This window comes from Calliphora vicina, chromosome 3 (assembly GCF_958450345.1).
Source record: "Calliphora vicina chromosome 3, idCalVici1.1, whole genome shotgun sequence".
NCBI classification, from domain to species: Eukaryota; Metazoa; Arthropoda; class Insecta; order Diptera; family Calliphoridae; genus Calliphora; species Calliphora vicina.
Window position 1 is genome coordinate 78,196,252 of NC_088782.1, and position 144,179 is coordinate 78,340,430.

Below are 144,179 nucleotides of genomic sequence, written 5' to 3' on the forward strand. Positions count from 1 at the left end.
AGATACAATTTTTTGTACAGTACATCTGAAATAAAATATCTTCTGCGTAAACATTCTTACTAACAATTGTTATATTATTTCAGTTGTTATACCATCATATTTAGGTGGAGGGTATTTAAGATTTGGCACAGCCGAATATAGTAATCTTACTTGTTATTATTTTTTTCCACATATTTAAACCATTTAAATAACCGAAACGTGTATATTTTCTACAAACGAAAAAAATATTTTTTTAATTTTTTTGACATTCATTTTTTGGGGGTTGAAATAAAAACTAAAAAAAAAACACATTTGTAAAATTTAGATTTGGAAATTAATAAAAAAATTCAAATACACTTAATTTTTGCAGAAATTATGGAATAAAAAGCGGAAAAATCTATTTATAAAACTGTTCCAGATCAAATATAATTCAAATAATTTGAGAATTGCTTGAATTTTTAAATTTAATTGTAATAAAATTTTGTTATAATTTTTGAGGTCGCTTTTTTACAACCCTGTGTGTTTGAGGAGTGTGGTGAAAGTGCCCTGTCGGACTTTTATGAGCTGACTCAAAATCAAGTTGACTTATTGCTAACTCATTTACAACTAACTTCTGAAGTAACTCAATATTGATGCAGAGATGAGCTATTTGTTTTTTAAAACATCTGACTTCTCGATAAGTATTCAACTAACTTTTGACTCCCTCAAAGCTGATGCAGAAATCAACAAACATTAAAGAGAGTAGCGAGATTAAATAGCAACATAACTGCAAAATTGTGCATAGATGAGCTATTTTATTATAACAACTGACTTCATCTCGATAAGTATTAAGCTAACTTTTGACTCACTCAAAGCTGATGCAGAAATAAACAAGCATTAAAGAGAGTAAAAAGCAAATAAGAAAAAATAAGTTCTATATTTTTTTTCTTCATGATCATGACAGTTAAAACTGTATATATTTGTTTTGTTTATATTTTTAATCAGTTTGTCTAGAAATTTGAGGAGGACCACATACATTTTTATTAATTTCAGCACATTTCTAATTACTTTGTCTGGTTTCTTCTACATTATCTCGAACTGCATCTATTAAATTATACGATAAGTAGAAAATTAACGTAGTCACTCGAAAGTAATATATAAAAAGAAGTGTACACTTTGATGTTAACACTAACTGCGGAAACGGGTTGACCGATTTCAACCAAAATTTCTGGGTACTTAGATTTTTCTATATATTCAGCAAAAAAATGAAAACCAACCAAATTAATATTAAAATATAAAATAAAACAATGATAAAAAAAAATTCAGCTAACCACAAGCTAGCTCATTGTGAGTTAGCTTGTGGTTAGCTGAAACTTATGTAGAATGACTTATTTAAATTAACTATAAGTTAACTTGTAAAACCTAATCATTAATTAGTCAGTTCATAGCTAACTTATAGTGCCCTCATACTTTATGTGCCACAAGCTAACTCATAATGAGTTAGCTTGTGGTTAGCTGAAACTTATGCATAGTGAGTGAGTACTGACTCGCTGTGATGACACTACATGGAAAAACTGAATAGGGATTTACAAGGGAAATGAGCTAGTTTTTTAGTCACCTGTGACTTATTTCTGATTGACCATTAGTTAGTTTTAAGTTAACTCAAAGTCCGACTGGGTGGTTTGAAAACCAATACATATATGTAAATAAAATGATACCAATACATTCTTATAGTCAAAGTATATTTATACAAGTACATGCAACTCTACAACAAATCAACAATAAAAAAAAACAACATTAATTTTGTTTGTGTAAAAACTGGTGATATTGTCAAAAACTGTTGACAAACATAGAAAGAAAAATAACAAAGTAAAAAAATTTGACAATCTCACAAGTATTTACAAAGGAAAATGAAATAAACAGCTGATCACTTGCATGTACTTGTATAAATATACTTTGCTTATAGTTAAGTTTTTTTTTTGACAACCGACTTAGGTTTTTTTGACCGCGTTTCACTTCTTGTTATTATTCTTTGTGCCAAAATATAACAATTGTGTTTTATTGATTGTCATCATTTAAATATAAAACAAAAAGTAAAGTGTGGCGCTTATAGTAACTGCTGAATTTAAAAAAATAATTTAGAAACAAATTTTTGTGTACTTACATGTGTATATATAATTATTTTATTCAAACTCTGTGCTACTTAAATTTTCGGCTGATTTGGGTTCCAATTTATACATACGAAGTTAAAAATATCTATATTTTTTAAAATTTAGTTTTTCTCACACCAATTTAAAATGTGACTTGTTTTGACCGTTCTTGTGAGAAACTTTTCGCAAAATATTGCTACAGAAACACTTTTTCTCACATCCTTCCAATAATTGCTGGAAAATTATTTAAATGACAGATAATTCTCGCAAACTCAAGATACAGAAACACTTGTGCGAGAAAAAACATATTTTGTTTCATTTTACACTGTTTTTGTTGCAATTCAATCGTTTCATGCGGAAAGTTTTTCGATTCGAGAAATACAGAAACGGGCTACTGCTTCCGCTGGTGTACAACAGGGAAGTATTCTAGGGCCGTTCCTATATATTTTATATACGGCAGATATGCCTACGAGCGCTCTGACTCACACATCTACATTTGCGGACGATACCGCTTTAACTTCTGAACAACTCGAGTCTCACATCGGCGATTTGGAAAAATGTCTGGACAAATGGAAAATTAAGGTCAATGCAACAAAATGTGTTCACGTTACATTTACTCTAAGACGAGAAAGTTGCCCTTCCATACAGATAAATAATATTAAAATTCCAGAACAGAGCCATGTGAGATATCTCGGTATCCATCTTGATCGCCGTTTAACATGGTCCCACCATATTGAAGCCAAGGTTACACAAATAAAATTAAAGTCAGTTCAATTGTACTGGCTTATTGGCCCACGGTCTGCTCTAGACATGGAATACAAAGTGCTTTTGTACAAAACAATTATAAAACCTATATGGCTATACGGCATTCAGCTATGGGGAACAGCCTCCTCATCTAACGTTGAAAAATTGCAAAGAAAGCAGTCTGTTAAGTTTGCTGGTATGCTTAGGGTCATTGTCTTGCTGGAAGACCGAAACCAGCGGCATTTCCTCAGAAACATATGGAAGCATTACTTCCTGGAGGATATTGACGTAAACTGTCTTATCCATGATTGTTTTAATCCAATATATGGGTCCCACTCCATAGTAGGAAAAGCACCCCCATACCATAATGCTAGAACCACCATGTTTAATGATTTTTGTTGTGAATTTTGGATTGAATTCAGCGTTAGGGGGTCTTTTCCTCCAAATAAAACAACTTTGGATACATCTGTCCAAAGAACTTTTCTCCACTTTTCAGCTGGCCATTTCAAATGAATTCTAGCAAACTCCAAACGCCTTGCAACATGCTTACGTGAGAGCAGAGGCACTTTTCGGGGACTACATGTGTTCAAGTTGTTGTCTCGCAATCTCCGACGAATAGTTTCAACACTTGCGGACACATTTAGCTCCTTTTTTAACTCTGTAGCTGGCATAAATGGGTTCTTCTTGGATTGTCTGACCAAACGCTTAACCATTAATGGTGACAAAATTCGCTTGCGACCACATGTTTCAGATTTTTGAGTAAATTTTATTGCATTTACAATCATTTTATTAGAGCTCCCAACCAATTTTATAATATCAGAATATGATTTATGCTCAGAAACCATTTTTTTATAAAAGCACGTTTTTCAGGTGTACAATGCTTTCCACGTCCCATTTCTATGAAAATAAATAATAATAATTATTATTATTTTTAATAAAAAACATCTTACCTTCAGTTTTTGATTCTTTTATATCAACTATTAATTTTTTTAAAGAATTTTTGTCATTCGGTGCTATTTTAATGACTGCACTGATGCAGAGTTTTTTTATAACTAGCATAACCCGGTGCACTTCGCTACCCCTACCGTAGTAAAATTAAAAAAATATGAATGGAAATACGAAAATAAAACATACAAAATTTGAGAATCTCTCAATTACACTCTCAATTCACTTGACATTCATTCATTGAACACATTGAAGACAGCAGGCTACACGACTACACGAACACAAATTGTGCTACTACTGCTACTGAATTATTTTAAAGACGACAGCTACAAAGTAACCAGCTGATTTATAATTCAGTGGTGCCACTTTAATAAAAAAATAACCGTACAAAATTCCAAAGTAATTAAGATTTAAACAATTATTTTGAGTAAACATATACATATATATGGTTATAATTAATTATATACCTGTTATTAATTTATATCAATAACTTTTGTGTTCCAGTTTTTCTTCTTTCATGTAGTAAATAACTACTGTGAATATAGTTGCTTGGTCGTTATTGAAGTGGAATGCTTGTATGGAATCCTGAAGAACATATTTATAGTTCTCTGCGAAATCAAATGAAATAATGAATTCACCAGACTTCAAATGTGTTTTCAAGTCCTTGAAGAATGACCACTGCTCTTTGACTAAAAAGTCATGGGTTCTCAAATTTAGCAATCCTCTACACAGTTCTTCCACAAAATCATCCACATTTAAAATTATGGTTTTCAGTGTGCATCTTTCAGTCTGAAGCCAAGATTCAAATTTTAACTCCTCAATACATTCTCGATCAAAAGAGTTGATTAAATTTTCTTTGATGGATGTGGTTTCCGGGCAATTCGAACATTCACCTAAGTGGCAAGAAGTTGTAGCATTAGGGCACATAGTCAATTTAAGGCAATCGCGGTAATGGTGTAAATCTTCTGATGAATCATCTTTTAAGTAATTTAAGTTGATTTCCATCAACATCAATTTAACATTTTCATGGTAAATACAAACACATACGGTGTGAGTTCCGCTGCTTCCTGCCAAAACGCAATGTTTTGGCCTCAGTTGTGTAAATTTTGTGAATCCAATTTTGACATCCTCGTATTCAGATTGAAATGTTGCGAATAATTCATTCAGGTTACAGAGAACCATTCTCTTCTGCATTTGAACTTTTTTGCCATCGATTCGTACAGACATCCAGTCTTTCATCCCTGGCATCAGGCGACTCATATCATCTCGCTGATAAAACTGAGTTATTAGAGATTTAGTATCGCACTCCAAAGTTTTTCCCTTCTTTTTGTTTGGGAGTGTGAGAATCCTATGCTCAGCAACCAATTGTTTAGCAATTCTTGCTTTTCGTTGAGACGTTCCAAACTCAGTCATTGTTTTTGCAGAACTCCATGTTCTTGGAGCAAGCGTGAGAAGTTGAATTCTTTCAGCTTCACTCTGTGACGTTTTGTATTTCTCTTTTATTTGTTCAAGAACTTCTACTGCATCCTTATGGTATTGGTTTCGACACTCATTCGTTGAATTTGAAAAGTTAGAATAACCATCATCATCAACAGTTCTGTCTTCATTCTCGGAATTACTTTTGTCTTCATCTGGAATAACTTCAACGCAAGGCTCATTACTATTCAAATTCGGTAATTCGTTCAACTTTCCGAGCTCTTTCCTGCATGATCCACAAATTTTCAATCGTTTTGACAGCGTAGGGAATTTTTTTAATAAGCCGTCGGAAATATTTCGCATATCTGATGATCTGTGCTTCATTTTGTTAAAGGGATTAAAACAAAAAGACGAATAAATTTCATTTTCAACCTTAGCCTTTTTAGAAGTCGTAGACATTTTGAATTTTGTAAGTATTTATGTAAATAACACACGTCTTAACTTTAACGCTGTTTCTAAAAAACTGATTTCCGTATGTCTTCAGAATGACAATAAATAGTTTTTTAAGATCATATAGGTAGTACGTTTTAATGAATGAGTCTAAAATCTTTTATTAGGGTCAAGAAGGGCTTACATACTAAAGTACCTAGTTTAACCAAATGTTACAAATAATAATAAAAATAAACCACCATATAAATAACCTACCTGTCAACTTCTACCTCTCCACCCACTTCTTAAAGTCAAATGTCATAAAATAATAAATAAACTGGTACTTCGGAGAAGGGCCATAAAATATTTCCACTTGATTCCAAAAATTTGTTTCTGGGGCACCTGATATTTTAACAATGAAAATCACGTGCGCTGAAAACTACCTCTAGGATTGACTAAAAAAGCCGCAAGATACAAAACTCAGACAAATTTTGGGGGTGGAAAATTAATAGCGGTCGGCCTCATATTGCACCCCTCCAGTGGCTATTATCGGTCAGTTGTTGTGGTTTTTATTTTTAAGGTTTTAGAAACACTTACACACAAATATGAAAAAAATCAATTTAAAAACATTTGTCTTGAGTTACAAAACATTTATTTTGATAGATATCCCACTCGCATCCCACTAAGCGACCAAAAAGGTTTTAAAGGAAAAGACCTAAGCTTTCTTTTGAGAAAAAAATTAATAAAAAAAGAGTCCATTTTGGAAAAAAAAAGTCAAAAAGGTTTTTGATTTTTCAAAAAAAAGTAAAAAATTGTATGTCTTGAGTTACAAAACATTTTTTTTATAGATATCCCACTAGCATCCCACTAAGCGACAAAAAGGGAGTTAAAGGAAAACACATAAGCTTTCTTCTGAGCAAAAAAAAAATTAAAAATTGGGTCCATTTTTTTAAAAAAAAGTCAACTAAGTTTTTGATTTTGCAAAAAAATTCAAAAATTTTAAATCTTGAGTTACAAAATATTTTTTTGATAGATATCCCACTCGCATCCCACTAAGCGACCATATAGGTCGCTTAGGAAAAGACCATATTAAAAAAAATAAAAAAAAGGGCCAATTTTGAAAAAAAAGTCAAAAATATTTTTGATTTAAAAAAAAAAAAAATCAAAAATATTTTATTAAATTTTTTTTTTTGAAAGATTGCATAAATAGCTATCTAAACTATTTGGGACACATTTTGCTAAGAACAATAGGTAATAAGTTATATGGATAAAAAAAAACACCTGTTTGGACAAAATGTCAAATTTTGACCTCCTATAACTCAGAGAGTTCTTGACCGATCTTGTTGAAAAATGGTGTCCGAATTACTATCCAATAGAATTGGTGCAAATTTCATCGCGATCGGAAGACATCGATTTCAAAAGTTGGTTCACTTGACGTATATATGGTTATAATTATGTACCTGTTATTAATTTACATCAATATGGTTATCAAAAACTTCTCTTAATAAAAAAAATATATATTTTTTAAGCACTCATTTGATTTACATTTTTTATTATATTAGCAACACTATTTCTGCTTTGTAGTTGACAGAAATAGAAAATAGTTTAATTCGGCTACAGCGGCAAAAGTAATCGTGTAGCTGTGCTGTCGTCAAAAGAATCGTCTTCATATAAACGTGTGTATTCTAATTTTGACAGATTGCAGTTGGTAGCCTGCTGTCTTCAATGTATGGAACACAAAATAACTAACTAATTTTGTATGGGAGATACCACTCCACTGCTCTGATCACACACATTTTTTAACCTTTTATGTAAATATCCAGCTTTACTTTAACCACAAAGTATACAGAGGCGTCACGAGACAGAAAATAATATAGTTCTATATTTGTTTCATTTTTAGTAACTGCCCTTTTCATTTTGTTTTAGTCTTAATTTTCTGCCGCAATAATTCAATTTCTTTCCGATTTAGTTTGATGCAATCATTTATTTTTGTAATATTTCACTTTTAATTGCCATTGTACATGTGGAGTTTTATTTTGCAAATGTAAAAAACAACCAAGAATTTTGTTTCATTTAAATTTACACGTAAACAATACACACATTTTTATAATTTTCCATTTTAAAAAATTTTGTGCCACAGACTACGAAAAAATTGTCTTACAAATTTATTTGTTTGTTTTGTTCACATTTCTTTGTCTACCAAATTCGTGTTGTATATAGCGTTTTGCTTTAACACATCACTGATATTGTAGTACAAAATATATTGCTATCTCTTTTTATGAGAACTGCCCTAACAGCTGATTTGGCGTTTTTTAAACGTCAAATTTGACACTTCTGTATATTCTGTGCTTTAACTTTCCTTTATAAGGGAGGGGTCATTCCTACCAGGGTTTAAAATTAGTTAAACGTTTTTTACATTTAACTACCGACTGCGCAATAAATATGAATCGTTTTCATATTAATGTGCACAAATACTGAAAATATACAAACTATAAACCAATGCCATATATGCACAAGCTTCTGATCCTGTTATTTATGGTATTTTGTTTTTGTCACATTTTGTCAAAATTATTTTTTTTTCTTACTAATTTTTCTGGACTCCTATTACCACCAGCATAAATACATTTGAATTCGTATTAAAAAAGCCAATCAATCAAAAAATTCAATAATAATATCCTCCGCTAGCTATCCTTTGTCCAGAATCTTATTTAATTTAATTTTCACTGCATTGCTATCTTTCACAATACATACAATTACATACCTCAAAAAATAAAACTTCTATTTTATTGCACTAAAATTCTTTATTAACACACATTTCAATACAATTTTTTTATTTTGTACACCCAAATCAACTTCATAGTTTTTTTCACATTTTTCTACTCAATGACTATATGCGGCAAAACAAAACCATATGCGGCGGAAATATTTTAAAAATAAACATTTTCGCTTTAAACATTTTTAACTTTGCACAATTTCGTATTTTACATTTTTCAACTTCGTATGGTTTGGCAGTCTACTTTTAGCATCTTCCATATTTTCATTGTTTGAATTTTTCACTGCGCATATCGTTTGCAGTTTATGGTTTTCACGCTGCAATTTGTTTGCATGTATGATGTTTTTGTAGTAATTTTTTGTATATTATACACAAGCAATTTCATTTGTTTTTGCTAACCAAAAATATACATATATTTAGGCAGCAAAAGATTTAAAAATGCAAAATTTTCATTTTGTCTTCTAGCTGCAACGTAAAATATTTTGTAAGGCAAAATATTTTTGGAAAAACTGCGACAAATATTTCTACCATGAAGCTTGTGCATATATGGAATTGGAAAATAGTATTTATATTTTTAGTATGTATACAATGAAATATTATCTTGTTAAATATTTGTTGCAGTTTTCATGTAAAATTATGAATTTTTTTGCAATTTTTTGACTAATATAGTAGTAATTTTAAACTCTGATTCCTACTAAGTCTAATGCAATCCCGACCATTTTCAGCCAATCTGTGTAAAATAATAAGAGAGCTATGCGGACAAAGTTAGAAGAACCTTGCAATTATTACTTTGTATGGGAGATGACTCACTTCCTTTTCCGATCCCTCCCATTTTGGGTGATATGTCCTCTAATCTAATTCCGTCTATATTCAGCTAAACTCCGTACAGTAATAAGAAATTTATTCGCTATAAGTTTAAACACTTTTACAATTATAGTTCTACAGATATTCGAAATTAATTATATACTTTAATAAGGTGTGCCACGCCCACTATTCCAATCCCAAACAATTTCAGCGAAACTATGCAAGATTATAAAAGAGACATTTAGACTAAGTTTGAAGAATCTTGCAATTATAGTTCACAAAATATTTAGAAATAACTATTGTATGGGAGGCGACTCACCATTTTTTCTGACCCGTCCCTTTTTTGATTAAACTTCATGCAGTGATAAGTAATTGATTCATATGAAGTTTGAAAACCGTCACAATTATAGTTCTGCACATATTATAAAATAACTATTTACTTACATATGTACAATTACATATTTACCCCCATATGCAAAAACAGTTTTTAAATTTGTCAAAGGTTTATAAAACAAATTTTGAATGGAAATTTTGGCTTATAAAACAAAATTTGATAATTTTAAAAACTGTTTATGCACATTGAAGTTTGAAAATAAAAAAACACCTTCAAAATATATTTTTGTGTCTTTAAATTACTAAAGTCTTCTTCTTTGTATTCTATAACAACTCTCACTTAAAACAGAGCGAAATCAATACTGTTTAATTGTTTCTCTGATTTATTTACAACAACAAATTGGACAAACACGCATTGCTTAGCTTACTTTTTAGCTTAAGGTTCACATGTACACATTTTTGCATATGTGTTAGTAACACCTTTAAACGCTTATAACTCCTAAAAACCTGAACCGATTTCAATAAAATATATATTCTGCTCTTCTGTGAATAAATCCCTTTAAAATGGTATATTTTTTGCCCAAATTGAATGTATAATGTGAGCGTAAAAGGGGTCTAAAGAAATCGACTTGCCTATTAATATTATGATTTCGATCATTGGAGAAGAACCGTTAATTTTTTTTTTAAAAAATAAGTACGCTCAGAGAGAATATAGTATAGTTAACAGTATTGCATGCTTACTTTAAAATAATACGCACAAAATATTTTTTTCACTAGTATGAACAAAGACTCGTTCATTGGTGCTATTTTTTTTTACCGGCACTGTACGTATTATTGCTTTTTTGTCAGAAGTTACAAACGAAACAAAACACCAAAAAACAAAATACGCAAAGCAATAACACCAACACACATCCAAACATAAGTTTTATTGTATAAAAAACAACAACAACGCCAAACAAAACACCAAAAACAAGTAAGAGTGCTATATTCGGCTATGCCGAATCTTATATACCCTTCACCTTCGTTGTGGATGCATTATTATTTTTTATAATTAGTATATACAGTGCCGGACACAGCATACAGATTTATCTTTAATCTTCCATATTTTTTAAACGAAGGCCACAACTTTCGTACGGGTTTCGAACAAATATTTATTTACGTATAACTTATTGAAATATATGGAAAAACTAAACATAAGTGGTCACATTTCAGAAAAAAAATTTAAATAATGTTTCGAGGTCCGATTTTAAGGGGACAAAAATATTCACACAGTTTCTAATTTTTAATAGGAAAATAGTTTTTTTTAATAGTTTAATATTTTTATTTTAATAGATTAATATTTTGTGGATCTTTTTAATGACTTATTTTAATCGTCTTGGCATTGAATCGAAAAATTTTTGGTGACGTCAGCTCCAATATTTTGCCATTCTTGTAACAGGACTTCTTTAACTTGACTCTTACTAATAATATGTTGCTTTCCTACACGTTCGCCCAATTTATCCCACAGATGTTCTATGGGATTCATGTCAGGTGATTGCGGAGGAGTCGGGAGAATATGTGGAACATGATCACTATTCATATTCGGACGTCATGGGCAGTGTGTTTGGGGTCATTGTACTGTTGATAATAGAAACGTTCCCAAGCTTTAACTTTAGAGCACATTGTAGTAGGTTTTCTTTTAAAATATTAATTTTAAATAGAAACAGATATCGCCGATAAATATTGGTATTATTTATATACAGACAAGATCCTGTTTTATATCTAATTTTATTTTGGCAACGCTAGAATTTTATTAACTAGGGGATTTTTAAAAATCTTTAAGCAGTGGTTTTGATTTTAACATACTGGTGTGTGTCTTATGATAAATAAGTTGTTATAAAAATGCCAAACGGGTAAGTATCACAATATTTTTTTTTAATAAATACTGCTAGATATTCCGGCTAACAATGTGAGCAAGTATTTTTAGAAAATTATTTTTTTTCTGCCCAGTGTCACCTATAGGTGTCCCAGCTATAAATTCGAAACTAGCTATATATTTTTTTATTTTAAACTTATTTATAGTGTAAACCATAGTAGAAAAATAGAAGGTAGTTTCATTCTCTCTTTATTTTTTAAAATTCTACGTCTGACATGCTTAAGGATTATGACGTTTTCGTTAAAATAGTAATACCATTTTAATTAAAAATTTTCCCATATATTCTTTGAAGTTTGTGAAAAAATTAATACACAATTTTCATTAATTTGAAAAATATTAAAAAAAATATAAAAAATATTTACTATCAAATTGGGATCAAAGGTAAGATTTTCATTTTCAAATATTTCAAAGCTAATTTGTGAACATTATTTTAAGATTTAACAAACATGAGTTGCATTTTCCCCAACTGCGAAAATACCAAATATTTATGCAAAAATTCAAATGTAAATTTTTTTAAAGTCCCTACATTACCTAACAAACGACAACAGTGGCTGGATGTATGTAAAACTTGCGAAGAAGATTTGCCAAAAGAGCCAATGGTGTGCTCCGACCATTTCCTTAAAAGCAATATTTCAGTTAATACATTAACTTCCAACACAACATACTTAATACATTTTTATTTAAATACTAAATTATAAATTACACATTTTTTGTAAAAAATTTCTCTAAAATAAAAATCATTTTTAGGAATGTGGCAACGCTTTTTATAATGCTCACAAAATAAGGAAACTTCAAAAAACCTTATTTGAAAAAAAAAAATTTTGATTGAAACTACCTTCTATATTTTTATCATGGTGTAAACTAGACGTATTTTTACTATTTTTAATAAAAACAAATTATTTCTCCCTTTGGCGAGGGTATGGGAATTGCCGGGTTAAATATTAAAGCAAGGTGCATTTAATAACGTGCCATCGGCAGCACAGCTGATTATAGAAATAGTACGCACAAATGTCAAACTACATATATAAAAAATATTCGCCCGTACGCCCGTATGTCAAACTCTATATCAGGGAAAGGCAACCTATACTATTGCATTTTACGATTGTATTAGTTATACACTCTCTCCGCTCTCACCACGAATCGGTGTTGCCAGTAAACTTTCGACTCTTTTCCCCAATTAAAAATGTAAAATCTCATATTGTTCATCATACATCTTTAAAAGTTGGGACATTTTTATTTTTCACTGGCAACGCTGATTCTTAAATTGTGCGATACAAAAACGACACACAACCTGCTTGTTTGAGTTCTCAAGCTAGACTGATTAAAAGTTGTTTATTTCTCTACAATGCGTGTGCACACGTACGTAAGAGAAGAGTAAATGAAAAACGCGGCGCCCATGTTTTGCCTTTCCCTGCTCTATATATAAAAAATAAGTGAATTCGCCTGTATTTATTTCAATTCGCCACTGCTGTCACCTTGTTAAATACGCCTTGCTTTAAAGCAGGGAAAGGCAACCTATACTATTGCATTTTACGATTGTATTAGTTATACACTCTCTCCGCTCTCACCATGAATCGGTGTTGCCAGTAAACTTTCGACACTTTTCCCCAATTAAAAATGTAAAATCTCATATTGTTCATCATACATCTTTAAAAGTTGGGACATTTTTATTTTTCACTGGCAACGCTGATTCTTAAATTGTGCGATACAAAAACGACACACAACCTGCTTGTTTGAGTTCTCAAGCTAGACTGATTAAAAGTTGTTTATTTCTCTACAATGCGTGTGCACACGTACGTAAGAGAAGAGTAAATGAAAAACGCGGCGCCCATGTTTTGCCTTTCCCTGCTTTAAAGTTTAAAGCACCAAACGAAAAAACAAAATACGCAAGGCAATGAAACCAACACACATCCAAACATACGTTTTGTTGCTTTTTTTCAAAACAAAACCAAAATACGAAAAACAATAAAACCAACACACAACCAAACATACGTTTAGTTGTATAAAAACAACAACAACGCCAAAAGAAACAAAAAACAAAATACGCAAAACAATGAAACCAATACACATCCAAACATACGTTTTGTTGCTTTTTTGTCAAAGCATGCAATAAATTGTGTTTTTTTGATGAAATTTTCAGAGGTTGTCTCGGATTTTTGCTCATATCTCCGTTATTTATGGACGGATTTTGCTGATTTTAAATAGCAAAATTCTCGAAAGCATGTCTGACAGAATTGTTGAAGATTTGGATCCCGGAGATATCTGGGGCCTTCAGAAAATTGATTTCAACAGACAGACAGACGGACATGGCTTAATCGACTCCGCTATCTATAAGGATCCAGAATATATATACTTTATAGGGTCGGAAAATTATATTGTGGAAATTACAAACGGAATGACAAACTTATATATAGCCATCTCACGAAGGTGAAGGCTATAAAAAAAACAAAATACACAAAGCAATGAAACCAACACACATCCAAACATACATACATATCCCTGCCAACAATTACTATCCAAAAAGTGTCCCAAACGTATCATCTTGAAGTTAAAACTCATCGAATATGATATCGCTTTCTTATCGTAATAGTGTCACAGTGCGGGAGAAAACGTGCCACGCATATGATACCTACCAATTCTATCCATTTAGTGTATTATTATTATATCTAAATTTATGTCTAAAAAGTGTCCAGAGAGAAGATAATGTTTCCAATTCTGTTTCTTGCATTAAAATGGAAGTATTTTATTGCATTCCAGTTATGAAAACACTATGCATATACTTATTTACATTAAAAATAAATAAAATAATATAACTTAACTTAATATGACTTTAATTAAAAAAAATTAGAGTATTAACAAGTAAGAGTGCTATATTCGGCTATGCCGAATCTTATATACCCTTCACCTTTGTTGTGGATGCATTATTATTTTTTATAATTAGTATATATGTATGTATGTACATTGCCCACTTTCAGCGTACAGCATCCTAAATTTATCAAGAACACAAAAAACAACAACAACGCCAAACGAAACAAAACACCAAAAGAAAAAACAAAAACAAAATACGCAAGGCAATGAAACCAACACACATCCAAGCATACGTTTAATTGTATAAAAAACAACAACAACGCCAAAAGAAACAAAATACGCAAAGCATGCACATTCAAACATACGATTTGTTGTTTTTTTGTCAAAAAAACCAACACACAACCAAACTAAACTTTAGTTGTATAAAAAACAACAACAACGCCAAAAGAAACAAAACACAAAAAAAACAAAATACACAAAGCTTGCACATCCAAGCATACGTTTTGTTGTTTTTTTGTCAAAGCATGCAATACATTGTGTTTTTTGATGAAATTTTCAGAGGTTGTCTCGGATTTTTGCTCATATCTCCGTTATTTATGGACGGATTTTGCTGATTTTAAATAGCAAAATTCTCGAAAGTATGTCTGACAGAATTGTTGAAGATTTGGATCCCGGAGATATCTGGGGCCTTCAGAAAATTGATTTCAACAGACAGACAGACAGACGGACAGACAGACAGACAGACGGACATGGCTTAATCGACTCCGCTATCTATAAGGATCCAGAATATATATACTTTATAGGGTCGGAAATGAAAAATGTAGAAATTACAAACGGAATGACAAACTTATATATACCCTTCTCACGAAGCTGAAGGGTATAAAAATTATATAAAATATGTTTCACTAATTAATTGGAATACGTATTTACATTTAAAAAAAAAAAATTCACTAGTTATTGCACTAACTCTATACCTTTAAAAAAAACTTTATTTATTGATGCACTTTTAAGAAAATATAACTTCCAATTGCTGGCAGGGTATGTTTTGTTGCTTTTTTTGTCAAAGCATGCAATAAATTGTCTTTTTTTGATGAAATTTTCAGAGGCTGTCTCGGATTTTTGTTCATATCTCCGTTATTTATGGACGGATTTTGCTGATTTTAAATAGCAAACTTCTCGAAAGCATGTCTGATAGAATTATTGAAGATTGGGATCCCGAAGATATCTGGGGTCTTCAGAAAATTGATTTCAACAGACAGACAGACGGATATGGCTTAATCAACTCCGCTATCTATAAGGATCCAGAATATATATCTGTGGACATTTGACAAAACGACTTATCTCGAGATAAGACAATTTTATAGGATTTTTGTAGTAAATATAAAATTTGAATGCGCTTCTTTTGGTCTTATTTCTATTACTTTTAGAACATAAGATACGCAATCGAAAAAACCACCTCTTTCAGGTTTTTCCCCAATATCAATTTGACAAAACAACTTCTCTCATAGAATTCAAAACATTTAAAAAAAACTAGTAATGGCCTTTTGACAGAACAGCCTATCTCTATTTAGTTCTAGCACATTTTTATCAATTATTTTTTGATAAAACAGCTTCTTTCGAAAGAAGTCGTTTTGTCGAAAGCAAAGATTGAAAAACCTACCACTTGTCTGAGACAAGTAGATTTGTAAACCAGTTGATCGCGAGTTTTCGTTTTGACAAAACGTCTTGTATCGACAGAGGTTCTTTTACAAAAACGAAAATTTAAAAAAAGTTAAGTCTTATCTTAACATATGTGCTTTTAAAAATGGAAAAAAGAAGAAAAGAATCTGTTTTGCTACTTAATACTAGAATAAATAAAAATAAATTAAAATTCGTGTAAATGAATGAAGTAAAGAACTTGAGGCTATGGCCAATAAAGTGAAAAATGAACACGTAAATATGTCTGTGTTTTCGATCAAAGACCATAAAATAGAAAAATCGTTGGCTAAAATGTATGGTTCAAATGATGGAAATACTTTGATTGCCAAAAATTTCGATCATGTGAATGGATTGACCATACATTTCTAGTTGAGGGTCATACGCATCTTGAGTTTGACACAGTGCATGAGCAAATTAAAAAAAATTAAGAAAAATTCATCCTTTTCAATATACCATACACAAGACTGGGTAAATTTAATAACGGCTACAAATCGTTCACGAATTAAACCAAAACTATTTTTTAGATTTTATTGGTCTTGTTGGAACGTGCGAAGTATTTCGAATATTGGCAACACTATTTATTTATTTTCTTTTTATGACATTTATTGTTTCATTCCCTTTTCACACTTTTGAATTGCATTTACTTTGTAACTGATTTTATCTTAGTCTTAAGTTTACGCTGACAAATAAGGCACGCATTTGAATTAAACGATAAGGAAGAGCATTTTATTCTAACAGGTTATGGGCCCAGAGAGCCTTACGCGAATAAATTTGAAATAGACGGTCGTTTAATAAAGTTTTATTTTAATTGTGTAAAATAATTTCGAAAGGAAATAAGAAATGTCGGGTGCGGTTTGTCGTATACAACCACTGAACGCGGATAATTATGATTCTTGGAAGCTTCTGATGAAAGCTATCCTGATAAAGAATGACCTGTGGGCTTATGCGAGTGGTGGGAAAACCATCCCTCCTTTAACTGAAGAAGTTAATCGCCTAAAATGGCTGGAATGTGATCAGAAAGCAGGTGCCGACATAATGCTGTCAGTTTCGCCATCGGAGCTAGGACTCATATCAGACTGTGTAACTTCCCTTGAAATGTGGCAAAAGTTGGAGAGTACATTCCAATCAAAAGGACCAGCCCGAAAAGCCACCCTCCTGAAAAGAGTAGCGTTGGCCCGTATGAAAGACGGTGAAAATGTTAGAGAACATTTAAATGATTTTTTTGATGCCGTATCAAAGCTGAAGGAAATTAATGTTGTTGTTGGTGATGATTTATTGTCAATTTTGTTGCTGTACAGCTTGCCGGAGTCATATGAAACTTTCAGATGTGCTTTGGAAACAAGGGACGAGTTACCAAATCCTAATGTTCTACGTGTGAAAATATTGGAGGAGGATCAAGCAAGAAAATCAAAGATTGACATACCAGAACAAAATGCATTATACGTGAAGCACAAGAAACAAAATAAAAGCAACAACAATGCAACAAACACAAACGAGAAGAAAAAGTTTACTTGTTTTAATTGCGGCAAGGTTGGGCATTTCGCGAGAAATTGCAAAACAAAACAATCGAGACAAGCAGATTCATGCCATGTAGGAGAAAGAGCAATGCATAACACAACAGAGACAACAATGATTTCTTTATGTAAAAACGGTTACTGGTGTCTTGATAGTGGTAGTACGTCGCACATGAGTGCAAGCAGAGGCGAATTTTCTAATTTCAAAGAATTAGAAAAGACGCTGAATTTGGCAAACGAGAATACAGCGAAGATAACTGGCGTTGGCAACATGAAATTCTGTTTAAATGAGAGAGGCCGTGAAGAGCGTATTAACGTACATGACGTTTTTTATGTTGAGGATTTAAGAGAGAATTTGCTATCGATTTCAAAATTAACGGATAAAGGCTATGATGTTTGTTTTTATAGAGAAGAGGCGCATATAATAGGGAACGGGGAAATTATATTAACGGCCAAACGTATTGGAAATCTATATTATCTTGTGAATTCTGAGTATTTTGCTGGTGCAGTAAATAGTGTGAGCAATATTGATATGTGGCATTTTAGAATGGGCCACTTAAACGAACGTGACTTGAAAAATATGGCGAAGGAGAATTTGGTGCATGGTATGCAAATTAACCGGAACGAAAGACTTTCAACTTGTGAAATTTGTATAACCGAAAAACAGGTTCGTGAATCTTTTCCGAAGAGTAGTGATCAACGTACTAAGGACGTATTGGAGATTGTCCACAGTGATGTGTGCGGACCAATGAGAATTCCCTCCCATTCTGAAGCAAGATATTTCGTGACTTTTATTGATGATTACTCAAGATATTCTGAAATTTTTGTATTCAAACAAAAATCTGAAGTACTAAATGCTTTTAGAAAATTTAAGAATACTGCTGAAACATTCACTGGTAAGAGAGTTAAGATGCTGCAATCGGATAATGGCCGTGAGTATTGCAACCGTGAATTTGATAAATACTTAGAGAACAATGGAATTATTAGGCGTCTGAGTGCTCCCCATACACCACAACAAAACGGCGTATCTGAACGCAAAAACAGGACGCTCCTCGAGATGTCTAGGTGCATGTTGAAGCATGCTGGTGCTCCACCAGAGTTTTGGGCTGAGGCAATTAACACTGCCTGTTACATTAGAAACCGATGCCCTACGAAATCGTTAAATGGTGAAATACCTTATAAGTTATGGTCTGGTAAAACTCCTTCACTCAAACACATGAATGTATTTGGTGCTAAGGCATACGTTTTGATTAAGGGTATCTCGAAGGGGAAATTCGATTCCAAATCAGAGGAATGTGTTTTAATGGGTTACTCAAATGAAGCCAAAGCCTACCGTTTATGGTCCCCCAGAAAACGCAATATTATAATAAGCCGTGATGTAAAGATATTGGACGAATTGTATTTCGAGAGTGAATACGAAGATATCTGTAACGATGGTTCGCAAGGTGTGATTGAACTTAAGGCCGATCATTTAGAACCACCACGTGAAAACACACCAACGACTTCAACGGAAAATCACCAAAGTGATAGTGATTCTGAATTCGAAGGTTTTGAAGATTGCAACTTAGCTTTTTCCGAGGATCCAGCTACAGTTGCCGAGGTAATGCAAAATGGTGACGAATCGTGGATTAAAGCAGTCGAGGATGAATACGTCGCTCAATTACTAAATAATACGTGGGAGATAGTTGAACGTCCGAATAATAGAAAAGTAATTGGTAATCGTTTTGTATTTCGAACGAAAGATGTCAACAAGAGAAAAGCGCGACTGGTAGCCAAGGGCTGCTCACAGCGTCCAGGAGAGGATTTTTTGAGACCTACTCTCCAGTAGTACGATCAACGTCGGTGAGATTAATGTCTGCTTTATCAGCCAAACTAAATCTTGAGATCCATCAAATGGATGTCGTTACTGCCTACCTCAATGGTGAACTGGACGAAGAGGTGTACATGGAGATACCTGAAAATTTGGTAAACGTGGTGGAGAAAGTAAATGCCGGTGAGACGATTGGTTCTTGTACAGAAAAATCCAGACAAATCAAAAATGATGCGAAAAAGTGGCTGGACGCATATAAAAACTGTGAGTATCCTGTATGTAAAATAAGAAGAGCACTATATGGTCTTAGACAATCCGGTTTAAAATGGTACCAGAAGTTGACAACAAGATTAAAGGAACTTAAGCTCAAGCCATCCAAGCATGACCCATGCCTATTCGTTTTAAAAGAAGATCGGAAAATTGTACTTCTTACCGTATACGTTGACGATTTATTAATAGCCTCTAATGATGAATATTTGGTGGATGAAATTAAGAAATCGCTAGCCGAATCTTTTGAGATGAAAGATCTCGGGCCCGTGGAATTATGTCTGGGAATTGAATTCGAACAGAATATTGATGAACGCACCGTATATTTAAGCCAACGAAATTATACTGAATCTATATTGAAAAAATATAATATGAGTGAATGTAAACCCATCCGGGCTCCCATGATGACGAATTGTAAACTTGAAAAACCAAAGGACGTCGATGAAGATGTCATGTCGAAGTATCCCTATCAAAATCTTATTGGTGCGCTGATGTATTTAGCAGTTAACACTCGCCCGGATATTGCATACTCTGTAAATTTCTTGAGCCAATTCAATACGAATTTTAATGAGGAACATTGGCAGGCCGCTAAACGTGTTTTAAGATATTTGAGGGGCACATTGAATTGTGGTCTAATGTATCAACAAGATGATACCCAACTCTATGGTGTAGTCGATGCTGATTGGGGTGCTAACCTGACAGACAGCCGATCATATTCCGGTTACGCTTTTATCTTGTCAGGGGCAGCTGTAAGTTGGGAGGCGCGTAAACAACGAACAGTTTCCCTATCCAGTACAGAATCTGAATATTTGGCCATATCAGAAGCAACAAAGGAGGCTCTATATCTGAAAGAGCTTTTACACGAGATCGGTTTGGAATGCGAAACTGTAATATTATTTAATGATAGTCAGAGTGCTAAAAAGCTAGCAACCAGTTTCGGATTTCACTCCCGTACGAAACATATTGATGTTCGACACCACTTTATAAAGCAGAAACAGCAAAGCGGCGACATCAGCCTTCAATATATGCCAACTGAAGATATGCCAGCAGACGTGTTGACGAAGGCTCTATGTGCCGAGAAACATTCCAAATGTATTGCTGCCTTGGGAATGACTTAGGCCAAATGTCATTGATGTTACCATTCTCTATACTTCGAGGGGAGGTGTTGGAACGTGCGAAGTATTTCGAATATTGGCAACACTATTTATTTATTTTCTTTTTATGACATTTATTGTTTCATTCCCTTTTCACACTTTTGAATTGCATTTACTTTGTAACTGATTTTATCTTAGTCTTAAGTTTACGCTGACAAATAAGGCACGCATTTGAATTAAACGATAAGGAAGAGCATTTTATTCTAACAGGTCTGATGAAAGATAAATACACATGGAGGAAATGCAACATTTCAGGTATTTATAAAGATAATTTTATTTATAGGCTACATTATTTATTAATTTTGTACTAAATACATACATACATCTTTTTCAGGTGAAAAATTTGAGTGAAAATAGGTTCGATGGATGCGGTACGAGTAAAGTAAACCTGGAGTTTTGCGGTACATTTGATTAATTATTTGGCTATTGTACCGAAAAAGTTAAATTTTTTTTTAATAATACCGAAATATATTTTGTCAAATCAACTTCTTTCGACTTTTTTTATATTTCAATTTCACAAAACAACTTGTTTTTACATAAGCCGATTCTAATTTAATTAAAACAATTTTGACAAAACGACTTATATGATACAAGCTAATTTGTTTGCTAAAAATACATTTAAAATTTTTTGTTGCTGTTTTAAAGAAAACAAAAGAAAAAGCGCTAATTGTTTATTGGATATTTGTCTATAATGTTTATATATAACATTTCTTTAATTTTCTATACAAAAACTTTTGTTAGTAGTTTTTACAGTTTTTTTTCGCTCTCCTGAAAAGTTGACGTTTTAGAAAGAAGCCGTTTTGTCAAATGTAAACAGATATGTACATATTCTTTATAGGGTCGGAAAATTATATTGTAGAAATTACAAACGGAATGACAAACTTATATATACCTTTCTCACGAAGGTGAAGGGTATAATAAGACCATCAATCTCAAATAAAAGCTTTAAAAAATTGCGAACATCGATATTTTAAACCCCTGTAGACAAAAAATATTTCAAGACTCTAAAAAAAATTGCATGGTGGCGATGTAGTTTTTGCTGATATTATTATATTAATACAATGTACTATTTTACAAAGGTTTTATACATTATTTGGTTAAATGTTATTGTTGCAATTTTTTCCACATAATCTTATAAAATTTAAAAGGAAATGATGAATGGCATTTACTAAATTTGTTTCAATATATTAACTGTGAAATAAATATAAAAATTGTACCAAATGAGACATTGGTGTACCATTGTACTTTTCAAGATCGAATTGTAGCAAAACAAGTAAGAGAGCTATATTCGGCTGTGCCGAATTTTATATACCCTTCACCAAAATATACTTTAAAATAAAAATTTGAAATATATTTAGGTAAACAAAATTTAATTTTTTTTCCAGTTGTTTTTTCGAAATTGTTTTTTAAATTTTAATTTTTTTTTTTTTTTTTAATTTTAAAAATTTTTTTTTAGTTTTTAAATTTTTTTTTTAATATTTAGTGAAAAAAAGTTTTGGTGAAAAAAAAAATTCGGGTTAAAAAATATTTTTCCGATTTTGACGCATTGTAGGTCCAACTTACTATGGTCTTATATACGTCGTTGCACAGGTATTTGAAATATCTATCATTAGATATCCATATTGTCTATATTAATGATTTAGTAATCCAGATATGGGTCAAAAATAGGTCAAAAATCGAGGTTGTCCTGGTTTTTTCAACCGAGGCGGAAGAATTTCGGAGATATTGATGTATCATTCGTGTATGTAACTTTTATATATACCCTTGCCACTCATGGTGAAGGGTATAAAAACAGCTAAATTTGAAAATCGTTCCTGAAACATTGCACTACGTAACCATTGTTTTATTCTACGCATAGCTGAGAAACTTCTTTCGCAACTAGCAGAACTAATAATAAGGCTTATTGCTACTTGTAAAAGTATGTAAATGCTTGGAGAGATATTCTTGTCAATTTTGGATTTTATCTTTCAAAGTTTAATTGTTTTTCTCTGAATATGTGTTTAAACATATTCTTAAGTACTAGTGCTTCAGCTTTCATAGAATCAGAATCAATTTGCAAAACATTTTTGTAATTAATAATGAATTCATCGGCGCCATCCAAATCTAATTTAAAGAAATTGTTAACAGCTTTAGGTAATGGAACGTTTTGGAATCGGTATTCGATATTAAAACTTATGCTATATATTACTGGATTATATATATTTAACTTCCAATAATCAACTGAAGGAATAGTATCCGGCAAATCCAGATTTTAGCTTTTACCTAATGTTGATTCTATATAAAAATCTTCCACTTTTAATTACTGACTTACAATTTTCATATCTACAACTCCATATAGTTGTACAAAGGCTGTTTATTTTATACAGTTTAATTTGAAGAGCTTCGCTTAGGCTTTTTAAATCATTATTATTTTCTGGTTTCGAAAAGTGAATACATAAAGCCTCTATGCTAAGAATGTTTGCGCTGATGATATGTGTGAACACGAATCCACAATAACTAAGTTTAGCCTGTCGGATAAACAATAAACCAAAATTGTTTACGGATTTGACTCCTTTATTTTAGCTTGTAAACAGATGCGAGTCTGGGGTGGATTTAACCACCCCAGCACCCCCCCCTATCTACGCCAATGTCCGCTATCTATAAGGATCCAGAATATATATACTTTATAGGGTCGGAAATGAAAAAAGTAGAAATTACAAACGGAATGACAAACTTATATATACCCTTCTCACGAAGGTGAAGGGTATAAAACAACAAAGTATAATGAAATAAACAGCTGATCACATGCATGTACTTGTATAAATATACTTTGCTATTTCTATAACAAATTCGAAAAAAAAAATGTTGAAACAATCACCCTTATCGTGGTTGGCGTAAACGTCTTACGCCTACGACTGTTTCGTACTAGATTAAAGATAAAATGCAAACTGTTTCTTTAATCTGGTACGAAACTGTCGTAGGCGTATGACGTTTACGCCAACCACGATAAGGGTGAATGTATTGATAACAAAACAAATTTTTAAATTAAAAATTGGAATAATATGCATATAAATATACATTTTGAAGTAAAATGTAACAAAATATGCATTATTAATAAAATATGCAAACATAGCACTAACAAATCGATGGCATTTTACAGCAAAATGTTTGATTCAAATGGATAATTAATTAGTCTACATTGTACGAGTTCAAGGGCCTTTTCGGAAATGCATCACTGCGCTGCATTTGATGCGCATTAGTTTGCTGATGTGATTAGTTTGCGATGCTGATGCGCAGACAATGCATCAGCCATTTTGGTGATGCTTGTTTAATGGGTTTTTGCGCATCATCTGTTTCACTGTTGCTTTTTAGAACTCAAGACATTTGCAGTGTTGGCAACTTTTGCATTTTAGAACGTACTGCGCATCAGATGCAGCGCAGTGATGCATTTCCTAAAAGGCCCCAAATCTTCCATTTCAGTCTATAATGTCATTGCTCTGTAGCGCCCTCCGTTGACCGAAATGGCTTAATGGATTACTTTGGCACACTTTCGGTCACAGCATCCACATTCTCGTCGGTAAGCACCGTACGACGACGTGGACCTCATGGTGTTATCCACTACCAAGCCAATCAATCACACGAACTTTTGCTGCTTCATTTCGGTCAACCTTAATTTCTTTTCAACAAACGCACAGTTTGCTTCACACCACATCACTCAATTTGGGAATAAGTTTGCAATATTTCCCAAAGTAATTTTAGCGTAAAGCGACTGATTTTTGTCCGAAGAGGTATCAAACTGACTGATAGTCAATATTTCGTATAGAAAAATCGATCAGTGTAAATATAACTATTTATTTAAAAAGATCCTAGTAATTGAACCAAACAATTTTCAAAACCGACAAACGAAAATTGTGTGCCACACTTTTTCATACCCCAAATGTTATACTTTGCCCTAAATGATAAAATTTTGTGGGATTTTACCATATATTTGCAGTAAATGAAGAAAAACATATAATTTTCACTTTTTTCATTTAAATTGCTTTTTAATGCTTCTGTGTCAATTAAAATATATACAAAACATGTTTAGGATTATTATTTAATAAAATAATACAGATAAATAGATGTACACATAACTTAATATATATATATAGTATATATATATATATATGCATATACATACATACATATGTAGATATGTATATAGTCAACGAAACATACATACTTACATATGGATGTATTTTTACAATATTAGTTAATAGTTTAGTTCATAGAAATGATTTTGTTTTTTTTTATTATTTATTTATGTATGTATATGTATATATGCATGTATGTAGATAATACTTAAATGCTAATTTACAAAAAAAAAAAAATGAATAATTTTGTCATTTTGAAGACAAGTTTTTATATTAAATATGTGTGTATATAGTATGTATGTAGGTATAATATTATTTATCGAAACCAATAATACAAAACTGTAAAAGTAGAGGATGAATAAAATAGGTCGTATTATATTTGTGCAATTCAGAACCGCTGTTGTGTATCGATGTAGTATTATTGTATGATTTTACTTTAAAACATACTTTTTGCCTTGCAACGATACAAAAATACAACGTGAATTGGACAATTTTTATGTATTTAAGAAAATAAAAACAAAAACGTATATAGTATGTATAAATGTTTAGTGAGTTAGAGAATTAGGGATTTGGGGAGGGAAGATTTTTGGTCTTCATGAGTTAGAGGAGACAATGAGATAAAAATATTTGATGTATAGATTTCATAATGAATATCTTAAACTTCAGTCGATCTATTTTCCTCTGAACGGGAAAGTTTTCTCTCACGCCCAGGTGGTATACGACCAGTTGCTGGTGTCTGAGATTGTTGATGTTGTTGCTGTGTTTGCTGAATCTGATGTTGCTGCTGTTGTTGAACAATATGCGGATGTGGTTGTTGCTGTTGCTGGACATAAGCAATTTGATTATAACCCTGAACACCCGGTGCGATATATAAGCCTCCAGCAGGTGCAGCAGCAGTAGGTCCCAATCTCATTTTGGCGGCAGCAGCATTTGCTGCAGCAGCTATAACAGCAGCGTTCTCACGTGATGCATTACTGGTTGTAGTCGATTGAAAAGATATTGACATGCCACTATCTAGGGAGCCAACACTGCCACGTCTCTGCGGTTTATCGCCACCGACTGTAATGAAATGAGCAAATTATTGAAATATGTATAAAGTGAAGCCATTTCGGCTGTAAAATGGTTAAACATGTTCTTGCGTATGTTATTGATGAACGAATCAATACTTACACTGTTCATGTATGTCCAACAAGCTGTTGCTGAGGGCACTTCGTTTTAATTGTTGCGTGTTCTCTGCTGAATTCTGTGCAGGCTCATTTGTTTGTGGTGTTTGGTATGGGCATGGACATACCTCAACATCTGCCACACCACTATCTCGGTTTTCCGAATTACCTGTGGCACGAGTTCGTGCTGACTTTTGGCGTTCAAGTTCGGCTTCTATTCGCAAAGATTCCATCTCGTCCATTTCACAAATGGATTCTTTAAGATCTTCAGCAAACTTGCAGCGATCATGCTCGTTGCGAGCATTGAAAGTAACAAGAATCTTGCCATCAACCTTTTGCGACAGTTGAATGCAAAAGGGATAGTTGGGCACATCCAAGAGCGTAACAACCATTCCGCATAGCGGAAAACTGTTGCGAAATGTATACGTTACCGATGATTTTTTCTTGCTGAATATTTTTGTAATGACTAGCAGATCGTTAAAAAGAAAAACCTCACGTTGGTGTACGCCAGGCCGTTCTTTTTTGTTAATATCGGGAATTTCATATAGGCGACAATAACACACTAGACGACGATGCGGCAGTGCTAGGTTAGGTTTCTTTCCTACAATTGTTGCTTGAACCTTCATCACTTGAGTTACATGGTCACTGCCAGGTTTAAACTCGTTTGCCTTGACTCGCTCATATATTCCACCCAACATGTCCTTATCGATATCGTGACAATCGTCGATACCACGCAGATTTTTTATAAAGTCCTCCACACGCATACGTCTTTCTGGTTTTAAGTTGGGTGTATGCAAGTCGGTGTTAAGCATAATAATAGCAAATGCTAGAACAAAGATCTAAAAGAAGAAAAAAAAAAACAGTTTTTATTTGGGTTAGGGAATATATTAATGTTAATGTATCACTAACCGTATCTGATGACCTAAGTCGGCCCACAATATCTTGATTGCATTGACAGAATCGTTGTGAGAAAATCTCCATAAGCCTTTCAATTTTCTGAGCTTCGCCAGGCATGCGGAAATAGGCTTGAAATTTTCGCAGAGCAACATCAACTTGCATGCCAGACAAGTCTAGTTCCATTGCAAAGCAATTAAGTACGGCCATGTTAAATTGATTTTGTAAATTTCCCAAATATTCGCCAATCATTTGACGGGATAATCCTTTGCGTGTGATGAGAAAACGGGCGACGCCCTGTGGCGTGTTTTCTAGAAAACCTCGACGTATTAAGTAGGTTATACCCTTTTCAGGTTTCTTATTAAACAGATTCAAACCAACACGATACTGGCGCTTGCGAATGGTTTCCGAAACCTTGTAGTTGGGCGGAGTTTGGGTAGTGGCTGCTATTATTTGCTGATGTTCGTGTTGCTCGTGATGTTCATACTGGGCAGCACTAGTGTGTGATGAAATAGCATGATCTTCTGAAGGTACCACGCCACTTACCAACGCTGCTATTGCTGCGGAATTTTGTGCGTGTGCAAATGCCGGATCAGATGTGTGAACAAACTGTTGAGAACTATTCAGATTAGTGCCACGCTTCCAAGTATTTGGAGAGTTCGAGCGATCCGAACCCAAATCGCTGATGGCATTACGTTCCACGGAGGTAGCGCTCGAGTCACTGCCTGAACTCTGCACCGAAGTAAGACTGCCATTTTCGGCCGACTTACAAAGACCATTTGAACGAATTAGCGAGGGAGGCGGGGGAGTTTGTCGCATCACCATCATTTGCTGATGCATTTGGTGTTGCTGCTGCTGTGCGGCTAAATGTTGTGCATGTTGTTGAGCCGTTATTGAAGATGTTCTCTTTGGCACCTCTGGTGGAACTTTCTTGCGATCTTGCGACGAAGTAGACGAGCCACGTGGCCTCATATAAATTTGAGCTGCCGAATAATATGGTGTGTGAGGTGATGTCCCACTCGCATTTACCCAAGAAACATTAAGTGATGAATCCAAGTGCGAACTATTCGCTGAACTTGCAAAACTTCCGTCATGCTGAACGGATTGATAACTACCACAGTATGCTGCCATTTGCGCACCACTTAAACTATGAGCTGCGTAGTAATGAGGATCAGCAGTATGTAACAGGTTGACATGAGGATGGCTCGATCCAGTCACACCAGCAGACACCGAATTTGAGGCCGAAGTGTTGGAAGCTCCTAAAATAATGAAATTTAGCTTTAAAATTCTACGTTCTAACATACATATATAAAAGAAAATGCGTTATTACCTGATTGACTGCGTGGTATTGTGCCGCCGTCAACATGTCGTCGCTCACGCATCGACAACGATCGTGTTGGAGGTGTTCTTGAGCCTGATGCGAGCGATTGGTGGCCAACACCACCAGGAGGACCTGGCATTATAGTTACGCGTGGTTGCATTTGCTGTTGCTGGCCTCCTTGCACTGATTGATTTGGCTCTAATTGAGATTCTGCATTACTGCCATATGCGGAAGACATTGATGCATTAGCTGCCGCTGTTTCATCCACTCCTGTGCCACCAACAACCATGGTGCGCCGACTTAGTCGTTTCTCTGCTTTGGCCATTGCTGTTATTGAGGCAAATTTCTTTACCATCATGTAGTGACGAAATGCTCTTTGAATTGTTATTGCAGCGTTTCGAGCACGCACGCCGCCGTATTTACGTTCCAACAATTCAATTTGCTTCTCAAGCAAATCCTGTGAAAGTTCGTACCTAAGGATAACAATGACAATTCCTCATTAATTTCTTTATTATGATCGCGATTGTAAAATTTAATTATTATTGGGATGTATTTACGTATATTTTCAACATTTTTGTAATTAATTGAAAATGATCTCTCAAAATAGTTTTGCAAGTAACAATTGTTTGCGACTGGATCGCTTATCATTGTAAATTTTCTTTCTTTGGGCAAAGATAAGATAATAATTATCGTACGTCAGTCAGTTGTACAATTTGCCAAAATACATACAAAAGAAATACAAACATTCCAAGCTAGAGAACTTTGTTGATTTTATAACAAAAACTTGTATGTATGTATCTGCACATACATACGTATATCTACTGTATCTGTACGTATAAATTTTTTAAACGTATGAGTAGCGCTCACAGTACTTGAACAAAATATAACCACCAACAGCAATTTTGTTTATCATATACACGAGTATCTACATGATTTTTACTCTCTTAATTTTTCAATTATTTTATTTTCTTTTAACAATAAAAAATTCGAAATTAAAAAATATTCTTTTCGTCGCAATTTGAATACTAATCTCAACATATATAGCATATCATTGTTCATAGTTTGAAAACAGTTACATTTCATTTGATGGTAATTTTTTAATATGATATTCAAAATATCGGTTCTAAGTATTTTCTTAAATGGAAAGAAACAGCTTTAAAATCGTTTTCTACAACGAAAATATTTTAAAATTTGTACGTTTGACATATAAACATTGATTTATAATAATAAAATTTTTACAGTCATTCGTTTTGTTTTATAAAATTTTTTTAAAATTCATTTAGAAAAAGTGAAATTGCTCGTTTATAAATTTCAATACATTTTATTCGATATCGAATAAAGGAACCCCTAATATAAAAAGAACGCAGACGTTCGATTAAGTATTTGCTCGTATTACAAAGCGAGATTAAACAAAATTACTCTCTATTCATACTAAAGGTGATACAATAACAAAAATACTTGGCAATATATTCTCATGAATTAGGTTTTTGACAACAGACTTAGGTTTTTGTCTCACAGTTACCTATTTAGTTGTCATCTTTGGTTCTAGGGGTTATTTTGAAATTCGTTTTGAAAATACAATCGTTTTATTCGGAATCGTAAATACTTTCTTTGGAATCGAATTCTACAATAAACGTACGACTTCTGGGGAAGTCGTAATTTGTATTTCTAATGGCAGAGTGATACACAATATTTAGGAATTGCATTCGAGGGTAGATTTACGGCCGGTTGTTTTCACCGAGATGTTCTTATAATCTAGTTTGTTAGTTATTCTCGACTCTATGCATAATGAAAATATTTGTACTAACTAACGGGCTGTTAATTTTTTTCTGTGTAAATTTACATAAGGGAGAGTTAGCAAGTTGCTGATTGCCATAATCTCACTGGAAATTGACAGCTCCCAATATATAAAACAATATTGTATACGGCTAAGCACATTCAAATGTGTTGCTTTGTGTATGTTTCAATTACATTCATACGTACTTATATTTATGTGTATATATGAAGTTAATACAAATTAATCGAAACACTTGTATCTGCACAATTGTGTTAATAAAATGTACTAAATATGATCAGCACTATGTACAATGAACATTTTCTAACAACGAGCTGCTAAATTATTTGTGTATAAATTTTCATAAGAGAAAGATAGCATGAACTTGTTTATTATGAATAATTCTCCAGTTTATTCTGTTCTGCTAAATTTTCAGCCAAACGTTAAAAAAATGATATTTCGTTTTTATGTTGAAAAACATTAAAACTCCCCACATATTAGTGTAATTATAAGTTTTTTACTACTATGTTTCTGTTTCTCTAAAACTAATCGGATTTTCGTAATTTTCGTTGCAAGTTTTCTGTCGCCTATTCTGGCTGATATAGTTGTCGCAGAGTTCATAATCATTGGCAGAATAAGAAACGAGTTGTTCGGAGCGAAGATTCAATTAATTGTCGCGGAGAAGTGTCGGACTTTTGAAAGCATGTTCGCTGTTATATTGCAAAAATAAAAATAAGAACGCATAAGTTTTGTATGTATGTTTGTATGGTCAATAGTTCAGACTCCAGTGTTTTTATAACAGCGGATCCAATTATTTCCAGATGTTCTCCATTTTTCATTTTTTGGACTAACAGGAAATGTACGTGTCAAATAAAATAAGAATTGTATAAAAACACTGACCTAGTTCAAAGTTATATGCATTTGAATTTAAAAAAATCGATTTTTCGCTAGTTTTTTGAGAAAAAGTACTTTTTTCTTAAGAAAAATTTTCTAAATGTTGAAGAATGAGAATGAACTTTGTTAATATTATAACTTGTTTTATATATTGTAAATTGAATCAATATAGTTTGTTTTAATTGTAATATTTATTTAGAAAATTAGAAAATAAATTTTCACTTTTTGACTGTCTTTCTAAATATACGTATCACATACTAACAGATTATGGGCCCCTCCGCGATATAAGAGTTATATAGAGATATATAGTGCGTGAATATAAAAGTGAGTTTAAGAAGAATCAAGATTCAAGACTCAAGATTTAAGATATTTCAAAATTCCAGATGTCAACCAACAATCAAATTGAGAAGCTTCGTGGAAGCGAGAATTATGAAGATTGGAAATTTATGGTTGAGGCATATTTCCAAATGAAAGGTCTTTGGAATGTTGTCCTTGGTACTGAAACAATGGAGGATAAAAAGATTCAAGCAAAATCTGAATTAATACTATTGATGGATAAGACGATTTATCCCCACATTCGTGATTGCAGTAATGCACAAGAGATGTGGAGTTCACTAAAAACTATTTTTGAAGATAGCGGACTGGTAAGAAGAGTGGGATTAATTCAAAAATTTTGTTCTACAAAATTGTGCAAACATTGAAGAATACGTTAACGAAATTATAACGACAGCCCACAAACTAAGAGCAGCTGGCCTCAATGTCGACGAAGAATGGGTAGGTTCAATGTTGTTAGCTGGATTACCAGAAGAATATAATCCAATGATAATGGGAATTCAAAGCTCAGGTATTAAAATAACTGGTGATGCTATCAAATTAAAATTATTACAAGATGTCAAAAAGGAATCAACAGACGTTGCTTTAGCTGGCCAAAAGAAGGTATTTAAAAATAAAGGACCTAAATACTTTAATTGTAACCAATATGGACACATTGCTGCAAAATGTCCTCATAAAGGTATGAAATCAAAATTTATGAAAAATGTAAATGCGATGTTGGGTTGTTTTTCTGCTCGAGATTTAAACAAAAGTGAATGGTATTTCGATTCTGGAGCAACAGCACACATGTGCTCAAATTCGAAATTTTTTGCTGATAATTTTCAAGAAGAAAATGCTGAAGTTACCATTGCCAATAATGAAACAATGCAAGTAAGGGGTAAAGGTCAAGTTAATATGACTACTCAGATTGGAAAGAATAAAGAGGAAAATGTTAGATTCCGTGAAGTTCTCTATATACCAAACTTGTATGTCAATCTATTGTCCGTTTCAAAAATAGTTGACAATGGTTATGAAGTCGTATTTAACAAAAAAGGTTGTAAAGTTATAGACAACACTGGCAGCATTATAGCAACGGGAGATATGGTTAACGGTATGTTTAAATTAAATATAGCAAGCAACAAAGTACTTATTTCTGAAGTAAAAACTCAAGAATACAATCTGTGGCATAAACGACTTGGTCATGTAAATGATGAAACTTTAAAGGATATGAATTCTGGTGCAGTTGTTGGTGTCAAATGCGAGATAAACAAACAAAATCGTATTACTTGCTTAAAAGGTAAATTTTCAAGATATCCATTTAAGAATTCCGGAACTAGGTCAACTGAAATTCTAAGCTTAATACATTCAGATCTTTGTGGACCTATGGAAGAGAAGTCAATAAATGGTTCAAGGTACATGTTAACATTTATTGATGACTTTAGTAGAAAAGTTTTTGCCTATTTTATTAAAACAAAAGATGAAGTTTGTTCCAAATTTTCCGAGTTTAAACAATTTGTGGAAAATCAAACTGGAAAAAGGATAAAGGCTTTTAGAAGTGATAATGGAACTGAATACTGTAATACCAAAATGAAGAAAATTTTTCTAGAGTGTGGTATTGAGCATCAAACGACAGTCCCATATACGCCCCAACAAAATGGTATGTCAGAGAGAATGAACAGAACAATTATAGAGAAAACTAGATGTCTACTAATTGATGACAGTTTAACAAAACAGTTCTGGGCTGAAGCTGCAAATACTGCAGTGTATTTAATAAATCGTACTCCTTGCAAATCATTGAATGATGTCAGTCCTGAAGAGGTATGGTCTGGAAGAAAACCAAATTTAAAACATCTAAAAGTGTTTGGATGTAAAGCTGTGATACATATTCCGAAAGAGAAAAGAAAAAAGCTTGATGCTAAGGCAAAAGAAAGCATTTTTGTTGGATATTGTACTCATTCAAGAACTTATCGTTTTTATGATGTAAATCGGAACAAAGTCGAATTAAGTAGAGATGCTAAATTTTTTGAAGACAAGTTCTATTCTGAAAAGCCTAGTGATGATTCAAAATTTTATATATTTCCTGGATGTGATTCAGTGGGGGATGTAGATGTTCAAATGGAGCCTATAGAATTAAGTTCTGATGAAACAATTACAAATTCTGAAGATATGTCAATCATTGTAGAAGAGAGTAACTCAGAAGAAGAACAATATTTTTCAGAAACTGATGACACATCATTGAGAGGATTAGAAGATCAAAGTATTGATTGGGCATCTGGACCATCGATGAGAAGAATCACATCTCCAGAAAATACAAGGAAGTCATCGAGAGTTCCAAAACAAGTACAAAGGTTTGGTTTTAATGTGATTCAAGTTGATGAAGAACCCAAAACAATGAAACAGGCACTAGAAAGTCCTAATAAACAAAAATGGCAACAGGCAATGAATGAAGAACTAAATGCATTAATAGAAAATGGAACGTGGGAGATTGTAAAATTACCAAAAGGCAAAAACCTATTGATAGCAAATGGTGTTATAAAATCAAAAGGAATTCAGAAGGTGAGATTGAACGTTATAAAGCTAGATTAGTCATTAAAGGTTATTCTCAACGTTATGGAATCGACTACGAGGAAACTTTTTTACCTGTGGTTAGATATTCTTCAATCAGATTACTTTTAAGTCTGGCTGTTCAACATGATTTGGATATCGATCAAATGGACGTAGTAACAGCATTTTTACAAAATGAATTAGATGAGGAAATTTATATGAATATTCCAGAAGGTTTAAATGAAAACAAAGATTTGGTATGTAAACTTCAAAAGTCATTATATGGTCTCAAACAAGCAAGTAGAGTATGGAACAAAAAGTTAGACCAAACTTTAAAAAATATAGGACTATTCCAATCCAATACAGAACCTTGTATATATTATAAAGTAAATAATAATGAAATAACATACGTCGCAATTTATGTTGATGATATTTTAATCTTTACAAATAATCCTGAAAGTAAGTCTAATATAAAGAAAAGCCTTACAAATATTTTTAAAATGAAAGATATCGGAGAAGCAAATTATATTTTGGGGATGAAAATTACAAGAGATCGATTGAACAGAAAATTATGGCTTGACCAAGAACAATATATATCTAAGGTTTTAAAAAAATTTAATATGGATGATTGTAAACCTATCTCAACTCCCTTAGACATAAATAAAACGGTTACCAAAGAGATGAGCCCACAAACTGAAGAAGAAGTTGAAGAAATGAAAAAGATTCTAAGCTTAATACATTCAGATCTTTGTGGACCTATGGAAGAGAAGTCAATAAATGGTTCAAGGTACATGTTAACATTTATTGATGACTTTAGTAGAAAAGTTTTTGCCTATTTTATTAAAACAAAAGATGAAGTTTGTTCCAAATTTTCCGAGTTTAAACAATTTGTGGAAAATCAAACTGGAAAAAGGATAAAGGCTTTTAGAAGTGATAATGGAACTGAATACTGTAATACCAAAATGAAGAAAATTTTTCTAGAGTGTGGTATTGAGCATCAAACGACAGTCCCATATACGCCCCAACAAAATGGTATGTCAGAGAGAATGAACAGAACAATTATAGAGAAAACTAGATGTCTACTAATTGATGACAGTTTAACAAAACAGTTCTGGGCTGAAGCTGCAAATACTGCAGTGTATTTAATAAATCGTACTCCTTGCAAATCATTGAATGATGTCAGTCCTGAAGAGGTATGGTCTGGAAGAAAACCAAATTTAAAACATCTAAAAGTGTTTGGATGTAAAGCTGTGATACATATTCCGAAAGAGAAAAGAAAAAAGCTTGATGCTAAGGCAAAAGAAAGCATTTTTGTTGGATATTGTACTCATTCAAGAACTTATCGTTTTTATGATGTAAATCGGAACAAAGTCGAATTAAGTAGAGATGCTAAATTTTTTGAAGACAAGTTCTATTCTGAAAAGCCTAGTGATGATTCAAAATTTTATATATTTCCTGGATGTGATTCAGTGGGGGATGTAGATGTTCAAATGGAGCCTATAGAATTAAGTTCTGATGAAACAATTACAAATTCTGAAGATATGTCAATCATTGTAGAAGAGAGTAACTCAGAAGAAGAACAATATTTTTCAGAAACTGATGACACATCATTGAGAGGATTAGAAGATCAAAGTATTGATTGGGCATCTGGACCATCGATGAGAAGAATCACATCTCCAGAAAATACAAGGAAGTCATCGAGAGTTCCAAAACAAGTACAAAGGTTTGGTTTTAATGTGATTCAAGTTGATGAAGAACCCAAAACAATGAAACAGGCACTAGAAAGTCCTAATAAACAAAAATGGCAACAGGCAATGAATGAAGAACTAAATGCATTAATAGAAAATGGAACGTGGGAGATTGTAAAATTACCAAAAGGCAAAAACCTATTGATAGCAAATGGTGTTATAAAATCAAAAGGAATTCAGAAGGTGAGATTGAACGTTATAAAGCTAGATTAGTCATTAAAGGTTATTCTCAACGTTATGGAATCGACTACGAGGAAACTTTTTTACCTGTGGTTAGATATTCTTCAATCAGATTACTTTTAAGTCTGGCTGTTCAACATGATTTGGATATCGATCAAATGGACGTAGTAACAGCATTTTTACAAAATGAATTAGATGAGGAAATTTATATGAATATTCCAGAAGGTTTAAATTAAAACAAAGATTTGGTATGTAAACTTCAAAAGTCATTATATGGTCTCAAACAAGCAAGTAGAGTATGGAACAAAAAGTTAGACCAAACTTTAAAAAATATAGGACTATTCCAATCCAATACAGAACCTTGTATATATTATAAAGTAAATAATAATGAAATAACATACGTCGCAATTTATGTTGATGATATTTTAATCTTTACAAATAATCCTGAAAGTAAGTCTAATATAAAGAAAAGCCTTACAAATATTTTTAAAATGAAAGATATCGGAGAAGCAAATTATATTTTGGGGATGAAAATTACAAGAGATCGATTGAACAGAAAATTATGGCTTGACCAAGAACAATATATATCTAAGGTTTTAAAAAAATTTAATATGGATGATTGTAAACCTATCTCAACTCCCTTAGACATAAATAAAACGGTTACCAAAGAGATGAGCCCACAAACTGAAGAAGAAGTTGAAGAAATGAAAAAGATACCATATCAAGAAGCAATTGGAAGTATTATGTATGCAGCTCAAGTAAGTCGTCCAGATATTTCATTTGCAGTGGCGGCTTTAGCCAGATTTAATAATAACCCTGGTAAGGCACACTAGCAAGCTGTAAAGCGTATCATGAGGTATCTTAAAGGAACTATGAAATACAAACTACAATTTTCTAAGGATGAAAATGAATTCATCGAAGGATTCTCAGATGCAGATTGGGCTGGAGATGTAGATGAAAGAAAATCAACCTCGGGTTATGTTTTTAAGTTTCAATGTGGCTGTATTTCATGGAACTCTAAGAAACAGCAAACAACAGCGTTATCAACAACAGAAGCGGAATATATGGCTTTGGCAGCAGCTGGTCAAGAGGCGTTGTGGTTACAATCTTTGTTTAATGAACTTGGAAGACCATCATCAATTGTAATAAAATGTGATAACAAAAGTGCTATAAATTTGTCTCACAACAACACTTATCATGCTCGTTCAAAGCATATTGATATAAGACATCACTTTTTAAGAGAACTAGTTAATAATAAAAAGATCATTATTAACTATCTCAATACCGAGAATATGGCAGCAGACATCTTAACAAAATCCCTATCAAGTGTGAAGCATTTTCATTGCTGTGACCTGATGAATCTTGGCGTTCATTCTAGTGGGGGTGTTGAAGAATGAGAATGAACTTTGTTAATATTATAACTTGTTTTATATATTGTAAATTGAATCAATATAGTTTGTTTTAATTGTAATATTTATTTAGAAAATTAGAAAATAAATTTTCACTTTTTGACTGTCTTTCTAAATATACGTATCACATACTAACACTAAAAAAATTCTAAGAAGAAGTATAAGGAATTTATACTTTTTGTAATACTAACATTACATCAAATATTTCAAACGAAAAGAAACAAAAATTCTAAAATCGCATATGGCCAATATGTTCTAAAGGCTTCCGATAACGCCGATACTGGTATGGGTATTATAGACAAAAAACTAAAAAAATCTCATATTTGGGATTTTTCAAAACTTTTTTAGGAATTGCGAGATTCACGATAACAAATTTAAAAATTGGTTTTTATTTTTCGATTTTCAAAAGAAAAATCTATATACATAACTGTAAAATTTCATTAAAAAATATTCATAAATAAAAATTTAGTTTCAATTTGAAAATTTCAATTTGAAAAATATGCTGCTCCAGTGTGGTCGCCTTCGTTGAGTGATACCCAGTGGAGAAATATTCAAAGCTGTCAAAACGCAGCCTTAAGGACCGTCACAGGCTGCCTTCAAATAACCTCCGAACACCACCTTCACGAGGAAACCAAGGTTCTACCGGTCAAGGAACACAACGTCATGTTGACGAAACAGTTCCTTCTGGGATGTCATCGGAGGAGTCATCCAAACTTCAACATCACACAGTTGGAGTCTCCCCCGAGGCATGTCAGACAGGACCTTCGGAAATACGAGGAGAACATACAGATTTATGTGCAGGATCCATTTGATCGCCGCTCGTATATGACAGCTTTGAACGACATTCACAGAGACGCCATCAATTCCGCGGTAGCAGGATACCGTATGAATGTCGTACTTGGAGGTCGCCCACCACCGATAGCAGACGCCGAGAAAATTCTGCCGCGTGGAACAAGAGTCGTTCTGGCACAACTTAGATCAGGATGGAGCAACAGGCTTAATGCCTTTTGGTCCCGCATAGACCGTGCCGTCCTTAACTTATGCCCAGCATGTGGTCAGGGTCCTCATGACACCCTCCACATATTTAACTGTTCAGCCAACCCTACTTCACTCAGTCCAATGGATTTATGGACTCATCCTGTTGAAATAGCTCAATTTCTTGGACTTGAACAACATGCAGAAGCACCAGAACATCCAGATTGATTAATGTAAAACTGTTCATGCTGCTACAACAACAACACTGTCCAACAAATTGAGACTTTTTGATTGGAACAGAATAGCGACCCTATAATTCTGGCATGTTGAGTAGAGCATTTTTGTAGAATAAACTTATAGTCCAGTTGGTCTGAATTTTTTTTTACAGTGGGTCAAAGTTTTCATTTTTTGATCGAAGGGAGCAGTAACTAACTGAAAAAAATGTTGTAAGTTAATATCTGAGAGAATTCTAATGGTCAGAGTTATATTGTGGAATTTTATGGGGATCATTTTTGTGGAAAATCCTCTCCTTAGGGGTCAATTTGACCCTTTTTTCGAGAAAATTAAAAAAAGGTGCCAAAGATGTAGATAAAGCACTTTACGCTTAATTAGCAAAATTGTACGCCACCTTGGGTCTCACATTTTTTTAAAAAATCGCATATACATACATATGTAGATTATCACTTTTAAGTCAAGAGTTATTTAGGTTTATTTATTTACTTTTTTTAATTTTGTTCGATCTTTTTTTAGTTTTTTAGATATGTCGGGCCTACGGCGGTTCGAAATTGTTTTTATAAAATATCACCTATATTCGCGAAGTCCCTATATATTTTCATTTGTAGAAAACAATTTTCTTCGGGACTATATAAAATTTGTACATGATTCGAAAAGAGAACCTAATGCAAAAGCGTAGAAAGTAAAACTTGGCTCAGTTAAGTAGACCTAGTCGCCTCCAGACTTATCCAAACTTTGCCAATTAAAAAAAAAATTTTGGTTTGAGCAAAAATTCGAAAAAGGCAAAGCACCGATCCTCGAAAAAGCTCCATGCATGTATAGCCCCATATATCTTATTTAAACACGTACAAAGTTATTTTACTATCACACAGTAAATAACGTCGCCGTAGGGTGTTTTCTAAAAAACTCAGTTTTTGGAACACATTTTCCCCGTATTGGGAATTTTGGTATTTGAAAATAAAAAGTGTTAAATATTATAATTCCATTGCTTTAAGGACATTTGGATCTACACTATTTCCAAATTTTGTTATATCTTTAACCGTTAAAATTTTATATTTTTGTCATGGAAAATCCCAATATTAAAATTTTTTTAGTTTCTAAGGTAAATGAAGTCCTAAAAATTCATAAAATTATTTCATTTCACTAAACTGTTAATCTTCAAGTCCTAAGGTTTTCACCAATACCAACTACTTATACAAAAAGCTTATATTTGTTCATCAGGAGCTCCACAAACCTTGCTCCCTTTTGAAAAATTTTAACGTTTTTGTAGATCTTCTCTAGGACTATTTATATTTTAAATATCAGTTCATTCGGATCATAAATAGATTTTTGGCGATTTTTTTTAAAAATGTGAGACCCAAGTGGCGTGCAATTTTGCTAATTAAGCGTAAAGTGCTTTATCTACATCTTTGGTATCTTTGGTGACCCCCACTGAAATTTTCCGGCAAAAATTTTCGTCGAATATTTTAATCTTTAAATGTCCTTTTTGAAAGGACTTTTTTTCATTTTCTCGAAAAAAAGGGCCAAATTGACTCCTAAGGAGAGTAGCTAGTGGGTTAAGATCTTCCACAGTTTTTTCCAGTTTTCTTTAGTTTGTATGTATTTGACATTTTAGGGAAATTATAATTGAGAACATACTTTCTAATAATTGTACCTGGTTTGTTCTACCATGGAACGAAATTATGTATATTATATCGCATTATAAAATTTTTAACAAATAATAATAACAAGAAGTGAAACACTGTCAAAAAAACCTAAGTCGGTTGTCATAAAAAACCTAACTCTATAATTAGATTTTTCTGCTTTTTATTCCATAACTTGTGAAAAATTAAATTTATTTGTGTTTTTTTTTTCAGTTTTAAATTCAACCACCAAAAATTAAAAGTCAAAATAATTAAAAAAAAAATATTTTTCGTTTGTGCAAAATACACATGTTTCGGTTATTTTAATGGTTTATATTAAAGGCCTGCACAAGACAACATTTTGTAGAAAAATGTCTTACTTCAAAATTTGATGCTTTGTTTTGTTGTGTCGACGCGCACATCGTGTTGTTCAATGTCATCGCGCCGCAAAAACCATGTTGTACCATGTCATCGCGCCGCGAAAACCGTGTTGTGCCATGTCATGTCTATAACTATTGATGATGCTGTTGTTATGTGTGGTAGCTTGAATTGAATTGATGTTAACAAGTGTCGCATTGTTAGGCAGAATAAAATTGCATAGCAGAATGAAATTGTACATAACTGCTGAACTGTGAAAATCTGAGAACTATTATTATTTAGCATTATATTTTTTTTTTTTTAAATATTTAGAACAAATAATATAAGGATTTTTAAAAAATATAAATAATAAAGTGTAACACAGGAAAAAGAAATTCATAATTGGAATGAATTTTTTAATAAATATTATTAATCGAACATGAATTTTTTCCAAACTTTTTTCATTCAGAATAAGAACATGTTCATAAATATTATTAATTTGTACATGAAGGAAATTTTAAATTTTTTTACACAAATTTGTTGCTATTTTATAATAAATTGCATTATGTAGTTCAAATATTTTTGTATAATATCCCAATATTGGCCAATATTTCTAAATGTATAGAAAAGTCTGAAACGTATACATATTTTCTCATTGTATAGCTGAAAATCATAAAAAAATTAAATATTTTCCATGAAAAATTTCAAACATTTTTGAATAACATAAATATATACTAGAAAATTTAAATAATTTTGTTCAAGCCTTCTAGATTTTATTTGAAAACAAAAAATAGGAAAAAAAATTCTGTGAAGTTACGCAATAAATGCCCTACACTTTTTCTTCAAATCGTTGGGCAGTTGCTTTTGTTCCATTGGATCATTTTCGTAGATTTATATTTTTGTAGCAATTATGCCGCGAACGATTCAGAGACACTTCATTAAATTTAAACACGTTTTTACAACGAGTATAATAAACACGTTTGTCTTTAATATCATTAAATATATTATAAACTTCACCGTTAAGCATTTATACATTAATTTAATTTTCTTTAATTAAACACCGTCTAATAGGCCAATTGGCTTTGTTCATGAAGTTTTATTTTATTTAGCAATGTAATTATTAAATGTCCCGTTAATAATATTCGAGCGGTTGTACCTAAGTCAGGTAGTATTTAAAATATGTATGTGAAACACATTACATTTTTAATTCCATGAAAATTATTGGCATTTTATGGCTTATATTCCACGTATTCCTTTTTAAGTAATAATATAACAGGTAATATTACTAAATATTGTAAAATTTTCCAAAACAACATTGAAAAACCCATTGGTGTACTTTCGTATTTTTATTTTGACCTACTATATATTATAAATATAAATTTCAGTTGTATTTTTATAGTCAACTAGCTTGACTCGGTGCGCTTCGCTAGCCCTGTCGTAGTAAAAAAATATATAGCCTATTGACGCTTCCCAGTAAGGATCTATCTACGTTCCAAATTTCAATAAAATCGGTTCAGCCGTTTAGGCGTGATGCTCAAACAAATAAACAAACCAACAAACTTACAAAGACATTTATATATTAATATAGATTTTTTCTTATTGCACACAATAAATACTACAAGTGAATTGAAATCATCTCATACAAAAAAGGCCTAATACATGATTTAAATGACTTGAAATTATTTTCCATGTCATCCATGCATCTGTTAATTTTTTTAATGTTGTGTGTGTTATGATGTTGTTAAAATGATGCTGCGTTTGTTTTTTGTTTTGATATACATTGCCTTTGCGTGTTGCTGTTAAGTAGGTAAAAGAACATAACATGACATGACAAAAGCATCATGTGGCAATTGTCTTCGTGTTAAACAATGCAGCTTGTGCAGGTCTTTAGTTTATATGTATGTGTGGAAAAAAATAAAAGAATATTATGTGTCTGTGAAAAAAGTGTGTTAGAATTGCAATTTTATTGCAATTTTCAAGAAAAAGTTTTGAAGTCAAATCTCTCTCTCAAGTGTGTTGAGAAAGAAGTTGTTGTTGTAGAAAAATTGAGAGGCTTCCCTTCTTGTTATTCTTTGATTTTTAATTCTATTTATAAATTTCAAAATAATCAAAAAAACCTCCTGTAAAATTTGTGTTTTGTCGCTTACGATAATTTGGCGAAGGGCTCGACATGTGTTTTAAAATAACTATAGTACATTTTAACGTTAACATTATAATTTTGTCACTGTAAAAAACGCAAATAATTGATTGACTCTTTACGATTACATATTATGAAATCGCCCTTATTAAAATTACCCAAATATAGTGAACGGTTGTGCCATAATTCTACACTGTTTTTGCGAATGCTTGTTCCCAAATTTGGTTGAGCTGGAGACTTCGATAATTTCTTGTGAAGTAACACATTTCCATACTTTAATTACGTTCATTTTATTTATTTTGACAGTTTCATGTGAAGTAACACAATTCCATTGTTTAATTACGTTCATTTTATTTATTTTGATATTGATTCTACATTTTATAATAAAAACAATCCTTTATTTATTTTATTGAATAAGACTTGACTCTCTATTTTCTTTTTATATACATACATATCAATATTTATAGTATGTGAAAAAGTATAATTGAATATTTTACTTTGAAAGTGGAGTATGTCGAGTTTAAGACAAAAACTATATTTTATATATTTTATTCAAAAAAGTTTTACCTCCATATTCATAAAGAATTTATAAATTGTTTACGAATAAATGGCTATATGCATAAAAAAACCTTATTGTAGATTTAAAACACAATTTTGTTAACCAAAACTTTAGCTTTAAAAATCATTTATAAAAGTATTGTATTCATAAACGTTTGTTAAAGGCGCAATAACTAATGGACTGATTTTTGTCTAAGCTGGCAATGCTTCTCATTTATTCCCCCTTTTTTGTTGTTAGTTTTGCTTTCAATTAGGATAAAATATTCGTTAATTTTCTTTTTTCATTGATTGTTTTTAGTAATAATACATTTTTGAAGATAACAACTAATTTTTAGATAAAAAATGTATATCTGATTCTAGTAAATTTATATTATGCTAAAATGTACAAACTTTTTTATATAGTTTATTTCAATTATTATTAAAAGTATTCGAATGACGAATATTCTGTGATAATATAAACATCACTGTTTTATGATTTGTTTTATTAATTTATTTTTATTGACATTTTGTTAAATTTTAACAAAATTTAATGAATTTCTATGTGGAAACACATAGTTTTAATTCCGGAGTGGGTATATTAGATTCTGTGGACCTTCTTCCACAATGTTTACACATTTTATAATCATATGGCGTTGCAGGTTAAAAGTAAATGACAAAAATGCCAATCAAACTAACTTGTGAACCTCATGTTGTTCACTGCCGGAGGAATATCAAACAAAATCATATACTATTAAAATGGAACTTATTCGCCAGCGGAGTGAAAATTGTGTTTAGCAATTGCAATAGTATCGTATATTTTTCAAAATTTTTCTTCAAAATCCTCTTTTTTAAGATAAAAAGTAAAAATAATTCCTTAAAGTAGGTTTACTTTAAAATTTGTACATTTAAAAATTGTTTATCAAAGGTATTTTAAGCTATCAATCGTTTATGAATACAACTTTATGAACATTTTCCTATAATTGGTTTATAAACCTTTTTTAAATTTTTATGCATGGAGGAGAAAGGTCAATGAAAAAAATTAAAACAACTAAATTGTTCTCTTTTCACACATTTCAAACTACATGGTAAAACATTCACATGAATTAGGTTTTTGACAACAAACCTAGGTTTTTGGCTCTCAGTTACCTATCTAGTTGTTAATCTATGGCCTATACTTTTAAATAACTTACCCCCATTAACACGAAGTCTGGTTATGTTTTAAATTATAGTTATACTGACAGTTTTCATACAGAAATAATTTTAACCGACAGTATAACTGTTAGTTAACGCATAACCAGACTTCGTGTTAATGGGGGATACAAATATTTTTTTAAATATAATTTAATGCGAATGTAATTTTGAAAATTGGTATGTTTTTCAAGTAACGTATGCGCAACAAAACAGAACAGAGGTTTTTAAAAACATCAAAAGCGTGTCGCGACAGCTGGATGCTCGAAAAGTTAAGATGAATTTTATTTTCTTTTAAATAATCGTTGATGTTTCTTTTTATTTTTTAAGTTATTCACTTTGTGAACATATTTCTTAAAATATTAATTAGAATTGGCAGTCAAATCAAATTTCAAAAAATTCCAAATTTGTAATTTACAGCAGACAAATAATATTTTTAGGAAAACTTTATTTCTTTCCATAAAATTCACTTATCTTCCACGTATGTAATATGACAAAACAGAACGTAATTCAAATTGAGTCCTGATTTTTTTCTTTGGCCAGAGTCAACATTTTTGTTTTTATTTTTTCCGTATAAATTAACCCTTTGCGCCAAATTATCGTATGTTACAAAAACCAAATTTGATGCAAATCAACGCTTAAATATATAAAATTTATCAAAAGATCAATAACAATTTAAAAAAAATCTCATTTCTGTTACTCAAACTTCATTACTTCATTACTTCATACTTATCATATTATTTCCATAATTTGTCAAAAAATACTAACAATATGTTATTGTATGTAAATAAAAGAGAAAGTAACAGTTATTAAGAACAAGAACAAATGAATTGTTTATCTCACACCAAACCATTAAAAAACAACAAAAACGAATAAAGGTCACACCAAATCATTTAAATAAAAATCATTTTATAACTGTTATTTTCAGTGATTTATTTTTATAACAAAAATATAAATCACAATTTGGGTTTTTTGGTATATGGACGAGTTATTTTCGATCTCTGGTTATTATTATTAAATTTCTTTGCTTTGGCTGGAATAAAAACCAAATTTTAAATTCGATACAATAACCGATTTAGTAAATTAAATTTCACATACGATAAAATTAACTTAGTAATATTTCCATAAATATAGCGATTATCGGTATAATGGGGATTTGGGAAGGGATTTGCTTATCCTTCTAAAAACGTCACATTCCACATTCAAAACTGTTTTGCAAAATCAAACATGATTGGTTTTGAAATTATTCCTGTATATATGTTGTCTATCTATAATAAAATGTATTGTAAACCGTTACATGAAACCAGAAGAAGAAACAAAATCATCTACAAAATTCAGTCTTATAACATTTGATGTTGTGAAGTTCGTGTGAAGTATTTTTTTTATATATACTTTAAAGAATATTCTTTAGGTTTTATACTGAATTCATCAAGAAATTGTTTTCCTAATGAAATGGCTTGATTCAGCAGATATTCGATTAGGCACCTATATGTATAGATATTCAGTGAGGCATTACGGCATTAAGGCCTTTATAGGGCATATTTTTCCCGCTGACTGTGCCAGTAGTTTTTTGCAGTTCTTGCTCACCAAAGATTATGGTGAATGTGTTCCATCGGTTTCAAAGTGCGAGAGATGGTTTCAGTTCAGAAGTGGTAATTTTTACACGGAATAGATCGCAAAGACCAGCCAAAAAATATTGATCACCAAGAATTGGAGGCATTACTCCATGAAGATTGTTGTCAAACTCAGCAAGAGCTTGCAAAATCACTGGGATCTACTCAAGCAGCAATTTCAAAAGGTTTGCGAGCGGCAGAAATCTGACCTGATCATTACATGGAACCTATACCGAATGCAACTGATTCATTTAAAGCGAGCATTTGCCAAAAAAAAAATGCCCCGAATATGTGGCCAGACACGACAACGCTCGGCCACATGTTGCAATACCTGTTAAAAAGTTTTTTTTGAATAAATTTATATTGTACAAATGTTTCAACAAAAAAAGAGTGGATATCGGTGTTTCTTGTTAATGGGGATAAAAAAGAGTTTTAATTTAATTTCATAACTTACGCAGACTGTGTTCTGGATCGTTTCATTACTTCGCTGCCATTGCGAATTGTATTTTTTTTATTCGTGTTTTGTTGGTGCATTGAAGAAGGTGAAGTGCCTCCACTGCCTATTCCAGTACCAACGCCACTACCAGCTATAACAACCGCTCCTCCATGATGGTAATGATGTTGATGGTGACCATGAATATGATGATGGTGATTTTTATGATAACCATGATCATGGGTATTAATATGATGAGCATAATGTATTCCACCTAAAACAAATTAGTATCATATTAGTATTTCTTCCTAAAGACAAATTCATTAAAACTTTACCAGTGTGAAAATTTATGGGCAATTGATGCTGCTGTTGCTGTTGTTGATGGCACGATGCATAGTGCTGTGGATGTTGTTGGAAGACCACAGATGGCTGGTTGTCTGTTTGATACGGAATTGAATTGGTCGAATTCGTGGATGCTGACGAGGGAACATAGTGCTGTTGTAAATAAACATATCCTCCACTCTCAGAACCGGAGGTATTTGATCCCGGTATTCCAGCAATGCCATACTGAGCTGATCCACTACGTTCAATTGGCTTTTGGGGAAAACTAAAAAAAAAAAAAAACAATGTCTATCATTAAAATATTATTCAATAACAAAGGGTAGTGTGTTCCATGATTTATCATGACCGGAAATTAAATATTTTACTTTCAGAATGCTATCTAGAGTAATCGGACGGTTTCGTAAACCGAAACCACATATACATTTTTTAGAGCTTATAAATTTAAATTGATTGAATTTTTTAAATATTTGCAGTCGGCTTTTCAATGTAAGGAATTCAATCGTCCATTATTGAATTATTCGGTAATCATTTTCGATCCTTTTTCTGAGGATAGAGTGCTGTTATATAAATTTGTCGCTTTACTTTTTTAATCTTAGTCTTATTATTATTTTAAAATATTCACTTTTATTCAAAATTAAAACAACACGAGTCGCAGTTTCAGACGACATTGTTGCTAGTTACAATATAATTTGCTAATAGTAAATCCGTTAAATTTATTTTTACAATTTTAATGTTATTAACTAGTTTATGAACTTTGTATTTTTTGTGCAATTAAATAAAATTAGAGAGTTTTTATATAAAAAAGAACAAATTGAGGTAAAATAGTTATTTTGTTTTTACAAATTAGATTTAGCTATATAGTAAACAATCCAAATTAATCAGTTTAATACAGTAATATTCCAAACAACTAAATGAAATATGCACTTGTGAATATAAAATATAGGTTTAATTTATATGTACATATATGTATCTACCTTTCACCAATTATAAATCCAGATATACATATAATCATATTTGTTTATGTTTTAGACGATATTTAATTAAATTTCGATTTAAACATTTACACTTAAAATTTAGTTATGTACTCGAATTGTGTAAATTTGCAAAGTTACAACTTTTATCACATAATATGTTTCCTTCTTTAATATCTATGTTTGTATCTACATCAGTAGAATTTTTCTAAAAATTTAACGAACGCAACATTAATGTTCACGTAAGCACGGACTACGGCACACTAAACAGAGCTGAAGGCTTACTGTTACAATCTGTATTTATACATAAAACACATACACTTGCAAACACTAACAGCAACGTGTATTGGTAGACAGGATACCCATTGTTTTTTTTTTTTTTCAGAAATCTCTTCACACTCATATAAACACACACACACAACTTGTTCATTGGTAAAGTATCTGCAGAAAAGCAATTCAATGCTACATTTATGAAAGGATCGTATTAAAGGATAATAAAATATTGTGTACAGTGGAGCAATTGACGACAATTTCTAGTAGTTATTATACTGAAAATTTTGCAAAATGAAAAATATATTTTGTATGGATATAAGATTCATTCTCCCGACCTTTATACTAGGAAATATGTATGAATTTGGATATTTTATAATGTAAGACTACTTTTACATTCTTTCTAAGATTAATATCTCTGACATGAGTTTCATTCAGATGAGACCATTTTCAAAACTCCAATTTTAAACTTTATACAATTTTGTTAAAACGAAATCTCTTTACGAATTTCGAACCCTAAAGATTTCGGTAATAATTGAATATAAAAAAACAAATACGAAGATTTTACTGAAATCGGGAAACCTTAATCATTTCACTACCGAGGTCAAATATTAGACCGGTTCGACTCAGATTTACAAAATACCATAAAATATGTTTTTTTTTAATCTTTTCACAATGCAATAACAATGGTATACATGAGTCACCAATAAGTACTTCGTATTGTTGCTGGGTATGTGTATTCTTAAATATTAAATAAAATCACTCACATACAAATTATTTCAATTCCACTGTAAATATGTACATTTTAGCAAAAGAATTGAGGCTGTTTGCAACAAAAGATACAAAAACAACTTTCAATCAATTTAACCTGTAGATTGTTCAAAATAAAAAAATGGAAAAAAAACAGCCAGGTGCATTTCTGAAACGTAACAGGTAAGAAATGCCAAAAACACATGCATACACACATAAATATTTTCCGCATTTTTATTTTTCTGTTAAATGAGTTATTGGAGAGTTTACACATGTATGTAAGTACGCATTTAAGTATATCCTTCGAAATATATGTATATTATGTGTGTACACATACATATGGACGAATGTAAGTATCTACGTATATATAAATTAGACCTGCCATTAAAAAATTAATTTTTCTTGGAAATACTAATTTTGTTCTTCAGTATCTTCTAAATATCCAACTGATGTACAATTTGGAGCCAATGCTATAATGAGAACCCGTGCTGGAAATCGACTAAAAGTAGCATAATTGGAGAAAGAAAGGTACTGTACAAAAGTTTTGCAATTTTGGATAATATTTTTTTCATTCGAAAGAAATTTTATTTTATTGAGAAAATTATATATTAGCATTTTTTATATACTAAAAGCAAATCTATTTTATAAGGACCGGTCTAATGTACATAGATACTTACATATGGAAAAATGTATGTATAAATGTACAAAACATCTGCCTATACAAACTACTACACTTAAAGATATATTCTATGAATAATGTATTTAAAAAATAATATAACAGCTGGTCGATTTTTTAAGGACAAAGAAACAAATTGAATTGAAATACTTTCCATTCAACACTTCACACACAATTGGCCGCTAATTTATGTACAATGTTTGTTCATTTGGAATACACGTGATGTTTATAAATAAAATTGTTTATAATTAAAATAAAATATAAAAAAAAAACATCGGCACCTACAATGCAAAACATTAAAACGGTTAAAGGTGAGAGACAAACAACCGCTAAGAATTAGAAAATCTTAGGAAAAACATTTAGGAATAAGCATTAAGATCTTGTTTTTAGAATGCAGATCAAATATTGTTTAATGTTTTTTTAAATCTTTATAATCTAGGTCAGTTAAACCCAAGGCCAGTTAAACAATAATAAGAAAAGTTGATTAAATATATTATTCTATTACATATATTTTATATTAGTTAATACCAAATTGTGTGTTTTTTTTAAATATTCATTTCACTATTATTAATTTATATATTTCTTTTCTACATATAATTCGAAATCCACAATGATTTAGCTATGTTTGTTCGCCTGTCTGCTCGATAGTGCTTAGAGGGATATAATTTTTCATTAATATTTTCCGTTCAACTTTATTTGAGCTTGAACATAATTTGATTGATTTGATTCAAAAACAAGTAAGAGAGCTATATTCGGCTGTGCCGAATCTTATATACCCTTCACCAAATTATACTTAAAAATATTTTTTTTTAAATATTTTTATTTAAACAAAATCAAAATTTTTTTTTTAATGTTTTAAATTTTTTTTTCCAAATTGTTTTTTTAATTTTTTTAAAAAAAGTTTTTTCAAATTTTTTTTTAAATTTCTTTAATTAATTTTTTTGGAAAAAGAATTTATGAAAAAAAAAAAATTTTTAATGAAAAAAAATTCGGGTTAAAAAATATTTTTTTCCGATTTTGACCCATTATACAACTTACTATGGTCTTATATACGTCGTTGCAAAGGTCTTTGAAATATCTATCATTAGATATCCATATTGTCTATATTAATGACTTAGTAATCCAGATATAGCTCAAAAATTGTTCAAAAATCGAGGTTATCCTAGTTTTTTGCTTATATCTCAGCCATTTGTGGACCGATTTTCTCGATTTTAAATACCGACCGAGCCGGAAGAATTTCGGAGATATTGATGTATGAATCGTGTATGTAAGTTATTTGGGGGCTTCGGCTTCGGCTTCAAAACACAGACGGACATGGCTATATCGATTCCGCTATCTATATCGATATATATACTTTATGGGGTCGCAAATGAAAAATGTGGAAATTACAAACGGAATGACAAACTTATATATACCCTTGCCACTCATGGTGAAGGGTATAATAAGATTAATATTTTAATGATAGATCCCAAATCCGCGTGTTTTTGTATTTCGGAAAATATGAAGCGACGTTAAATGTAAAAGGCTTATGTGTAAAATTGGCTTAACTAAATGAGAACTATAAATATTATATGTTTGACAATCTAATTGTAACTAGTACTTAAAATTAGATTTTCTTTCATTTTTTTCATTTTTTTCATTTTGAATATTTATTAGGAAAGATTATTTCTGGAAGGTTGTGTACATTAGGCATATAACTAATTTTGGCGGAACTTTTGGCATATCACCATGTGATGGCCAATGTTGTATAAGTAATGAAAATCATTTTTTTAGATCATTTTGAATCAAAAACATCACGCACCAACACCAATTTCTAAAATAAACCAAACTTCTTTTTCTCTGAAAAATTATATAAATTATTTCATATTTTTTTTTTTGCAAAAATTATCTTTTAAAGTATGTCTTTTAAAATATATTGTGTTTTAAAATAATTGAAAATATTTCATGAAAAACTTTATTACGTTTGGTGCGTGAACTTTTTTAACAACCGCGAAAAAATAATACCGCGGTTTTTTATATTTTTTAATGCTCTATTCGACTATGCTATGCCAATTTGCATATTTGCAAAAATTGTCAATAGTTATATCCCTAATGTACATATTCATTAGTTTTCTTAGACTTTTTAGAATATTATCGGATTTATATTATGATATTCTAAACTTTTTTTTATATATGTACTAGGGTATTCAATCGATTAACCGATTAATTTTAGACGGTTAACTGTTCGAATAATTTGAAATTACCGATTAATTTGTGTCGATTAACCGAAAATCCTTTTTTTTGCACTTAAAAAATGCTTTTGTATTTATTTATCCGTTTCAATTCAAATACAAATTTCAAATTAAAATTAGATATTTTTTGAACATACTATAAACATGATTAGTGAGTTGTATAACAACTGACATATTTAATTAACATGTATTTGAAACTTTGTTTATATTTACATGTATAGACGAAACTTTTTTTGAAATGAGTCTTTTATCATAAATAAACGAAGCTGTTAAATTAATCATAATCTAAAACAATCCAAAAGGGAATATTCTTTATCATGCTTTTGAGAGTTTTTTCCAAGAAAAGTTTTATTAAATCTAAAGAAAAAAATCGTTTAAATTATATTCTTTTTATAAAAGATTATTTCAGAAGATCTCACTAAAACCCTAAAAAACTCACACATCGCTAATTTGCTGCAACAATGTCATAATTCAAAAAAAAGTCGTTTCGAGAAAAACGTCTTTGAATATTTTGACATTTTACTATTTCTTAAATAAATTTTCAACATATCATGCGATTTCAGAAATATAAATAGTAGATCTTAATATCTTTCTAATCTGTATTTAACCCAAATTTTTACTTATCAAATATACGAGAAAACGTGAATTTTAATTTTGATGTTTTCAACAAAAAAACACTCTCACACAAAAAATAATTGACTTCTTTGAAAACTGATAAAACTATATGAAAGATTATAGAACAGCACATATTTTGTATTACTCAGTTCAAAAAACACGGATTTTGAGTTATGACGTTGTTGCAGCAAGTAGGCGATATGTATACAAAAATGATCTCAAATACCTTATTTGCTGTTTTTTATGTTTTTGTACACAAAATTTGTTGTTGTATTTTCAATTTAAAATTAAAATAGAAATTATTCGGTTAATCGAATAATTTTAAATTAACCGATTATTAACCGAATAAATCTAAACCTCGATTAATTATTTGCTCGATTAACCGATTAAACCAGAAACCCGATTAATTGAATACCCTAATATGTACATACACTGATGGACAAAATTCACCGCCATTTCCTCTTTAGGATGTGTAAAGGATCGCCACGGTACGTATTTGTAAATTAGGTTAAGTTAAAAAGACTTGTTTTAACTGAAGTATAATTAAATTGAATTATTGTTTTTGTTGAAAAAATAAAATTTTGTGTTTCAATTATATTTATAACGTGGTAGTCCTTTAAACATTCTGAAGGGAAATGGCGGTGACTTTCGTCCATCAGTGTATATTTTTTTGCATTATAAAATTCCAATACAGACCGAAACCCAATTTTTGGCCGATAACTTGAGCGTTTCTATAGTTTTTTATTTACTGCAGATTTTAAAACTTGGTAACACGATTATAAATAATATGGCCTGCTTATATCTTGAACGACCTATCAGTTTGCAAATTATCATTTGATATACATATGTATGTATAACACAAACAAAAAATTATAAATACGAATGGATATTTTTTCTCTATTCTTATTGTATAAATAATTGACATTTGTTTAGCATTTTCGAATGTTTAATTTAAATGTTTACCGAGTTATGTATCGAACAAACCATATTAATGTAGATAAATTTGATTGTTTATATAAGATGTATGTTTGTATGTTAGTTATTTATATGTACATATGCCTCAATAGATACGGTTTATGATTGTAATTGATATGCAACAGGTGTTTGATAAAACAACAGGAAAATTAAAAAAATCAACAAAAACCTTCGGCCATAAATAGGTTTAGCGACGACATAATCGTTTATACTTTAGCCGACCTTATTGACTGACAGACTGACTTACTAACTATGTGGCAGCATACGGAAACATGAAACAAACAACAAACTTAATTGAATACCCATGAACTGAACTGAGGCATGAGCTCAATGTAATTTAAATCAAAGTTCAGTCGTACATGTACACAAACAAATCACACAGTATTCGTATATGTACAAACATATAACAAATATTATGTATAGACATACTCGCATCTATGTACATACCAGTACATTGTTAGTTCAAAAGTTAATAAGTAAATGGTTATTATCAGGGCAACCAAAAATATGTAATATCATACTTTTTTGCTATGCGCCGTATAAAAATACATATGAGTACATACATACCAAAAATGACACGCTCTCCATCGGATTTGTGAAACTGCATATAATAAAAATGTGGACAAGATAATTTCAAATCTTTTTTTTTTTTTTAAATCTCCATATAAAGTAGAAGCAATTAGATAAATTTATCCGGAACTTCCTGTTCCTCCTGATCACTAATTACTAATTACGACAAAATTCTTGAAGTATTAGATAGTTTAAAAGATGAGGGAAATCGATTGTAAAAGAAAACTACAAATCTAAAAGTAAAACAGATTTAGTTTTTATAGGAGCCAGTAGGGATTTATTTCAAATAATATTGAACAATTTTAAACTTGTGGTATTTTCTCAATGAACACAGTCTCGAAAATCGAAATGATGAATTCAGTATTTTTTACTTTTTATTTATTTTTTAATAAAATTTAGAATTTTAAACAAAAACAGACTATTTTTTATTGCATATTTTTGGTTGCCCTGATTATTACATACTATGTAGATATTTGCCATATTTTATTAACTTTTATTAAACACTACTACCGAAAAAAAAACAATTCAAATATCAAATAACACAGACCGTCCTCGTCATACACATGAAAATACTTAAAATTATAACTTAAATAGAAGCCCAGCAAAAACTTTGCTTACCTAGTAAGCCAGCAAGTATAATTGGAGCAAAGCGATAACTACTTATTATTTGACTGAAACACTACTTACCGTTGTTCGAGATTTTTAAAAAAATCAGGGGTCAAGCTTACAAATGTACTTACAATCAGTTGAGAAATAAGTAGTAAATTCACAACAAGAATATGTAGCTAAAAAAAAAACACAAAAAATATTGCCTTGTGTGGGAATCGAACAGTCACATTATTTGCTTGTGTTTGATAGTCAAGCTGCTAACTCACTGCTCCATGTACGAGTTATTTTATTGTAAGTTAACAATAGTTTTAACATCAACATATAAATGAATATGATATGAACAAAAAAGTTAATGGCTTTGACAGGTGGCGAACCACTAACCTTCCGTTTTCCAGTCAAACACACTAGATAGCTGTGCTAAATGCAAAAGTTCATTATCAGCCTGCATAAAAATAAGTACTTATTCTAGTAAATAAAATAATGTGCTGGGTAACCACCACTCCTTACAAAAGAAGGCATGAAATAACTAGTGGTCATTACAAAAATACACAAAATTTTTCCTGGGAAGCTAAGTTATTTATAAGACAAACAATAGTTCGTTTTAATTGTTATCCTTTCTAAAGGAGCATTTATTGATTCAAAAGTTACTAATTTTTAAATCAATATCCATAGATACGCTTTGCAAAACAAGATATATAAGTAGGGATGCCAGATTCAGATTCCCAAAAAGCTGGTCATTGGAGTTCAAAAAGCTGGGCAAACCAAAAAAAAAACTGGTCATTAAAAAATTACAGAAAATTTTGGTTTTGTGTAAATAATTTTTATTAAAATATATTTTTATCCACCGTTATCAACAAATATTAAAATATTCCGGGAATTCCCGAATTATTTTCACTCATTAAGAAGAATCAAATTCAATTTTATGTTAAATGAATTACACGGTGCTACGATGGAAAAAAACTTGGAAAACGAAGAAAGAAGTTATTCTGAAAAAACCGTTTTCAGTGACGTTCATCGACTTATCGACCTGTAGCTTAGTCAGTTTTTGTCCGACTTTAAATTTTTTAACGGGTTTGGAAAGAAAACTGATTACGCTTTAAAATGACGTGCATTTTTTGATACATTTTTAAGTTATAAGTATTGTTTTTGTTAAGAATCTCTAAAAGAAAAACAAAATTTATCAACTTTTTTGATTTTAGTAGCTATTCATTGCTTATTTTGATATGAAAGTTTATAAAAATTTATACCCACATATGTACAGTGTAAGAAAAAAATGTGTAAATGATGGTCATATATTTACACTTTGTGACACCATTTTTAAAGTGCAATGTTTATAAAGAAACGTTTTGTGTTTTTTTAAACAATATTTATTAAGGATATTTTAGGACTAAATAAATAAAATATTTCCTTAATTATACTCCAGTAATCTAAAAAAAATAACTGCAACCCATTTACACACTTTTGGCGCAGATTACTAAAGTAACTTTTTTAGTACTTCGAATAACCTGCTTTCGCGTCAATGGCAGCCTGAATTCTGGAGGGCATACTCTCCACCAGTTTGCGACACTCTTCTTGCATTATAGATCCCTAGATATCATGGGAGCGCTCCTAGAGCTGAGTTGTGTTTCTAAATGCATTTTGATAATTATAAACGCGACGTTTTAGAATTCGCACCAAATTCTCAATCTGATTTAAATTCTGAGATTGTGGGTGGAGTCAATCTAGCAATGTAATTTTGGCGGTTTTTCAAAAATTAAGCGTCTTTTTAGACTTATGTTTGTTGTCGTTATCTTGTAGTATCACAGTGTTTTCAATTTGTCCACGCCAATCATTCAGACTATCCACATTTGTTGTCTTGATAATGTCTATATACATTTCTGCATTCATATTACTACCAATTTTATGGAGTTTTCCTACACCTTTTGCAGAAAAACAACCACAAAATGGCAATATTCCACCACCATATTTCATAGTCGTCATAAAATCACGGTCTTTTAATGGCGCATTTCGTTTTTGGTAGTCATATTTTGGTCCATCAGTTCTAAAATGGTTAATTTTCGATTCATCTGTACAGATAACTTTTTCCCAATCATCAAAGGTCCATTTCTTAAAAAAATTTACAAATGTTAGTCGAAGAGACTTGTGTCTTTCAGTTAAACGAGGTTTTTTAACAATCTTTATTGCATAAAAACCACATCTTTTGATTTCTCTAAGAGATGCACGTTTTGAAATCTTAATTTGGTAGCATGAAGATAGTTTTGGTTGTACCTCACGGGGACTATTTTCTTCTCCTGATGCAACTAGACGTTATACAGTGAGACCATCTTTTAACAATAGAATTGAATTCCGTCCACAAATTGGTGCTGGAAAAGCCAAACCACATATATTCGCTATGTTCTCAACAGATTAAAAGAAATATTGAATTTGGTGGATATTTTTCGATGGGAGATACCATTTTTCAGCTGCTCGGTAACAGAATTTGCAACTTCGGTGATAATCTTCTTCATATTCAATATTCCTTAAAGAATTGTAAATTGTTAACTAGTAACATGTTTTAACTAACTGTCATTAATGAAATTGATTAAAATTGTTCTTTTTCTAAATAATAATAACAAGTTTATTTAACTTTAAAGAAAATGCGACAAAATTGTGTAATTCAGTTTTTAACTTTTTGATATCCTGGTATTTAAATGCCATTACTTGAAATTAATTTTTTTGTATTGCTATACTTCACTAATCATGATCTTCATATTGTGTAAAAAATATTGTCAGATTGGTAAATGTTGAGCATAAAAATTCAAATTATAGATATTTCCAAATTTATTTACACATTTGTGTCTCGTACTGTATATAGAAAATTTAGTTCTTAACAAAACATGGTTTTAATTATTCAAATCGGGTGAAAATTCTAAAAGTTATTCAACTTTTAATTAACACCATTTTTAGTATTTTCTCCCCCAGCGCATATAAATAAAAATAAACAAAAAACTGAAGAAAAAAAAATATTTGTAAAATTTTGAATTTACAAGGTAAATTTTTTCGAACTTTTTTCAAAAAAGTTTAATAACTTTTGCAAATATAAACCGATTTTAACAAGTAATATCACACTGTGCAAAAAAGAATAGGTTTTCATAGAAAAAAATTAAATTAACTATTGTTGAATATGAAAAATTACGAAAAAAAATAAGCGAAACTTTTTATAAAAACTTACGCAATTTTTTTTGATATACATTTTATGCATACATTTTATGAAAGCTTAATTCTGTGTCTATCCATAATTGTTTATAATTTTGAAATCGGTCTAAAAATGTGTGTGTTAGAGGTACTAAATTGAAAAAACTGTTTTAGGGTAGGTCGTAGTACCCTAAAACTGTTTTTTCAAAGTATCTAAAAATTTTGAGGGTGTTTCAAAATCTTTGAAAACGGTTTTAGTATGTCCTCACCTAGGCCTACAACCCCCATTAGGTAGCTTTTCAAGTTCTGACAAAAAGTTTCATTTTGTAGCAGAGTGTTATTAAAGTGCCTAACATTACAACTTCTAAGGATATTTATATTTAGAGTAAATAATAACAATAATAGTGGTTTATATTTTCCCAGCAACAACTTTACTTACTTAGTAAGCCAGCAAGTAATATTGGAGCCAAGGCATAACTACTTATTATTTGACTGAAACACTACTTATCTTTGTTCGAGATTTTTAAAAAATTCATGGGTCAAGCTTACAAATGTACTTACAATCAGTTGAGAAATAAGTAGTAAATTCAAACAAGAATATGTAGCTAAAAAAAACACAAAAAATATTGCCTTGTGTGGGAATCGAACAGTCACATTATTTGCTTGTGTTTGATAGTCAAGCTGCTAACTCACTGCTCCATGTACGAGTTATTTTATTGTAAGTTAGCAATAGTTTTAACATCAACATATAAATGAATATGATATGAACAAAAAAATTAATGGCTTTGACAGGTGGCGAATAGAGTTGTCAAATATTCGACATATTCTAAAAACCGGTTTTCGAATAATTCGAAAAAGCTTAATTTTTAAAAAACGGTTTTCGGTTTTTTCTATCAAAAACCGATTCGAATAACCGGTTTTTAGTCTTTTTTGTCAAATTATTTTTTTTATTAAAACAAATAAAAAATCGTTCAGTCAAAAGAAAGTATGTATATTAATATAATATTAATAGATATTTTATATAATAACAATAGTTAATTTTTTTTTTCGTTAAATTATTTTTTATTAAAGAAGAAACTGGATATTTTTGAAAATTTGTCCAAATAATTAAAATCTTGTTTTAAGTCGCTCGTTGTTGCAATATTAGTTCTTTTGTGTAGAATTTGAACTTCTTTTAATGTTAAACTGAGATGTGGTTCTAAATTTTGCGAGTCACTTTCAATATATTCTAAATCAGAGTTTGATGAACTTTCATTTAGTTCTGACCAAAAAGTCAATTGAAAAGTGTTACTGCATACGGTACAACAAGGCGAATTTATTACAGGTGACGTTAAAAAGCCATCTGATTATTTTTTGCTCGATATGTTTTCTGACTTCTGTCTGTTAAAGTTTGCTAACATTGGTTTGTTAATTTAAATATAACATTTTTGTATTAAAATTTGTTTAAAATTAAAAAGGGGAATAGATAATTATTAAAAGTAATCGCATAAAATCTTAAAATAAATTTTAAAAAATATTCGATTTTGTCGAATAATTCGAGACAAAAAAACCGGTTTGTCGAATAACTCGAAAACCGTCATTTTGTAAAAACCGGTTTAAAAAAACCGGAAAATTGAAAATAAACCGGTTTTTCGAATTATTCTAGTGGCGAACCACTAACCTCCCGTTTTCCAGTCAAACACACAGATAGCTGTGCTAAATGCAAAAGTTCATTACCAGCCTCTATAAAAATAAGTACTTATTCTAGTAAATAAAATAATGAGCTGGGTAACCACCACTCATTACAAAATAATGCATGAAATAACTAGTTGTCATTACAAAAATTCACAAAATTTTTGCTGGGTTATTATATACAATATGATTTGAAAAATGTCTATTTCGAAACTAACTACACATGCTTTACAGATTTAACATAGTCTAAATTCTTAGTTTTTTTTTAATAAAACACTAGAATTTTTTGATACCGATTAAAACTAGAGTGTGACAAAGGGAAAGTAAAAAGTCCGAGAAATTAGGAACCCCAGTTTGGTCCGTCAAATATATTAGGGTGGGTCGATTTTTTGGCGAATGAGCTCTATTTCCTTACTTTTATTGGGTTAAAATGAACCCAAACTTCTAAAACGATAAACAAATTATGATTTTAAAAGTTTGGGGTCATTTTAACCCCAAGTGCTACATAGGGTTAATTTTAATTTCTCTGCTGTTTTTGTAAATACTAGGCTTTGTGTTATATTTTTGATAAGTTTCATCAAAATCGGCCCAAAAATATACATTTCGCTCTTTAAATTAGAAATTCAAAATATTGAAATATATGAAATTTGACCTTCACGATATAAGGTTTACGGTTCTCCAATTTTAGTAAAACTTTCGGAGTATATTAAGAATTATCTGAACTATAATATTCTGAATAGGTTTTACTTAAAATTTATAACAGTAAGGAATATAATTTAAAAATTTAAATCACAGGTACGGAAAAACTATAAGAGATATTTTCATAATTTTTTCATATTTTTATTCCCTATTATGTTCTCAATAAATCCCAATGAGATGATAAAAAAATTCTGAAATTTGTTTAACAAAATTTTTAAAAATTTGAAAATGGAGTTTTGAAACTGCCGTTAAAAAAATATTTTTTTTGGTCATACCTGTGAATAGGTTAATGGTATCCTACGAAGACAAAAACTGATATACAAGTAATATGGATATATTTTAAGTAAAAATGAGCTTTTATTTCAATATTTATCAAAATATGTTAATTTTGTTCCTACATTTCTTCTTCTAGTTGCCTGAGACACGGTAATGGCCTGGTGAATTTTAAATAACTTTAACATTTTTTGACGAATTTCTGTTTTTTATGTCTCATTAGAACGACAATTACGTACACATTTCTATTCTTTTAAATTAAATTGCAAAAGTAATTTTTTAATGGCAAAATTTTTACAAAAACTGAAAAAAAAATGCATTTTTTCCCCTTGTAAATGCATCTCAAAACTTCAGAAGGCTTGCGGCACGTCTTAACTCCAGCCGATTTACCTAAAATATTTTCAGGATGATTTTTTACTAATGTTCACCAAACTGGGGGGTGAGAATGGCCAAAATCCAACTTTCGTTTATTAAGGGCCACCCTATTATACATACGTACAACAAAATTTGCTAAATAATTCCGCAGAAGAATCATTGTTGCCCTGTGTTATATATTCTAATTGGAATGGATAACGTTTTTTCATATCACAAAGTACAATTTTAAATAGAGGGCAAACGACCTTGAACAATGTTACAAAATATTTAATAGAGACATTTAATTAAATTTAATGATACAATAACAATATAGCATTTTTACTCTGCAATTGAAATATAAGTAAAAATATATGTATGAATGAAATTATTATTAAGTGTTGCCAAAACTGTATTATTAGAAAAAAGTGCTAGATTATTAAAAATATAAGTGCTAAAAAAAATGGTGAAAAAATTAAAAACTAATTCTTTTAGCCAGTAGTACTTCTTCCATAGTTTAGCGTTCATATTGATTTTGATGAACTCTGAACTAACAAACAGAATTCTTCGAGAACTAGTTCTTTCACGAGTGATTCGATTTGAAATTTTCAAGCTTGGAACTAATTCTAAGAAGCAGTTCGGAAATGTTTATTGTTTGTTCGTTCTAATTATAGAAATAACATAAGAATTTAGAATTATAAATAAATATTTACAATTAGACAGATGTAGGTTGAATATAGTTTTGGTAGACCCTTTATAAAAAGTCCCAAGAAACTGGATTCTAGACATCTCTTAAAAGTATTTTATAATGATATGGGTTCAAGAAGTGGCTTGAGGGTGCTGTGGCTTAATTGGTTAGCGCGTTTGATCATTAAGCATGATATGGTATTTGTGGCCTGGGTTCGATTCCCAGCCGCTGCCAATCAACAACATCAGTTTATAATAATTATTAGTTTACTAATAACTAATATTTATCACAGCGCCCTCCTTCGGTGGTATAACACTAAAAACGCCACCGAAGTAAAATAATAAAATAAAGGTTGTTGGCTTGACTAAGGCGCCATCTCACCACCAGAGGCGCTGCAACCTGCACTAATAACAAACATAACGCGCAATTGCAGAGTTGTTAAGTAAAAGCTTTTCTCCTCCTTTCACCGCCTTTTCCTCTACACTCTATCCCCTTTCCAAAGAAAGTAACACATTTATATATAGGCATAATTAATTGCCTGAGTGTTACTTCTCTTTAAAAAAAAAAAAAATTGCGACGTCATTAGTGAATCATGACATTAAATAATATGCAATGATTCTGATTACATATACGTTCTAAAAAATATTTTCTGGAAAGATTGTTCAATAAGGCCAAATTAACTAGGCAATCTTGTGATTTGGAACGGTATAATATGTGCAACAACAAATATTAATGTGATCACAAACGAGCGAAAAGGGCATCATGTGAGTCCGAGTTATCAAGATTCCGTCAATATTATCTAAGGACCCTAATGTTCATGGTTATATTCAAAAGGACGATAGCTCACGGACAGAATCGAGCTCAGAGATTCTGGAAACACACTTTCCAGACTGCATGAAGGCAGGCCATATCACTATAGAAAATTTTCCCCATTTCTTGGCCAAAATGCAAAATTAAAATTTTTGAAAAATAAATTTTTTATGCTCTAGTATAAATAAAAATATTACAAAGTAAACATATATTTTTAAATTTTGGAGAAAAGTTGATTATCTGTCACTTTATCAGTTGTTTTATGTTCTATTTCTAAATAAGTTTTTATATAACGATTGAGTGCAGCAAATTTTGATACAATTTCTAATACAAGTTTTCATAATAAAACTATAGAGTTTTCAAAAATTAATAAATGGAAAATAATGGCGAAAGTGATTACTTTATTAATATATAGATAAGTCTTGGTGAACTCGGCTATTAGACCGATTAAATTGGAAAAATTAAAGTTACCTTAGAATGAAATAATAAAGTTATGAAACGGAATTTAATTTGGACTTACAAAAAAATGTTAGCAGATGTTAGTTATAACATCATAACAGTTCTTTAGGACAGTCAATTACCTACAGAATTTTTCATATTTCAGCTGCATATATTTGCATACTTTTTCAAAAAACGCATTTTTTCAGGTAAATACAGTGTGAAAAACTCAGAATTATTTAATGTATGGCATGAGAAATATAGTGAAAATGAAAAAAGAGCCGCTATATATGCATATTTCTTGTCACATATTGATGAAAATGATTGTTCAGAAAATCTAAATCAATGTTTAGAGAAGCAGTCACGAATGTTTTGTGCAAATATAAAAACCAAATGGAGTAATAGTTATATTTTAATAAACAACATGCTGTTTGGCTTAAAGGTAATACCTCAATGAAACTAGATAAAGTGCACCTTGGCCCCACTGAATTCATGCCTGGTCGACCGCAATTAACATTTTGTCAAAAATCTGAAAGAACAAAAAGACGAGTTGCAGCCGAAATCGCTAAAGATCAAAATAATGAAGTTGAACCTCTACTACTTGCTGCATGTGCTACTGCTCGTAAATGTAACCAATTAGATTTTGCAGTGATTTTAAAAGAGGCTCCGACTAGAGCTTCCAAAGTGCGAAAACTAATTTCAAGTGCAACACCAACTAAGCTATCTGCTGATGAAGCACTAGCTTTTCTTGTTTTTTTAAATATAGTTAATAATTTAGAATGAGAAAATCTAATTGATCAAATTGAATAAAATAGAATTTTAAACATATCTATGTTTGTTTTATTATCAAAAGTTAGATTACACTCAAAAAAAATAGAAGAAAAGAGTTTAGGCAAATACCTAAAAGTTACAGGTTTGGACTGGATCCAGGAACCAGCAACCCGGAAACACAGTTTGGAAAACAATTTTAAGTTAATTTTATTTTTATCTTTGAAATTTTTTTTTCAGTGTATGAAAAAGTTTTAATGGTCCCTCCCTCCCTTTTAAGAGTCTTCAAAAATTCGAATCCAAAAAAATTATTGAAATCGGTCCAGCCGTTTGGCTGTAATTAATTATGGCCAAAAAATGTCCTATAGTGCATATGTCCGATGAAAAGTTACATTACATTCGGGACTGGATGGCAGAACATTCCGGAGTGTGCACAAAATATTCTTGTGGGGATTTATAGGAGTTGCCTCACGTTGGGATATACCTACTAACCTAATAAAAAGTTTTGAATCAAAATATATGAAACACTATGTGGACATATATACCACTGTACATATTTTGTTCCCGATAACATTTAAATGGCTAAAAAAATTAACCATACCGGGTGTATTACATACATTTGTTTTTACAGAATCTACAAAGGTTGGTCCCCTCATTATATTGGTGGCGACTATATAGTAGAGCCAGTAAGTAATTTTGGTTATTTTGAGAATTGTTGAATTATGAAAATTTTAGTAAAATTAGATATGTTTAATACTGAAGATTGTGCATACAATTTTTATTATTAAATTGTAATTTTCACTAGTTTTTGGTAAATTTTATAATACAAGTATTTTCACCTCCTTATGAATGTTGTGATTTGATGAATTTTTGTTTAATAAAGATTATTTTTTATATCATTTTCAGAACACCAATTAAATATCGTTTTTACTGCTAACAAATCGTCATTGTGATGATTTAACACCACATATCGCCCATGCCAGACAAAAAAGTTTGAAGACCAAGAATTGGAGTCATTAATCCATGAAAAGTCTTGTCAAACTCAAAAGAGCGTGTAAAATCATTGGGAGCTACGCAATCAGCAAAAAAAACGTTAAAAAGCAGCAGGATTCATCCAAAAGTAGGGAAATTGGGTATCATACGAATTGAAGCTGGGAGACCTTCAAAGACGATTGTGTATATCTGAAATGCTGCTTGAACGCTAAAAAAAATAATTTTTTCACCGAATCATTTGATGAAAAATTACTGTAACCCGAAGCGTAAGATATCATATTTGAAGCCTGGCCAACCAGCCGAATCGACACCAAACCAAATATCCATGGCGCTAAGGAAATGCTCAGTATTTAGTTTGACCAAAAGGGTCTTATTTATTATGAGCTGCTGAAATCTGGCCAGACCATCACAGGGAACCTGTACCGAACGAAACTAATTCTTTCGGATCATTGGCCAAAAAACGCTCATATCGCATATTCGACAAGACATGAAACCGCAATATTCAACCATGGCAACTTTCGGCCACATGTTGCAATACCTGTTAAAAAGTCAATCACCCTTATCGTGGTTGGCGTTAAAGTCATACGCCTACGACAGTTTCGTACTAGATTAAATAAACAGTTTGCATTTTATCTTTAATCTAGTACGAAACAGTCGTAGGCGTAAGACGTTTACGCCAACAAAGATAAGGGTGAATATATTAAGGTTGGGAAGTTTTTCCTAGACTACTAATTGTTTCGATCAATGCAGGTCGCTCTCTCAGAACAGAGTATCTTAAATTGGCTCGGAATCGATATGTTGCCATAAAGATGGGAAAAGGTCATTGCTAACAATGACCAATACTTTGAATAAATTTATATTGTACAAATGTTTCTAAATAAAATCTAAAAAATGCCAATATATTATGTTTTAAGTTTAAATAATTTGTGCCTTAATGAATGAATTTCCCTTAATTTAATGAATATACATATATGTGAATTGCTTAATTTTATCACATTTAATTTTATGTATAAAAATACAGTTTCTTTTAGAGTTGTAAATTTATTTTCTTAGCATTTTTTTTATTCAAATTAAAATTAAATCTGCGAAATTAAAATTTCAATATTAAATTTCGCTCAAAATTGTTTTAGTTACATATGTGTATTGGTTAAAGTTATTGCAATTATAAAAATTTTAACATTATTTTTCATTCTAATCAAATGAGGTTTGTTCAATTTATTTCAATGAATAACACATCAAATGTACATTTATTTCCTTACCTTACTGTAGTTACATGATGTGATGTATGGGTTTTCGTTTCTTTGTGCCGAGTCGAATAGCTGACAACTGTTACGTGGCGTGTTGCTGTGCGTACCACCTTACGGACGCGACTCCGACCGTCACCAACGACAACAACAATCGGCGGTGGCTGTTTGTCTGATCCATATTGGAGGAATGATTCAGAATTTGGTTTGTCATACAAATCTGTTTCTGACATAGTTCTCCACAGAGTGCAGAAACGCATACAAATAATTGTTAGTATGTTTTATCTTTTACGCGTGTGTTGATACTTTCCAATACAAAAGTAGTTTATCTTTGGTATATGTAAATAGTTTGAGTTCATCGATATCATAATAAAAAATTTGTTCTTGGCTTCTTTAGTTAAATTTTAAATGTATTTATTGAACGTTAACTAAATAAAATAAATCCGTTTATACTTCTTGTACATACATCCATACAAATAGACATACACACATATTTACATACATATAACACAAAGTCCATTTAATGGTTAATTTATATTGTGGGTTGTTATTGTAAAAATATATAATATTTCGCTATATTTTTATCAGAAATTCCAAACACTCCAAAATTATACCTTCACGATTTAATGGCTAACGTTATCTGATTTTGTTCAAACTGATTATCTTAACTATAATATTCTGAATAAGTTCTATTTCAAACTCATAACAGTAAAGAAATTGGACTTATTCGCCAAAAAAAACCGTACATCCCGAAATCCGCAAAATTTAAATCCCAGGTACCAAAAAACTATGGTAGACATTGAAATTTTTTTATAAAAATCTCTTATATAGCCTCAATAAATACCAAAGTGATGATCTAAAAATTCGAAAATTTGTTTAACAAAATAAATAAAAATAAAATGGAGCTTTGAAACAACCGTTAAAAAATCAAAATTGTTTGGCCATACTAGACAATAGGTTAACGTTAGGCCACGATGACAAAAACTTATATACAAGGAAATATGGATTTGAATATTTATAAAAATATTTTAATTAGTTTTCTACATTCCCTATTTAGGTGACCTGAGACACGTTAATGGCCTGGGGAATTTTTAATAACATTAAGATTTTTGAACAATTTTTGTGATATACATATATCTTATTTAAATTCTTTTACATTAAAATGCTAAAATAATTATTTAATGCCAACATCTTGGAGCACTCTAATTTTTACATTCGTAGATGGCGGAGTATCTGTTGAAATCAACATTCCAAAAACTAGCGATATATCGGGTATGGTCCCGTCAATGTTGCTATTTAAAATAATAAAATTCTGTCCGAAATAGCTGAAGGATAAAAAGAAATAAATTATTAAAAAAAATCAGATGACACAGATCAGTCACAGATACTGTGTAGCGATCTTCTCGGAATATATTTTCATTAGTTATTTCAGTAGTAAAGAAATATAAACTAATTGTCTGCCACAAAATTGTTATACACAAATAAAATGCAAACCCAACGTGCTCGGGTATGTGGACCACTTTCGAAAATCATTGACGAAAATAAAATATTTTTGCTCAATTACTCAGTGTAGGGTATTATATCGGGCTTAACCGACTATACTTTCTTATTGGTTTTCAATAAATTTGTTGCAATTGAATTTTTTTTGCAGTCTTTAAGAAAATTTAATGAAGTACCCTTTTTTAGTAGGAATAAATAGTTGTTAGTAATTAAAATAAAAAATATCTGCTTTAATTTAAAAAAAAAAAATATTTTTATTTAAAATTTTATTTTTCACACAAATTTATATTGAAGATACGTTATTTTGGTTTTAGAAAAAAACAATTCAAAATAACGTAATACTTATGAAAAGTGATGTTACGTTATTTTGTATTGTAGGTGACGATATATGTTTAGGAAACTGGAAGTTATTCTTCCTTAAATGTGAAATATACTTGTACACAAGAGCACGTGCTAAAGTCTGGTTAAAAAAATGTACAGGTAAAGGGTGTATAAGATTCGACACAGACGAATATATCACTCTAACTTGCTTATTTTTTTCCTTTTTATACTAAAAATGTATGTAACACGTCTAGGGTTTGGGGTCCGGGAATTCCCGGCCGAGAAATCCCGGGAATTCCCGTAAAATTATTGCCGGGAATTCTCGGGAAATTTAAATTTTTTTCCCGGAAAAACGGGAAATTTAAAATTAATTAAAAATACTTTAATACATTTAAATATAACATCTCTGTTTGATGAATAGCTTGTTCCAAATATTAGTGGAGGTTTTAAACCCCATTAAGGATACAGTAGAAGCATTAAGCCGACATTTTGCTATGATGAACATTCTTTATGAACAGCTGTTATCTAAAAATTCTACGATTTCTCAAAAAATGGTTCTTGCAATAAAAAGTAAAGTTAATAAACAATATAACAGCAGACTTATGAAAATTTCCTAATAACTTCACAATATAATAAGCTAAATTATAATACAAAAAGACAATGCTCATAAATACGCATATTTGACCGCAATGTTCCCTCATCAGTTCAAAGCTATGATGATGAGGATGTTTCCGAAGTACAAATGGAGCAAAATTTTAAAAACGAATTAGATTATTCAAACAATATTGAAAAAGAAAATCCTAAACATTTAAAATCAAATGCGGAAAGTCGTTTTATGCGGGAATTAGCTTTATTTGAAGCAAGTAGCAATCGGAAAAAATTCTTTGTAATGCTTTATTAACGATAAAGCCACCACCTGTTGAGAGCGACAGAGTTTTCTCGGTGACTATGACGTTCTATGACGAACATTTAACATTATTTATATGAAATAATAACGGTATTCACAATGTAGAGTACTTTCTCTAGCAAAGTAGCAAAAGAGCAGTTTAGCAGAAACCAAAAACAAAATACATTAGAACTACTTTTTTACTTATTTACACTTTTTAAACTATATGATGTAATTTTTGTTTTGGAAATGAATTAGATTTTATTTTATAAAAAAAATATAATAAAAAATATGTATAACAGAAAAATTAAAAGAATGAAGCTAAATACTGCATTACAAATGCAATTAAAATATTGATCGACAGTGAATTATAAAGGTACATTCACAATTTATAAAATTTTGTGACACTTAATTGCTCTTTTGCTCTATTACCAGGACAAGAGCTCTGCATCATGAATATCGCTAATATTTAATTTTATAGTAACAAATGATCTCCAAATATTTTATCCAACATTTTTTTTGTTTTATGTTAGTAAAATTGAATTGTAATGTATTGTTTTTTATGAAATGAAATTTTTCATTCCCGTTTCCCGGGAAATAAAATTATCCGGGAAACCCCAAACCCTAAACACGGCTCACAAAACGAGATTTCATTTGCGCAACAAAAACACACACTATTCCATATGTACAAATGCATGCATAATATATGTATACCATACATATGTATGTATATAGTATATGTATGTATATTTATAGTAGGAAATGTCAATTTGTTTGAGAGCAATCAAAAAAGTTTTTTCTTTAACTTGAAAATGTGAACATACACATAAATATCTAAATACTTACTTACTTATATCTTTATAAGTAAAACAAAAATACAAGCACCTAGTTTTAATACACCGTAAATGAATATAACCAGTTCGAAATTAGTGGACCATTAGTCCCAATAAATAACACTTTGCAACAAGAAATTTTAGCCCCCATGATTACACCGCAAAACGAAAGGAGACCATTGGACAAACAAACAAAACCCTCAAAGGATTTTATTGGTTCGAATTTATTTTTGTGATCTCACGAATTTTACAAATTCTTGGCCATGTGTATATTATTTTGATTGGGAGGTACATAATTGTAAGTATTTGTTTTTATATTGAACTAAATTTTACATATGTAAATGTTTGTTGGTTGACAGTAAAGATATTTCTGTTTTTGTCTATTTCAAACAATTTCTAAATTCAAAATGCTTCTTAATGTCTACTGTCCTTTTATCATAATGTGTGCAAAATTTATTTAAATAAAATATAAATTTGTGAAAAACATATTTTTTAGAGGTTGCCTGACAATTTGGTCCATAACTCTACTTCAACTGGAATGATTTTGTTGATTCTAATCAATATAAGGATAATATTGACTGACAAATAATGATTTTTTATTATAATAAATAAAGGATGTGGCTAGAAAATATTAAGAATATTATTTTTATTATTGAAAAGTTAAAATTTAATAGTATTCATCCGAAAGGAACAAAACTTTTTATTACAAAACCTATATATTTTTTTAATTCTCATTAAAAACGAAATTGGTTTCAATAAAAATTAACTTTTTACAATAATTTTATATGGAAAATGTACTAACTTTAGTAACCTGCCGTGACGACTAAAAGAGATATTTGTAAAAAAAATCGTTGTTAATTAAAAAAAATATAAATTTCATTAACACCGGTGACATACTCTTATTTGTGATTGTAATCTATTGAACAATGCCCTCTTTCACAGTCTGTTTATGGTCCAGTACATTTCTATTGGTTGATACTGGGACACATTTGACGGATATAGGTATTTTTTACATATTCAATATTGTGATTATCTAGTAGTTTTAAAATGAATCTAGCGTAATGTGCCAATGTTAAATCGGAACAAAATATTTCTAAACATACATACAGTGATGTGAAAAATAATAAGGACACTAATGTACCATAACAATATGTGATGATAAATTAAGTAAAATGAGATAATTGCCGATAGATAACTGTACTCATTTTTAGATAATTTAGTACAAAAACAAATTCTATTGCGATTTTATTAAATTGTTGTTTTTATTTTATTTATTTAAATAAATTATCCTTAAAATACAGATTCACCCTGTGAAAAAAAATAAAGACACTTCATGTTATCTTCAAAATAGTAATAATATAGTGGATATAGTGGGTCAACACCATAGTAGAAAAATTATCCCCAAATAACGATATTACCACCGCCGTGCTTCACCGTCTTAAGAGTGTACTTGGAGTTGTATGCTGTATTAATTGGTCTTCTTAGAGTATGAAGACCTGAATTAAATCTGAATTAAATAAATTAATTTTCGTCTCATCCGACCAAAGAATATTTCGCCATTTCTCTTGAGACCAGCCAGAGTGGAATTCTGCAAATGTTAACCTTTGTTGCACGTTCTTTTTAGACAACATTGGCACTTATCTAGCACTGCGAACTTTTAGGTTCTCTTTAATAAGTGTTTTCCGAATTGTTGGTGAGTCGATGTTAATGTTTAAATCATTTTTTATTTGTTTAGGCGAAATAAATGGATGCTTTTTAACACATCAAATGATCTTTCCTTTTACTGCTGGTGTAACTTTCGGGTTTCTACCACGCATTTATTTAGCAGGAATCCATTCGACAGCATAATCTGCCGTTGTTTTTGAAATTCCAAGCAACATTGATATTTTTCTATAAGAATTTCCCGCTTCACACAACTTTTTGATATCTTGCCATACTTCTGGGTCACAAATGCTTAGATTTTCTATTTTTCACAAATTGGCTTGAACACAAGTAATTATTTTTATGTTTGAATGTAAATTAGAACACTCTTCTTACCTTTTATATACAAAATAATAACTTTCAATAACTTTTATAATATGTTTATTTTCAAATTGATGCGCTGTCCTTATTATTTCGCACAGCTTAAAACAACCGCTCAGCAATAAAAAATTTGTTATCATCAAATGCATGTAAATTTAAAAAAAAAAAATTTTAACATAATTTGTTTTATTTTTATTTTTCAGTATTTCTCAAATTTTACTTACATTCTCACCAAATAATAATGTACCACATTAGTGTCCTTATTATTTTTCACATCACTGTATGTATATGAGTTTTAATTAATGGTATTATGCCCGTAACTTCAACAAATAGATACAGTGGTTGACAAAACAATGGAAACTTTTCCAAATATTTCATTAGTGGCCTAAAATCTGATATAATTTTTTAAAAAAATTTAACATTTTTGTAGTATTTTATTTGTATACTTTTATTAACTTAATTTAACAAAAAACAAAGGACATAATTAATTAAATTCTAAAAATGAGAAAACAAAATTAAAAGTTTTCTTTATTACGGCATTGACAAAACAATGGAAACTTAGGTATTATTTTAACAAATATGGTCTAAACTTTACAATAACTCAATATTTTGTTGGGTATCCCTTATTTTTTATAACTGCTACACATCGACGATGCATTAAACCAATTAAAGAGTCAATGGTCTCCTTTGAAATATTTTGCCATTCCCTTATAACCTTCTCCGATAAATCTTCCATCCTGGTGTAATTTTGGGTCCTTATTTTACGATCTACAATTTCCCATAGATTTTCTATGGGATTGAGATCTGGCGATTGGGCAGGCCACTTCAAAACACGTACCTCGTTGGATTGTAACCACTCGGTTACAACCCTAGAGGTGTGTTTCGGGTCGTTGTCGTGTTGGAATCTCCAAACTAGGGGCATATTTCCCTCATCGTATGGATACATAACATCGTTTAATATGGTTCTGTATCCTATACCTGTCATGGTATCTTTTATAATATGAATTGGGCCCATACCTTGCCCTGAAAAACATCCCCATACCATAATACTGCCACCGCCAAACATTACAGTCTTATTTGTGTACTTTGGATCTAATATTTTTCCCTTTGGTCGTCTTACAAATGTTCTCCCATCACTGTCTCTTAAATTGCATTTGGATCGTCGGAAAAGAGACGAGCAGAACGGTTCTTTTTAGAAATGAGTTTTTTTTTCACAGGACGATAGCAACCAAGACCAGCCTCATTTGCCCTGCGACTAACTGTTCGGGTAATTATTTCTAATTTTAGGCTATTAACAACCTCTCGAGGAGTTATTAAATTATCTTGTCTAGGAGTAATCTTACGAGGTCTTCCACCTAAATGTTGAGTTTTTACAGAACCGTTCTCACGAAATATCTTTATAATTTTTGAAACTGCTGATTTATTTATTTATTGAATATTTTCAGATACTTTTTTGTTTTAAACCAGCTTTAAAATCGTTAATTATTTTATTTCTTAAGTCTTCACAAATCTTAACTTTAGCCATTTTCGTTAACTTTGAAAAAAAAACAATTATGCGAAAAACATAGAAAAAGAAATTGTGAAAAAATTTAAAAATAAAATAAAATAACTGTAAACAGGATGCTTTTTACGTCGTTCTTTTAAATATTATTTTCGTTTTACACTTCTTTCTTGCAGAAGTTTAAAAGTTTCCATTGTTTTGTCAGTAGCGAAATAGTGAATATTTTCAATTTTGTTCCCTTTTTTTCAGAATATAATTAATTATGTTGTTTGTTTTTCAGTTAATTTATATAAATAAAACTATACAAGTAAAATACTAGAAAAAAAAAATTTTATTTTAAAGAAATATTTTAAATTTTTTGGCTACATATGGAATATTTGGAAAAGTTTCTATTGTTTTGTCAACCACTGTATGTATCTACGGTGTAAAATACCCAGCAGATAAATTTACCTAAAAGGTAACTTGACATTAATTTCAAATCAATATATACGGGTAAAAATTACCAAATATTTTTAATACATAAATATGTAAGCACTGATAAGTATCTATTTATTGAAAATACGGGAATTAGTACCTACTTCCTTTAAAAGATATCTCAGGTATATAATTTGAATAATATTGTATGAATTGTATTATAAATTTAACACCTCCTAGGACATCGCCATGTGACAAGGTCACTTTCATAAAAGTGTTAGAACTACAACCGGTACCTATCACTTTGGAACTAGTCACATGACAAATTTTGTGTTAGTTCCCTTTCCCCATAGGTATTACAGCTGGTTTTGCATTTTAATTTTACTTCTGCCGTACAATAACGTGATTTTCGGATGGTGGTTTGTCCACTTGCTATTTTAATTTCGCCTTGTAATCAATGATATTGGCGGTGACCCAAAATTTGTAGCATAGTGCAATAATTATAAGTTTGTAAAATGTGTGTCTCTTCATTCTAAATTATTTTAATGTAATCTTTCAAACAAAAAAAATGGCACATCTAAAACCGTAACTAACAAAAGTTAAGTGAAATTATTAGAAATTTTCTAATCGTTGTATTAATAAAGAAAACACCTTCCCCTTATTCATACTGCTTTTAAAATATTGTATATATGTATGTATTTATACATGTACATATGTATGTATGTAAGCATGTAAATTATAAATTTGCGTATGTGATAAAAATGTAAATATTTAGTTTGTGGGTCAACAGTGATTCTCATTAATAACAAGACACGAGAGTAAAATGTTTTCAATACTCTCTAACATCAGTGTTGCCATTTTCTTTAAACTCCCAAGAAATAATAAAGGATTTTTAACAAACGTATTTTTATACAACCACATTTATGCATTTTTAATCCTTTTTCTAGATGCAATAAATTTAAAATATGTATGTAGTACATTTTTCAGAGTACTAAAATTAAAATGTTTATCACATCATTGCGTCTTTACAAAACTCAAATGGGTTCAGCTTTTTTTTTGGCAATAAGTATTAATGAATACAAAAGAAAATAATATTTACACGACATGAACATGCACTCTTATATCGAATAGAAAATAATTGTGAATATACATATATATAGCAATGTGTACAATTGTCTATTTAAATAAAATATGTACCTACTGAAAATTATTTAAAAGTATCAAATGAGTCGCAGAAGAACTACGGTACTCGTCCATCCACATCTATTCTAAGAATATAAAAGTAAACAAGAATCTTGTTCTAAAATTCATTGAACAATTTTAAGCCGATTATATTTATTGATGGCAGTGATAGATCAATGTATTACTTAAAACACAACGCTAAATAAAAAGTGAAAATAGCACTACTGACCGATCAACCAGAGAGAATAGTAAGCGACAAACAAACAAACAGAGAGAATAGTAAAATAAATAAACCACAAACAACTTCACAAATACCAAATCAGCAGATTCACACGTACATACATGTATAACTTCGATATGTGAGAATGAGATTGAGAATATATGCCGAGTTACCACTTTCATTTCTTTTTTTTTACCCAAACAAACAAAAGGAAATATCCAAAAATTCCGTTAAAATTAAAAAAAAGTATTTCTTAGAAATATATGTATGTATATGATTTTGGATATGGTTTAAAATCCAGTTCCGGCCCGTATTCGGCAAAATTTTCTAATGCCCTAATTAATAACTTAATTTAATTCTTGTCACCCCCCAACTAAAATTGTTCAGCCACAACAAATTCGGGTATCATTTACTATGTGTGACAAAAACAGGAATATGTTTAACGTATGCGGAATGAAATTGCAACAAAAATTTGACACTGGCCAAAAGAAAGAGTATATGAGCTATTGGTGTTTTAGGACTTATTTTGAATTACGTTATGTTTTGCCTTAATACTTTAAAACCCCATTTGAAAATCTGGCTTTTACTTATTTCAAAATGTTAACAAAAAAAAGAACTACCTTAAAAAAAACATTTGTAATTTTTTCCATATTTTATCAATTATCATCGGGGACAATTTGTTATAAAGGCAGAAAAGTGGACTTTTTTTGTAGTAAATAAAACCATTATTGTTAAGATGTGCAAAGGAGAAGATAATCTTTTTTTTAAAAAAAAATATATATGGATCTTAATCAATCAGATGTAAATTAGAAGTTTTGACTTTTTTAGAATTTGATTTGACCATCAATTCCATTATAATATAGTACGAAATGTGTACACAAAATTAATCTTTTCATAAAAAGAAACATCAGAGATTATTTTTTTAAAAAGAAAGTTCTTCTTAACTGTTCCATCATCCAACTGTCACGGCCAGATGATTATGGTGTTATCCAATACCCTTGAAATTCCAGACTTTCTAAAGTGAAAAATGTCCATATTTTTTTAAAATTAAAAATAATTTGAGAGTTTTTGGACCTTTTTAAATAGAAGAGTTTTTGTAGATTAATTAAAATAAAAATCGAGAAAAATAAGACCATGAAACTCAAAGTGCAAACATCGGTATTTTAAACACCTATATATAAATTTCTTCATAACTTCATAACATAAGTACATGAATATAATACATTTTTATGCTTACATTAAATCAATACAATGGGCTATTTTATAAAGGTTTTATAAATTATTTGTTTTAACGTTGCGTTTTCTCTTTTGTTGCAATTTCATTCCGCATACGTTATTTAAAACAATAAAATTAACTTTTCTAGTAGGTCGACTTAAGTAGTACATTAATACTTTAAAGGATATTAACATTCAATAATATTCCTTAACACACGTTTTTCCTAAAACCCAAGTATTACTTGATGATAAGTTACATTTGTAAAGTATCTCAGTTATTATGTTTAATGTCAATTATGTTCATTTGTTGTTAGGTTAGGTTAGGTTACGTGGGTTGCTCGCAAGTTAGCGAGTTCACTCGGAGGCCTTGCGGCCCATTGTGGTACCCTTAGAAGTACTATTCCCTTATGCTGAAAATGTCACACATAAAGTGAGAATAGTTTCCCTCCCTAGTTTCGTCTATTATGTGATTTCTGTGGTCCCTATGGGAACCAGCCGGTACTTCTAATAAACCCAATCATATTCACTAGTGACACATCCCTGAGACAGTCCAGATCATGGAAAAGAGCTCTACCAAGATGTAGTAGTCTATGCTCTTGTAAGGCTGGGCATTCACATAGAAGGTGCTGTACCGATTCCTCCTCCTCTTCATCTAAACAACTTCTACAATAGCCATAACGTGGGTAACCCATACGTTCAGACATATGTCCAATCATGCAGTGCCCAGTAATTATACCCGTGAGAAGTCTAATCGAATTCCTACTAAGAGACAAAAGAGTCTTAGTTCTATCCTCTGTCAGATTGGGCCAGAGCATTCTGGATATTCTACAAGTGATGATATTTGACCACCTGAGTTCCGTCTCGCTCAAAGCCCATTCATCTATCAATTTTGATACTGTCACCAAGGGAGTGTGAATATCCCTTTGCGCAAGAGATACGTCCAGGGACGACCCGTTGGTTGCGCACTCATCAGATACTTCATTTCCCCGGATGCCCGCATGTCCTGGAACCCATATCAACTCCACGTGATGTTGTGTCAGTTGTGCCAGTGATTTGATACAATTGAGAAGACATTTCGACCTAATCACGTTGGAGTTAAGAGCCTTGATTGATGCTAGGCTGTCCAAGTAGATATGTATGGTCGAATTTTCGAGATTCAGTTCCCGGATTCTTCTCGCGGCTGTATCAATAGCATAAATCTCTGCCTGGAAAACCGTGCAGGTATCGGGTAATCGAAGAGACATCAAAAGGTCCAGCTCATCTGAGAAGATTCCCGAGCCCGTGCCTCTTTCTGTCTTTGAACCATCAGTATAGATTGAGATCACGTCATCTCTTAGGACAGAGTTCGCGGCCCAATCATCCCTTGTCGGTATTCTGATCCTAAATGTTCTATCAAAATTCGGTGTGGGTATTATATAATCCGTTTCCCTCCCTATGATTGGCCTGCCTATCTTTTGTAGGATGGTGCCATGACCAATACGATCGTGCTTCAGTCCGCTCGACTGTTTGAGTCGTAGAGCAGACTTAGCAGAAATGCATTTGATATATATATCAAGGGGAGTTATATTCAGCATCGTCTCTAGACTGGCCTGAGGTGTGGAATTCATAGAGCCAGTAATTGCAAGACATGCTAATCTTTGTACCTTGTTTAGAATAGAGAGGTGAGTCTTAGTGTCCACCACTCTCCACCAAACAAGAGCCCCATAGGTCAAAATAGGTCTTATGACCGCGGTGTACATCCAGTGTACAATGTATGGTTTAAGACCCCATCTCTTCCCAAAGGTTTTCTTGCATATATAGAAGGCACATAATGCCTTCTTCATTCGACTCTCAGCATTACGTTTCCACGAGAGCTTAGAGTCCAAAATTACGCCAAGATATTTGGCTTCGCTTGAAAACTTCAGAAAAGTACCATCCAGTCGTGGAGGTTAAAATTCTGGTGTTTTATATCTCCTGGTGAAAAGAACCAGTTCGGTTTTGGCAGGGTTAACACCCAAACCGTTTTCCTTGGCCCATGATAGCAGAACGCTGAGCGCTGATTCCATGAGTTCACTTATTGTGGGAAGAAACTTCCCTTGAATAAGAAGCACAACGTCGTCAGCATATGCGACTACTTTGGTACCTATCCTACTGAGCCTGAAAAGGATTTTATTTACGACAAGATTCCACAGAAGTGGAGAGATGACCCCACCTTGTGGTGTGCCTCTTGTCACAACTTTCCTTGTCCTACCAATACCCATATTAGAGTTAATGGCCCTGCTCCTAAGCATATTTTCTGTCCAATTCCTTATCCGCTGATCAACACATAAGTCACCCAGTGCATCAACTATTGCGGATATGTTCACATTATTAAACGCACCCTCTATATCCAAGAAAGATGTCATAACATATTCCTTCTTGTCAAGTGTCCCCTCTATAGTTCCGACAACGTCATGCAAGGCTGTCTCCACCGACCTGCCTTTAAGGTATGCGTGCTGTGCCCTACAGAAATTATCAGGGGAGAGGATGTTCCTGACGTGGATATCGACCAATCTTTCCAGTGTTTTCAATAAAAACGATGACAGACTGATCGGTCTATAGTCCTTTGCGGTACTGTGGTTTACCTTTCCCGCTTTGGGGATAAATACCACTGTAACCTCTCTCCATTCTTTAGGGATGTATCCTGTTTCCAGGCTGTACCTAAATATCATTATAAGCCATGGCATGATGGTTGAAATCGATTTTTGGAGTAACGCTGGGAATATGCCATCTGGCCCTGGTGATTTATAGGGCTTGAAAGATGACACCGCCCACGAGATTTTCTCCACGCTAACAATGGATCTAACTAATTCACTTATGTGGATTTGAGAAGCTGCAAGATGCTCCGAAGCGGATACCTCATTTTCATCATCCCTGCAACCCGGAAAGTGTGTCTCCATTAGCAGTTCCAAAGTTTCGATACTACTTTCAGTAAAGTTACCATCCGGTTTCATCAGGAATCCAGGCGTACCAGGATCCTTGGATAGTACCTTTCGTAGACGCGATGCCTCCGTGGTATTCTCCAGTTCCCCACAGAAACGCTCCCAAGATTCCCTCTTTGCCCGTCTGGTTTCCCTCTTGAAAGTGTTGAAGCTTTGACGATAATCGTCCCAGCTTAACAAGTCTTGGTCCCTCTTCGCCTTATTAAAAAGTTTTCTACATTCCTTTCTTAGCTGCATTAGTCTAGGATTCCACCATGGTTGCCGGAATTTCCTAGGTCCCTGCCGCTCCCTACACGAAGCATAGTAGGCTTCCCTTAATGACCTGGATAGAAAATCCACCGAGTCGTCCAAGTCCCGTGTACCATTTAATCTATCCATTGCTGGATGTGGTATGGTGTCACTAAGATTACAGAATTTGACCCAGTCGGTTTTCCTAGGATTTCTAAAGGGTTTTTCCCTATCCAGTGTAAGCTGTATCGTAAACACTATCCTGTGGTGATCGGAGAATGAGCACTCGAGTGAAACTCTCCAATCAAGAATTCTAACTGAGTCAGTGTTCCCTACCAAAGTAATATCAATGACCTGCTCCCTGATCCTATTGAAGAACGTTGGTATATTACCCCTATTGCAAACACTTAGGTTAGTAGATAGAAGGTATTGAAGTAAACACTCACCCCTGTTGTTGTTAATCTGATTAAAATTAGTGACGAGAAAAAAGTGCGTACTAAAATTATTAAATACTAGTTAACCCGCCCGGCTTTGCCCGGTAGCATTTACTAATGTTAGTTCTTCAAGTTTATTCAACCCACATACACCTGCCTGTTTTTATTTATTTGCAAATAAAATATCTAAATTTGTACTGCATACTTTAGGAGCTTTTTTAATACAGTTGACTGGACTAAAAAAAAATCCCAGTTTTACCCGAAATTTTTAAATTTTTTTTCTTTACAAACCATCTCCTGAAAATTTCTAATCGAATAAAAAAAAATCAGCCAAATCGCTCCAGCCGTTCTCACGTGATGCCATTACATACATGGACCATTTCATTTTTATATATATAGATTTTCAACAAAACCCAACTTGGTCCTACAAAAAGTTGGCCAAACAATCGAAGGTCTGTCGTCAAACTGATTCCAATGTTATTAAACAGTATGGGAAGAACTTGTCCATTCATAGAAAACCTGGTTCATGTAGAAGGAATGGTCCATATCATGTTTCCAAAGCCTATAAATGGAAATCATTTTGAAAAGATCTCCCAACATATCGGATAGGAAAGTAGTCCGGTTAGGTCAGTACTTGGACTATTTGGTACGAAAAGTTAAAGCCAATGCAGATTTAAAAACATACAAGGCTCAAAAAGTTCCTGACTCTGCTAAAAATTTAGAGGCTAAAGAGAGAGCACGGAAATTGATGCCAAATTTTATACAAAAAATATACCTGATGCATAATGGAAGACGAAACGTAGTACGTATTGAAAATTTTGCAGCTTCAATATTTTATGTTTCTGATGCTCGAGGGTATGTTGTAGAAAAGTTTAGGACCCAAAAGCAAAAGAAGACAAACATTTGTTACAAAGGGCTCTTGTATAAATACCGAAATTTCCATCTAGGAATGTTTACAAAAGAGGATGCTTCCATTCATAAGACATCTTAATGTGTCCACTTATTTTTGACCTGATTTGGCATCTTAAGCAAGTGGTACAACAACAATAATGTGTTATTTGTACCAAGAAAGGCAAATCCTCCAAACTGGCAGTGGAGAGATATTGGGATCTTGTTAAAAGAGAATTGAAGAGCACCAAAAATATGTCCAAAAGTGTGGTAGTTTTTAAATGGAGATGGACTACCTGTTCGAACAAAGTGACAGAATGCTCAATAAAAACCTTAATGGAAGGATTTCGTGGAAAGGTTGATAAATTCATCACTATTGATTAGAACTATAAAAATAATATTTTTTGTAAATTGTAATAATAATTTCAATCATATAAAAAAAATCAAAACTGTAAGTTTTTGATTTTGATAGAGCGGAAACCCTGCTGACAAAAACCCAAGTGGTTGAGAACGTATTAGCTATATGAAAACAAAAACAACACTCGTATGAGTAATTTTTTTAACATTTTTTTGTTTGAGTGTTTTTTTTTCCACGTCTGGTTAAACAGATGATGTTTACAAATGACACCAAATGAAATTGCTTAATATTACATTTTCAACGCCCGATTGAAATTAGTTCATATAATTATTATTCATACAAATGTATATAATATACAAACATATGTACTAAATGTCATATCTAACTACATACAATATACAAAATTTATCATCGCTACGCCTACAAAAAAAAAGCTACAAATGTATGTGAACATATTTGAAAAACTTTTGGAGAACGAAGCAAGAAGTTGTTTTTAAAAACTAACATTAATTTTTAAAAATACATAAATTCTAAAGCAATTGAGACCGACATTTATCGGAAAAAATCTTCTATTTTCCCGTGTCATCACTATTTATCTATACTATATGTATGAATATTCGTATGTGTTTGATTTTGCATTTTAATTTTGTAAGAGAAACTATATTTTGGGTATTAATTCATATAAAAAATATATAAATTTTTTAGTCACTTTAGCGGAAACGATTTGAAAACAGAAATACAAAAAAAATAAAATAAAGACACGTACATATTTACAAGAAAATAATAAAAAATAAAACGAACAAAAACAATTTTAATTTCGTTATGTGCATAAAGTACGTAATCGCAGTAGTAGTAGTAATAGTAGTAAAGGGTCTTTTATCAAGCGCTTCATATATTTTAATTTAAATAAAACAAATTTTCCATGAATCTGTCGAAGCGCTTGAGCGTTGGACGAACAGAACACCCATTTTGATAAAACAATTTTTTATTCACACGTGTTGTTGAACACTGTATCCGTTCATGGTGATTTGGCAAAACAAACTGAATAAATGACAGTCAATTCGATAGATGTAGCTTCAACATAATTACCGCTATCAACTGGAAGACCCTTTAGTAGTATGTAGGTACGTACAATAATAGCTGCATTCTTATATTTTTTAGATGTAGCTTCAACATAATGACCGCTATCAACTGGAAGACCCTTTATGTTGGTACGTACAATAATAGCTGCATTCGTATATTTTTTTTAATTTATTTTTTTTTTAATTCATAAATTCCTATATTGACACATCCATTGGACTAATAAGTGAGTTTTGAAATATTAACCTTTCAAGCGGAAAGGTTATGAGAGTTTGCCTTATAATTGTTTTAGAGTTTTTTAGATTAAATTGTTGGCTGAACCGAATCTTATATAGCGCTCGCTCACCGTGTTTTTTGTGCGAAATCTGATATCTATGGAATATTAGAACATGTACATATGTATATACTACCTTTACCTAGATAGTTACTTTTACCTATATAAAACGTTGTTCAAGGCCTTGAGTTAAACAATATTTTTCTGAAATTGTCCCAATGTAGATCAAAAATTTATAAGTTGCGTTATACTTCGTTTAGGAAGGCCATAAGTACGAAATGAGGTATTAATCCTGGTAATGTTAATTGGCTATTTGAGGCGGTTGTCAAACCTATCGTTTCAAGCATATGTGAGTGTAAAATCTTTTTAACAGACCGAACTTACAAATATTATTAAGCATTAATTTTTATGGAAAAAACCGTCACACAAATAAAGGCTAAGCTTGATAAATACTATGGGAATTCTGCACCATCAATTTCAATGCTATGACACCGAACGTTATGGACGCCCAGTTGAGGTCTCTACACCCAAAACAATTGAAAGAAGTCACGATATGGTACTGGTCGATCGGAGATTGCGAGATATTGAATTGGCTCATGGTTTCAATTTTCAATGATCACTTGGGTACTCACAATCGGGTGCGCAAAAGGATACAGACATGTGCAGTTTTCATGACAAAAATCCATGAATTAGGCTACGAAATTGGACAATGTGCATAGAGCTCAAAGCAAACTATGTTGAAAAATAAAATGATTTTTTATCCAAATACCTGTGTTTCAGTATTTGTCTTCAATAATGTAATCTATATATATAAAAATGAAATGGTCCATGTATGTAATGTCATCACGTGAGAACGGCTGGAGCGATTTGGCTGATTTCTTTTTTTATTCGATTCGAAATTTTCAGGAGATGGTTTGTAAAGAAAAAAAATTCAAAAATTCCGGCTAAAACTCGGAAATTCTTTTTTTTGGGAGTCCAGTCAACTGTAATAAAAAAGCTCCCTAAAGTATGCAGTACAAATTTAGATATTTTATTTGCAAATAAATAAGAACAGGCTGTGCTGAGTGGGTTGGAGAAACTTGAAGAACTAACATTAGTAAATGCTACCGGGCGAAGCCGGGCGATCAACTAGTTATACAATAAAGTTCATGCGTATTAATAAGGTGACCGCATGAGATCAGCTATTAATTCGCCTTAATAGGTTGTCTCAAGGAACTGATTTCATATGAATGAAGATAAAGCATTTGATTTTGAGAATGGATTGCTGACATTTTTTAATTCCGAATTGAGATTATATTGAATTAAGCTAAAATTAGAGTCTAACGGCTATATGCATAAAAAAACCTTATTGTAGATTTAAAACACAATTTTGTTAACAAACACTTTAGCGTTAGAAACCATTTATAAAAGTATTGTATTCATAAACGTTTGTTAACGGCACAATAACTAATGTACTGATTTTTGTCTAAGCTGGCAATGCTTCTCATTTATTTCCCCTTTCAATTAGGATAAAATATTCGTTAATTTTCTTTTTTTCATTGATTGTTTTTAGTAATAATACATTTTTGAAGATAACAAATTTTTAGATAAAAAATATATATCTGATTCTAGTAAATTTATATAAAACTAAAATGTATTAATGTACAAACTTTTTTATATATTTATTATTAAAAGTATTCAAATGACGAATATTCTGTGATAAAGTAAACATCACTGTATTATAATTTGTTTTATTGATTTATTTTTATTGACATTTTGTTAAATTTTAACAAAATTTAATGAATTTCTATGTGGAAACACATAGTTTTAATTCCGGAGTGGGAATATTAGATTATGTGGACCTTTTTCCACAATGTTTACACATTTTATTACTATATCAAACTCACTTGTGAACCTCATATACTAGTTCACTGCCGGAGGAATATCAAACAAAATCATATACTATTAGAATGGAACTTATTCGCCAGCGGAGTGGAAATTGTGTTTAGCAATTGCAATAGTATCGTCTATTATTCCAAATTTATCTTTAAAATGCTCTTATTTAAGATAAAAAGAATTCCTTAAAGTAGGTCGTTTCATATATAAAATCCAAAAACATAAAAGTTATTGGAAGATAACTCAGCATCCAGTAAAAACTGTTTCCTCTAAAAACACTTTGCAGTTCAATATGAAACAAGTAAGAGAGCTATTATATTCGGCTGTGCCGAATCTTATATATAAAATTTCAAATATTTTTAGCTAAACAAAATTGAAATTTTTTCCAGTTGTTTTTTTCGAAATTGTTTTTAAAATTTTTTTTTTAATTTTTTAAATTTAAAAAATAAAAATTTGTTCTATTTGGAGAAAAAGAAAATTCGGGTTAAAAAATATTTTTTCCGATTTTAATTATTGTAGGTCCAACTTACTATGGTCTTATATATAGTAGCGAGCATAAAAAATGCAACGCCATGCAATGTGATTTTCAATTGCACTGATTTTGCTCAAAAAGATATCCAATTGGCCACATCTGCTGTTTTTATTTTCTTAATTTTCTTAATGACCATAGGCAATTATTTATTGTATGACTTTTTGTCCAATATTTTTTTACGTTAGGATAATTATAAAATTTTTAGTAAAAACAGTGGTAAAATTGTGTGAGCAAAAAAAAAATGCAACACTACGGAAAATTACTTAATTTTTAAAATTTTGAAAAAAATAATTATTAAAAATTGCTAAAAACTATAACAATGTTGCAGTACCATCATTTACTATTAATACAAACAAATTTAAGGACATTAAAATTCAAAAGGATAAACATTTTATTCAAAAAACGCCATACTCATATTCCGTTATAAAAATTTAGATATAATTAAGAATTGTGTTATGATTAGAGTGCCGAAATAATTTTGATGGCTAGTTTTGAATTGGATTTTATTGAAATAAAACTAAAATGTTAGTCATTGAAGTAGTCAAGGCTGTGTTACCTGATCCATGGAAGGTGACATCATATATTTGAAGCTACCCAAACGAAAACATGTGGACATTTACGACTATTGCAACCTCCAAAAGATAATTTAATGATGCAAATATAATAAGGAGAAACCAATTCAATAAACCATATATTATTTACAAAAATAAATTAAGCGCCTATGCTTTTCGAAGCAGGTCATTTATGCTTCAAATGGTGCAGTCGTATGATATGGAATGTCAATTAACGTAATTTTAATTTATTCGTGTCTGATAGTTTAGATCTGTTACTCAGGCAGTCTGTCTGGTCACAGATATTCCCTTAAATATTAAATTAAAACAGTAAACAATTGCGATAGCTTAGTAATGACGTAATCTAAATATAGGATTCTATGAAATAGGAGCAGTGTCAAATTTAATATTATTTACAGTTGTCTTCCGCTGTTTTGGAATACGCGTACTTACCAAAATAAATGGATATTTGAATATGATTTCATTATTTGTAATTTTTAAAGACCACATGATGTCATATAATTGTGAAAATATTATATTAGTATTAAATTTCAGCACCCTTCTAACATTAACTAGTCATATCCTTTTGATCTTGAGCTCTTATATACTCAGTTTTAGGCACACCACCACAATTATTTGATTTCCTTTTCATAGAGAATATCCGCAAGATTTTTGATTGGTAAAGAAATAAATAAAAATTCTTAAAATTTTCTTGGTTTTCGAAAAATTCACCATATTGAACAGAAAATGCATCATTCGTTAATTCTGTTATCCTTTGTAGATTTCATACCCTTGAATTTATTAGTATTAACAGTAAATTACTCTATTTAGTATTATAATTTTTAGCATTTTTTTATAATTATTATTTTTCAAAATTTTAAAAATCAAGTCAATTTTCTTAGATTGCATTTTTTTTGCTCGCACAATTTTACCACTGTTTTTACTAAAATTTTTTTAATTATCCTTACGTACAAAAATATTGAACAAAATGTCATACAATAATTGCCTATGACCAATAAGAATATAAAAACAGCAGACGTGGACAATTGGATACTTTGTTGCATTGCATAGCGTTGCATTTTTTATGATCGCTACTGTACGTCGTTGCAAAGGTCTTTGAAATATCTATCACTAGATAACCATATTGTAATGACTTAGTAATCCAGATATAAGTCAAAAATCGATGTTTTCCTGGTTTTTTCCTTATATCTTATAAAATGTAGAAATTACAAACGGAATGACAAACTTATATATACCCTTGCCACTCATGATGAAGGGTATAAAAACCGATTGATGGAGTCCACAATGTAAAGCTGAATGATTTGTTTCGGTTTGTTTAAGTCGAATAACGATTTTATATATTCGGATTCGCCTGAAAATACCGGATTCTGGCGGACTCTATTAATTTTGTACTAGAATCAAGTATAATTTTTTCACTTTTGAGTAATGAATTTTTCATTTTGATAATTGAATAAACAGCAGGTCTCCCTCGCATTGACAGTCTTATAAACAAGTTAAATTTGCTATGGTGTGGATTCTATCGAGATTCAACTTTTAATAAGAATGGCGCAAAATTGAGCAGTTTAAATTGTAAATAACTTTTGAACAGCTTAACCAATTTTTAAACGATTGGTTTATTATGGACACAGGATATATACTCAAAAAATCGTCCGTTAATAAAGGATATCATTACTACTTTTGTTATCCCAAAATAATATAAAAAAAGTTTTTCATATCAATTTCCATACAAAAGTTGTAAAATGTTCAGTTTTGTTATAGATTTTCCACTATAATAAAGTTCGCAATACGGAGATAAATATGAAATATCTATCTAATGTGTCAAATTTATTTTAATTTTAATAATGGAAGAACTTGGATAATCTTTGATTTCAGCAGGATGGCGTACCACTATGTCACACACCTCATTAAACAATCGATTTTTTACACACTATGTTCGGTAATTGTGTAATCAGCCGTTTTGACCATTTCAGACTTTTTCTTGTGAAACGATTTAGTTCATTTTATATAGTTTTTAAAAATTAAATTTTTTAAATTACGAATACTGTATTTTCAATACCTTTTTTTTTATTAATATTCAACTAATAAAGAAAATTGTATACTCAATTATCAAAATTATCATATTCGATATTCAAAATTTAATGGAAAATCTTAGAAAATATTGGAAACATTTTTAAACCGAACTTTAAAATAAAAACCAGCTTTTAATTATTTTGCAATTATAGTCAAAATTAAAGTATGTTTTAAATTGAACCGACATTAATGGGTGCTACCTCAAATGTAGAAAATGTTTTCATACAATATACAACAAAATATAGATAAGTGACACAGAGCTGAAAAGCTGAGGTAGAAAATTAAAAAAAAGAAGAGGTAAACAATAAAAGTAACCGGGAAATCTAAAGTAGAAAAACAGTTTGTGGTGGAAAAATGGAAAGATAAGGTTAATATCATATTTCGGCAATTTTGGTACTAATTTTATTGATAACTGTTCAATAATTGCAAAATCAGGGCTAACATTTTTTTTTTGACTTTTTACCGAACTTTTTTACTTGGCGAAGAACAGCTGTTAAATAAATTAAAAACAGCATCAGCTAGTTTTAAATTTAGAGACGATTTTAACGTCAAAAGTAAACTTTAGCTTGTCTATGATAGACCTAAAGTCGACTCTTAAGTAAAATCGACTTTAGTTCTCTTTTTGAACACATGAATACTTGATTCAATTACAGAATAACTGAAACCAGTTAAATACCTAGTTTTTATTTTGTATACATACATTCTAAAAAATAAACAACACTGTATAATTCTGTATTTTTTTTAAAAGAAAAATTCGGCGTTTTTGGAAATAAAAAACAAGATTTTTAATTGTAGTTTTGCGTATATGTATAAAGGTGAAGTAGTTATGTTCATCACAACCAAATATAGAATGCTAACTTGTTCTTAATAAAAAAGTTGTAGTATACTTAACAAAAAAAAGGTAACATTTTATGAATACTAGTTATTTTAAAAACTTAACTAAATCAACACATGCCATTTTAACAAATTTATTAAGGGATTTCTAATTAGAAAATTATAATTTGAGAGTAAATTTTCTCAGTTTGAACAAATACCGATTTTTTATGTTTTCATGTAAACAAAAAACAGCTGATTGTTGGATATTTGAACCAATTTGCCAAAGGAAAAATGAAAACAAGTTCTAGCAAGGAGAAAAATGAATTTACTCTCTCATTTACACAATGTTCGTGTACAAGAACACAATGTTCAAGCAAATTCGATTAAATTTGGCATCTTTGGGCTATTTTGATAACGTAATGGAACACAGCTACTACACGGGAGTAAAATAATAAATAATGTATGTAAGATAGAGGTATGATTTTATATTTTTATTCATTTGTATTTGTTATAACTTCACATAGATATGTATGTATGTATGTATGTAGAGTGTATCTATAAGTTTAGTTGCTTATTATTTTTGAGTTTTTTCGTCTATTCGTTGGTTTGTTGTTTCGTTCGTTTAAATATTCGTTTGTTGTTTTTCTTATTTGTTATTTATTATTTTTTATTGTATTTTCTTTGATGTGGGAACATTACAATTAACACATAGTATGCATGTATGTACATTAACTAACTACACTACAGTACACTGCTCTACTCTACAGTACACTGTATATAATACGAAACAATGAATGGAATGGAATGGAATAGAGAGTGTTCGTAGTTGATGTTTAGCAATCGAATATAAACAACTGACGTTAAGTTTGTTTTTTTTTGTTGTTTGTATGTACAGATAGATGTATCTATGTATGCATTTAATACTTATATATATGCATGTTTTTGTTGTTGTTTGTTTGTATATTGTGACGGTACAAGGTGGAGAAAGGCAAATTTCTATGACGTTTTGAATTAAATAAAATATGGGTATACATGTACCTATGTATATTTAATATTTTAATATTTATTTTTACATATGCGTATGTACATACATAGTTATTATTTGCATATGTATGTATGTCACAAAATGACTTGTGTCATCTGTTTTAAAGATTGACCAAATAATGTCTACTAATACGAATTAGTGGCAAAATAATCAATTATCACAAATCGTTTAAACGGAATCTGGGCAACACATTACACAAATTTACAGTAACATTATTACACTATAATCTATATTATAGATTTTGATTGAGTTTAATATTGATTAATTTTATTATTATTATTTTTTTTTTTCTTTTTTATACTTTAAACACAAAGCACAACGAATTAAGCCATACAATAAAAACATTAATTTGATTTCGTTTTCGTTTCGATTTTGGAAATTTTTCATTTTTTTATATACATATACATCTAGTATGTAGTAGTAGTATACTATGTATATATATATATATATATTTTTTGTTGGTTTTGTATTATTATGAAAATAAAACTTGAACAGGTATTTTTTTTTGCTATTTTTAGTGGTATTTAAAACTCAATACCATTTCGATGAAATTGGCAACACGACGACGACTTTAAAAGCTAACACGCTTTGCACAACACACGAATATAAACTAAAATTGCTCGCCTCATACGAATTTGTAAAGACCCACCACCATATAAAATAAGTCAGTCTTTGTGGAAATACGTAGTATAATACACAGATACACATTAATACATGTACGTCGTATAAGTCTGTATAAGTAAATAGATAGACACAACACAAAATATTGTATTTTGTATTTTTATTTTATCTATGTGTGTTAAAAGCTTGGCTTAAATTCAAGCTTGTCTATATTAAGGCCATGCTACATGCTTACAAACAATATTAACTCTTGCTTCATTGCTGCTAACAAAAAGCATTCGACGAACGCCAGAGTGCGAGTACAAGTGCAGTTTCGAATACTCAGAGTAAGAGCAAGTTAATAAATATATCTATAAACAAATACAAACATGCATACATACATAGATACATAGATATGTACATACAGTGTCCGCAATTAAAATAGACGAATATGGTTTTTCGATACATCGTTTAGGAGACAATAAATGTATACAATGTCTTTGTCAAACTATTGGTCCTATTCAATTTAAGTTTTTCAAATAAACGATGTATTAAAAGTAAAAAATAACCCAGCAGTTCTAGGAGACAGTACCGAACTAGTGATTTTACCCATCATTTAGGGTGGGGCCTAGTTACTTCAATAGCCACGTGACTAGTCATTTTAACACGGACATGTCCTAAGCAGGGGGTCAATTGTCTCTTTTTGATTACAATGGAACTGTCTAATAGCTGGTCCAAAGTAGGCAACGCATTGGATTCACATACTGATTACATAGCGTCAGTTACCTTACTAGCTTTGTAACTGGTTACTTGATCAGCTACTTGACTAGTTATTTCAACATGTACATGTCCTAAGCAGTGGGTCAATTGACCCTTTTGACTATCTGATAGCTGATCGAAAGTAGTCAACGCTTCTGGTGGGTAAAATAAAGTGCAGTACAAAAAAAGTTTGAAGTGACTTCACCATTGGTTACTAAAAGACACTAAAGTGACTATTGACTTCATGCTATGTTACATGGGATATCAGTATACTTAAGCAAAAATAAAAAGTAAACTGTATGATAATTATATCAACACAATTTGTATAAAACCAGTTTGTACGAATAAAGTGACTACACTCCAGATTACTTAGAGACACTTAAGTGGCAATTGTCTTCACGCTACATTACTTGGGATGTATAAAGTAACCAATTGTCTTATCTCTGCACTACAAAGTGCACACACGTGATGATCAAAATATATAAATTGGAGTCAGCCAAGTGATAAGACATTTGTGACAATTACTGTCTTTAAGGGATTGACTACTTGCTAGGGTATTCAATCGATTAACCGTTAATCTGTTAACCGATTAATTTTGGACGGTTAACTGTTCGAATAATTTAAAATAGCCGATTTTCGAATAACAAATAAACCGATTAATTTGTGTCGATTCAACGATTAACCGAAATTCCTTTCTTTGCACTTTAAACCATTTTTTCAAATTAAAATTAGATATTTTTTTTTGAACATCCGATAAACATGTTTACTGAGTATAACAACTGGCATATTTAATTTACATGTATTTGAAACATATAGACCAAACTTGTTTTTGAAATGAGTCTTTTATCAGAACTAAACGAAACTATTAAAAGTATTCAAAATCTAAAACAATCCAAAAAGGATTTCAATGGTATAACTAAGGATTTTATATGCTTAGAAAAAACTAAAAAAAAGAACTGAGATATTGAATATTCTTTATCTTACTTTTGATTTCTCCAACATATGCAATCAGCGAGAGATTTTTTTTCAGCAACAACGTCATATGTTTTATGACATTTTACTATTTCTTAAATAAATTTGCAACAAATCATACGATTTCTGAAAAGCGCATATCGCTTAAAATTTTCGATTTGAAAACGGTAAACAGGTGTTCTGACAAACGAAAACGCTAGAAATTTGGCGTTTTCAAACCGCTAGTGTATACTGAAACCAATAGCAAATCGCGTGTTTTTCAGAACATACAGAAATGCGTTTTTCAAACCGTAAGCGATTTGAAAACGCTGCGTTTTTCAGAACATGGGCGAATATCTTTTTAATCTGTATTTAACCAAGTTTTTACTTGTCAAATATACGAGAAATTATGAATTTTAATTTTGATGTTTACAACAAAAAAACACTCTCACACAAAAACTAATTGACTTTTTTGAAAACTGATAAAACTATATGAAAAATACGGATTTTGAGTTATGACGTTGTTGCAGCAAATGAGCGATATGTATACAAAAATTATCTCAAATACCATATTTGCTTTTTTTATGTTTTTGTACACAAAATTCGGTGTTGTATTTTCAATTTAAAATTAAAGTAGAAATTATTCGGTTAATCGAATAATTTTAAATTAACCGATTATTAACCGAATAAATCTAAACCCCGATTAATTATTTGCTCGATTAACCGATTAAACCAGAAACCCGATTAATTGAATACCCTACTACTTGCTTAACTGCTGGGAAGCTAACCTTTTGGCTGAATTTTTTGCAAATAATTCGAACCTACCGGAAAGCAATCAGAAACTATCCCAGCTCGAATGAGTATCAGTTACTATGCGGTATATATTATTTCTCGCTCGTGCAGTTGAAAAGGTTCTAACGGATCTCAACGGTCTTGAAGAAGTGTTCTTCGACGTGTGATGGACAAAACACATTTTCCAAGTGTCGAAGGAAGCATTCAAATGCGTTGGTTTTCTAAAACGGTGTAGAAAATACTTCACTCCATCTGATCTCCTTACTATTTACTCCTAGACTTGCCAACCGTCCCGTTTTCGACGGGACAGACCAGTTTTAGAGTCGAATGTCCCGTGTCCCGGCGATACTCTGAACGGGACGCCATTTGTCCCGTTTAAAAAAAACATAACTTTTTCATTAATTACCACAAAAAATATAAAAAAACTCAAAAATTGGAAATACCGATAACCAAGGATGCTTTATTTTCTGAAATATAGTATTTTCTAAAAACTGAATATCACTATTTAACAATATACATACATAGGTACTTAGTGCATTAACTTCTATGAGTTTCAATAAACTCATTAGTAAACATTATTTAACTTTCATGAAAAATAAATGGCACGATACTCGCTCTAGGATGCTTGTACCTTCAGTTAAAGGTGAGTTGTTGGTCCATTGAAATGGACTGAGTTTGTTGAATTTATTACTTCAAATAATAATAAAAAAAGCTGATAAATGCGATTAAAAATATAAATTTAAAATTATGGACTGAAATAGGTAAACTTTATTAAATAACCCGCTGCGCTTCGTTACTCCTACGTAGTAAAATAAAAAATTTTAAATATTTTTTTAATGAGGTGAAACAAATTAGGTAAAATTATAAAAAATAAATTTTCAGACAAAGTTTAAAGAATCTCGCAATTTTAATTATACAGATATTCAAAATTTACTATGTACTTTGAATGGAAAGTTTCACACCCACTGTTCCGATCTAGACCATTTTAGCTAAATTCTGTACAGTGATAAGAATTTGATTCATACAAAGTTTAAATACATTACAATTAAAGTACTCCAGATATTCGAAATTAACTATATACTTTGTATGGGAGGTGTCACTCCCACTAATCCAATCCCGACCATTTTACAGCCAAACTATATAAAATGATAAGCGAGCTTTCGGACAAGTTTGAGGAATCTCGCAATTATAGTTCTGAAAATATTTATTTTCCTTTGTGTGGTAGGTGACTTAAACCTTGTTCCGATTCTTCCCAATTTGGTTAAAATTCATGTCGTGATATGAAATTGATTCATATAAAGTTTGAAGAATTTCACAATTATAGTACTCCAGATATTTGAAAATAACTATTTACTTTAAAAAATTCAGTCTCGCCCATTTTCAGCTAATCTCCGTATAGTGACAAGAATTTGATTCATACAAAGTTTAAATACTTCACAATTATAGTTCTCCAGATATTCGAAAATAACTATTATATAAAGTTCGAAGACTTTCACAGTAATAGTTTTTCAGATTTCACACAATTGAAATTAATGTGTTATTGTTGATTTTAATAAATAAAATAGGATAATAACACTGCTTCAAAATAACACTATTTGTCAGAACTTGAAAAGCGACCTAATGGAGGTTGTATGCCTAGGTGAGGACATGCTAACACAGTTTTCAAAGATTTTATTAAAAAAGTCAATTTTTTTTTTTATTTTTTTTTTTCGTAATTTTTCAAATTCAACAATAGTTATTTTAATTTTTTTCTATGAAAACCAAATTTTTTTTGCACAGTGTTTTAAAGACAATTTTATATAGACAAAAAGGAGATGTTACTTATTAAAATCGGTTTATATATTTGCAAAAGTTATTAAACTTTTTCGAAAAAAGTTCGAAAATATTTACCCTGTTTTTTTTACATTTATATGCGCTGTGGGAGAAAATACTCAAAAAGGTATTAATGAAAAGTTGAATAACTTTTACAGTTTTCATCCGATTTGAAAAATCCATGTTTTATTAAGAACTTTTCTTTATACATTGATATAAATTTGTATAAGCTTTCATATCAAAATAAGCAATGAAAAGCGACACAAATCAAAAAAGATCGTAACAAAAACAATACTTATAACTTACAAATGTATCAATAAATGCATGTCATTTTGAAGCGTAATGAGTTTTCTTTCCCAACACGTTAAAAAAAATAAAAACTGAACAAAAACTGACTGAGTTACAGATCGATAAGTTGAAAAACATCACTGTAAACGGTTTTTTCAGAATAACTTCTGAATTTGAAGGTGTTTCTAAAATAGTTTGACACAATTTGTAATGTACTCAGCAAGTCCTATAACCCACGCTAGGTCATTTTCCATGTTTTTTCCATCGTTCTCTGATCATTTAGTGGTGTCCCGTTTTGGAAATTTCAAAAGGTGGCAAGTCTATTTACTCCACTTATGTATATCCGAACCAAAATGGAATACAACTCTCATGTATGGGCCGGTGCTTCGAAGTCCATTTTGGAGTTACTCGAGAGGGCGAATTTTTTTAGCCGTAGACTCCGTATGTGGAATAAGCTTCCTGCAGAAGTCTCTCCTGTCACTTTCAATATAGAAAAATTCAAATCAAATATACACAAACACTACTCCCTCTATCCTCCCTCCCATAACCCATTTTCCTAGTTTGAAAACAATGCACTGCTAAGTAGGGGTTATCCCCTGATTTCAGCCAGCTAGGTCGTCTTAGAATCTTATGAGGACCAAAAATATTTATACTTTTTGGTTCTACAACCAATACTTCGATATGTTACATGTTACTCAAATACTAAAAGAGTGTCCAACTCAAAAAACTTCACCCACATAAAATTTGCAGTAACGGGAAAAAAATGTATTATTAAATCTGTCTTTGCGTCTAATACAATAGCGCGTACTGTACATACATATGTATGTATATATTTATGTTTGTATGTAAATAAATTTACCGCTACCGCTCACTGATACTTTACTAACTATTATACATATTTCAAACAGTTGTTTAATATTTACTCACGGATTGTATCTACTAATATACTACATAGTAAATGCAATTATTATACTTATTTGTTATTCTGTTTTGTTGCCCTTCATTACATTAACAATTGTACATATACATATGTATATATTAAATGTATGTACGAGTATATTAGACTGGTTCACGAATATTTGAAATTCGCAGATGGAATTTTTTCAGTGTTCATCAGAGTTTCCTGCGAATATTTTTTAAAAGTTAAATAGTTTTTTGCAAATTGGACCAGCCTAATGTGTACCTTCTTATCAATGTTAACTTTTTCAGTGCTCCCAAAAAAATTGTCTTTGGTCTTGTGAAAACCAATTGCTGAAGATTTTAAGAAATATCAGATTTACAATTTATTTAAAATTTACAGTTTCGATTTAAAAAAAAAAAACAAATGACCTTGAAATCCCGATAATAAAGAATTTTATGAGAAAATTTACTAGTTAATATAAGAAGGTCGATCTAAATATCCTATATTACTATCGCCTGAAGCCAAACATACTGTTTTCAGGAAATTTCGGAGATAAATTAGACCATTAATAATGTTAAACTACCAAATTAAATGTTAAAATTATTTTTTTTCAATTCCAAGAAGCATTTAATTTTTTTCAAAATTAATCCTTTAATGCACCAAAAAAATGTTTCATGTAAATACAAATTCGCGCTGTGGATTACTGCTAAGTACCTAGGTACTTTTTTGACCAATTTATGTCACAATTTGGGTGAAATTTATATACATATACAATCCTTCATATAAATGCCTTTTTGTAACAGTAGGGTTACACATTTCTTGCAAAATGGACTTATATATTGTCCTGTCCATATTACCATTTATAAATTTCAAGTTTCAAACTCAATCAGTAGGTATACAACACCAAAACATGCAACAACAAGAAGCCATTCATAATTGTTGATTTTTTTTTCTTGGACCAGCACTCAGGGTATGACCCCTACTCATGCAAAGCATTGTGTTGGAAGTAGGAAAATAAGTTATGGGAGGGAGGATAGAGGGCGTAGTGTTTGTGGACATTTGATTTGAATTTCCCTATATTGAAAGTGACAGCAATGACTTCAGGAGGAAGCTTATTCCACATACGGATAGTACGGCTTATGAACGAATTTTCCCTGTAATGTGTTTTGCGATCCACTGTCCAGTCGACAACGAATTGATATGCCCTTGCCGAAGAGCGTGTGTTGCGTAAAAAATACGGGTTTCGGAAACAAGTTCCCTAATTTCAGCAGAGCTCATACCATTGTAGTATCGCTAGAACAGTGAAACACAACCCACATTGCTACGATGCACAGAGGGATTTTGGTGTCAAAAAGTCAATTTTTCAAACTCTCAATTTCAAAAATCAAATGATGCAGTTCTGTAGAGAAATGTTTAAAGATGAAATGTACACTTATAGTTTTAAGAAAAATTTTATTTTATTGAAGTAAAATCCATGCAAGGGTGTTGCTAAAATTTACTTATATTTTCACGCAATTCAGTGGTTTATATATGTATAATTTTCCTAATAATACCACTTACCTTTAACATATTTGAAAAATATAACATTTCTCCATAAATAAAAAATTATGGGGATATCATAAACCGTTAAGAAGATATGCCCAAATCTATAAGTCTCTAAAAAATGTATGGGTTTCGTGGGCGGTGGGCGTGACCGATTTTATTGAAACTCGGCAGGCGTTCTTCTTTTGTTTCAAAAAATATATGTAACAAATTTCTAGACTTTTACTTAGATATGAAAAATTTTATGCGAAAAAATCTATTTATATCTATAGTTTGGTTCATATAATTCTCAGTGCCGAATTTCGGAGCTTTAGGACCACTCCTTATAATTTTTGGCAAAAAATGTATGAAGCCATCCCTCTGTGCGATGTTTCAGTGAGTCAATAGAGCTGGTTACCCTACTGTCACCGATAAGCATCTTCGCCCTCTCCTGAAAACGGTAGAGTAACTCCAAAATAGACTTCGAAGCACCGGCCCACACATGAGAGTTGTATTCCATTTTAGGTCGGATATACAAGGAAAACTTAAAGTATACAGTTTTATTTATGTGCTGTTTTTCTATAGCGAACGAGTACTTTGAGTGTAAATTTAACATGTGTTTTATTATTGTAACAAAAACAAAATACATGTAAAACGTCCGTTCAAAACGCTCATTCGCCATAGAAAAACAGCACATTAGTTTGATAAATAACAAAATACAATAACAAAAAATATAGACTTTACAAACATAACGGTAATTCTTAAAAATACGATAAAATTCACTCGACAGTAAGAACTTTGGCTAGGAGGCGCCTTCACGCCTCAGCACTTTGGCACACGAAGATCTCGCCCTTTTGCGTAGCGAATCAGTTTTGACATTTTTGTTGTTAAGCCAGATTCTGAATGCTTACTCTTTAGATCTGATTGCAATTTTGCACTTCTGATTAAACCAGGATTTTTCCATAGTTTTAATCGAAAATTTTCTTTGATGGAATGAAGCTTTTCATCCCCATCATAATTATGTTCTCCACCATCTTCGCCGTGGCATTGACACTATTGTCTAAGAAACAAAGGTTCCAATTATAATGCTGAAAGAACTCGTTGAGCTCAGCCCAACGAGCATTTTCGTAAATAAAAGTTGAACGTTTCGTAGCTGGTCGTGAAACGATACGAAGTTCAGAGAGCGGAAAGGAGGCGGAAATGGTGCAATGATCTGAATTGCCGAGAGGTGCAATAACATCTACTTCATACTTGTCAGGGTGTGAAGTTAGAAAAAGGTCGAGGGTGTTATTTTGGTGTCCATCAACGCATGAAATATGCATTGGTTCATTCACTAATTCCGCAAGGTGATTGTGCGCCGCGAATAGTTCAACACATGTTTCACTGATTTTAAAAGTCAATATTTTTACCTTATTATATTTTCACCAAAAAAAAAACAAATATGAATTTATTGAATTAAATATGTTTTCTTTTTATGTATTTGAATCAAAAATATTAACATTTTCTTACAATTTTTATTAAAAATAAGCAATTTAAAAAAATTTTAAAATTTAAAAATTTTCTTTGGTTTTGTTAATTTTATTTGTTCATTGTTTATTTATGCACTGGCGATTTAAATAAGAATCTGATGTAAATATTCTTCTTGTAAGTGCTGTGAATAATTTAAATTATTCATAAAAAAATCTATAAAAATATTAGAAATTTGAAAAATGCAGAGATCAAATCACAAGCAATGCGGATGAGTTTGAAAACATGCAGAAACAAGTTTGGCGATTTGCTTCTCACATTCGATTTGACAATAGTGCGTGTGTCTGAACATAGCTATATACATATGTATATAGTAATCCAATAGTTTACATAATAATAAAATACGTGCACACGTTCGCTATGCTATAATGTGGTATGTTTTTACTGTGGGCAAATTTCGATCCGGCCTATATTTAATCAAACTACTTACCCCCACTAACACGAAGTCTGGTTATGTTTTAACTAATAGTTATACTGACAGTTTTCATACAAAAATAATTTTAACCGACAGTATAACTATTAGTTAAGGCATAACCAGACTTCGTGTTAACGGGGGTTAAAATGATTGGAAAGCAATTTATAATTGTATGATCTGATACTACTCATTTGCAATACTTACAATGGTACCAAAATAACACATGCAAATGACTGTGAATAACACTATTATAAATCTCAAGATATATTAATAAACTAGAAATATATTTTACGAAACGATTTCTTGACTTTCCGAATGATTTCAATAATATTTTAAACAATCTGAAATTAAATATTAAAAATAGGATACGAAATGTTCTTTAAAAGAAATAAATTTAATATATTTGTTACCAAAACGTAACTTTCCTAGAAATCCTTCGATTTCAAATCGATCCCCATGCTAACCCAAAATAGGTACAACCATTAAAATGAACTCATTTAACCCGCATTTTTTAGAATTTACAGACCTTTGGAGCGCCGAAAATCGATATAGGGCCACCCTAATGTACATACGTACTTCGACAAATATAAATTGAATCAGAATAAATACACGCAGTGCACGAAAACTTATAACAAACGTAGTTTACTTGATCCAGAAGGAAATATTTATTCTATTTGAATACACCTAGTTAATCAAATTCATATAATAAATTCATACAATCGGAATGAATTAGGCTATGTATTCAAATTTTAACTAATCGTTAATTCGCAAAAGCCAACCCGTAGATAAATATGTTTTTGGGGTTTATTTTGTTAGGCCCTTTTGTGATTTAAATGACAGTGATACATGTAGCTAAAAGTTGTATAATAATTCTCTTCGTTTTTGATGATTTTGTTAAACATTAATAAATAAAAATAAAATAAAAGACACAAAACAAAAAATACATACATATGTACATACGTACTGTACATACATATTTACATTAGCTGAACTTATATTTTTATTTACTTGCTGCTTTCATATGTATGTAGCTACGAATTTTTTTTATTTTTATATTCATTCGACTTTTCTCAAACTTTGTTACTAATCGAGCATATTTGTTTGTTGTTCAAGCTGCTCTTTATTTTTTTAAGAAACTTCAAAATCAATCGAACAATTGAGTGAGTGATGGTATGGAAAGATGAACAAATTTCTTTCTACATATTATATAATATTTTATTGTATTTTTATTTTTATTTTTATTTATATTTTAAGCGCTTTCATAAGCAAAAACATTTCTCTTATCAGTGTGTCTCTTTTTGCATTCACAATAAAGTTTGAATATGTATGTTCATATTTATATACAATACAATGCATATGTAGTATATGACTTGATGTCTTAATATTAATTTTAAACAATTGAACAAATTGTAAGCTCAAAATAACATAATATACTTACATATGTACATACATATGTATGTATATGTACCTATGATACTTACTATACATGGTATCTCAAAAAAAAGTGACCATCGAACGTTGTTAGCTTTGTTAGCAAACTTTCGGATTAATAACATTGGTATTTCGGCCGATCACAGCATCATAAGATGTATAAACCCAACCCATTCATATACATATCTGTTAAAATCAGATAATGCGTATCAACCAGTGTATTTAATTAATCGGTTTTCTTGTTTCGCCGGTTAACAGTGCAAATAATTAATCTGGGTTTAGATTTAATCGGTTAATTTAATTAATTTTTAATTTTAAACTGAAAATAAAACCACGAATTTTGTGTACTTATTAAATATGTAGTATGTTTTCCTTTTAAACGATTTTTTTCTTTTTCTTAGTTTAAAAACATGACTTGAAAAAAACTATCAAACTATTCATAGATGTTGAAGAAATCGAAAGTAAGGCTTGGTAAAGAATATCAAATATAAAATCCTTTTTGGATTTTTTTTAGATTTTGAATCTATTAATAAGGAGTAAGATCAAAAAACCTTAACACACGTTTTTCCTTAAAACTTTTAATCCAAGTATTATTTTATTTTTTTTTGTTCAAGTTACCTTTGTAAAGTATGTCAGTTATTATGTTTAATGTCAATTATGTTCATTTGTTGTTAATCTGATTAAAATGAGTGACGAGAAAAAAGTGCTTACTAAAATTATTAAATATGTTCAACAAAACCCACTTGGTCCTACAAAAAGTTGGCCAAACAATAAAAGGTTTGCCGTCAAACTGATTCCAATGTTATTAGACAGTATCCAGAGATCTTGCCCGTTCATAGAAAACCTGGTTTAGGTAGAAAGAAGGAATTGTCCACATGATCTTTCTAAAGTCAATAAATAGAATGCATTTTCAAAATTTGGTACGGAAATTGAAGTCAAATTTTATAAAATAAAAAAAATATCCCTGCCGCATATGACGAAACGTATGTTCTGGTCAATATTTTTATGATGCTGATGCTCGAGTGAATGTAGAAAAGTTTAGGACCCGAAAGCATAAAATTTTCCCAAAAAGTTCTTGGTATGGCATGCAATATGCAGTTGCGGCAAAAGAAGCCAAACATTTGTTACAAAGGGCTCTATAAATACCGAAATTTACATCAAGCAATGTTTACAAAAGAGGATGCTTCCATTCATAAGACTTAAGGTAGGCTCACACATGGCAAATATTTGCTCAAAAAAGCGTAACCACTTTTTTTTGGCACAAATTTGTTTGACGTGTTTTGTAAGATCAAACAGCATCAAATAAAACAAAACTAATTTTTTTGTTTTGAATCATACTAAGTAAAATAAGTTTTTGAAAAAAATAAATGAATTCAAATGTATTTTATTTAGTGGTTACGTCTTTTTCGTCAAATATTTGTCATGTGCGACCTTTATTAATGTGTCCACATATTTTTGATCTGATTTGTCATCCTGACACTATGGTAAGCAAGGTCTTGAGTGGTACACGAACAACAGTGTGGTATTTGTACCAAGAGAGGCAAATCGCTCAAAATGCCTGGAGCTAAGGCCAGTGGGGAGAAAGATTTTGTTATATTTTTATCAAAAATATGGGGGGATATTGGGTTTGTAAATCAGTTTGTAACACATCGAAATATTGGTTTTACGACAACGACAGTTTCGTACTAGATTAAAGAAATTATTCAACCTGTTTCATTAATCTAGTACGAAACTGTCGTTGTCGTAAAACGCCTACGCCTTACATGATAAGGCTGAATGGAAAATTTTATTTAAATATGGAACTAATATACACACAGCCTCAAAATTGAGTAAACACCGCAAATTAATTGATTTTTTTTAAGATAATCACCCTTATCGTGGTTGGCGTATTAAAGTTGGCGATTAAAGATAAAATGCAAACTGTTTCTTTAATCTAGTACTAAACTGTCGTAGGCGTAAGACGTATACGCCAACCACGATAAGGGTGAATGAAAATCCTAAAATCTATCCAATTTAAAAGTTTCGGTTTGTTGGAAATTGGTCTGAATAATAGATTCTGAAAAAAAAATGTTTTCATGATCCTAAAAAAATCAAAAAAAAAAAAAACACTGTTGTTTACTCACTATTGAGGCTGTGTGTAGCTGCATCAATAACATTATAATTTTTGACACTTTTTATTTTCAAATACCGAAATTCCTAAAACGAGGAAAATGTGTTCCAAAAACTGTTATTTTTTAAAATGCCCACTGTGACATCATTTACTGTGTGATATTAACACGACTTTGTATGTATTTAAGTAACATACTTCCAACTTTGAATGGGACGAGATAACTGTTAGTCTGCTTTTACACAGGGCAATTTTTCTTGCGCAAGTCTAGAGTTTATAGGAGAGAGAGGCAAGAAGAAAGAAGAGGGGTACACACTTGCTTGTACTGGCAAGTCTCTTCAATTCTCTTTTGTTTTCTCATTTTCAATATGGCGTCTATTAGGTTTTGACATACAAAATTGCTCACAGACTTGCTGTGTGTAAACATACGAGCAAGTTTAAAAGGGAATCGACGAGACTTGCTTCAAGTAAACTTGCCCTGTGTAAAAGCAGACTTAGCAATTTTTTTCAGAATTGTATCGCAAATAAAAAAATAAACAAACCTAAATATATCATTTGGATTATGATATACAGTAGCCCAAGAAAGTCTACATGCAGGAAAAATTATTATGTTACTTTAATTTAAAGCAGTTTTTTTAGTTTTTTTTTATGAGATATATAATAATAAATGTCTTATGTCGATTTTAGCAAAAAAAAAAATCAAATAACGCCCAAAAGTTCACAGTTATTAGAGTTATTGATTCTGAGTAAAATAACGAAAAATTTATTCTCGGTCACGCCTACTTTTGGGTGGGCGGGTCTATTAAGTTTCATAATATTTTGAATATTAAAGCCAAAAAAAAACAAAAAAAAATGTTCGTTATTTGACTCAGAATCCAAAAATTTAATATGGGTGAAATTTTGGAAGTGATAGGAAATGTTGCTAAACCCGACTTAAGTGATGTTGTTTTAATTTTTTTTAGTGTGAATTTATCTTTTTATCAAATATATTTCACTACTTTTAACTTACAAATACAGCTTTCAACGAAAGAAATTTAATTTGAATTCCTGTATGTAGACTTTATTGGGCTACTGTAGTTTTGAGGGGCCACCCAGGACCGCATTTCGCCTACGAAGCTGAACAAATGTAAATCAACTCGAAAACTCAACTCCAACCTTGTGAAATTTCGTTACGATATCTCCAATAGTTTACGAGATACCGATTTATTTACAAAAAAAAAGTTTCTAAACCACTGGTAGTCGATGCCAAGAGTAAATTTTTATATATTGCATCCGATGTTGTTATCTTGAAAAATTCAACATTATATAGAGTTCTAAAGGAGGAAAAGCTAAACAGATTTCTCAAAACTCCATGATGAGTTGAGCAAGGATGGAAGTTGATATGGTATTTGGTAGGCTATCCCCTAGATTCCGGATTTTTCATCGCCTTATTGAAGTTAATATAGAAACCTGTGATTTATTTGTTGGTAAAATCCATATTGTATTTCCAATTAGGAAAATGAAATAAGTCCCAATAAAATTGGAAAAATTAAATTTGGACTTTATTTAATTTTTTGGGGGGGAATTATTTCATTATGAAAAAACTACCAAATGAAGTAAATTCAATAAGAAAAAATATTTGGAGTTTACTTCATATAAAATATTTTTGGGCTTTATTTTATTTGGGCGTTATTTCATGTTCATAAAAATGATTTGTTGACAAATTTTAAAGAGTTTTAAAACTCTTGATACAACTAAAAACCGTTGGGATCGACTTAAAATATTCGTGATGCAGATAATATCATTAGAATTGGACTACAATTATTATTATTTTAAAACCTTTATTTTCAAGTTCCAGAATATTTGGATGCTGGTTCCATTACTGCCAAGCATTACGTCGACAAATAACATCGAAACACAAAAATTTTAGCTAAATTCATATATAAACAAGTAAGAAAGAATGGTCGGTCAAGCCCGACCATATAATACCCTACACTAAGTAAAAGAGCAAAAAAAAATTTTCTTTTAAAATTTCAATAATTTATATTTTTGAGTGATTTTCGGAAGTGGGCCTTATATGGGGGCTATGACCAATTATGGACCGATCACCATGAAATTAGGTCGTGTGATTTATGTGTATATTGAAGTTAACTATGTTGAATTTTGTGTGTTTACCAACATTTTTAAGCGATTTATGCACGTTAAAGTGATTTTCGGAAGCGGGTCTATATGGGAGCTATGACTAATTATGGACCGATCGTAACAAAATTTGGTGACATGAATTTTGTGTATATAAAACTTATTTGGAGTGGAATTTGTGGAGATACATATATAAATTAAACATTTATGACCGATAAAGTCCAATTTCGGGAGGACATTTGTATGGGGACTAGGTGAAATAATGGACCGATTTCAGCCAGTTTCAATAGGCTTGGTCCTTGAGCCGAAAAAATAATATGTATCAAATTTCATCGAAATATCTTCAAAATTGCGACCTGTACTCTGCGCACAAGGTTTACATGGACAGCCAGCCAGCCAACCAGACGGACGGACGGACGGACGGACATCGCTTAATCGACTCAGAAAGTGATTCTAAGTCGATCGGTATACTTTAAGGTGGGTGTTAGACTAATATTTTTGGGCGTTACAAACATCTGCACAAACGCATAATACCCTCCCCACTATGGTGGTGTAGGGTATAAACACTAATAAACACACATTAAAATTCAAAATATTAGGATCTTATTTCATTTTGTTGAGCTTTATTTCCATATATTTTTGGAAATTATTTCATTATGAAATAAAACCCAAATATTGGGAATAGGATGTATTTTTAATTGGAAGTTATTTCATTGAAATTGGGTGTTTATTATGGTAATCGAATTATTCGATTTTTCTCTTGTTCGAATAATTCGAATAAGAGATTTTAACTTGTTCGAATAATTCGATCACACGTTTAAAATTAATCGAATTATTCGAATAATTTAAATTTGTTTAAATAAGTAAAGAATGAAGTTTTGATGTCGGTTTTTTAATATTTGATTGTTAAAGAAAGCCAAAAAATAACGTTAAAGTTAAAGTTAATAATTCAAGTATTGATAATGTTAAAAAACATTCGAAAACAAAGTCCATCATTAAATTTTCATCAGAAATATACTGATCAGATTAACTCTCGAACAATCTACAAAACATACTCTAGCATGACTAGCATACTCTTTAGTTACCGTTTTGGAGCTACGCTTTAAAAAATTTGAGCTAGTTGGACATGATCCTGAATTCAAATACAATATAAACGTATTAAGAACTTTTTTGTCGTTCATTAGTTCGGGTTTTAAATTGAGTAACTAATTCTTCAGTAAATTATTTATTCATTATTTCTAAATTATTTATAACAAATTGTATTATACATCAAGCTCTATCAAACGTTGCCGAATCATTGCTTAATAAAGTGGTCTTGGGAAATTACACAATAAAGGGAATCTGTCCAAAGTTTGATATCATTGTAAGTGAACGTCGCACAGTGGTATGAGAAAAAAAAGAGGGAAATAAATCTGTAACTTCTAAACGCTTAGTCCGATTTTAATGAAATTTCACATGCGTTGTCGAGTTTAAGTTTTGAATTTGGACTTCATGGGCCCACCAGGGGCGGGGCCAGGGGTCCCTAAAGTAGGACACCTCGGGTATGTTCAATTTTAAAAATTATCCTATTTCTTCGTTTGTGTTCCGATTTCAAAAAAAATACGTAGATATCAATTATCTCTTATAGTTTAGGAGATATTCGCATTTGAAAATAAAATTTTCAACATTTTTACCCACCCTACTCCAGTTTTTTGATGACCGCGGTTCCAAAAATTTCCCGATTTTCTCCATTTTTCTTTTATAGGTTCAACAACAAATGTATATATCAAATAAAGAAAGCATTGTTTAAAAATCATGACTGGGTCCAAAGTTACATGCATTTGAATTTAAAAAATTTAAAAAAGGCGATTTTTTGCTATTTTTTTGGGAAAAAAGTACTTTTATTCTTTTTAAGTTATTTGTACTTTTTTAATTAAAAAAACGCCTATTTTTTCTGTAAAATTCAACTTTAGGGCAAAAATTCTCAAATCGCATAGTCGATATCAAAATATAGAAACCTATTTTAGATGGCCCAATATGTTCTTAATTATTTTGTAAAGGATTCCGATAACCCCGCTCATTTTTGGGATTTTTCAATACTTTTTTGGGAATTGCCGTATTCCTGATTATAAATTTCAAAATTTGTTTTTATTTTTTCATTTTCAATAAAAAAATCTATACATAGATAAAATTTCATTATAAAATATTCATAAATAAAACTTTTATTTCAATTTGAAATATTTGTATCGTCGCAAAAATTAAATTAAAAAAATTTTTTGTCATATTTTTCGAAAAAGTATTCTACAATGTAGAATGTTGTTGTTGGGTGTTTGTGCTGTTTACGTATGATAGAGTTGCTCATATGAGAACTCATTATAAACAACTCTCTCTATTTTGTTAGAGAATAAGATTTACAAAGAAACAAAATAGAATTGGTGAAAATACTCAATGTGTATTACACACATCTACATGCATATATACACACAACTAAACTTTTGTTTTCTTTTTATTATGCTATTATATATGTACATGATTTCATGAAACACTAACAAAATACATGGTTTTTTGCTTATATCTCGGCCATTTGTGGACCAATTTTCTCGATTTTAAATAGCAACCGAGCCGGAAGAATTCCGGAGATTTTGATGTATTAATCATGTTTGTAAGTTATTTAGTGGATTTGGAAAGTTGATTTCAACACACAGACGGACAGACGGACATGGCTATATCGACTCCGCTATCTATAACGATCCAGAATATATATACTTTATGGGATCGCAAATGAAAAATGTAGAAATTACAAATGTTATACCCTTGCCACTCATGGTGAAGGGTATAACAAGAAAAATTTAATTATTAAAAACTTAATAAAATTTATGTTTTTTGTTATTAATTGTATCTTTTGTATGCATTTATGTATATAAGTGAATATTTTAGTTTAGGCCAAAAAAAAGTGTCTCGCCAGACCTACATACAGTGACGGACATTACAATAGAATCACTACCAATATTTCATTTAAAACCAGGAGCAATCATGAGGATTGGTCGACAGCCACGACAGCCGGTTCTACGCACCGGAATGACCCGAGTTCACTCGGCCAAGGGCTGTCAACTCAGCAAACACTGCTGCTACAACAACAATAAGGATTGGTGTGGGCCAGAAAATATAAAAAAGTGGCAAAATGTGTAGTGGACGGACGAAACGACCATTAATTTAATTGGTAGTGATGATAAGACATGGGTTAGACGTCCAAAAAATGGCAAAAACCAAAAACGTTTAAACATGGTTGGGGAAATATTATTATATGGGGATGCTTTTCTTGGTATTGCGTTGGTCCAATTTATTGGATTAAATAAAATATGGATAAGCACTTGTATGTAAATATTTTGGAGAATGTTATAAAGCCACATGCAGAATGGAATATGCTCTTAAAATGGTCCTTCCAGCAAGATAATGACCCAAAGCACACGTCAAGTCTTGCCAAAAAATGGTTTTTATATAACAAAATTCATGTTATGGAATAGCCGTCTCAATAACCAGACTCAAATCCTATGGAAAATAGTAAAAGACAAACTCGGGCCTGAAAAATTTAAAAACAAGGAAGAACTTTGGCAGAAAATTCAGGAAATATGGTATGCATTTTCCCGATCTACATGCGAAAGTTTGTAATTCAATCCCAAAAGATTTGATGCTGTTATTAGAAATAATTGATATGCAACAAAATATTAAGAAAACAACGAATTCTTATGATGATTTTTTATTTTTAATCATTTTAAGACTGATTGATTCTATTTGAATGTCGCATATTTTATTTAGTCTTTTAGATTTGACATCGTTTTTAACATAAGAATGTGTTATTTTTTTATTTTATTTTTTTCTATTTATTGTTTGCGTTATGAGCATTAATATGCAGTGCCGAACTTAAGTATTGGCACAGGATGTTCATTGTACTTTAAGGACTACTTAAAGGCCGTATTGTAGAGATTTTTAATCAAAAAATATATTTACCAGATAGACTGATGAATTTCCTACAAAATATAAACAACATCATTTCAACAATTTAATACCACTATTTATTAATAACAAAACTACATGAAAATACTTAATTTCAATGAACAAAATTATTGGCACACTTCATTAAAAGCTAAAAAAACATTTCATTTAGGAAGCAATATTGGAAAATTTAATATATTGTTTTGCTTTATAACTGCCTCGAGTAGCTTAGGCATGAATCCACCAACTTGTTTGTGATATCTGACCCAATACTTGGCCATTCTTCAACTAATGCCTTTTTCACTCGCTTATCTAGCTCTTCCCACAGATGCTCTATTGGGTTGAGATCCGGAGATTGTGGAGTGTGTGGTAGAACATGCGAAATATTGTATGAAAGCCACATACGTCCAGTATAGGTCGAATTTTTGGGATCATTGTCATGTTGAAAAGTGAAAGAAAATGGTAAATTTAACTTTTCTGCACTTTTCCTGAGGTGTATCCGTATATTTAACTTTGTCCATTATTTCGTCAATGAACACCAGCTCTCCAACCCCTGAAGCGGACATACAACCCCACACAATTACCTCTCCAGCACCATGTTTTACTATTGAAGCAATATTTTGTTTTTCCAGCTCTTTATTGGTTTTTTTCTATACCGTTTGACGGCCATCAGAGCGAAAAATATTAAATTTGTTTGCATCAGAGAATAGCAGTTGGTGCTAAAAATCATGTGGCTTACGTAAATTCCTAAACGGCATATTCTAAACACTTCTTTTGGTTCACAGATGAAATAAATGGTTTACGCCTAGCAATACGACAACTATAGTTTGTCTTCTGGAGCACTCTTCTGGCTATTGCTGAGTGAACTTCATTCCCAAACTCTTCTTTAATCTCTGCAGCAACCTGTGTTGAAGATATTTTTGGACATAACTTGACCTTTTTGATTATATGGCTGTATTTACGCTCACTTAAGAATCTAGGACGACCTGTATGTTTAGCACTTTCAAGTGTTGATGTTGCCTTAAAACGTTCCACGATACTCCAAATTGTAAAAAGGCTTTTTTCCATAATCTCCACAATCTCAGCATATGATTTTCCTTGATTGTGCAAGTGAAGGATGATTTTGCGCTCAGATTCTGTTGTTTCCTTTTTTTTGTTAGCCATTTTCAGCAAAATTTATAATTATTGTGCTCATTTTTTACAAATTGACATTAATAGTTTTAGAAACGAAAACTGTTAAATAAAAGAAGATAAAATCGCATTTTCAAAGAAAAAAAAAGTGGATAGATCGATCAAATTTGAAGAATCTGGTTAAGTGTGCCAATAGTTTTGTTCTACGGAATTGTGGAATTTTTCGTCTTTTTATTATTTTTAAATAATACTGCAAAATTGTTGAAATGAATTTGGTGGTATTTTGTAGGAAATTCATCAATCTATCTGATAAATATATATTTTTATTAAAAATGTCATCAATATGGCCTCTAAATCGACCTTAAAGTACAATGAACATCCTGTGCCAATACTTAAGTTTGGCACTGTATAATGAACAAATTTTAAATTTTGAAATTAAATTTTGTAGTTTTACCGCTTTAGTGATTCTATTGTTGTTGTTCTATTGTATTGTCCGTCACTGTATGTGCAGTGTTTGAAGCTTTGCGAATTTCACCCACAAAAAGGGCTTTTTTGGTTGACCAGAACTTTAAGTTTTTATTTATTTATTTTCAACAACCTAGCCATAACCGGATATAAATTTCCACTTAAAAATAGTTGGCATAGTTAATAGTTAAGCCGAACCAACTGATAGAGGGAGACCTTGTGAATTGACCATATGTTTATTGTTTTGTCATAAAATATCACCTTTTTTTTTTTGTTTGAAGCAGAACATCAATTTGTTTAAACTATCATAATATGTATATTCGACAAGTTTCCATAATATGGAATATTAGAAAAATCTATAACACTATCACATTCAACAGACTGATTAGAGTAGAAAATATGGTCCCTTATGTTTTCACATCTTAAATTTCGAGATCTTTTAAATAATTTTGCAATACAATACAATTTTTCGAATCTTTAATTGATGTTCAAAAAATCCTCCAATCCAATGAACTTTTCAAGTTCAGACAAATCTTTTCCCTGTTACATTGTGTCTCAAATTGAACAAAATAAATGTTAAGAATAATACAAATATCTTGTAATTTTTAAGGGTGTGAAGTTAAATTCGTAAGTTAAATACGTCCCACATATATGTTAACTACTTAACATAGCACTGTTAAATAAAGTAAATTTGAAAAACATAGTTTTTTTTGGCAAAAACATAATAAAATTAATTATTTTTATTCACCAATTAAAGAAAATACCTTAAATTTAAACTTTTAGTTAAAAAATAAAAAAATCGTCTTCATATTAAGATTAAAATTACAGTTTGAATATGTAGTATTCAAGTTCATTGGCGGGCCACTTAGGACACCTGAATGGGGTTTGGATATGGTGGGTGAAAGCTGGGAGGGAGTAGATATCAAAACTATATAGGGTATACCCAGTTGTTTCTTAGGGAAGGCGCTACTAGGGTCGGAATTTGTTCGATTACTTTGTTTACATTAATGTTCAAAGCGTTATAGGGGCTATTTAGGACAGACCTGAATGGGGTTTTGAGATACCGGGTGAAAGCTGGGAGAGAGTAGATGTCAAAATTATATAGGGCATATCCAGTTCTTTCTCAGGAAGGACGCTACGAGGGGTGCAATTTGTTCCAAAATTGTTGTAATGTTAAAAGTGTTATAGGGGCCATTTAGGACAGACCTGAATGGGGTTTGGACATGGTGGGTGAAAGCTGGGAGGGAGTAGATATCAAAACTATATAGGGTATACCCAGTTGTTTCTCAGGGAGGGCGCTACGAGGGGTGGAATTTTTTCCAAAATTGTTGTAATGTTAAAAGTGTTATAGGGGCCATTTAAGACAGACCTGAATGGGGTTTGGATATGGTGGGTGAAAGCTGGGAAGGAGTAGATGTCAAAACTATATAGGGTATACCCAGTTGTTTCTCAGGGAGGGCGCTACGATGGGTGGACTTTGTTCAATTACTTTTTTAACATTTATGTTCAAAGTGTGATACGGGCCATTTAGGACAGACCTGAATGGGGTTTGGACATGGTGGGTGAAAGCTGGGAGGGAGTAGATATCAAAACTATATAGGGTATACCCAGTTGTTTCTCAGGGAGGGCGCTACAAGGGGTGGAATTTGTTCCAAAATGGTTTTAACATTTATGTTCAAAGTGTCATAGGTGCCATTTAGGACAGACCTGAATGGGGTTTCAACATGGTGGGTGAAAGCTGGGAAGGAGTAGATATCAAAACTATATAGGGTATACCCAGTTGTTTCTCAGGAAGGGCGCTACGGGGGTGGATTTTGTTCCAAAATGGTAACTGATTATTTGTTTTGTTTGTTTATTTTGTTTTTTTAGACTTTACTGCTTAAAATGTAAGTTATTAAAAAAGACATTATTTGTAGCTTTGTAAGCGAAGTTTCTGCTGAATTTCTCAAACTACCCAGCAAAAACTTCGCTTACAAAGCTACAAATAATGTAATAATGTAAAGGAATCGAACAAATTCCGCCCCTAGTAGCGCCTTCCCTGAGAAACAACTGGGTATACCCTATATAGTTTTGATATCTACTCCCTCCCAGCTTTCACCCACCATATCCAAACCCCATTCAGGTCTGTCCTAAGTGGCCCGCCAATGAACTTGAATACTACATATTCAAACTGTAATTTTAATCTTAATATGAAGACGATTTTTTTATTTTTTAACTAAAAGTTTAAATTTAAGGTATTTTCTTTAATTGGTGAATAAAAATAATTAATTTTATTATGTTTTTGCCAAAAAAAATATGTTTTTCAAATTTACTTTATTTAACAGTGCTATGTTAAGTAGTTAACATATATGTGGGACGTATTTAACTTACGAATTTAACTTCACACCCTTGTAATTTTTGCACATTTACTAGCACTACTTATAATTTTGATTCACATTTTTGATATTTCGGTTTATAAATAATATAATCAAATGAGAGAGCAACAAGTTTTTTAGCTAATAGTACCAATCAATTCTATTTGTATTTTTGGATAAACAGAACGAAAAGTATGTGAACTTATCATTTTGATACGCACCTTATAATTACATATGGATTAACAGTATGTTCAAAATTATGTAAGAACGACATTAAAATTTACAGTTACAGTTGTTACCAGTGATTTTTCAATCAAGGTGATAAATCATCTCTACTAACGGTATTCGGGACCAAATTTTTTTGTCCCTTAGAGTATTCAAATACCAAAACTGGATAACCGGTTTTTTGTACGAAAAACCGACCGGTTTCGAATACTTTATATTTTCGAAATATTCGACTGGATTAAGAACTTTTTCAAATCTTTGTTTAAATAATAAGATATTGTATTTGCTATGCTTTTTTATGCTGGTAAATACGTTTAACACATTTTCCTGATCTAGAGTAGATCTAATAATGCTCGCTGAACAGCAGTGTTGCCAATTTAGCCCTTTTTGGGCTAAATTTAGCCCTTTTCAATCTTGTTTAGCCACAAAAAAATTAATTTAGCCTTTAGCCTTTTTTATTTTCATTTAGCCATATATATTTACTATAATGATCTGAAATTTTTGCTGTTGAAAATTAGTAAAATCAGTCCAAAAAAATTGGCAGGGATATTATGACAAAAATTAACTAAAAATTTTGAACCAGTAAACAATTTAAGCACATACAAATTGTTGGACCTTCCATACATTAAAAAAATGCCATAACTAATATAGAGAAAATGGACGTTATTTGAATACAAATTTTTAATAAATATGTTAATGTTTTACGCGCAGGTCCGGGCGTTTATAAAATCATATATAGGGTTAAAGAGAATACATTTAACTTTATCTGGGCGATGTATTGACGTAAATATAGTACTTTAACAAATATTTTATAACACATGCCATGTAGTATACCGTTTTCAAAGACTATAATCCAACCAATTTAGAAAGAAAAATTCAGTTCATTATCGATAATAATTTAGATATGATAATTTTTATCTGATCAAATATAGAAAATTAACTTTTTTTCAAAATTAAATTCAATATTTATGTATACATATTTTGGCTATCTTAGTTTTGATATGTTTACTAACTAATGGCAAAATTTATGTTTTTGCCAATGAAAATCAATTCTGGCCCGCGACGTGTATTATTTTTAGAATATTTTTTTCTGCATTACATGAGAGACATATTTGCCATATATTCACTTATCAAAATATTCTCCATCCAAGTTATCACAAAGGATTACTTTATACATATAAAAAAATTTGCCTAGGAGCATTTTGCAGGCCAGGTGATAAATACGAGGCTTTAAAAACATCGCCATATGATATACGTGTGGCCCCATATTACGTTATTTTAAAGTTAAGGATCAACATACAGGAATAAATATTCTTATTTTCTTGCATTTGAACGTGTGTTATATTCATACATTTTTGTTTGTCTATTCGGCATAGCCCAATGTAGTATTCTAAGTTGTTTTTTGTGTCAAATGTATGTATTTTTTAATTAAAAATGTTAGCCCTTTTTTAGCCTTTTTTTCTAAGTATTTAGCCCTTTTTGTTCACCATGAATTGGCAACACTGCTGAACAGTTAAATTAATCTGTTCACCTTAATATTATTTTTGTGCAAAAATGCATCACAAATTATTTGGAATCTTATATTTTCAAATTAAAATAAAGAAAAACTGAAATAATACTGCATTTAATGAACACCGATTTAAACCCGGGTTTTAAGAAAATGCTATTTTTCGAATACCTGTTTTCTAAAAAGTCCATTTTTTTAATTACTTTCCACTCTTGGTGAAGGGAAAGTAAACGGATTAAAACTATAGTTTGTCATATCGTACCTATAACGGCGTCTGCATGTTCTTACGATCAGTGAGTTATTATGGTCGTTACATGTATAAATAGTTATTTTAGTGATATCAAAGTATTGACTTATTTATGGCTCCCCATTACATCACCGTGTAAAATGGTTTTGTCAAAGCAGTTGGGAATCATTCATTGTATTAGCATTTTAACCCATTTTAAGATTCATTGACATCTTTTTGTCAAATATTTGAATGGATGTGTTTGAATTTTTTTTTTTTTTTTTAATTTGTTAGGGCACAAGGAAATGTAAAAAAAATCAATAAAATCTACTTTAAGAAATGTGAACTTGAAAATATATTTTGTTGTCACCTAGTTAAATTGACTGTTTTTTCAGATTCGTATTTTTCGGATGATATTATATCATATAACAAAAACAACAATATTTAAATATATTTTTGTAGTGGTGCTATAATTATGAAATAGGAACAAGTGGAATATTATATAAAAATGCGTGACATCAATAAAACATCATCAAAATTTGCAATTTAAATCAATCGAGAAGAAATGAAAAGGCTGTTATTAATTGCAAAACATACTATAAATAATATTAACAGAATTATTGTTTTAATTTTTTGTTGTAAAACATATGTATGTTACAGAGTAAATAAATAGATATTTTGAAAACAATAACATTTTATGGAAAAATACACATTTAAATATTTAATTTGATATATTGTTCTATTAAAAATAAAATAATTTAAAATACATACATATATAGATAGTAAGTGTGTATTCATGTATGTATTTATTTAAACATAAATGCATGAATACACATATTACTATAATATCTGGAGAAAACTTTTCATAGAAATTAAAGTGTGTAAAATATTTTTGTTTAATTTTTAATTCATCAAAAATCAATAATTTTATTGGAAATCAAAAATTGAATGCAATAAAACTTACCAATAAATATCATTTGAAGTGATCATTTTTAAAATGTATCAATCAGCAAAAGTTGTGGTAGTAGTTTTTTTAAATAATTTTTTATATAATTTTTAAAGTCTACAATAGATAGTGTCTATTCCAATCCAAATAAAAATGTAGGCAAGGCAAGTCAAGGACTGTATGTATGGAGGAAGAGGACGGCATATAGTCTCAAGAAAATAGGTTTATTAAGATAATAAATTCTCTTGTTTCGTTAGGATTATTATTTTATTACTATGATGAAAACATTTTTTATTTAATTATTTGTTAATTATGTTGATACGAAATTAAACTATTTCACTTCTTTTAAAAGTTACATTTTCAAACATGAACCAAATGTTCCTCCCTTATTACGAAGCCGAAAAGATACGGTATACATACACAAATCGGCTGATGACTTTTGTGGCTCTTTTAACAAACAAAAATTAAATAAATATGTGTATTTAGTAATAATATCTTAAAAAGAATTACTTTAAAGTTATGCAGCACGTAATTGACAACCGAATGCTAAATAAAATTTTAATTTTTTAAACTTCCATTGATATATTGTCTTAATGCACTTTTAAATTAAAATATATTTTGCATTCGAATTCCGTAAGCTCTATTACCGTCATGTTTCAGTAGAGAGAACTATCAACTAACTGGCAATAATAAAATATAATACATATATATTTTCCAGTCACATTCACCACTGGAAAAGAGAGTATTGCTTTCCTTATTTACCCCCAATGCAAGTGGAGAGGGTTGCAGCAGCTATAATTAAATGCAGACATAATGCCTTTTTTACTTCGATTTCTAACAGACATATACAAATACATAATTGTATAATACAAATGGATTTAAAATTATAAGTACCTATTAAATTTCGAATGATTTAAATTAAAAGTAGTTGCAAGTACTTTAATTTTAGGACTGCCAAATATATTTTTGCAACATTATCATTTTATTTGAAAAATATTTAAGGGTTGAATTGAAATAATTGATGGTTGTTTTTTTTTTGTCATTTTCTTTTCTCTGTCTCACTCTCTCTGGCTTATTATTAGTTAATAGGGATGAAAAATATGTTACAATTGTACATTTTTCTGTACTTTTAAGATAAAACTATAACAGTCCTAGAGTTTTACAGTGGCGACATAGAAAATAGCACGTTTTGTGTAAAACAAATTCAATAGTGATTTTTACGTTAATTTTCCAAACTACATATTTTTAAAGGTGTCTTAGACACTTGACGACATTACACATATGTGACGTTTGTCTGCTGCTTTTGCGTTTATACGATATGTAAGAAGTAAAATGTTTATATTGTTTACATAAAAATAGATCCTTAACTATAATAAGACTTGTTTGTTTTTTGAAAAAAGTTAAGAAAATTCATCCATATTTTCTTCCATTGTCAAATATTTTCAATATAATTCAATATAATTCAATACCTTTAGACAAGGCCATTCAACTACAGAGCATATATCTTTTGGGACAATGCGAACTGTCTTAAATGTTACTATTCATCACATTATTATTAAGTATTGTAGGGCAATTTTCATAATAAACTTCTGCAATCGATAAATTAAATAGCACACATATAAGGTCCTTTGAAAAACGTTTCAAATGTATACTAACATAAATGCTTAAAATAAACATAATCTATTATAATTCCTTTAATATGTGTGTAGTACTATTAATTTTATTTTGAAAATCAATTATGGATTTTGAATATCGGTGCATTGAGCAAATTAATATAACACATGCTGACAAGGAAAAAAGTACTAGGATCGTCCGGTGGTGAAATTCGACCACTTTCAAAACGCTTTTTACCACTATTATGGAAAGAAATTTTAAAAATTTCTAGAGAAAAGGACCTTTTAAAGTGTACCATAAAAAACGTGTGGCCTATTTATGTATAAATATATAAATCTTTCTACCAACTTTAGTGAGTTTCTAGTGAAGTTTCTACCACTAATGATAAAAGTACCAAGAGAATGAATACTTCCACAGATTATTTACAAAATTTTATAAATTTTAAGTATGTATTTATTTCATTTGTTTAATTGCGTACATGTTCTGTTTTACTGGAAATTATTATACAAATACATATTACAAAAAATATCCAACATATATCCGTGAGATTTCTCAGTAGGTCATTAAGTCTGAACCCAGATAACTCACTAAGATTATTTTATTTATTTGAGCCCAACACAGTATAAATTTTTCATGTTCTTGTAAATATAAAGACATTAAAACATTGGTCGACAATAATATCATGCGCTCATATAGACTGTCTAACGAGTGCAGCGTCTTCCAGGCAGAGATCTTCGCGATCTGGAAAGCCACAGAGTTGATAAAGGCACACGTCAATAAAGGGTCTACAGTGACTATATACGTGGACAGTCAGATGGCACTAAAGGTTTTGGAATGTCATTTAATAGTGGATGACTGTAGGAGAGCTCTCGAGGAGTTATTGGTACACTACTCAGTAAGATTGTGTTGGGTACCAGGGCACAGTAACATACAGGGAAATGAGGTAGCAGATGAACTGGCTAGACATGATTCTGATCTAGATCATGATACTAGGGAAAGGTTGGGTAAAACCGCCTATATGTCACTACTAAAGGTTAATATATGAAAGATTCCGTGACTACACAAATTAATCCTGGAGCAGTAGGACGGATTGCAAAGTGTCCAGGGCCTTGTGACCAAAACTAAATGCAAACGCAACCAGAACACTGATAGAGTTGGATAGGTATAATCTCAGGATTCTAGTAGGAGTGATAACCGGTCATAGCTCAATTGGAGCCTTCAAGGGTAAATGGGATAATGGCACACAGGATTTCTATTGAGTGTGTGGAGATGTAGAGGAGCTAGAGACAGCACATCATATGCAACTGCACTAGGTTACAGGGTCACAGACTTAAATGGCTAGGAAATAGATTTCTGGACGAATTTGGTAATGTTGCCGTCTGTAAAATGAGCAACATACCAGGTTTCATTAAGAGAATAGTGTGGCTATTTCAAGGACGTTCTACAGCGATTCCAAATCCGTAACAAAATCTATCATTGTTTTTCTTTTTTCCAGGCGGTTTTGAACACTTCTTTTATTCATAATCTCTCCTCACTGTTTATATCTATTGAAGGGAATCACAATGGACCCCAAGATCTCGAAGTGGAAGTGCACGTAGTGTACACCCCTTCCACACTAAACTAAAACAATATAATAAATCAAATATTAGCTCCCATTGCCTTAAATTCTGGAAATATTTTCGTTTAATGACTGAAATAGTAAAACTGAAATTCCTCAATTCAATGGGACGGAAGTTCCATAACCAGCATGTCCTTATGAAAATTGATATCTCAAATATATAATTAGATATCCTGGCCAGCATCAAAAAGTTCTTTACAGTTGCCAGATGTCGAATTTTATAATTGCGAAGATTATACTTTGCTGGATAACGTGTAGACGGTCCACACAATAATTCATTTGCAGAAGAAGCAATATGGCTCCGATCGTTGGGGCTTATAAATTTTGTTAGTATCCATCCAGGAAGCATGGATATCTAGTGCACATTTTTCAGTTTTTTATGCATATTTTTTTATTTTTAATACACGTTTCATAATAAATACATTTTTAGTGCATGTTCTGATTATATTTTCTAAACTCTAAAACATTCAAAATGAGAAAAGGGTAAAAACTCCCAGGGAATTTTTTTCATTATTTGGCTGATTGTAACATACATAGGTAACATGTAATAATTTATTTAAATTTTTATTTTCAATTTGGTTCATGTTCATTTATTATAATTACATACTCTGTAATAATTAAAATTATAAAAAATAAAAATTTCAAATAATTACCAAAAATCTTTAAAATGTAAAAATATATTTAGGTACAAATCTAAAGACATAGAGAATTATACATGGAGACGTGACACTCCGATTTGTCAAACAAAAATACAACAAATCATATTTGTGATACAACAACAGACAATGACGTCTCGTCTCTGTTACCCTATGACCCCAGATGTTAAGAACTATTTTTTACAGTTAATATCATAATTTGATTATGTTTTTAAAATGTAACAAATTTATATTATCAATAATACATATTTTTTATATTTCTTTAAATTTCAGATATATTAATTTTTAATTTGTATAGGGAATTATATGGGCGACTTTAACTGCAATTTGTTTGATTCAGTTAAAGTTTCTAATCTTAGGTCTGTTTGTAGGAGGCTACGACTGTCTCATCTACTCAATTCTTTGCCCACGATCTGGAATAATTGTCATGATACAACATCATTGATAGACTTTATCAGTTCATCTTCTACAATCTCATCAAGCCTTGATTTATATTTCATTGCCTTTCATCACTTCCAGTACAGAAAATTGATATCATCATCATTAGACCTCCTGTGGATCAATTTAATTATTCCTCATTTTACTGCGTAAATTATAAACTGAATATTTTGAATTCGGACCGTCACCGATTCCACCTCGTCCACCCTTTTATTTGATTTCCAATTTTAAGGGAAAATATTTAATACACAATATTAAATTAAATGAAATTAAATGTAAATAACAAAGATTTACAACAAGTTTTTTTGATAAATCCAAATTTTGCCTGAAAAATATATTTTATATTTAGATTATTTTTTTTGTATTCAGAGACCCCAAATACACATAAAACAGTCGCTAATAACTGTGTCCAACCAGATTTGAATTTGGAACCACAGTTTCTTAAAGAAATTTAATATAGTTTTTAAAATATTGTTCAGTTTGAATAATTATATTAATAGTGAACAAATTATACAAATCTGGATACAATCCAGGATATATTTTAGTACACATGAGTTTAATTGCGAAAGATGTATTACATAATTCAGATTCTATTGGATAAATACCGAAATGATCTCAGCTTTAAAAAATTGTGGGTACTCACTTTTCTTCCGGCAAACGCTTCAATTCAAACATATCTAGTTCCATGCGAAGATTAGAAACTTCACACAATAATCGATCACGATCTACAGTGACTTCTTTAAGTTGTTCCCGTAGCGATTGATTCTCCATTATAAGCTCGTGCACATTAATTTGCATCGTTTTTAAATTTGACGATGAATTCATTATTATTTGGCCAATCGGTGTTCTGTTGTTAGAAGTTGTTGCGGTTGTTGGAATCACACTAATAGGCAGTGCCATTAAAGGAGCATTCATGGAATCAGTAGATCCAAAAATATTGGAGCTGCTGTAGTGACCTTGATGGTGTGAAATATCACCTTCATTATTTATAGTGTAGTTGTTGTTGTTGTTGGAGTTTGGGTTATTGCAGCTATTGTTATGAACGCCCACAGCATTACTAGAGCAACCCACTAACATCGCACTGGCCATCAACAGTGATTGTGTTGTTTGTTGTAATTTCTGTTGGTTTTGCAGTTGCTGATATTCATGACGTTGTTGGAAAACAACTTGCTGGTCAATTTGATCAGCAGAAATGTCTGATGTCATAGAAATTGTATCAGAAGTGCTGTCACAGAGCCCTGGTCCTGTCTCTCTGTCACCACTAGCGATGTCATCGATAGACAGTTGTTTCTTGGTGTCACACATTACAGTATATTGTTTTCTTATTATTTATTTCTTTATTATTATTTTTTTTTAATACTCATATACGAATATAAAATAATTTTGCTGCTACAAAAAACTATCGCGTAGAGAAAGAAATGTTGTTATACTCCATATGATCATTTATGTATGTTTGGATGTGCATATGTATGTATGTTTCTATCTATGTATTCATTCATGTACTCACGTTCATTAAAAAAATAGACATAGTAAAACAAAGAAAATTTTAAAAATAAAGTTTATTCTTTTGTTTTCTTTTTTAATGGTTACTTTTTAAAATAGCATTTTTATTTCTTTACACACAAGAGAAACTTTGGCAAGCTGGAAAATCGAAATAAAATATCGTTTTATACGTAGTGGGTACTTCTGTAAAATTTAACAAAACAGCAACAACAAATAAACAAACAAAATAAAAAAATTGCTAATTTTTGTAATGCGTGGTACATGGAGTTCTCAAGTGTATTTGAACGAATGATTGACTGACTGACTCCCCATTAGACTGACTAATTGTTTCACATGCAGTAGTTCTGATGATAGAAATAATTGAATAGTACACGTCCCCCGACAAAACTGATAAAAAAAAGAACTACAAAGTAGAAAACAAATAAACAATAAAATAACGTACATGCATGCGGAAAATATGTATTTGAACTCTCAAGGAAAAATGTAAGTACCAACGGTTCAAATTAATATGTATATTCAATTTAATAAGCTACTTTTGCTTCTGGTTGATATGTACTTCTGTTTGCATTTGATGTTGCTGTTGTTGTCAAAGTTTCGCTATGATGTCTTTAGTTTGAGGCCACCGGAATAGTCGGATTGAATTTTATTTTCATACCATAAAAGAAGAGTATTACGATCACTTATTTGTCTATGCTTGTTGTTTTCATTTTGTGTTTATGCCTCTCACGCGATTCCGTACAATGTATGAATTACTGAACAAAGAGAAAATCACTCGATGTTTTTAGACCAGTGCTGAGATATTGTATTTAATATTTTTTTGTATTTCAACACAAGAGCTTTATTTATTCACTGCTTTGTTTTGTATTTAACACGGTAATACACTTCAGTTTATATATTAATATAAAAATAAATGCAACACAACATTTTGAATTCAAATTACAATAAATTCTTATTTCTTAAATAGTTTTAACCGTGTATGTGTGTGGTTTCTTATTATATTCAATGGCTCGTAATATTTTTATGTTGGCTGCACTTGTTTGGTTGCATAAAAAAGTACCTTTTGTACAGAGTTGCAGATAGAGTATTAATAATTGAAATAATCAACAATGAATTAGTATGGCTCCAATCAAGGTATATTTAACAAGGTGACAGCAGTGGCGAATTGAAATAAATACAGGCGAATTCACTTATTTTTTATATATAGAGTTTGACATACGCGCGTACGGGCGGATATTTTTTATATATGTAGTTTGACATTTGTGCGTGCTATTTCTATAATCAGCAAGGTATATAATTAATATACCTTGGCTCCAATCAAGGCGTATTTAACAAGGTGACAGCAGTGGCGAATTGAAATAAATACAGGCGAATTCACTTATTTTTTATATATAGAGTTTGACATACGCGCGTACGTGCGGATATTTTTTATATATGTAGTTTGACATTTGTGCGTGCTATTTCTATAATCAGCTGTGCTGCCGATGGCACCTTATTACATGCACCTTGGATAAGAATCAGCTCAAGGCGAATTCGTATACGATGGAGTCGGTCTGCAGCTGTTTTTTGTCCCCTTTTACCAAGGCGTATTCAACAAGGTGACAGCAGTGGCGAATTGAAATAGATACAGGCGAATTCATTTATTTTTTATATATGGAGTTTGACATAATGGCGTTCCGGCGAATATTTTTTATATATGTAGTTTGACATTATCGCGAGCTATTTCTGTAATCAGCTGTGCTCCCGATGGCACCTTATTAAATGCACCTTGCCTTTTACAATGCAGAAATTGAAAACCAGACATTTTTCGAATTTTCTTTAAAATCGTTAAATTAATAGACAAGACAGAAATTTTTCGTTTCCCTTTTTCGCTGTTGTGTCGTGTGCACCCTGTGAATGATGAGAAGAGGTTGGCAACGCGAAAAATGATGAAAGATGTCAAATGGGTTTTGACAGATAAAAAAAAAGAAAATGGACTAGAAGGAATAAATAGAAAAAAACAAACAAATGGTAGGCGCCAGGCAAAGTAGATTGCTGACAATCTATTTTGCCTGGAAAAGATGGAACGTTACCGAGGTGATGAGCTGGTGGATTACCTTGGTATCGATCTCTTTTTCTACGGGTTCTAAATGGGTGAGGTGGTAAGTGGCGCACTGTTTTCAAAAAAGTTATTGAGTGGCAAAAGTTTTTGTGAATAATTTTATTATTTTATTTTTGAAAGACATAAAAAAAAAAACAAATTATTAAAATACTGAAAATACAAAGAAAAATTTAAAACTAAAGATATAAAAAAAAAATGTAATGATAAAAATAAAGCTAAAAAAATATATCTATATATCGAACTAAAGATAAAACTAAATAAAAAGATAAATAAGTATAAAACTAAAAATAAAGCTAAACAAAATTAAACCAAAAGAACTAGCTATAAATGAAAATGAAATAAATAAATAAAAAAAAAACACAAAGAAAAACAATATAAAAAAAACGCCACTTGTGCTAAACCACTCCGCCACATTAATACCATAATAGTCCGTCATCAGGCCACCAATTCCATCCATAATTATCCAGCCCCTTTTGCAACACCTCATTCACAACACCGCTATAGTCATCCATCAGCTTTTGTACCAGGTCATCAGTCATCTGCCATTATCTCCATCAGTCAGCATCACTATCAGAAGACATCCACATTTTTCATCTGACATCCATCTAGTCTTGTTCCTTGATCATCCATCCCTTTGCCGTCTTTCATCACCTAACATCATCGTCAACTTGGACAACCGTTGTCATCCGCTTCTCCATCATAATCAGCATATCACCAGAGTTCCATCAGAAATCCAATCAGAAAAAGCAAAACGACATCAGGTATCTGTAGATATAAAAGATAAAAAAATACGTATAATTATATATATGGGGCATTTCACGTCAAGTGAACCAACTTTTGAAATCGATGTCTTCCGATTTGCACCAATGTTAGTTCTATTGGATAGTAATTCGGACACCATTTTTCAACAAGATCGGTCAAGAACTCTCTGAGTTATAGGAGGTCAAAATTTGACATTTTGGCCAAACAGGTGTTTTTTTTATCCATATAACTTATTACCTATTGTTCTTAGCAAAATGTGTCCCAAATAGTTTAGATAGCTATTTATGCAATCTTTCGAAAAAAAAAATTAAAAAAAATTTAATAAAATATTTTTGATTTTTTTTTTTAAATCAAAAATATTTTTGACTTTTTTTTTTCAAAATGGGCCCTTTTTATTTTTTTTTTTTATTTTTTTTAAGAAAGCTTAGGTCTTTTCCTAAGCGACCTATATGGTCGCTTAGTGGGATGCGAGTGGGATATCTATCAAAAAAAATATTTTGTAACTCAAGATTTAAAATTTTTGAATTTTTTTGCAAAATCAAAAACTTTGTTGACTTTTTTTAAAAAAATGGACCCATTTTTTAATTTTTCAGAAAAAAAAAGCTCAGAAGAAAGCTTATGTGTTTTCCTTTAACACCCTTTTTGTCGCTTAGTGGAATGCGAGTGGGATATCTATAAAAAAATGTTTTGTAACTCAAGACATACAATTTTTTACTTTTTTTTGAAAAATCAAAAACCTTTTTGACTTTTTTTTTCCAAAATGGACTCTTTTTTTATTAATTTTTTTTCTCAAAAGAAAGCTTAGGTCTTTTTCTTTAAAACCTTTTTGGTCGCTTAGTGGGATGCGAGTGGGATATCTATCAAAATAAATGTTTTGTAACTCAAGACAAATGTTTTTAAATTGATTTTTTTCATATTTGTGTGTAAGTGTTTCTAAAACCTTAAAAATAAAAACCACAACAACTGACCGATAATAGCCACTGGAGGGGTGCAATATGAGGCCGACCGCTATTAATTTTCCACCCCCAAAATTTGTCTGAGTTTTGTATCTTGCGGCTTTTTTAGTCAATCCTAGAGGTAGTTTTCAGCGCATGTGATTTTCATTGTTAAAATATCAGGTGCCCCAGAAACAAATTTTTGGAATCAAGTGGAAATATTTGATGGCCCTTCTCCGAAGTACCAGTTTATTTATTATTTTATGACATTTGACTTTAAGAAGTGGGTGGAGAGGTAGAAGTTGACAGGTAGGTTATTTATATGGTGGTTTATTTTTATTATTATTTGTAACATTTGTTTAAACTAGGTACTTTAGTATGTAAGCCCTTCTTGACCCTAATAAAAGATTTTAGACTCATTCATTAAAACGTACTACCTATATGATCTTAAAAAACTATCTATTGTCATTCTGAAGACATACGGAAATCAGTTTTTTAGAAACAGCGTTAAAGTTAAGACGTGTGTTATTTACATAAATACTTACAAAATTCAAAATGTCTACTTCTAAAAAGGCTAAGGTTGAAAATGAAATTTATTCGTCTTTTTGTTTTAATCCCTTTAACAAAATGAAGCACAGATCATCAGATATGCGAAATATTTCCGACGGCTTATTAAAAAAATTCCCTACGCTGTCAAAACAATTGAAAATTTGTGGATCATGCAGGAAAGAGCTCGGAAAGTTGAACGAATTACCGAATTTGAATAGTAATGAGCCTTGCGTTGAAGTTATTCCAGATGAAAACAAAAGTAATTCCGAGAATGAAGACAGAACTGTTGATGATGATGGTTATTATAACTTTTCAAATTCAACGAATGAGTGTCGAAACCAATACCATAAGGATGCAGTAGAAGTTCTTGAACAAATAAAAGAGAAATACAAAACGTCACAGAGTGAAGCTGAAAGAATTCAACTTCTCACGCTTGCTCCAAGAACATGGAGTTCTGCAAAAACAATGACTGAGTTTGGAACGTCTCAACAAAAAGCAAGAATTGCTAAACAATTGGTTGCTGAGCATGGGATTCTCACACTCCCAAACAAAAAGAACTTTGGAGTGCGATACTAAATCTCTAATAACTCAGTTTTATCAGCGAGATGATATGAGTCGCCTGATGCCAGGGATGAAAGACTGGATGTCTGTACGAATCGATGGCAAGAAAGTTCAAATGCAGAAGAGAATGGTTCTCTGTAACCTGAATGAATTATTCGCAACATTTCAATCTGAATACGAGGATGTCAAAATTGGATTCACAAAATTTACACAACTGAGGCCAAAACATTGCGTTTTTTCACACAGTATGTGTTTGTATTTACCATGAAAATGTTAAATTGATGTTGAAGGAAATCAACTTAAATTACTTAAAAGATGATTCATCAGAAGATTTACACCATTACCGCGATTGCCTTAAATTGACTATGTGCCCTAATGCTACAACTTCTTGCCACTTAGGTGAATGTTCGAATTGCCCGGAAACCACATCCATCAAAGAAAATTTAATCAACTCTTTTGATCGAGAATGTATTGAGGAGTTAAAATTTGAATCTTGGCTTCAGACTGAAAAATGCACACTGAAAACCATAATTTTAAATGTGGATGATTTTGTGGAAGAACTGTGTAGAGGATTGCTAAATTTGAGAACCCATGACTTTTTAGTCAAAGAGCAGTGGTCATTATTCAAGGACTTGAAAACACATTTGAAGTCTGGTGAATTCATTATTTCATTTGATTTCGCAGAGAACTATAAATATGTTCTTCAGGATTCCATACAAGCATTCCACTTCAATAACGACCAAGCAACTATATTCACAGTAGTTATTTACTACATGAAAGAAGAAAACCTGGAACACAAAAGTATGGCAATCATATCCGACGATTTAAAACATGACACCGTTGCAGTTTATGAGTACCAGAAGATAATACTAAATTATCTAAAATCAAAATTTACAGTAGAAAAGGTATACTACGTTTCGGACGGAGCTCGTCAACATTTTAAAAACAAAAGTAGCTTCGCAAATCTTACAGCTCATGAAAAAGATTTTGGAATGCCAGCTGAGTGGCATTTTCATCCTACTGCTCATGGTAAAGGAGCATGTGATGGTATTGGAGCAAACCTCAATAGAAATGCAGCGAAGTATAGCCTCCAGTGCTCTCATCAAGATCGCATCTTAGATGCGACTGCTTTATTCCATTGGGCAAAGAATTATTGTAAAGAAACTAAAATAGTTTTTAGTAGCAAAGAGGATCATGAGGAAACATTGAAAACACTAAAGAGCAGATTCGATGCTGCGGTAACAATCGATGGCACTGCTCAATACCATGCTTTCATACCGCTTGTCGATGGAAGACTCAAATTAAAAGAGTTTTCTGCATCTACTCAATGCGATTTCTTTCCAAAGCCAAAAAAGAAGCCAGCAGCGAAATCAGTAGCTGAATCTAATAACGCCAAGAAAGGATTGACAAAAAAAAAAGCAGCTAATAAAGGTGACAAATAAGGAGGATAAAAGTATGGATATTTGAAAATTTAAAAACTTTATAAATTAAGTGTAAAAATAGTTATTATATAAATTGATCTATCGTGATTAAGATTAAATTTTACTAAATTATTCATCTTTTTATTATTATTATTTATTTATTTATTTTCATTTATTTAGAATCAAGCCCTTAGGGCCAAATATGATTCATATTCCACTCAGAAAAAATTAATTACATAAAATTAAAAAATTTATACACAGTAAGAATAGAAATTAAATACTAAAATTTTTTTAAAAAAATATAATAATCAATAAAAAAAAAAAAAAATGTAATATAAAGTATAATAATTATATATACATTATACGATAACAGTATTAGGTAATATGCAAAGGGGAGAATAATAAAAAAAACTAGAAGCAAAGAAGCAAATTTACAAACTTTGTTCAAAATATTGTTTCAGTCTACGCTTAAATGTTTGATTCGAAAAAGAAAAAAATTTTAATTTTATGGGAAGAGGATTCCACACCCGTAAGACTCTCACGTGAAGTGATCTTTCATAAATGGAAGAGGCTATACGGTGACACACTATCTGTGGGTTTCTACTAGATCGCGAAAATTGGAAACTATCTACAATATACCTCGGACAATTCATCATAATAGTTTTACGGACTAGTAACAGCATTCTTAATTTTATGAAATCTTCAAATGTAAACCCAATAAAATCCATAACATAGGGAGAGACATGAGTTCTAATTCTCAATCGGTAAATAAATCTGATAATACGATTAAATGTAAGTTGGATTCTCCTCAAGAATGTACTGTTGGTGCCTGAATATATCTCCAAGGCATACATCAATTGTGACATTAGGAGAGCATTTGCAACATTCCTCCTAATACGAAATGGAAGGTACAGATCAAGTGAATATAATCTTCTGATGGTACCATTCACACGTGCGCAAACATAATCAATATGTTTCGAAAAATTCAGTCCTCGGTCTAAATAAACCCCCAAGCACTTCATTTCATCCACAAATTGTAAACCAACTCCATTCATAGATATATGGAAATCTTCAGCATCACATCCAAAACACATAGCTTTAGACTTATCAGTATTAATATTAAAACCATTATCCTCCATCCACCGAGAAATTAACCCTAAGTAAAAATTAACATTATTCTCCAAAACATCACGGTTATTCGATGCAAACAAAATCTGAATATCATCAGCATATATAAAAGATTCAAAAGAAGTAACATCAAAAATATTAACAAAGTCATTGATATAAATCATGAACAACAATGGACCAATTACCGAACCCTGGGGTACTCCACTCGAAACCTCTAAAGCATATGACTTCGTACCACACACTTCAACGTACTGCTTCCTCCCAGACAGATATGATTGCATCAACTTACATGAACATCTGGAAAATTTGAACATGTCACACAACTTTAAAATTAACCTTGAATGTAGTACCCTGTCAAATGCCTTCGACAAATCCAGCGAAACCAATACACTCATTTTCCTCTCATTAATTTTCCGTCGTATTGAATCTGTAAGTCCACCAAGTAGAGCAGTAGTACTATACTTTCGTCTAAACCCAGACTGATTGACATGTAATAACTCGTTCTGATCTATATAAAGCATAATTTGGTCCTTCATAATATGTTCAACAATTTTAGAAAGAATTGGAACCATAGAAATTGGACGTAGGTTTTCAATCGAATTAGAATTTGCCTCCTTCCTAATCGGTGCCACTCGTGCAATTTTCCAGATCGAAGGATATTTAGAGGTAGTAAATATTGTGTTAACAATATGCGTAAGAGAAGGACTTATGTAAGGGAAAATAATCTTGATAAATTTCAGAGGTAAACCATCGTGTCCCGAAGCATTTGAACGGATCTTACATAGCGCCGAGTAAACTTCGTATTCATCAACTCCACGAAAAGAGAAAGAATTCTCATTAAGAAAGTTTAGATCAGTTAACGAAACTACCGGCCATTCATAAGACTGGTTCGAAATAAAAAACCGATTGATATCGCATGGATCCACGTTATCTACTTCATCCTTACATTTAATACATCCATTTTCCCTTAATAAATTCCACATCTGTCTATTATTCAACCCCTCAATATAATATTATATATTAAATTAATTATTATTACAAATAAATAACAAAATTAAATTATTCAACATTTCCATAGAAAAAAAGTGATTTTTATTCCTGAGGTTAACATATTGTGGGTATTACAGTATCGAGGCTATGAAATTTTAGTTGGGTATGTTACATACCATCGGAAAGGCTAATGTGTCTAGTTTCTCTGCGTAAGTTTAATTTTTAAGGTTTACACACAAATATGAAAAAAATTAAAATAGTGCAAATTTAAAAACCTTTGTCTTGAGTTACAAAACATTTATTTTGATAGATATCCCACTCGCATCCCACTAAGCGACCAAAAAGGTTTTAAAGGAAAAGACCTAAGCTTTCTTTTGAGAAAAAAAATTAATAAAAAAAGAGTCCATTTTGGAAAAAAAAGTCAAAAAGGGTTTTGATTTTTCAAAAAAAATTAAAAAATTGTATGTCTTGAGTTACAAAACATTTTTTTATAGATATCCCACTCGCATCCCACTAAGCGACAAAAAGGGTGTTAAAGGAAAACACATAAGCTTTCTTCTGAGCAAAAAAAAAAAATTAAAAAATGGGTCCATTTTTTTAAAAAAAGTCAACAAAGTTTTTGATTTTGCAAAAAAATTCAAAAATTTTAAATCTTGAGTTACAAAATATTTTTTTTGATAGATATCCCACTCGCATCCCACTAAGCGACCATATAGGTCGCTTAGGAAAAGACCTAAGCTTTCTTAAAAAAAATATAAAAAAAATAAAAAGGGCCCATTTTGAAAAAAAAGTCAAAAATATTTTTGATTTAAAAAAAAAATCAAAAATATTTTATTAAATTTTTTTAATTTTTTTTTCGAAAGATTGCTAAATAGCTATCTAAACTATTTGGGACACATTTTGCTAAGAACAATAGGTAATAAGTTATATGGATAAAAAAAACACCTGTTTGGCCAAAATGTCAATCCTATAACTCAGAGAGTTCTTGACCGATCTTGTTGAAAAATGGTGTCCGAATTACTATCCAATAGAACTAACATTGGTGCAAATTTCATCGCGATCGGAAGACATCGATTTCAAAAGTTGGTTCACTCGACGTGAAATGCCCCATATATCTTTCTATATTTTTCTATTATAAGCGGTTAAAGTTAGATTTTACCTTTTTTTTTAATTACCTAAATAATAAATCAATTCCTCGGGAAAGTGAGAGGAAATACTTAGGGCCTTGAAAGTGAGCTCATTTTGTAGGGTCATTTAGTTAGTTAGTAAGCCATATGTTGGGCGCAATAGGTACATAAAAGAAAAGTTAAAATCTCATAGAAAATATCATAAAAAAAAAATTAAACCTGAAAAAAAAGAAACAAAAGAAAAATATATATTAGAAATACGTTTTAATTTATAAATACAGAAGACAAAAAAATAAAATATAAAACTTACCTGAAATGTCCGGTTAGAAACTACCAAAACAAAAAAAAAAAAAAAAAAACTTAAATTATACTTATTATAATTAGTATTCACAATTTTTTGTAATAACTTATCCAAATAATGAATCGAATTAAATTAAAGTAAATTAAATATTAAATCAAAATTATCAATAAAAAAAATTTATATTTATAATGTTTAAATGAAATTTTTGAGTTATCATTTAATATGATTGGCTAAAAAGATATTAAGCGGCGGTAAGTAAGGGAAATTTAGGTTGCAGGTATGGTTTGGGACGTCAATAAGAGGACGTCATGGTGAGGGTCAAACCTCGAGCGGGAGGGACAACACATTTGTGTATAGATATGACCGGTAGGGAGATGCAGCAATTACTTCGTGCCCCGATTTATATAAATAGATACATAGCTGGTATGATTTTTTGTGTTAGTGTGTGTCCATGGTCCAGGTTGCCGGCAAGAACCACCCCCATCCGGCGAGCTTCAGCCGAGCTTAACGCGGGCATACCAGCGCCGCTGGCAATCTGGCCACTCTTTGGTTTTCTTTATGTTTGTATTTCATACAAACAAATTACACACCACACCACTACAGTTGACAGGTACGAATATTTTCATTGTCAAATGCAAATGTGAGAAAAATGATATGAAGAACAACATGAACATTGCGATGAGTGGAAAAGAGTATCAAAAAATGTCTAATACAGATCAAGGTGCATTTAAAAAGGTGTCATCAGGAGCACAACGGATTATAGAAATAGCACGCGATAATGTCAAACTACACATAAAAAATATTCGTCGGTACTCATTTATGTCAAACTGCATATAAAAAAAAATTTGTGAATTCGTCTGTATTTATTTCAATTCGCCACTGACGTCACCTTGTAAATACGTCTTGATACAGATAGTCACAAGCAAAGCGAATTTATATACTAGGTGGTGTCGGTGGCGAATTCAGGCAAATACGAGCGAATTCATGCATTTTTTTATATGGAGTTTGACATTCGAAACAATGAGAGAGTGGTTTGGAATGTCAAACTCCATATATAAAAAATTAATGAATTCGCTCGTATTTTCCTGAATTCGCCACCGACACCACCTTGTATATAAATTCGCCTTGGTCACAAGGCGTATTTAACAAGGTGACAGCAGTGGCGAATTGAAATAAATACAGGCGAATTCACTTATTTTTTATATATAGAGTTTGACATACGGGCGAATATTTTTTATATATGTAGTTTGACATTTGTGCGTGCTATTTCTATAATCAGCTGTGCTGCCGATGGCACCTTATTAAATGCACCTTGAAGGCGTATTAACAAAGTGAGTGCGTCCCGGCAACAAATACAACAATGCAAAAACAACAGCCAATTTGTTTTTGTTAAAATGTACGGTAAATGATAACAGTAGCGCCTTGGTATGTGAGAAATATTAACATTCATAAGGACCTAAGTGTCCCCCTGGTGAAAAATTAAATAAAAAAAAAAACAAGCGGAGTCATATTTGAAAAAGTTAGAAGTTCACCCAAACCCACTTGCACTGCACGAACATTAATGAGAAGTAATGGCTACATCCGACTACGAAGATGGAATCCAACAGACCTGCGCTGATAGGCTTGCCAGACGTACTGTTTTCAGCTACGCGTACTTTTTTTTAGTTTTTGTACTTTTAACTGCATAACCCCTAAAGAAGTACTTCTTTTTGTTACCTTTTTTGTAGTTATTTGTACTTTCATCATAATTTTATAGAGGTAAACATGTCCATACAAAAAAACTTTTTATGAAACGCCCAAAAATGTGATATATTTATAATTTATTTAAATGTATCAGTAAATTTTAAAGTCAATAATTTTCAAAAATATAAAATGTATATATGTATATATGTACTTATATCAAAGTATAGCATTAAAATTATATTTTTATACACTTCACCTTCGTGAGTTTGTCATTCCGTTTGTGATTTCCACAGTATAATTTTCCGACCCTATAAAGTATATATATTCTGGATCCTTATAGATACCGGTGTCGATTAAGCCATGTCCGTCTATCTGTCTGTTGAAATCAATTTTCTGAAGACCCCAGATATCTTCGGGATCCAAATCTTCAATAATTCTGTCAGACATGCTTCCGAGAAGTCTCCTATTTAAAATCAGCTAAATCGGTCCACAAATGGCTGTGATATGAGGACAACCTCGATTTTTTACCTATTTTTGACCTATATCTGAATTACTAAGTCTTAATATAGACAATATGGATATCTAATGATAGATATTTCAAAGACCTTTGCAACGACCATAGTAAGTTGGACCTACAATGACCCATTGGACCTACAAAATTTTTTCCAAAAAATTAAAAAAACAACTTTGGAAAAAAAAATAATTTTGTTTACCTAAAAATATTTGAAATTTGTATTTTGAAGTATAATTTGGTGAAGGCTATATAAGATTCGGCACAGCCGAATATAGCTCTTTTGCTTGTTTAAATTAATTTTGAAGTATTAAACAATTAAAATTTGTTTTTGAGTTTTTATTTAGATAAATTAAAAATCCAATAATGCTATCATAATATACATTGATTTTAGTCTAGTCTGAAATATATATAAATTCTATAGATTTAAAAACACAAAAACTGATTTAAATTAAATTTTAAGTTCATTTTTTATATTAAATACAAATAGTTATGATCTCTTTTTTATGTTCTTCATTGTTACTGTTGTGAACTATTTTTTGTTAGTTTTTTTTATTGAAAATTAAATAAAATTTGAAAATAATGTATTGTACTTATTTTTACTCAATTGTACGTTTTTTGACCATTTCAAATCTGGCAAGCCTATGCGCTGATGATAGGATCTATAAATTAAACATAATTTTTCGTCCAACTGTTGTGGGACGTAAATAAAAAATAATATTTTGATTTAAGATTTGAACAAATTATTGATAGTTCACATTATTTTGTGAAGATACAATAAATAAAATATGAAATAAAAAAAAAAAAAAATTGTAAACAAATTTTTTTGTAATTATTTTCAAAGTTTTATCAGCACCAAAAGAAGAAAATCTATATAAATAAAAATCAATTGTCGTTCGTTGGTAATTGCATCAGTTGAGAACGGCCGGACCGATTTAGACAATTTTTTTTTAAATGTTGGTCATAGTCCAACTTAGGTTTTTGAAAAATTGACCACGCCCACTTTTACGCTTACTTTGATCGATTTATCTAAAATCTGAATACGGCTACACCGATTTGGCTAATTTTCTGCTTAAATGTTCGTAGTTATCCAATTTATGTTTTTACTGAAGGAAAAATTGACCACGCCCACTGTTTTCGATTTATGTAAAATCGGCTAATTTTTTTTAAATATTCGTAGTAAAATTCGTAAGAAAAATTTACCACTACCAGTTTTTTTCGTTATATCTGGACCGTTTTGGCTATTTTTTTAAATGTTCGCAATAGTCCACAAAAGTTTTTTGCGCCCAATAATACGCTCACTAATACGGCCACTTATCAAATGTTTTAAATATTTGACCAAAGGTAGTGACATGGCATCTGGAAAATGGTTGATCGACCGCCATCTACAACATTGACCAGATTTTTTGATATGTGCCGGAATGATAAATTTGCCCGAACCTGCTATACTCCGAAATGCTAATATCTTTGCATATACTTGGAATCAATCGTCAAAGAAATTTCAACGACGCATTAGGTCCATCCGAGAAACCATGATTGCTTCTAAGTATTTGCGTTGGCCAAAAATCGAGTTTTTATATAAAAACTCACAATATCTAAAATCGCTAATAACTTGGCCAATAAGCGTTTAATCAAGAAAAGCTGCTCGGTCTGTGATCACTCATATTTCTGAACAAAAATAGATTTTTTATATAAAAACTAAAAAAATATCTAAATTTGCTAATAACTTGGCCAATAAGCGTTTAATCAAGAAAAGGAGCTGATCTGTGTTCACTCATCTTTCTGAACAAAAATGGATTTTATATATAAAAACTCACCATATCTAAAATCGCTAATAACTTCGCCAATAAGGGTTTAATCAAGAAAAGCTGCTCGATCTGTGATCACTCATATTTCTGGCCAAAAATCGATTTTTTATATAAAAACTCACCATATCTAAAATCGCTAATATCTTGGCCAATAAGCGTTTAATCAAGAAAAGGAGATCGATCTGTGATCACTCATATTTCTGGCCAAAAATCGATTTTTTATACAAAAACTCACCATATCTAAAATCGCTAATATCTTGGCCAATAAGCGTTTAATCAAGAAAAGGAGATCGATCTGTGATCACTCATATTTCTGGCCAAAAATCGATTTTTTATACAAAAACTCACCATATCTAAAATCGCTAATATCTTGGCCAATAAGCGTTTAATCAAGAAAAGGAGATCGATCTGTGATCACTCATATTTCTGGCCAAAAATCGATTTTTTATACAAAAACTCACCATATCTAAAATCGCTAATATCTTGGCCAATAAGCGTTTAATCAAGAAAAGGAGATCGATCTGTGATCACTCATATTTCTGGAGCTGTGATCACTCATATTTCTGAACAAAAAACGATTTTTTATACAAAAACTCACCATATCTAAAATCGCTAATATCTTGGCCAATAAGCGTTTAATCAAGAAAAGGAGATCGATCTGTGATCACTCATATTTCTGGCCAAAAATCGATTTTTTATACAAAAACTCACCATATCTAAAATCGCTAATATCTTGGCCAATAAGCGTTTAATCAAGAAAAGGAGATCGATCTGTGATCACTCATATTTCTGGAGCTGTGATCACTCATATTTCTGAACAAAAATGGAATTTTTATATAAAAACTCAAAATATCTAAATTCGCTAATAACTGGCCTATAAGCGTTTAATCAAGAAAAGGAGCTGCTCTGTGTTCACTCATCTTTCTGAACAAAAATGGATTTTATATATAAAAACTCACCATATCTAAAATCGCTAATAACTTCGCCAATAAGGGTTTAATCAAGAAAAGCTGCTCGATCTGTGATCACTCATATTTCTGGCCAAAAATCGATTTTTTATATAAAAACTCACCATATCTAAAATCGCTAATATCTTGGCCAATAAGCGTTTAATCAAGAAAAGGAGATCGATCTGTGATCACTCATATTTCTGGCCAAAAATCGATTTTTTATACAAAAACTCACCATATCTAAAATCGCTAATATCTTGGCCAATAAGCGTTTAATCAAGAAAAGGAGATCGATCTGTGATCACTCATATTTCTGGAGCTGTGATCACTCATATTTCTGAACAAAAATGGAATTTTTATATAAAAACTCAAAATATCTAAATTCGCTAATAACTGGCCTATAAGCGTTTAATCAAGAAAAGGAGCTGCTCTGTGTTCACTCATCTTTCTGAACAAAAATGGATTTTATATATAAAAACTCACCATATCTAAAATCGCTAATAACTTCGCCAATAAGGGTTTAATCAAGAAAAGCTGCTCGATCTGTGATCACTCATATTTCTGGCCAAAAATCGATTTTTTATATAAAAACTCACCATATCTAAAATCGCTAATATCTTGGCCAATAAGCGTTTAATCAAGAAAAGGAGATCGATCTGTGATCACTCATATTTCTGGCCAAAAATCGATTTTTTATACAAAAACTCACCATATCTAAAATCGCTAATATCTTGGCCAATAAGCGTTTAATCAAGAAAAGGAGATCGATCTGTGATCACTCATATTTCTGGAGCTGTGATCACTCATATTTCTGAACAAAAAACGATTTTTTATATAAAAACTCACAATATCTAAAATCGCTAATAACTTCGCCAATAAGCGTTTAATCAAGAAAAGCAGCTCGATCTGTGATCACTCATATTTCTGGCCAAAAATCTATTTTTTTATATAAAAACTCAAAATTTCTGGCCAAAAATCGATTTTTTTATAAAAAAACTCACAATAACTAAAGTCTTTAGTAACTCAAAAGCGATTTTTTATATAAAAACTCAAAATATCTAAATTCGTTAATAACTTGGCCAATAAGCTTTTAATCAAGAAAAGGAGCTCGATCTGTAATGACTCATTTCTGGCCAAAAATCGATTTTTTTATATAAAAACTCACAATAACTAAAGTCTTTAGTAACTCATATTTCTGAACAAAAATCGATTTTTTATATAAAAACTCACAATATCTAAAATCGTTAGTAACATGGCTAATAAGCGTTTAATCAAGAAAAGCCATCGGCGGTTGACATCGATTTTCCTAAACCAGTAAATTCAGAAGCCCGTAATAATGAAAATATAAACTCTACGTCAATGAATGCAAACTTCCCACAATTAAATACGGCTAAATCTGGAACCATCTCTTACGCTGGTGTTTTGAAGTCGGAAAATAACCAGCCTAATGTACCCCAAAATATGGGAGGGATAGAAAACCATCTACAAGCGCTTACACAGGGTATTACCTCTCTTAATCAAAACATGACTAACATAATGTCAACGGATTTTCATTCCATAACACAAATCATCCCGACGGAAAAGCTCATGGTGGTACTGGTATTTTGATTAAAAGCCGTTTAAAACATTATGCCCTAGATGAATTCTCAAAAGAGCCCTTTGTTTAGAGGAGGATCGCATAAACAGAAGATGCATTGAGAGTTTGACGAATACTAAACATACGAACTTTTCTCTTTGGAAAGCCACACTTAACATTAAACCACCGGTAGAAGGAAAAACTCCGTTGAGAAAAGCTGATAGTAATTGGGCAAGAAATGCTAAGGACAAAGCATTAATTTTTGCCGAGCACCTACGTAATGTATTTAAGCCAAATCCACCCAACAATGATTTTGTACTGGAAAATCTTCCTGTTCATGAGACAGCGTATGATCATATCAGAGTAAGTCCCGAGGACGTCCGGACGTTCGAAAAGTTATCAAAAATAACATAAATACAAACAAATCTCCAGGATATGACAAAATTACGCCATCCATGATTAAAAACCTACCGAATATAGCTATAATCGTGCTATCTGTATTGTTTTCTGCGATCATTAGACTAAGCGTTTTCCCAACAAATTGGAAAATTGCTCAGATCAATTGCACGTCTTCATACAGACCTATAAGTCTACTGCCCTGCATATCAAAGCTATTTGAGAAAATATTTCAATGTAAAATTATGCCATATTTAAATAACCAAAATATTTCAGTTCATCAATTTGGTTTTCGTGAACAACATGGAACCATTGAACAAGTTAATCGATAGACTGGAGAGATCAGAAAATCTTTTGAAAATAAAAAATACTGCTGTGCTATCTTTTTGGACATCGCCCAGGCCTTCGACAAGGTATGGCATAAGGGGTTAATTCACAAAATTAATTGTCTACTGCCACCAAATACGCATCGATTGCTGGTGTCATACATATCAGAACGAGTTTTTAGAGTGAAATATTGGGATAGGGTATTCAATTAATCGGGTTTCTGGTTTAATCGGTTAATCGAGCAAATAATTAATCGAGGTTTAGATTTATTCGGCTAATAATCGGTTAATTTAAAATTATTCGATTAACCGAATAATTTCTATTTTCATTTTATATTGAAAATACAACAACGAATTTTGTGTACAAAAACATAAAAACAGCAAATAAGGTATTTGAGATCATTTTTGTAAACATATCGCCTATTTGCTGCAATAACGTCATAACTCAAAATCCGTGTTTTATGAACTGAGTAATACAAAATATGCGCTGTTCTATAATTTTTCATATAGTTTCATCAGTTTTCAAAAAAGTCAATTAATTTTTGTGCGAGTGTTTTTTTGTTGTAAACATCAAAAATTAAATTCATGTTTTCTCGTATATTTGATAAGTAAAAATTTAAGTTAAATACTGATTAGAAAGATATTAACATCTACATTTTATATTTCTGAAATCGCATGATTTGTTGAAAATTTATTTAAGAAATTGTAAAATGTCTTAAAATATTCAAAGATGTTTTTCTCGAAACGACTTTTGAATTATGACGTTGTTGCAGCAAATGAGCGATGTGTGAGTTTTTTTAGGGTTTTAGTGAGATCTTCTGAAATAATCTTTTATGAAAAGAATATAATTTAAAAACTTTTTTCTTTAGATTTAATAAAACTTTTCTTGGAAAAAACTCTCTCGCTGATTGTATATGTTGGAGAAATCAAAAGCATGATAAAGAATATTCCTTTTTTGGATTTGGTTGGATGGTTTTAGATTTTGATTAGTTTAATAGTTTCGTTTAGTTATTATAAAAGACTTTCATTTCAACAAATAAAGTTTCAAATACATGTAAATTAAATATGTTACAGTGACGGACATTACAATAGAATCACTACCAATATTTCATATAAAACTATGATTTATATATAATATATTAAACTCTATTTTTATTTTGCCTTTGAATTTTGTCTATGTGGTCAACACTTACAATTACAACTTATTACAATATTAATAACATTGTTAATTTTCAAATTAAATGATATGAAACGTAAATTTTGTTGAATACATTGCGACAATAAATAGAATCACATTTAAAAAATTAAATTAAAAGTTGGCTTTGACTTTTCATTTTTGGATTTTTTTGTTAATGAGAAAATATTTTAATAGTAATTATTAAATATTAGCTATCGGTAATAAAATATTTATCAAAAAATGGGTCGCGCAAAACATTGCACTGAAGAAGAAAGGAAAATTATTAAAAATTTAAGTTGTCCGGCCGATCTTAACGTGAAATTGCTAAATTAGTAGGACGATCCCAGAAATTTGTTTTCAATGCGTTATCCATCCGCAAGCCGCCACGTTCCATAGGAAAACCACAAAAAACTAGTCATCATGAAGATAATTTAATTGTGATAATATCCAAACGAGATCCATTTAAGTCCGCTGACGCAATCCGGAAGGAGGTTGGTTGTGAAGTATCCACAAGAACTGTTCAAAGAAGATTGGTGGATGCTGGTCTGCATGGCAGAACTTCAAGAAAAGTTCCTATGCTCACTAAAAAGCACGTGGCAGTAAGAAAGAAATTTGCCAAAGAACATATGGATTGGTGTGGCCCGGAAAATATAAAAAAGTGGCGAAATGTGTTGTGGACGGATGAAACAAAAATTAATTTCATTGGTAGCGATGATAAAACATGGGTCAGATGTCCAAAAAATGCTGAATTAGATCCTCGGTATACAACAAAAACGTTCAAACATGGTGGTGGAAATATTATGATATGGGGATGCTGCTCTTGGTATGGCGTTGGCCCAATTAACTGGATTAAGGAAAATATGGATAAGCACCTGTACGTGAATATTTTGGAAAATGTTATGAAGCCACATGCAGAATGGAGTATGCCCTTAACCCTTATGTGAATGGCAAAAAAAACACCTTTAACAGCATTGCAAGGTACCCGGGTACCTATATGGAAATAGTACAGGAAACTAGATATTTTTGTCGAAAATATGTGCATAATCACTGAAAATAACTCTGAGACTTACAAGAGATCTTAATTTTTAGTAAATTTTCAATATTTTGTAAATAGTAAACGACTACAACACAAAAATAGACAGAACAGCAAAGAAAATAAAAACATTTGAGCCATTCCGTGAAGAAGAATTAAATGCTTTTATAGGAATTTTTATTCATACTGGCATCCACAATTTGATTTGTGGACGCCAGAGACCACACAGATAAAGCTACTGCTTCTCGAGATATTTGGACAATGCTGAATGAGAATTTACGTCACATTTTCTGAGTGTATTTCAATAGATGAGCAGTTGTATGGATATCGCGGACGTACCCGTTTTACGCAGAATATGACGTATAAGCCAGACAAATATGCCATAAACATATTTTGGGATTGCGATACACTGGTAAACCATTTGAAGACTGTTTTATCCATTCAAAAGATCCGGGAGAAATGTAACTACTGACACCATGAAAGCCTAATGTATAATATACTTTTGAGGCTAATGCCTAGTACTCTGTTCATATTTGCGAAAAATTATGGTTTTTTCATGCGAAAAATTTTACATGCTGTTTGACAGCTAGCTGTTGGTTTTAATTTCGTGCGAAAGAAGTGCTGCATATGTTATTTCGTGTGGAAAAATAAGGTTGCCAGATTTATTTCACATGTTTTCCACAATAAAAACGGAGTACTATTTTGCGAAATAATTTCGCATATATTTCATTCCAAATATTTTATATGTAGTTTGACAGCATTTCGCACGAAATTTTGAACAGAGTACCTAGCTTAAACCTGAAATTATAACAAATTACACCAAAACCAAAGGAGGATTTGATAATATGAACAAACTATTATGCTAATATTCATTCATGCAAACGCAGAACAAATCGATGGTCACAATAATTATTTTATAATGCTATATATGTAGCAGCATTAGCATCTTATATTCTATATATGGCAAACCATACACAATTGCGTTCCCCAGACTGTTGCAGACAATTTTTGAAAGAACTAAGCTTTGAACTGAGCAAGAAAAACATTCATCAACGCATTAAGAACCCAAAAGTTATCTCCCAATTATGAGTCAAATCTGCAATACAGAGTGTGCTTGGGAAAGGTTTTGAAGTTTCCGGTTTGCAAAAAATAATAAAAGCGGTCGTAGTTCCCTAGTAGGGAGTTGTCACGTAAGCTCGCAACTACGTATGAAGCAAATAAAAACACGTAAAGCTTGCACCATATGTTCCAAACCGATGTGTAATGAGCATTCAGCAAACTGTCCAATATGCATATAAAAAAAAATATTTTTTTGTTTATTTAGCTTTCAGCAAATAAAAGTTTTAATCTAAAATATTCACAACGACTTTCTTTAATTTTATTTTAGTAACCTTTCACTAAAAATATATACTTCCAATAATCGTTTTTTGATATTTAATGTATCAAGGTACCCGGGTACTTTGCCATACCGTTAAGGGTGTATGATGAAAATTGTTCCACCACGCCTCTTCAAAATAATTTTTAAGTCAAAAAATGCTGATAGTTTAAAATTTATTAAAAGTTAGGAGTTCTCAAGAAGTTTCAAATATGTGGACCAACTGTTTCTATAAAAAAGATTAAGCTGAAAACGCCAAAGGTACCCGGGTACCTTGCTATTCACATAAGGGTTAAAATGGTTATTCCAACAAGATAACGACACAAAGCACACTTCAGGTCTTGCGAAAATGTGGTTTTCAGATAACAAAATTGATATTATGGAGTGGCCCACACAATCCCCTGACTTAAATCCTATCGAAAACCTATGGAAAATAGTCAAAGATAAACTTGGACCTGAAAAAGTGTAAAACAAGGAAGAATTATGGCAAAAAATTCAGGATATATGGTACGCTATTCCTCGTTCTACATGCGAGCGATTGGTAAATTCAATGCCAAAAAGATGTGATGCTGTTATCAAAAATAATTGTTATGCAACAAAATATTAGGAAAACGATGCGTTTTTAAGATGTTCTTTAATTTTTATAAGTATTAAGCTACGTACACACGGTTGTCAGATTTTACAATGTTGTCAGATCTGGCAATGTGCTCGCAATGTACTGACAATGAAATATTATTACCAAAAGGTAAATTGTCAGTTTAGACGATTGTACGAAAACCTTACAATTTCATTGTCAGACAATTGTCAAACAATAAATTTATATGCCAACAAAAATTGTCAGTTCACACGGTTGTCAGATTGTTGTATGGCAAAGGTAACCAGATCTCTTGTTAGACATTGTCAGAAGAAAATTCAAATCTTTTTACCAAGGCGTATTAACAAGGTGAGTGCATAAAATCAGCTGTTTCTTAATTCGCTGTGGTTTTATGTACACTATATGTCAAACTTTGTTTATGTTTACATTTGTTATTGTAAATAACATAGTAATATTTTAATTCGCCTTGATTTTGACATTTACCGTACATTTTAACAAAAACAAATTGCCTGTTGTTTTTGCATTGTTGTATTTGTTGCCGGGACGCACTCACCTTGTTAATACACCTTGCTTTTTACAAACAATTTTAATTGTCATCTGTGTGTATTTATTAAAAAGTCGGAAATTTAAAGTATTATTATGGAACAGAAAAAGCCATTGCATGACGGATGAAGGCAAAATAGCAAAAAATCGTCGCAAAGTTTGGGTAAAGGATTGGGTACTTCGCCATCAGTAGGAAGGATTTTACGCTACATTGCTCATCCAATTACGAACTGACGAGCCGGAGTTGTATCATAATTTATTGCGAATGGTCTCCGAACAATTTGATCAATTTTGGCGATTTTTTTTTAAATGTGTTATTTTAAGGGTCCTCCCACTGATCCCCATTCCGAACACCTCAGCCGACTAAATAATACAGCACAACATAGAAGTGTGGACTTGATCATACTATTTCAACAATCTTTGTTTTAGCGTCAAAAAATAGTAAAAACGAATGTGCTATTTAGAGGGACTAGACACGTTCATAGTGCATCGATATGTTCACAAGAGTTATTCAGATTTACCGTAGCTACAACATTACTCAATATTGTTAGTGAAAAATTAGGAGTCCCTGAAAGTTATTCTAAAAAAAGTAAAAAAAAAATTGTTCTTCCTATATTTTTTTCAAAAAAAGTGCACGAAAAATCTATTTTTTGGGAAAAAATGTTAACAATATTTGTTTCTCGGACTCTTAGCTATATTATTGCCATATAAAGTTAAGCGGTATCACCAAGTCTGAATTAACTTTTGGCCAAAAATTGATGACACCATTTTTTGAGAGCCCACTGATTTTCAAAATCTTTGGGGGCCCATAAAAATAAAAATTGGTCACCAAAATGGACAAACTGAGTATAGGGCCATGATCGTGTGTTTTTTGCACTGACAATGATGCCATTGTCAGATGCATAAACTTCGCACATATGACAATAAAAAGTTTCTGACAATGATCTTACAATGATCTGGCAATGGCAACGTAAGGTGTTTACACGATTGTCAGATGTCTGATAATATTATTGTCCTACAATGTACTGACAATACTTTTTCTGACAACGTTGTAAGACAAAAATTGTAAGTTTACACGGTTGTTAGACATTTTCTGAAAATTTTTCTGACAATATTGTAAGATCTGACAACCGTGTGTACGTAGCTTTAGACTGATTGATTCTATTTTAATGTCGCGTATCTCATTTAGTTTTTTTATATTTGTCATAGTTTTTAACATAAGAATGTGTTCATTTTTTATTTTAGTTTTATTTATTTTTTGTGTATTCCATAGGCATTAATATATACTGAAATAATTTAAATTTTTGAACTAAATTCTGTAGTTTTAATGATTTACATAAATGTATATGTAGTGATTCTATTGTATTGTCCGTCACTGTATACTACTCACTAATCATGTTTATTGTATGTTCAAAAATATCTAATTTTAGGCCCTAATTTTGTAAATCACTTCACAAAGTGATATTTATATGGAAAGCAAAAACAAAATTTCAAAAATTTTAAAAATTTATTTTTGTTTTATGTACAAATTCTTAACAGAACAAACGCACCAAAATTCAAACGTTGATTTGCCTTTTATAATTTGAAAATTTTGTATATAAAACAAAAACAATTTTTTAAAATTTTTGAAATTTTGTTTTTGCTTTCCATATATCACTTTGGTGACGTGATTTACAAAATTAGAGCCTTAATTTGAAATTTGTATTTGAATTGAAACGGAAAAATAAATGCAAAAAATAGTTTAAAGTGCAAAAAAAAGGAATTTCGGTTAATCGACAAAAATTAATCGGTTTATTTGTTATTTGAAAATCGGCAATTTCAAATTATTCGAACAGTTAACCGTCCAAAATTAATCGGTTAACCGATTAACGGTTAATCGATTGAATACCCTATGTAACAAGAAATTATGATGGTGTTCCACAGGGAAGTGTTCTCGGACCAACAATTT

At 31.1% G+C, this 144,179-nt stretch overlaps 1 protein-coding gene across 4 annotated transcripts; it reads right to left on the reverse strand.

Annotated features, from left to right (window-relative positions):
• Positions 1–24,712: 24,712 nt before the first annotated feature.
• On the reverse strand, positions 24,713–120,261 carry siz (Brefeldin-resistant Arf-GEF family protein schizo). 4 transcript variants are annotated; one of them, XM_065505648.1, is made up of 7 exons: positions 119,527–120,261; positions 46,501–46,772; positions 46,187–46,439; positions 28,218–28,681; positions 26,903–28,146; positions 26,001–26,832; positions 24,713–25,889 (listed from the first exon to the last, which is right to left on the reverse strand). In XM_065505648.1, exons 1-7 carry the CDS (start codon positions 120,186–120,188, stop codon positions 25,486–25,488), a joined length of 4,131 nt encoding a protein of 1,376 aa, XP_065361720.1. In that variant the 5' UTR covers positions 120,189–120,261; the 3' UTR covers positions 24,713–25,485. The 4 variants fall into 4 exon arrangements, with proteins under 4 accessions (XP_065361720.1, XP_065361723.1, XP_065361721.1 ...); XM_065505651.1 differs by lacking the exon at positions 119,527–120,261 and adding an exon at positions 114,576–114,616; XM_065505649.1 differs by lacking the exon at positions 119,527–120,261 and adding an exon at positions 65,299–65,711.
• Positions 120,262–144,179: the final 23,918 nt, after the last annotated feature.

Bases quoted from the DNA above. Each gene is read 5' to 3' on its own strand.
- siz (XM_065505648.1), bottom strand. From the start codon at position 120,188: ATGTGTGACACCAAGAAACAACTGTCTATCGATGACATCGCTAGTGGT. The intron at 28,147-28,217 runs GTAATAACGCAT...TCATTATTTTAG, and splicing joins AATACCACGCAGTCAATCAG to GAGCTTCCAACACTTCGGCC. The intron at 25,890-26,000 runs GTAAGTATTGAT...ATTTCATTACAG, and splicing joins GTTGGACATACATGAACAGT to TCGGTGGCGATAAACCGCAG.